Consider the following 144179-nt stretch of genomic DNA (forward strand, 5'->3'; position numbering starts at 1 on the left):
CCTTGGCATATTATTATAAACTGTGAAAATATTTATTCTGTTTTATTTTCTCTTATAGTGATTTTTACAAAACCCCAACCATTAGTTTTGTTCAATTGAGTAACAATTTACACATATATTGTTGTGCAATCCTCAAGATCGATCATTGGGAAACATCCTTATTATTACTACCTCGGCAAAATAGTACACTTGCTATTTTCTCGATCAAGTTTTTGGCGTCGTTGTCGGGGATTGCCATATATAAGTTTAAATTATCTCAATTGAAATTTTGTTGCTCTACAACTAAAATTTATTTTCCGTTATTTTAATAATTTATTTCGACTATATCAACTAATCTGTGTCTGATATTTGTATGCGAGGTAAGGATTCAATATATTTTCCTTTTGACGCAGAAATTGAGAGAACCTTGCGGGCAAGACTCAGACAAGCTCAATTGGGCATATTGGAATCAGACGAAGAACAACTTTCCATTCATTCAGGTTCAAATTAAGGTTTCGATAGAGAGATCGAAATTATGGTTGATGTTCCACCACCACCAGAAAGACTGTTGGGTGACTACGGAGGTGCAAATGCACCAACCGACATATTAACTATTGTGAACTAACCCGTGAATATGGCTAATTTTCAGTTGCATCCGAGTACTATTAATCAGCTTGAAATGAAGCATTTTACTGGAAAAGTAAACGAAGATGCAAACAAACATTTGCAGAGGTTTATGACCATGACCAACACTCTAAAAATTAAAGGTCACACCGAAGAAGCTAAGAAATCGATAATGTTCCCATTCACCTTAACGGAGGAAGCCGAAGAATGCTTCTATTCTCTACCTACCGGTAGCATCACATCTTGGGAAGAAATGGAAAAAGCCTTCCTGAATGAGTATTTTCCAGCGTCGGTATTTATGTGGAAGAGGTATGAAATTCTGGATTTTAAGTAGAAGGACGGAGAAACTTTGGGAGACGCTTACAAGAGATTCAAGAGAGTCCTGGTCGCATGCCCGACTCATAATATGGATCCAACCAAACAGATGCAGATGTTTGTGAATGGTCTCAAAATAAATACCAAACAGTTGATTGATACCGCAGCCGATGGCTCCACCAATTTTTCAACATCCACCGATATCAAGAAGATCATTGAAGTTATTGCTGTTAATGAGCACTTGGAGTTGTATGATAGATGCCAAAGCAAACCAGAAGGGGTTATAGATTTAAAGCTGGAAACTAATAAAATTCGTATTGAAGATACTATAGCTGCTGAAGTTGAGAAGAAGCTGAAGGCGATGGATATAGGTACCCAACAGGTGGCACAGGTCCAACCGGCTCCTATCGTCTGTTGTGAGATTTGTAATGGTCCGCACCAAACTGTATATTGTTTTGAAACTCCTCAACAAGTGGAGAAAATAAAATTTTTGAAGCAGAATAATCCTTATTCCAACACGTACAATCCGAGTTAGAAGAATCATCCTAACTTCTCATGGAAAGACCAAAAAGGAACCACTCCTCAACATGGTAAGTACCAAACTCAATATCAACAACAACAGCGGCAACAAGCCCCTAAGAAAGCTGTTTGGGAAATTGTAATTGAAAGAATGGCAGCTCATAATGTTCAATTTCAAGAAGAAACCCGGAACAATCAGAAAAACACCACAACATCCATAAAGAATCTTGAAGTCCAAATGGGTCAAATCGCTCAACAATTAGCTTCGAGTTCTCAAGCACAAAGTGCTCTACCTAGTGCAACCGTGAGAAATCCTAGAGAGCATAATAATGTGAGCGTTGTGACAACAAGAAGTGGTAAATCTGATGAAGTAGTCGAGGAGGGGGATGAAGAGGAAGATCAATTGATTGAAGTAGATCTTGAGATCAAAGAAAATGAAGTTGTGAGGGAAGAAGTGGCATCACCGAAACCTGTTGTGAAAGAAACAATCATTGAACCTAAGCCGGTTGTTAAGCTTCACTTCCCCACTAGAAACAAGAAAAAGGGACAACATGAGAAAAACTTTGAAAAATTCTTAGAAATGTTCAAGAAGCTGGAGATTAACATTCCTCTGTCGGAGGCACTTGAACAAATGCCTACGTATGCCAAGTTAATGAAGGACATCATTTCGAAGAGGTGTACCATCGACACCAACCCGATTATTCTAACCGAAACTTGTAGTGTTATTTTGCAGGTTATGAAGATTCCGATAAAGAAGAAAGATCGAGGAGTTGTCACCATCCCTTATACTATTGGAGATAGGTCATTCAACAAGGCTCTTATTGATTTGGGAGCTAGTGTGAGTCTCATGCCGTTATCCATTTACAAGAAGCTTGGTATAGTGGTTATACAAGATACCAGGATGACACTCCAATTCGACGATCATTCGGTCAAGAAACCGTATGGTATTGTTGAAGATGTTCTGGTGAAAATTGACAAGTTTGTATTTCTGGTGGATTTTGTAATTCTTGAAATGCGGGAAGATGAAGAGATCCCTCTCATTTTTGGGAGACCCTTTTTAGAAACGGGAAGGTGCTTGAAAAACATAAAAGAAGGAACCATGATGTTGAAGGTTTATGATAAGGAATTGAAAATCGATGTTCGAAACACCATGAGGCATAAGGATGATATTTATACCAGTCATACTATAAAGGTTCTGGTCAGGTGATGACATATGATAGTCCTTTGAATGCACCACAATCACCTTTGGAAAGAGTGTTGAGTTTGTCCATTTTCGATAGTGATAAAGAAGTGGACAACGGGGAATCTAAAGTGCTAGCCTTGTTAGACGCACAACCTCCGTGAAAAGGATCTCGACCACACCGGTGGGAGGATTTACGCCTACCTCAATCTAGTGAGGAGGATGAAGAGCCAAATAAGGGAACGGAGTTGAAACAACTTCCTGAGAATTTTAAATATGTCTTTCTCGATCCTGAAGGAAAATGTCCTACTATCATAAACTCGAGCCTACAGAATATCCAAGAAGAAAAGCTCATCCAAGTCCTAAAAAAGTACAAAAATGCTATTGGATGGGCAATTGAAGATTTAAAAGGTATTAGCCCTACTATGTGCATGCATAAAATTCTCATGGAAGAAGACCACAAATCGGTAGTCCAATCGCAGAGAAGACTCGATCCTGCAATGAAGGAGGTAGTTCGGAAGGAGGTGGTGAAATTGTTAGACGCGGGTCTTATATATCCCATTTCTAACAACCCGTGGGTGAGCCCGGTGCATGTTGTCCCTAAGAAAGGGGGGACCATCATAATAAGGAATGAAAAAAATGAGTTAATTCCTACTCGGACAATTACCGGGTGGCGCGTCTGCATTGACTACAGAAGGTTGAACACAACAACTATGAAGGACCGTTTCCCTTTGCCATTTATTGACCAGATGTTGGAAAGGTTAGTTGAACATGATTACTATTGTTTTCTAGATGGATACTTCGGGTATAATTAGATTGTTGTCGCTCTGGAAGACCAAGAAAAGACAACATTCGCATGCCCGTATGGTGTATTTTCTTACCGAAGAATGCCATTCGGGTTGTATAACGCTCCAGCCACCTTCCAACGATGCATGACTTCCATTTTCGCCGACATGCTCGAAAAGCATATGGAAGTCTTCATGATTGACTTCTCGGTCTTTGGATCCTCGTTTGATAATTGTTTAACTAATCTCTCTCTTGTTTTAGACAAGTTCCAAAAAACAAATTTAATTCTGAACTGGGAGAAATGTCACTTCATGGTGCGAGAAGGGATAGTATTGGGTCACAAAATTTTCTACAAGGGAATTGAAGTTGACCAGGAAAAAGTGGAATTGATATCTAAACTCCCACCTCTTGTTAATGAGAAGGGTATCAGGAGTTTCTTAGGACACGCAGGTTTTTACCGCAGGTTCATAAGAGATTTCTCAAAAATCGCAAAACCGCTGACCACACTATTGGTTAAGGATAAGGCACTTCTGTTCGACAAAGAATGCACCATGGCCTTTGAGACATTGAATAGCAAATTAATTTCAGCACCCATTGTTATTGTCCCCGATTGGTCTCTTCTGTTTGAGATCATGTGTGATGTCAATGATATTGCTGTAGGGGAAGTCCTAGGACAATGAAGAGAGAAGTTATTACATGTCATTTACTATGCTAGTCACGTGTTGAACCCTGCACAAACGAACTATGCAACCATTGAGAAAGAGTTGTTGGTCGTGTTTTATGCATTTGACAAATTTAGGAAATACTTGTTAGGATCGAAGGTTGTCGTGTATACGGACCATGCCGCTTTGAAATATTTGTTTTCTAAACAAGACTCTAAGTCGAGGCTTCTCAGGTAGATCTTACACCTCCAAGAATTTGATGTTGAGATCCGGGATAAAAGAGGGTGTGAAAACACAGTGGCAGATCATCTATCCCGAATGTCACCAATTGAAGAAACAGAAGAAAAGAGACCGATAAAGGATGAGTTTGTTGATGAACACATCCTCTCTGTTATCGATATCCCGTGGTTCGCAGACTACGTGAATTATTTGGTGGGGGTGTAATCCCCAATGATTTTGACTTTAACAAAAAGAAAAAGTTTGTTCATGATTACAGGTTTTACTTGTGGGACGACCCGTTCCTATACAAGAGAGGAGTGGATGGGCTAGTCAGAAGATGCATCCCGGAGGAGGAACAAAGGGATATACTTAGAGCTTGTCATGACTCGGATTATGGAGGACACTTTAGTGGTGACCGAACAACGGCCAAAGTTCTTCAGTCAGGTCTATATTAGCCCACATTGTTCAAAGATGCCCAAGACATCGTCAAAGAATGTGACAGATGTCAAAGAACGGGGAATATTTCTAAGAGAAATCAAATGCCGCAAAATGCTATGCTGGAGGTTGAATTGTTTGATGTCTGTGGAATAGACTTCATGGGGCCATTTCCACTGTCCTTTGGAAAAAATTACATCTTGGTAGCAGTAGACTACATATCAAAGTGGGTGGAAGCAGTGGCATTGCCCACGAATAACTCTAAAGTGGTTGTGACATTTTTGAAGAACAATATCTTTTCGAGATTTGGGGTGCCGAGAGCACTTATTAGCGACGAAGGTACTCACTTTTTGAACAAACTGATGGCGAATCTGCTAAAGAAATATAATGTTAAACACAAGATCGCCTCTCTGTATCACCCTTAAACGAGTGGCCAGGTCGAAGTGTCTAACAGGAAGATAAAGCAAATCTTTGAAAAGACAGCAGACGCATCTAGGAAGGACTGGACAATAAAGTTAGAAGATGCACTATGGGCATACATAACGACTTTCAAAATGCCCATATGTATGTCTCCTTATCAATTAGTTTATGGTAAAACTTATCACTTGCCACATGAGTTGGAGCATAAAGCGTTTTGGGCATCCAAATTCTTGAATTATGATCTGGCTAAAGCGGGTGAATCCTGAATCCTTCAGCTTCACGAGTTAGAGGAGTTTCGGAATCAAGCTTATGAGAATTCCAAACTCTACAAAGAAAAGATAAAGAAATGGCATGATTAGAAGCTGCAGAGAAAGGAGTTTGTTAAGGGTCAACTGGTACTCTTGTTCAACTCCAGATTAAAGCTCTTTCCAGGAAAGTTGAAATCCATGTGGTCGGTGTCGCAACCTGCGAAAAAGACAACCGGCAAGAAAAGAAAATGACAGAAGAGTCGCCACCGTGCGTTATTTATCCCAAAGGAGGGAAAGGAAACGCTCGAAGTAAACCTCGAGAAAGGAAAGGAAAAGACAAGGTCTCGCAACCAAATCTTGGGTTCGGGAGTCGATTAGGCGAATGGAAGGTATTAGCACCCATACGCATCCGTAGTACTCTACGGGATCCACTCTTGTTGTTCTTGTCTAAAGGGTGTGTGTTTATCTAATGTACTATTTACTAAAAGATGGGTCAAAAGAAAATGACTCGCACGGATGTCGCATCCACTGCATACGTCTCTCATCTGAGTATGAGAATCAGAGTCTTCGTAGCTCGGCTACCTATGGGTGAAAGAGATGTGTGCTCGGTAAGACATCGCGTCTTATGCCTACGTATCTCATCTGGAATGAGAATCAGAGCAAAACGTAGTTCAGCTAACTACGGGAATAAGGGTCTCGATTGCAACTAGGGGAAGAGACAGGGAATGTCTCGATCGCAACGAGGGCGAGAGAAAATAATCGCAACAGGGGCGAAAGCAAACAAGGATTAGTTGTTAGTTGTCAGTCAATCTCGGCAAGACATCGCATCCTGTGCCTACGTATCTCATCTGAACATGAGAATCAGAGTTGCCGTAGTTCGGCTACATAGGGATTGCCATATGAACATGGACTTAAAAATGAGGACACCAGTCGTGTCAAAGGAAGGTGGGCAATGTGTTCACGTCCTAGCAGCAGGTGTCGCAGCTTGCTGAATCAAGTCTTAGGCAGTTACCTCTTTGCAATAGAACGGACTGACATGCCACAGGATCGGAGACGCACGGAAGGTCTAAAAAATGGGGAAGCTCTGTCCTAGAGTTGTCATGCAATGTGGACCTAAGTGTTAGGATTTACAAATGGGAACATCTACCTAATGTTAGCATGCAAAGAATAAGGGAATTCTACCTAATGTTATCATACAAAAGAATGAGGGAATCCTACCTATGTTATCATACAAAAGAATGAGGGAATACTACCTATGTTATCATACAAAGGGTTCTACCTATGTTATCATACAAAAGAATAAGGGAATTCTATCTAAGTTATCATACAAAGGGTTCTACCTAATGGGTGCTACCTAAACGGGACAAGAATCGACGAATGGAGCAAGGAAAGGAACTAGGGATAAGGGTAGATGGCGATACACGAAGCAATCGACTTACAGGTGGTAGATGGCGATGCATGAAGCAATCGACTTACAAGAGAAATGGCGATGCATGTAGCAATCGACTTACAAAAGAATGGATGAATACGTGTTGGTTCTGTTAAGTTTGAAAAATAATTACTCGACGTTGGATCGAGGTTTTGATCTTGTTTTGAAATGGTTATCGGATGTTTATTTTAATTCTTGTATTAGCAGATGAATAAAGAATGAAAGAATAAACATTATACACTTCATGGGAGAGGGGTACATTTGTTATGAATGGGGGTTGTTCATGGCAATCAAACAACAATAATAAATGCCTCATACATCATACAAGTAGGCCACAGTTATCAATCAATTCAAATATAAACAGGTATGTAATTGAATCAAAGAATCAAAGAATGAAATGAATGAGCATTAGACAATGCATGAGAAGTATAAACATGTTAAGCAATCAAACAATAAAAGCATGGATGAAAGAAACAAGCATAAAAAATATGAGATGAATCAGACAGATGAAACTATGCACACAAAGGATCACTGAATAATTTAATCGGGAAATGATGCAAGGATCAAATAAAATCAAGATGAAAGGCCTCTAATATGCGGCATATGACATGAACAAGGGAGGATCCAAAGATCTCTTCAATTGCCCTAAGCAATCCATAAGTCAAACATCAATCATAGAAAAGTCAACCGACAAGTCAAGTCAACTTGAAAAATGTCAAATAAATAGTAAATTAATCAAGAAAATTATGAAAAATTAAACTAAGTTAGATGGGGTCAGGACATCACCATCCCCCAAAAAGATTTTAAAAATAAAGTGAATTAGTGTATAAATTAATTGAAATAAAACAGAAGTCAAATGAAAAGTCAACCAAGCAAGCTAGGTAAAAAATAATTCCAAAATAAATTAAAAATGGGAAATAAAATTCCAAGAAAAGGTCAGGTTGAATAAAATTAATCAGAATCTAAAAATAATTTTAAGTCATGAAAATAAAATTAATACAAATAAGTGTGTTAAAATGGACTATTTGAAATAAATAATTAAAATAAAATATTAACGTTAAATAAAATATAAAAATAAAAATAAAATAAAATAAATAAAACATTAAGGAAAGTAAAAAATATTTTTTGGTATTTTTATGAACAAATAAAATATTTTTAATAATTAAAAAGCAAAACAGAAAAATAAAAGTGAATTAAAAAAGAAAAATGAAATGAATGTGATAATGTGAGTGGTCCTGGCGAGTGTGGGGGGGGGGGGGGGGGGGGGGCGAACAGCAGATGGGGGGCAGGCCCAAGTATTTATTTAAGTGTGACAACAAATAAAATGTACAGCTTAATAAAGTTATGTCACATGCCATCAATAGGTCAAAGTATATTTAAGTCACAAAAGACAAAGCAAGGCCTGGACGGGCAAGATGGAGAGTGGCGCACGCGATCTATGGGCCTGAAGCGTGCCACGTGTTATCTCTTCATGAAATGAAAACAAGAGCCATGCATGCAGAAAAAACATACAAAAAACGCAGCACACTTTTTCAATCTTCCAACCAACATATCTCATGTTATGGTTCACCAAATGGGATGATGTAAAAAGCAAAGTTCAAGTGCAAAATGAGTAGAATTCAATAGTGTCTTGTTTCATTAAAAATAATGGCCTTAGCATAGAGAAAAGTGAACAACAAGGGAGCCTCATGAACATGGATACAACAAAAATTTCATAACACAAACTCAAACTCAATCACAATGCATCATGGTGAGGGCTTCACAAACAAATCATGGCATGGTATTAACATGGAACAACATAAAGTAGGCATGTAAGTATGGTGAACAAGCATGGTAAGCATGGAGAAATGACAATGGACAAGCATGAAATGAACAAGGCCATAGTTATGAGAATGGATTAGAGAGCTTACCTAGTGGAAAACAATCCACTGCCTCTTGGTATTGGAGGAATGGAAGGAAGAATGAGGTTGATTTGCAAACTTGTGAAATGGAAATGGAATGAAATGGATTTCTTGCTCCTTGCCTTACTTGCTCTGAACTTTTGCAGCCACCACCCTTAACTCGAAAATAGTAGTAACCTCCTTTCAGATTAGGGTTTATGTGTTTATATATGTAGGGTTTAATGATGGCTAATGGGCTTGGAATGTTTGTTTGGATTCATGAACAACATGTGTAAAAATGAGGTGTGAAAAGAAATGGCTAAATGTGGCAAAACTTAAGTGAGTGAACATAAAGTAAATGGCCAAATGAGGTAAAAAGTGTGTTGGTTGGTTTTGTGGTCTGATTTGGTTTGGCTTGTGCAACACAAAAATAGTCCAACAGGGTGACTTTAAGACCTTGTATCTTAATGAGTATGTAACCAAATGGCAAGGCAATGCAAACAGTAGAAAGAGGGCATGGAACTTAACATTTTTCATGTTGAACACAAATTGAAATGATGAGTGGAAAGAGGTGAAAAATGGCCATAAAGTGTCGGTCCCACAACTGCAGAATGGTTGGGCCAGTTTGGCCTAAATGCTGTCAAAAAATCCAGTCTATGATACCAACTTTAGATGAGTGTATCTTTCAAACCAATGATCCAAATGGGATGATTCCAAAAGGATGTGAAATAGGACATAGCAAGGTACAATTGTCATGAAGAAAGTATTTTCAAAATATGCCTTGAAGTGCAAGAAATCTGGCCCATAAGTCTTGACAAACCTTGAAGATTTTGGACTTAGAAAATTTTCTAAGTGTCCTAAAATAATATCTCACTTTGACCAAGCATAACTTTCTCAATTTTAATCCAAATGAAACAAACTTTATATATCTAGAAAGCTTGGAACAATAGGAACAACTTTCATGTTGGAGAAAATTTCAAATGGAGCTTGCATCTTGATGGAAAATGGGCTTAAAGTGGGTGCAATAACCATAAAAACTTGCCCTAAATGGAAAGTCTATTATTTCCAAATTTAGTAACTTTTCCAACTCCTGATTAAATGATGAATCCATGATCCAACCTTGATCAAATTTCACATGTAGGCTCCCTCAGGCATGAATTTTGAGATTCCACTTTCAAAATGTCAGGAGTTGACTTTTCTGGCCCCACAGTTGACTTTTCCCAAACTGTCTGATTCCCGATTCCATTGATCAATTAAAGCACCTCTGGCTCAAATAAAGAGCTGATTTTTTTGCATGTAGACCCTTGTGGACATATGGAGGGCCACGGAAATGAGTTTCACCCAAAGAATCAGAAATAAACCGATTTTATACCAAACCCTAGTTTTTAGGGCAAATTGATCAGGAACTGATTGCACTGATTGCCAATGGATCTTTCTGAGATAATTATGGATCTTCTTAGGCCAAGATGCCTCTATAATCATGACATGAATGAGCCCCCTTTACTTCCAACCAAACATTGCCTATTGCAGGTAGCCACGAAACCCTAATCTCTTGATTAAATCCAAATGCACACTTTGGGAGCTCTGAATCCTCCACTGATGTACTGAGGACCACAATAAGATACCTGGACCACCTTGAGACCCTTGAGTCTTGTATACATAGAAAATGAAGTCCAATTCTCAATCTTGCTTTGTATGGGCTCCTTCTGGTAAGGAGTGATCAATCAAACCCTGATTTCCCAAGTCACTGATGCAGTATGCAATGAGTATGACCTAGTATGATGCTAATGCAATGTGAAACATAATCCCATGCTTCCAAGAAAAATGAAGGGTAAATTTTGGGGTATTACAGCTGCCCCTATTCAATCAACTGGAGACCCGAAAGGAAGATAACAACGACTTTCGCACTTTCGAGGTATCAAGGGATTGAATACAATAAAACCCGGAAATTTACACTAAAGTGAAATGAAGTAACAATGCCTGTCAGAATTGGAAAAGAGGTGGTTTTAATCTGAATATCAACAAAGAATCTGTCTAGTACGGTGAGAATCGGTCTGAACACCGAAAAAAGAGAATGTTAGTCTGAATACTAAAATAAATGGTAACACAGAAATAACCATGGCCTGAATGTCGTTCATCAGTCTGAACACTGGAAATGACTTCAATCTGAGCATCGGGAGATACTAGATTATCAAACATCGGTCTGAACACCGGAAAAACTGGCCTGAGTGCCACTTCGGTCTGACTACCAGAAAAACTGACCTGAATGCCACAAGTTGCGTCGACCTGAACGTCGGAAACTTCTTCGATCTGAATATCGGAAAATTGGCCTGAATGCCACTTCGGTCTGAATACCGAAAACTTGGCCTGAATGCCACAAGTTGCATCGACCTGAATTTCGGAAACTTCTTCGATCTGAATATCGGAAAATTGGCCTGAATGCCACAAGTTGCATCGACCTGAATGTTGGAAACTTCTTCAATCTGAATATCGGAAGATTGGCATGAATGCCACTTCGGTCTGAATACCGGAAAACTGGCCTGAATGCCACAAGTTGCGTCGACCGGAATGTCGGAAACTTCTTCGATCTGAACATCGGAAGACTGGCCTTAATGCCACTTTGGTCTGAATACCAGAAACTTTCATGCCTGTCAGCGTCGGCAGAAATAGGGAAAATGATAGTTGAGGCGGCACGTGGGCCAACGACCTATGCTGGGGATAATAAGTCATGAACAACCTTCAGTCTGAGTACTGGAAACAAGCTTCTGGTTTATCACTTGGGATACCGAGGATTTCTTATGCTTCACATGCGTATGTTTGAATTTTTCGATGGCGTAATGCTCCATGAAAATGGAAATGCTACGCGATTTAGGAGGATGCAATGCAATATGATTCTACATGCAGGGATGCGAAATGCTAAGGAGAATGCCAAGCCGAGGTAAGGAATTCTGCTGGGGAAATGATTACAATCTTCTGGACCCTGACAATGTTGTTAGAGATGCACAACAAAATGAACTCTGTGGGGAGATGACCGACCACGTGGTGTTCTGGCAATAACAAAATACCGAGACTCTGACTAGGGAGAGACTGACACTGAAAACGTGCTGCTGAGGGAAGCGACGGTGGTTCTGGCAACCATAATCTACGAGAGAGACGACTCAGCAGGGGAAGCAAACACCGATACGGTACCGAGATTCTGCTTCAAGGAAATAGACCGTGGCTCTAGCGTCGAGATCATCGATCTGGCATTGAACTCTACGGAGCAACCGCTTCTGCTGGGAAGATACAGTCTGACACTGTCAACTCCGCTTGGGATATACAGTCTGGCACTGTCAACTCTACTGGGGAGTGTATAATCTGAAACAACCGCTTCGGGAAGTACAGTGGTGAGAACCTGCTGAGGATTGAAGAATCCAAAGCTTGGCCCAACCCTGCAGGGATAAGATACCAAAATACAAATTGTTAAAGAAAAACATCCGCGATCATCTGCTAGGAATCTTAAGGAAATGCCCCGAGTGTACCAGTTCTGAATAGACGATCCAAAGCACTTAAAATTTACAGCAATTTTAAATGTTTATTGAGCATGTACCTGTAAAGCTCTTATGTTTCATGATGCAATGTTTATCAAAAATTCGGACGTCATTTTTGCAAACAAAACAGTAAAATGAAAATGAACACAGAGATATTCTGAATAACATGATTTCATTGATTGAATGGCCTCTGATTAAGCATTTACATCAGGAAGCAATCCCTGGAAAGAGGTAATTGCACAAAGGATAAAAACAGAAATTAATCTAATGGCAATGTGAAATGGATTTCTATCGGGTTCCAATTCTGCTATGACTCGCTCGTCTTCAAGATCCTCCAGATGACCGGCTTTCTGAAAAGGGTGATTGGACTGTTTCCTATCCTTTGAAAGTTTCTAGTTATCGACATGAGATGAGACTCAAAACTACTCAGAACGCAGTCATTCGCTTAATCCCTAACTTTTGCCTGGATCGCCCTTTTGGGTTTTCAATCCATCGGGATACCCATTTTTGCCTAAGTTGCCTTTTCAGGTTTTCAACTTACCAGGTGCACAATCTTTTCATTTTTTAATCCCTAACTTTTGCCCGAACCTTTTTTCATTTTCTTGGTTCGTCGGGATGCCCATTTTTGCCTGGACTATTCTTTTTATTGTCCAGCGGGTCTATTTTATGCGAAGTATTTTTTAACTGCGTCTGAGTTCACAGGGGAAGTGAAATCTTCACCATCCATAGTTGCAAGCATTAAGGCTCCACCGTCGAAAATCTTGGTGACAATGTATGGTCCATCATAGTTAGGAGTCCACTTGCCCCTGTGATCTGTCTGAGGAGGAAGGATCCTTTTCAACACCAAATCTCTAACTTGGAAGCAACGAGGACGCACTTTCTGATCAAAGGCTCTCTTCATCCGACTCTGATACAACTGCCCATGACAAATGGCTGCCATTCGCTTCTCTTCGATAAGACTCAACTCATTGAACCTTGTTCGAATCCATTCAGCTTCGTCTAGCTTGACATCCAACAGGACTCTTAGAGAAGGAATCTACACTTCAACAGGTAGGACTGCTTCCATACCATACACAAGGGAGTAAGGGGTTGCCCCGGTCGATGTACGTACTGAAGTACGGTACCCCTGCAAGGCGAAGGGTAGCATCTCATGCTAGTCTCTGTACGTAATGACCATCTTCTGCACGATCTTCTTTATGTTCTTATTTGCTGCCTCAACAGCACCGCTCATCTTAGGACGATAAGGGGAAAAATTATGATGCTGAATGTTGAAGTTCTAGCACAACTCCTTCATCATTTTGTTATTGAGATTAGAACCATTATCAGTAATGATTCTTTCAGGAATCCCATAACGACAAATGATCTCTTTCTTAATGAATCGGGCAACCACATGTCTGGTGACCTTTGCGAATGACGCTGCTTCGACCCACTTGATGAAATAGTCGATGGAAACAAGGATGAAGTGATGCCCATTGGAAGCACTCGGCTCAATCTTTCCAATCATATCAATGCCCCACATAGCAAACGGCCACGGCGAAGACATCACATTCAGAGGATTGGGCGGCACATGCACCTTATCAGCATAAATCTGGCATTTATGGCACTTTCGAGCATATTTGAAACAATCAGATTCCATGGTCATCCAGTAATAACCCGCTCTCAACAATTTCTTAGCCATTGCATGTCCGCCGGCATGAGTACCGAAGGAGCCTTCATGAACTTCCTGCATTAACATGTCTGCTTCGTGTCTATCCACGCATCTGAGCAAGACCATGTCAAAGTTCCTCTTATACAACACATCGTCTTTGTTCAAGAAGAAACTGTCTGTCAATCTTCTCAAAGTCTTTCTGTCATTGTTGGATGCCCCTGCAGGGTACTCTTGATTCTTCAAAAAGCACTTGATGTCGTAATACCAGGGCTTGTCATCGACCACCAGTTCAGCAGCGAACACATACGCGGCCCTATCAAGATGCATAACATCGATCCTGGGAGCATGGTTCCACCGAATCACCTTGATCATGGAAGATAGAGTAACAAGAGCATCTGCCATCTGGTTTTCGTCACGAGGTATATGATACAGCTTTACTATTGTGAAGAAGGTCAGCAGTTTTCTCGTGTAATCTCTATAGGGGACCAGAGTAGACTGGAGAGTATTCCAATCACCATTCACTTGATTGATCACCAGAGCTGAATCTCCGAAGATGTCCAAAGTCTTGATTCTTAAATCAATGGCTTGCTCAATACCCAAGATGTAGGCTTCATACTCAGCTTCATTATTGGTGCACTTGAAAGTAAGACGAGCGGTGAAAGGCATGTGGGCACCTTTCAGAGTAGTAATGACAACACCAATTCCACTTCCTTTGGCATTGACGGCCCCATCAAACGTTAAAGTCCACTTTTCATCTGGATCAGGTCCCTCCTCAACAATTGGCTCTTCACAGTCTTTCATCTTGAGGAACATGATGTCTTCATCTGGAAAATCAAACTTCATCGGCTCATAATCATCAATCGGCTGTTGAGCAAGATAGTCTGACAAAATACTCCCTTTGATGGCTTTCTAGGATGTATACTGGATGCCGTACTCTGTCAGTACCATTTGCCAACGAGCAACCCTTTCGGTGAGAGCTGGCTTCTCAAATATATACTTGACTAGATCCATCTTGGAGATCAGTAAGGTTGTGTGAGTCAGCATGTATTGTCTCAGTCGCTTAGCAGCCCATGCAAGTGCATAACATATCTTCTCAAGCATTGAGTATCTCGACTCGCAATCTGTGAATTTCTTACTCAGGTAGTAGATGGCATGCTCTTTCCTAACTGTCTCGTCGTGTTGACCGAGAACACAACCCATGGAATTGTCAAGTACTCTCAAGTACATAATCAACGGTCTCCCTGGGACCGGAGGCATAAGGATAGGAGGATTCTGTAAATACTCTTTTATCTTCTCGAAAGCCCTTTGACAATCATCATTCCACCTGATAGCCTGATCTTTTCTTAACAACTTGAATATTGGCTCACACGTGGCTGTTAGGTGAGAGATGAACCTTGCAATGTAGTTCAACCTCCATAAGAACCCACAGACTTGTTTCTCTGTTCTTGGCTCATGCATTTCTTGTATCGCTTTCACCTTGTCAGGATCCACCTCAATCCCTTTTCCACTAACAATAAAACCCAGTAGCTTTCCAGATCTCACCCCGAAAGTACACTTGTTCGGATTAAGCCTCAGCTTGAATTTCCTCAAACGCTCAAACAGTTTCTGCAGATTCACCAAATGTTCTTCTTCTGTCTAAGATTTGGCAATCATATCATCAACATAAACCTCAATTTTATGATGAATCATATCATGGAAAAGAGTCACCATAGCTCGTTGATATGTTGCCCCAGCATTCTTAGGACCAAACGACATCACCTTGTAGTAGAAGGTGCCCCATGGTGTTATGAAAGTTGTCTTCTCCATGTCTTCTGGTGCCATCTTGATTTGATTATAGCCAAAAAAACCATCCATGAAGGAGAATACCGAGAACTGAGCCGTGTTATCCACCAAAACGTCAATGTGAGGTAATGGGAAATCATCTTTCGGACTAACTCTTTTCAGATCCCGGTAGTCGACATACATCCGTACCTTTCCATCCTTCTTAGGTACTGGAACGATGTTGGCAACCTATGGCGGATAGTTTATAACTGCTAGAAATCCTGCATCCAACTGCTTCTGCACTTCTTCCTTTATCTTGACAGCCATCTCTGGTCTTGTTCGTCTGAGCTTCTGCTTGACCAGAGGACAACCCTCTTTGAGAGGCAAACGGTGTACCACAATGTCTGTGTCCGGCCCTGGCATGTCCTGATAAGACCAAGCGAAGATGTCAACATACTCTTGTAGCAATTCAATCAACCCCTTCTTCACATCATCTTCTAAAGCAGCCCATATCTTGATTTCTTTCTTGACGTCCTCGGTGCCAAGATTAATCACTTCAGTAGACTCTTGATACGGTTGAATGATCTTTTCCTCTTGCTTTAACAACCTGGCAAGCTCTTCAGGGAGTTCACAGTTTTCATCACCCTCTTCTTCAGCTTGAAAGATCGGATTTTCAAAGTTGAAGCGAGCCATAGCAGAACTGTTATCGATAGGATCCGGTGACGTGCATCTGCATGAGTGATGGTATGTGCTTATGAGTGTGAAAAAAGTGAAAACTAAACAAGCATTGCCAAATATTTTTTGATTTTTGAATTTTGAAAACAGCATTAATAGAAAGACAGTGAACAAAATATTTGAATGCAAAAAAGACGTCCTTTATTTATGATAAAAAAAATGCAGGTAATCACATAGATGAGCCCTACAATGAGTCATTACGCCCTGGACGGAACGTAAGACTTGGACATGCATGAACAAACAAAGAAAATTACTCCTCAAGAAGGGTGACTTGGATAATCTCCTCAGAAGATCAATTGGTGATGACTTCACCCAGGACCCTCAGACGCACCTAGTTGTCGATGTCGCAATCACTATCCCCATCTTCTTCGTTGATTGCAGAGATTTGGCCATACTAAATGATGCCAGCCCTGGAGAAAGTAATAGGCCCCTGACGAGTCTGAGGCGTTGACGTTGTAGAAGTCAGAGCCGGCTGATACCCAATCCCGAACTTGTCTTCTTTCATTGGTAACTCCAACAGACGTCCCCAACCGGGAGCAACACCTGAATTTACCAAGGCCTGTGCCTGCTTGAAGGACGAGATAGAGGCACCTGCTTTAACCTCTTCCACCGGAGCTGCATCCTTGATCTGAACTTCCTCAAAGGCTTGACATAGAGTCTCATGAATTTCACCTTCCACTTCTACGTACTTGAATGTAGACAGGTTACTGACCAGAATGTCCTCCTCACCACAGACAGTGATAATTCTTCCATTGGCTGAGAATTTGATCTTCTGATGTAAAGTTGAGGAGACTGCCCCAGCATTGTGGATCCAAGGACGACCCAGCAAGCAACTATATGAGGGACTGATATCCATTACATAGAAGACGGTGTTGAAGGTTTGTGATTCGATCAGAATTGGCAATTCTACCTCTCTGAACACCAACCTCTTAGAACCATCGAAGGCTCTCACAATGAGATCAGAAGGCTTCAAGACCAAACCTTCTACTTCTAACCTTGACAGGGCTCTCTTGGGTAGCACATTGAGAGAGGAACCTGTATCCACCAGAACATGAGATAACACAGTGTCTTTGCATTCCATCGAAATGTGCAAAGCCTTGTTATGATTGTGTCCAGCTGGTGTCAAGTCAGAATCAGTAAAACCCAACTCGTTGCTTGCATGAACATTAGCAACAATCCCTTCTAATTGGTTTACTGATATCTCTTGAGGCATATATGCAGCATTTAGGACCTTCAGAAGTGCCTCCCTGTGTGCCTCCGAACACAACAGGAGTGAGAGAATGGATATCTTGGACGGAGTCTGAATCAACTGATCGACTACCTTGTAGTCGCTTTTCTTTATGATTCTTAGGAGCTCGTCCACGTCATTCGCGAAAGTAGGCTCAGAACCAGCCTGGGGTGCCGAGGTACCCTCATTCACAACTTGCTTACCTTTGGCCTTGGCCGCGGTGTCAGCACTATCAGCTTGGGTAACCGTTGGTGAGAACAGTCTACCACTCCTGGTGAATCGCCCGATTCCACGAACATTGTCCACTGCGGGATCTTTTATTTCTACTTCAGATTCAGACTTCTGATTCTGCACCTCCTCTATTTTCAGTGGCTGTTCCACTCCATGATCGTGCGTGTACACACTCCCCCCATAATGCCAAGGAATGGGCCTTTTGCTGGTGAAAGGTAAAGGACCAGGGGTCGTGATGGTCATAGTGGATGGCCGCACTAGCGATACTGGTTGCGCTTCTGGCACACTGATCTGAGCAGTTGGGTAGAAAATTGTGATAGTAGCAACATCACAGTCGTACTCAGAAATCTCATTCATTGAAACGTAAACATCCGAAATATCGGAATCAAGTCCAATTACATCAGAATCAACCACATTGTTTGGGATATCAGCAACAACATTGGAAAAATTAAATACATCAACGGGAATTACACAATCAACAGGATCAACATTTGTGAATTCATCAGCAACATCTTCAAACACCTCTTTAGCAACCCCTTCGACAGTCTCTTGGACAGACAAGTCTTCAACCTGAAGGATACCATTGTCAAGCAAGGCCTGGATACCCTGTTGCAGCTTCAAACAACCTTTGCTCTATGTAGCACAATCCAAACAACCCTTCCCACAATCGGGGAAAACATCGGCCTTCAGTAAGTGCTCTTTAATCTCCAACAGCGGAGTCTTCAACTTCAACATATCTTTGACAGATCTGGCTTCTCCTTCCATCATATTAACATTTGCACCACCATGCTGCGGCATGGGATTGTTGACGACATTAGGAGCCGACGCAAAGTTGATGGCCTTCGAGTCTATGAGGTCCTGAACTATGTGCTTAAAAGCTTTGCAGTTCTCAATATTATGGCCAGGTGCCCCAAAGTGGAAATTACACCTAGCATTGGCATCATATCCCACCATAAGCCTACCAACGGGAGGAGCCAGAGTGTGTAACTGTACAAGTTGTAGTTGTTGAAGACTAGGAAGCAACTGAGCGTACGACATTGGAAGAGTGTCAAAACGCCTGTCCATCATCTTTTGCCTCTGTTGGTAGGCGAGTCTGTTACCCTGTTGCTGTTGTTGGTATTGATTATGTTGACGTTGTGGTTGTTGTTGTTGCACTGGTGCTACAGCCGGAATGGTCACAGCTGCAACATACGATTGTTGATGATAGTTCTGAAAACTGTTCCTTTCGACACCCCTGTTCTGATAAGAAGACACAACAATAACATCCCCTTCTCTTCGCTACTGTCCCTGAATGAACGGCTTATTCACCCCTGATGATGATCCAACCCCACTCTGGATCTTGCATGTCTTCAAATAGTTCTCCACCCTCTCACCGGTAGAGACTACATCAGCAAAGTTGGAGGCATTGTAACCCACCAGACGCTCCAAGTAAGATCCGAGCAAAGTGTTCATGAACATGTTGGTCATCTCCTTCTCCAACATAGGAGGTTGAACACGGGAAGCTGTCTCTCTCCAGCGTTGAGCATATTCTCTGAAGCATTCATTGCTTTTGAGAGACAGATTCTGAAGTTGGGTTCTGTCAGGCGCCATGTCTGTGTTGTACTGGTATTGCTTTACAAAGGCCTCGGCCAGGTCTCTCCAGCAGCGGATGTGGGCTCTGTCCAACCTCATATACCATTCCAGGGATGCCCTAACTAGGTTGTCCTGAAAGAAGTACATAAGCAGCTTCTCGTCATCGGAGTATGCAACCATCTTGCGGAAGTAGGCCTGTACATGGGTCTTCGGGCAAGAGCTGCCATTATATTTGTCAAAGACTGGCACTTTGAATTTTGGTGGCACCCTCACACCTGGGACCAGCCCCAAATCAGCAACATCTACCCCCAGAGGATTCTGTCCTTCTACAGCCTTCAGCCTCTCCTCCAGTCTTCTAAACATGGGGTCCATGCCATGGCCCACGCCAAGGTCCTCCTGCATCAAGGTGAACTGATCCTCCTGATCATCATGAATGAGTTGTTGATCAGGGTTAGCACGTGGGATCGGGATAGGCCCCGGTCCGCTGGGTCCGTTAACTTCTCCAACTGGAGGATAAGTTACCGTCTCTGGTTGATTAGTGGCGGAATTCCTCTGCATTATCTCTTTGAGCTCTTGCTGTCCTTGAGCCACTCCCTGAACCACATCCATGAATTGGTTCATGCGAATTCTCATATCGGCGAGTTCTGCTTGTAGGCCCTCCATAGCTCTCTGTTGATTTCTACGGGTACCGTACCGGTGAATTCCTGAGTCAGCTATCCTGCTAGTGCAACACCAAACAACTGAGAACACTGCGGCGGTACCTGTTATGCAAGACATGCTGATGGATATGCAAATGCAATAACATGTTTATCAATTCCAAAAGGCATTCTACCCCCTTGATTCCAGTCTCACATTTGATAAACAGTGTAAGAAGAAAACCCCGACTAGAATCAAGAAGAAGATATGAACCCCTGGGAATGGATAAACATGTGTTAAATGTTATGAATGCAAAATGATGTGATGCAATGCAGTGACATGGAAATCAGGACTGTTGTATCTGCTTGAACATCTGTCAGGTTGCACTGTCTGAAGAGAAACCCACTGAGGAATATAATACGAGACCAAAGTTCTGCTCCAGAAAACCGGGTTGGTTGAAGGTTAAGGTTTCCTGAATTTAGCCCGCCCCTCACTGGTAGGTTCTAAGAACAGAAGTTCGTCAGCTTCAACCCTTCAGTCGAATAATACGTTTACCACTGAAGGTTTGGCATTATTACGAGACAAAAGACCTCCACTGACTCCCCTCAATAGGACATCCTAAAGCAAGTTCCCAACCTCGGGGTCCTCGGATTGAGCAGCGAGAATGCGCCCACCAGAGCTAACATAAACGCGTCTCGGAGGAGAGGCCTCGGCTAAGTCCTCGGGAAATGGTCACCAGAGTCGACGATTTCTAGAGGAACATTTGTCGTTATAGAACACCCATAGGACAGAATATATCCAAAAGAAACCTCGTCTAGATGTGGGTCTCATGAACGACTTAACGTAGCAACATGCTACGCAAGCCTCATGACTATCCACTCTAAAACCTGTGTGTACGCTAAAGCCTGGGTAGTGGGCTTATCTCTCATAAAACATCCCACCCCAACAAACAATCAACCCCCCACAGAGCCAAAAGATATGAGCAATGATATGTACATAAATGCAATAAGATAAAGCAGATAAATGCTGAAAGTAAATGGTTGTACAAAAGAATAAACACCCAACAAACAAGAAACCTACAAAAGCTATGAGGGACTCGCTTAGGGAAAATGGGTCCCCGGCAGAGTCGCCAGCTGTCGCAACCTGCGAAAAAAACAACCGGCAAGAAAAGAAAATGACAGAAGAGTCGCCACCGTGCGTTATTTATCCCAAAGGAGGGAAAGGAAACGCTCGAAGTAAACCTGGAGAAAGGAAAGGAAAAGACAAGGTCTCGCAACCAAATCTTGGGTTCGGGAGTCGATTATGCGAAGGGAAGGTATTAGCACCCCTACGCATCCGTAGTACTCTACGGGATCCACTCTTGTTGTTCTTGTCTAAAGGGTGTGTGTTTATCTAATGTACTATTTACTAAAAGATGGGTCAAAAGAAAATGACTCGCACGGATGTCGCATTCACTGCATACGTATCTCATCTGAGTATGAGAATCAGAGTCTTCGTAGCTCGGATACCTATGGGTGAAAGAGATGTGTGCTCGGTAAGACATCGCGTCTTATGCCTACGTATCTCATCTGGAATGAGAATCAGAGCAAAACGTAGTTCAGCTAACTACGGGAATAAGGGTCTCGATTGCAACTAGGGGAAGAGACAAGGAATGTCTCGATCGCAACGAGGGCGAGAGAAAATAATCGCAACAGGGGCGAAAGCAAACAAGGATTAGTTGTTAGTTGTCAGTCAAACTCGGCAAGACATCGCATCTTGTGCCTACGTATCTCATCTGAACATGAGAATCAGAGTTGCCGTAGTTCGGCTACATAGGGATTGCCATATGAACATGGACTTAAAAATGAGGACACCAGTCGTGTCAAAGGAAGGTGGGCAATGTGTTCACGTCCTAGCAGTAGGTGTCGCAGCTTGCTGAATCAAGTCTTAGGCAGTTACCTCTTTGCAATAGAACGGACTGACATGCCACAGGATCGGAGACGCACGGAAGGTCTAAAAAATGGGGAAGCTCTGTCCTAGAGTTGTCATGCAATGTGGACCTAAGTGTTAGGATTTACAAATGGGAACATCTACCTAATGTTAGCATGCAAAGAATAAGGGAATTCTACCTAATGTTATCATACAAAAGAATGAGGGAATCCTACATATGTTATCATACAAAAGAATGAGGGAATACTACCTATGTTATCATACAAAGGGTTCTACCTATGTTATCATACAAAATAATAAGGGAATTCTATCTAAGTTATCATACAAAGGATTCTACCTAATGGGTGCTACCTAAACGGGACAAGAATCGACGAATGGAGCAAGGAAAGGAACCAGGGATAAGGGTAGATGGCGATGCACGAAGCAATCGACTTACAGGTGGTAGATGGCGATGCATGAAGCAATCGACTTACAAGAGAAATGGAGATGCATGAAGCAATCGACTTACAAAATAATGGATGAATACATGTTGGTTTTGTTAAGTTTGAAAAATAATTACTCGACGTTGGATCGAGGTTTTGATCTTGTTTTGAAATGGTTATCGGATGTTTATTTTAATTCTTGTATTAGCAGATGAATAAAGAATGAAAGAATAAACATTATACACTTCATGGGAGAGGGGTACATTTGTTATGAATGGGGGTTGTTCATGGCAATCAAACAACAATAATAAATGCCTCATACATCATACAAGTAGGCCACAATTATCAATCAATTCAGATATAAACAAGTATGTGATTGAATCAAAGAATCAAAGAATGAAATGAATGAGCATTAGACAATGCATGAGAAGTATAAACATGTTAAGCAATCAAACAATAGAAGCATGGATGAAAGAAACAAGCATAAAAAACATCAGATGAATCAGACAGATGAAACTATGCACACAAAGGATCACTGAATAATTTAATCGGGAAATGATGCAAGGATCAAATAAAATCAAGATGAAAGGCCTCTAATATGCGGCATATGAGATGAACAAGGGAGGATCCAAAGATCTCTTCAATTGCCCTAAGCAATCCATAAGTCAAACATCAATCATAGAAAAGTCAACCGACAAGTCAAGTCAACTTGAAAAATGTCAAATAAATAGTAAATTAATCAAGAAAATTATGAAAAATTAAACTAAGTTAGGTGGGGTCAGGACATCATCATCCCCTAAAAAGATTTTAAAAATAAAGTGAATTAGTGTATAAATTAATTAAAATAAAACAGAAGTCAAATGAAAAGTCAACCAAGCAAGCCAGGTCAAAAATAAATCCAAAATAAATTAAAAATGGGAAATAAAATTCCAAGAAAAGGTCAGGTTGACCATGAGGCATTGTTCAACCCTCATCCCAAAAATCAAAATCTAAAAATAATTTTAAGTCATGAAAATAAAATTAATACAAATAAGTGTGTTAAAATGGACTATTTGAAACAAATAATTAAAATAAAATATTAACATTAAATAAAATATAAAAATAAAAATTAAATAAATTAAATAAAATATTAAGGAAAGTAAAAAATATTTTTTGGTATTTTTGTGAACAAATAAAACATTTTTAATAATTAAAAAGCAAAACAGAAAAATAAAAGTGAATTAAAAAAGAAAAATGAAATGAATGTGATAATGTGAGTGGGCCTGGCGAGTGGGGGGGGGGGGGGGGGCGAACAGCAGATGGGGCGCATGCCCAAGTATTTATTTAAGTGTGACAACAAATAAAATGTACAGCTTAATAAAGTTATGTCACATGCCATCAATAGGTCAAAGTATATTTAAGTCACAAAAGATAAAGCAAGGCCTGGACGGACAAGATGGAGAGTGGCGCACGCGATCTATGGGCCTGAAGCGTGCCACGTGTTATCTCTTCATGGAATGAAAACAACAGCCATGCATGCAGAAAAAACATACAAAAAACGCAACACACTTTTTCAATCTTCCAACCAACATATCTCATGCTATGGTTCACGAAATGGGATGATGTAAAAAGCAAAGTTCAAGTGCAAAATGAGTAGAATACAATAGTGTCTTGTTTCATTAAAAATAATGGCCTTAGCATAGAGAAAAGTGAACAACAAGGGAGCCTCATGAACATGGATACAACAAAAATTTCATAACACAAACTCAAACTCAATCACAATGCCTCATGGTGAGGGCTTCACAAACAAATCATGGCATGGTATTAACATGGAACAACATAAAGTAGGCATGTAAGTATGGTGAACAAGCATGGTAAGCATGGAAAAATGACAATGGACAAGCATGAAATTGACAAGGCCATAGTTATGAGAATGGATTAGAGAGCTTACCTTGTGGAAAACAATCCACTGCCTCTTGGTATTGGAGGAATGGAAGGAAGAATGAGGTTGATTTGCAAACTTGTGAAATGGAAATGGAATGAAATGGATTTCTTGCTCCTTGCCTTACTTGCTCTGAACTTTTGCAGCCACCCCCCTTAACTCGAAAATAGTAGTAACCTCCTTTCAGATTAGGGTTTATGTGTTTATATATGTAGGGTTTAATGATGGCTAATGGGCTTGGAATGTTTGTTTTGATTCATGAACAACATGTGTAAAAATGAGGTGTGAAAAGAAATGGCTAAATGTGGCAAAACTTAAGTGAGTGAACATAAATCAAATGGCCAAATGAGGTAAAAAGTGTGTTGGTTGGTTTTGTGGTATGATTTGGTTTGGCTTGTGCAGCACAAAAATAGTCCAACAGGGTGACTTTAAGACCTTGTATCTTAATGAGTATGTAACCAAATGGCAAGGCAATGCAAATAGTAGAAAGAGGGCATGGAACTTAACATTTTTCATGTTGAACACAAATTTAAATTATGAGTGGAAAGAGGTGAAAAATGGCCATAAAGTGCTGGTCCCACAACTGCAAAATGGTTGGGCCAGTTTGGCATAAATGCTGTCAAAATATTCAGTCTATGATACCAACTTTAGATGAGTGTATCTTTCAAACCAATTATCCAAATGGGATGATTCCAAAAGGATATGAAAGAGGACATAGCAAGGTACAACTGTCATGAAGAAAGTATTTTCAAAATATGCCTTGAGGTGCAAGAAATCTGGCCCATAAGTCTAGACAAACCTTGAAGATTTTGGACTTAGAAAATTTTCTAAGTGTCCTAAAATAATATCTCACTTTGACCAAGCATAACTTTCTCAATTTTAATCCAAATGAAACAAACTTTATATATCTAGAAAGCTTGGAACAATAGGAACAACTTTCATGTTGGAGAAAGTTTCAAATGGAGCTTGCATCTTGATGGAAAATGGGCTTAAAGTGGGTGCAATAACCATAAAAACTTGCCCTAAATGGAAAGTCTACTATTTCCAAATTTAGTAACTTTTCAAACTCCTGATTAAATGATGAATCCATGATCCAACCTTGATCAAATTTCACATGTAGGCTCCCTCAGGCATGAATTTTGAGATTCCACTTTCAAAATGTCAGGAGTTGACTTTTCTGGCCCCATAGTTGACTTTTCCCAAACTGTCTGATTCCCGATTCCATTGATCAATTAAAGCACCTCTGGCTCAAATAAAGAGCTGATTTTTTTGCATGTAGACCCTTGTGGACATATGGTGGGCCATGGAAATGAGTTTCACCCAAAGAATCAGAAATAAACCGATTTTATACCAAACCCTAGTTTTTAAGGCAAACTGATCAGGAACTGATTGCACTAATTGCCAATGGATCTTTCTGAGATAATTGTGGATCTTCTTAGGCCAAGATGCCTATATAATCATGACATGAATGAGCCCCCTTTACTTCCAACCAAACATTGCCTATTGCAGGTAGCCACGAAACCCTAATCTCCTGATTAAATCCAAATGCACACTCTGGGAGCTCTGAATCCTCCACTGATGAATTGAGGACCACAATAAGATACCTGGACCACCTTGAGACCCTTGAGTCTTGTATACATAGAAAATGAAGTCCAATTATCAATCTTGCTTTGTGTGGGCTCCTTCTGGTAAGGAGTGATCAGTCAAACCCTGATTTCCCAAGTCACTGATGCAGTATGCAATGAGTATGACCTAGTATGATGATAATGCAATGTGAAATATAATCCCATGCTTCCAAGAAAAATGAAGGGTAAATTTTGGGGTATTACAATCGGGTCCATTTTTGTTTCACAAAGTGTTTCCCCATGGAGCAATAGAACTTAAGAATCCAAGTAATGGGGATACATTTAAGGTGAACGGACAAAGGTTGAAGCACTACTACAAGGGGCAGGAAAGTGGTCTGGTCGATAATGTTCATCTCCAAGGATGAGAGAGACGACCGTCGATCCATGCGACGTTAAATGCAACGCTCCGTGGGAGGTAACCCACGCGGTTTTATTCTAATTATTTTAGTGTTTGATGTGTTTCTAATGTTATTTGTAGGTTCGCATGTAAATCACATAGTGCAGAAGAAGAGGTTTGAGCTAAGCTCATAAAAGACAGTTGGATACTAGAGAACGGGAAAACAGAGAAAAATCAACATTTTTTGAAAAAAAAACAAGGCCCTGACATAGGTGCCCGTGTCACCTGACATGACCCGTGTCAGGCAAGGAGCTTGGGAAGAGAGTTTTTCCAGTAGGCTGACACGGCCGCCCGTGTCATCTGACATGGCCCGTGTCAGCTCTATTGGAGAGGAAAAAAAACACAGTGGACTGACACGGTCACCCATGTCAGCTGACACGACCGGTGTCAGGCCCAACGACCATATTTTTTTCAAATTGTGGATTTTGTGATTTGGTGGACCCCATCCAAATTTTCCACCACTTAAACTCATTCTACCCCAAATTAACCCATTAAATCTGATTTTCTCACATTCTCTCTCCCATTTTCAACAAATCTTTCTCCTTCCTTCATTGTTATTCAACTTTCTCCATAACCTCACCACCAAAAAGCTCTTAACTTTGCCACTCTACTCCGTCCAAATCGCCGACACCTTTCACAATAATTGATATACTCTCCATCCTCTACAAGGCTACGGTAACCATTTTTCCTTTTTCCATACTTTATTTTTGGGTTATAAATTTTTGTTGCAGGAATCAATAATGCCGCCGAAGCGAATTTCCAAGGGGAAGCAAACAGAAGTGGAATCATCTCGTCCTTATAAACGGACCATCCGTCATCCGAATTCGCACGATATCATCTTCGATAACCCGGAGCATGAACGGAGGTACTCTTCTCACGTCAAACGGAAAATAACTCCGACAAGGTACCTATGCTCCGATACTTTATTTCAATTGGGTATGTCGGAAGAATTTGATAGGATGTTTCATGTCCTTTGCATGCTTGAATTTGTACATTGTGAAGCACCTACCTATGAGCGCATCACTTTAGAATTCTTGAGCACCATTGAGTTCAAGTTGAAAAAAGGTTGGACAGGTACAACGATGTACTTTGGAGGAACGATGACTTTCAGGTTATACAATGTCGACCACGAGTTGATAGTGGAACAACTGGGTGAAATTCTCCGCCTACCCCTATATGGCCCCGAAGCCGTACCAGATAGTTTTGATGCTAAGAATTTCTGGTTGGCTATTACGGGACGATAAAATTATGTGGCTAAAGGGGCGAAAGCATCTGACATTCATAACCCTTGTTTCAGGTATGCCCAAAAAGTGTTGGCTTTCACGCTTTTTGATAGGGGTGATAACACATGTGTGGCTACTCGGATGGAGCTCTTCTTTTTGTTTGTCATGGCAAACCGAGTTGCTGTGAGCATTGTATCATTTGCAGCGGATTACCTGGGTCGAGTGGGAATAGCAGCCCAAGGGGGAATTTCCATAGGGGGCATCATCACACAGATTGCCCACCATTTCGGATATGACCCTGCTGCACTTAATGAGACGCCGGTGGGAGGTAAGCATAAACTGGACATGAACGCATTGGTTCAGCAAGGTGTGATATCATAAATTTTTGATTATTATGCTTTAATGAGTTCTGGTCAGTTTATTATGGCTCTTCCTGACCCTGCACGAATTAGCGTTTCCAACACGGCCAATTGGCTATATGAGAGTGTCGTCCAAGATGATATGGACGAGCACAATGTTGACCCATTTGCTGCAGGTGACCCACAAGAGGAAGAGGTGCAGGAACAAAAGCAATTTGTTGCTCCACCAGAGAACACCACGCACCCAGGTGCCGGGTCGTCATATGTGACGCCGGACCAATGGTCATGGATGCAAACAGAAATCGGCGATCTCCGAGCAGAGCAAACACACCAAGGCCTATAACAAGCCCATCAAGGGACTCTTATGGAGGAGATGCACATAATGATTCAACAACTGATGTTGCAATTTCCGCCATCACAGTGAACCTGTGCGAGTCCCTCTCTATCTTGGATTAAACATTGCGGACAATGTTTAGTTCAAGTGTGTGTGTGTGTGTTTGATGGGGGGGTTATTATTTGTTATTTTTGTTCTTAGTGTTATTCAGCATTTTATTATGTGTGTTTAAAATAATTAGTTGTGTGGTATTCTGTGTGTTATAGATAGAGGACATTCGTGCCAGATGAATAATGAGGCTTGAAGCGATTGGATGAAAGACACACTACTCTATTTGCTCTTCTGGAAATCCCCGAAAGTTGATGCTACTGATCCGAACAATCGGACACGACTCTCTATCACTGGATTTCTTAGGAGTACTTTGTAACCGAAGCAAAGACGAAGCTATATCACACTGAGAGGTATCTTGGAAGCCTGCAAGCTATACCAAATATGGTAAGGACTACAAAAGCCAAACATTTGTCATCATGAGAGCTTTCCAGATATGTCTATGTCTCTCTGGGTTTGCATAAAAGATACTGGAATTTCATAACACACTTGTACACACTGAGGTATTGTTTTTATTTTATTTTAACCCTGAGCCTTTCCGGCCAACCTGCCATTATTACCCTTCGTTCACCCAAGTTGAGCCATATTTCCTTTTGTTTGTTATTTAACCACTATATATAACTGTAAGCCCATACACTACCATACATTGCTTAGATAAGTGTTGTTTACCTCGGATCTGTGGAAAAGCCTAAGTTTGGGGTTTCATCAAAATTTTGGGACACCGATAAAAAGTAGATAAGTGCAAAAAAATAAGAAAAGTAAGGAACTTCAAAGAAAAAAAGAGAAATGAAAAAATATTATGAGAAGTATCATGAAGTACTTATCTATAAGAATTGAGGTTGGCAAAAAGCATGCTAAAAAGAGCAATAAAAAAAGAGTCAATGAATTCCAACAAGAACGGTGCCCAAAAGGAATACCCCCTGATTAAAAGATTGAACACAGTTACGAGGGTAACAACACAGACTCTGGGCATGAACCCCTAGTATTTCCCCTTTTTGTTTTGATTCTCCACCTTACACATTAGCCCCGCTACAACCCAAAAACCCTCGAATAGTGTGTGTTGTGTGTTTTTGTTATGAAGGTATATGTGTTTCAAACCTAAGAGTTTACTTTGCATGCTCTATTTTTCTTGAGTGCAAATACTTTGATCCCAAGAGATTTGGTGAGAGTGTAAAAAGCTACAAGCCAAAAGGTGCGTCAATGTGAAAGTGTAGCGGAAGTCGGAAGTCGGGAAATAGTAAAACAATGAATGAAAAGTAAACAGGGAATCACAAAAGATCATAGTAGCACTGTGGATGCAGAATTTGGGGGTGGCCGTCCTAATGTCTCGAGCATCACTTGAGGACAAGCAATGGAATAAGTTTGGGGCTGTGATCAATCTCCATTTCTACTTGTTTTCTGACACTCATTCGGCACCTTTTCACGAAGTCGGTAACACATTAGTCTACTTGTTTTATTGTTCTGTTTAGTAAATTAGATATTTTACATTGTTATTCTAAGTTGTTGATTATATTTGGTTTGCATCATTATACTCCATTTTATGTCCCTTTGTGGTAGTTCTACTGGTTTCAGGTGTAAGCAAGAGTACCGGAGGGATAGACAAGCGAATTGGATGTTCCGGGTCCATCGAAAGAGGAAATTGGGCAACACAGTTGTCCTGACACGGCCACCCGTGTTGTCCAACACGTGCCGTGTCAGGAGAGGAAAGATGGAAGAAGCAAACAGGGAGCTGACACGGGTGCCCGTGTCAGCTGACACGACCCGTGTCAGCCTCCCTGGAGGGGCGTGCCAAAATCTCTTCACTAGACAGCCAACACGGCCTGTCGTGTTGCTTGACACAGCCAGTGTTGGCTTGGACACCTCATTTTTCAGTTTTTGCTGTATTTTGGCACGACTGATCCCGGAGGGCATTTTGGACATTTATACATTAAATTAGTCATCAGGAACTATTTAGGGGATTTTTGAATATGGAGAAGGGACTTTTTTTCACGATCAGAAATTGGAGACGATAAAGATTGAAGCGATCAAAAGCGGCGAAGAACGAAGATCCTTCAAGAGCGGATGCGATTGAAGATCAACGGAATTCCCATCCTTTTGTAATGTCTCATTTTTATTTTATATCTTATTCGAATAATATGAGAGGCTAAACCTCCCCAGTGCCAGGGGGGTGTCCTTGAATTGATCGTGTAATGACTCTGAAGTTATAATTTCCTTAATACATGTTAGTTGTTGTTAATTTCACTGTGTAATGTGCGTAATGCTTTCTTTATCAGAAAAATCAAGATTGGTGTATGGTTAGCAATTAGCAGGATTGCAATTGTTAAGGTTTTTATACAGTGAAACCATAGTAGATATCACCTAGGACTAAGGATACCATATGGTTACCGAGTTATTCTTGTTAAATTGAAATTGCTTGGTTTCATCATAATCATTTGAGGACTTAGAGGTTAGATTGAATACCAAAGGTTTCCCTCCGAGGTCTTAGGGGGAAACAATCTTAAGATCCGGTAATTGAAACAATTTTCATTATTAAGGAGATATACACTCAAGGGTCATTACAAGAGATTTTCACACACCATCCTTGACATATTATTATAAACTGCGAAAATATTTGTTCTGTTTTATTTTCTCTTACAATGATTTTTACAAAATCCCAACCATTAGTTTCGTTCAATTGAGTAACAATTTACACATATATTGCTGTGCAATCCTCGAGATCGATCATTGGGAAACATCCCTATTATTACTACCTCGGCAAAATAGTACACTTCCTATTTTTCCGATCAACACTCTTATTGAAGAACTGCCTGCCATATTTATATTTGTGAAACATAGTCTTAATCTTGAATGTTGTGTTTCTTAAAACCATGTTGCACACAATAATATAGTTACAAACTCCTTATGCTTACATACAACCTTACACCTTATGTTATAATTTTTGGCAAATCTAACCTCCATATTGTTCAAAACATTGTACTCTAGAATAGCCTTCTTGAATTGCTTTAGAGAGGAAAACTCCATTCCAACCTTGAATATGAAATCCTTTGTCATTGGTTCTTCTTCATTAAACCTAATCAATACAGGCTCATCATCACAACTATCTTCATTTGTTTAACTATCAAGTTCATCAATCATGTAGTTTTCTTCTTTGAGATGCTCAATTTCCATCTATGTTGTTGCAAAATTAAGGATGGATGGTTCACTAGATGTAACACCATGAACACCATCCCTTCCATTATCAGCTTCATCCAACCATTTATCAACCCATTCATCATCGTCTTCATCAAAACCAAGCACTATTTATTCTTCAATGTCTTCAAAGTGTATGCCATTGATAGTTTCATCATTTGGTTAACTGCACTGACCATCATTCTAATCATCCTCAAGACTATGCTACCTGTTATTTTTCTCTTAACCTCTCCCATATATTTAAACTCACGTGTAAATGGTTGACCTTAATATAAATTTCAGTTCACACTCATTCTGCTAAGCAAACAAAGATAACAATGATGCATCCTCATCATTTGTAAATGGTTTCAGATTTTTTTCCAAACTACCACCTTCTTGTTTCCACCATATTTTCACACTATCAAAATTGAACTCTGAATCCATAACCTTAATTAGATCACACGCTTCAAAGAAGGATTGATAATCATTGTCTTGTGCATTATATATATATATATATATATATATATATATATATATATATATATATATATATATATATATATATATATATATATATATATATATATATATATATATATATATATATATATATATATATATATATTCCCGCTTTCATATCTTAAGTTGAGGTCTTTTACAAAACAACCCTTAATATAAAAGACCACCTTAAACAAGACCATCTCCTATAAATTACATATATGGTAAGAGTTAATTTCGTAAAATATTCACATAAACTACAACAATTCAGACAACAAACTATCCAGTGGACATTAAATATTTAATCAACGTGTAATCCTAAAAACTACAATCAATGACTTATTATTCCCTTTTTAGATGCAAATGAGACTTTAGGACACAGAAAAACGACACAACTCTAAAAAAATGGAAAAGAGAAAGAGATATGTGGGACAAACCTGTCTGGAACACGAAACACCAAAGACAACAACTTTCAAGGACCGACCGACTTCAAGGACCACACCAACCTTCGCACAAAACTACATGAGTTCGTCAATCTTCGTTAACAATAACTTGTATCATTGGTGAGAAGGATTGTGCTGATAAGATGAACCACACGATTTTATATTTTTAGGATTTGTGAATATTTTTACAAGAAAGTCAAAGAAGTGATAAATTATTTGAATCCCAATAAAAGCCTAGTTGACATTCTTTTAACTATAAAATTAAAAAAACTACCCTTACCAACACATCAACTATCATTACTCAAATCTAACGTCAAAGATCAAAAACATTGACGACAAATCTTTAGAGATGATTCTTTAACTAAATTATTTACAAGAATGAAAAGTAAAAAAATAAAATTTATAAGGGCTAAAAAAGATATTTATCCTTTAAAATTTTAATGGTATTAAAATTTATAATAAAGTGTGACACTATTATTATTTGGAATTGAGCTAATACTCACTAGGCACTAGGCATGTAAAAACAGAGATGTACTAGTCTTTCATAAGAAGAAAAGACAAGAGACGTATCATGGACTCTTTAACAAGAAGAAACGAGAATCATAAATAAACAACTCGCGCGAATACATATGGTATGGCGCCGAAGCATAAACAAAACCTAAACCAACAGTAAGAGAGCGCGTCCCACTTTAAATTTAAGTAATCACGTGGTCCCTATCATAACAAAAGCTTCCTCATCACACCACCGCAAATCAACCACACCTACCTTTACCCCACACCCATTTTCATTTCAATTTTCAACTTCCAAAAATTTCCAATCTCGCGGGAACATTTTCAAATCCCACGCATTTTAGAGGGAACTCATTTACTACCCCACACACACACTATTCCCCAACCATAAATACACAACAACCCTAGCTTTCATTTCTCACACACAACTCTCTTCACTCTTGCGCCAAAACTGTTCGACGAAATTCCCCAACCAAAACTTTTCTAAACAATACAAGATGTACGTCGTTAAGAGAGACGGACGTCAAGAGACTGTTCATTTCGATAAGATTACGGCGCGGTTGAAGAAACTCAGTTACGGTTTGAGCACTGAACACTGTGACCCTGTTTTGGTTTCTCAGAAAGTTTGTGCCGGTGTTTACAGAGGCGTGACTACTAGTCAACTCGATGAATTGGCCGCTGAAACCGCCGCCGGCATGACTGCTAACCACCCTGATTATGCTTCCGTAAGTTTTCCCGCCGTTTTTAGGGTTCTTTTTGTTTATTAGCTTTATCATGTTCCGATTGTGATTTTTGTTGTTGTTTATTGTTGTTTGTTGTTTGATTTAGCTTGCTGCTAGGATTGCAGTTTCGAATCTGCATAAGAACACTAAGAAGTCGTTTTCTGAAACGTAAGTATTGTTTAGATTTAACGAATTTTCAGTTTGAATTGTTTTTCTTCTTTCCCGATGTTCTGTGATGTTTACTTACTTTAATTATTATGTTTTTTCAGTGTGAAGATTATGTATAATCACTTCAACCATAGATCTGGGAAGAAATCTCCTTTGATTGCTGATGATGTCTATGACATAATCATCGAGGTACACAACATCTGTGTTATTTTGAAATGGTTTATTTAGGGTTTTCTTTTTTGTTGTGGAATTCACTTTTTGTTTTTGATTTAGAATGCGGCTCGATTGGACAGTGAGATAATTTATGACAGGGATTTTGACTATGATTACTTTGGATTCAAAACCCTTGAGAGGTCTTATCTGTTGAAAGTTGATGGGACTGTTGTTGAAAGGCCTCAACATATGATAATGAGGGTTTCTGTTGGGATTCACAAGCATGATATTGAATCTGCTGTTAAGACTTATCATTTGATGTCTCAGAGATGGTTCACTCATGCTTCTCCAACTCTTTTCAATGCTGGGACTCCTAGGCCTCAGGTGTGTGTATACATTTATCATTATTGTTACTCTTTCTGGTAATGTTAATTTGGGATCTAATTTAGTTTGGATATTTTGTATTCTTTTGCAGTTGAGTAGTTGCTTCTTGATATGCATGAAAGATGATAGTATTGAGGGGATTTATGATACGTTGAAGGAGTGTGCTGTCATTAGTAAATCTGCTGGAGGAATTGGTGTTTCTGTTCATAACATAAGGGCATATGGGAGCTACATTCGTGGAACAAATGGGACATCTAATGGTATCATTCCAATGCTGCGTGTATTCAATGACACTGCTCGTTATGTTGACCAGGGAGGAGGCAAGAGAAAAGGTAAACACCATTGAGTTCTTTTTTTGTAAATCCTTAAATTGACGAATTCTTGTTGAGTACTGTTACTTACACGTTTTATGTAATTGTTGTAGGTGCTTTTGCTATATACTTGGAGCCATGGCATGCTGATATATTTGAATTTTTGGAATTGAAAATTAACCATGGAAAGGTAAGAGATGGTAACAATTTGCTTTCATTCTTACAGTTTAGTTAGTTAATGCTAGTTGAAAATATTTTATTTTATAGTGACCATTATGTATTGGTGTTAATTATACAGGAAGAGCAGCGTGCTCGGGATTTATTTTATGCCCTTTGGGTGCCTGATCTTTTTATGGAAAGAGTTCGGAGCAATGGTGATTGGTCCTTGTTTTGCCCCAATGAGGCACCTGGTTTGGCAGACTGTTGGGGTGAAGAATATGAGAATCTGTACACCCAGTATGAAAAAGCTGTAAGTCTGGTCTTACTAAGCAGGGTTGATTGGATATTTAAGCAAGGATTTTGCTGATTTTTGCTTCTTTGTTATTTCTCTACCAAATTCACAGGGAAAAGCAAAGAAGGTTGTCCAAGCACAGAGTCTCTGGTTTGCAATTTTGAAGTCACAGATAGAAACTGGAAATCCTTACATGCTTTTTAAGGTGATTTGAAAATAATTATTTTAAATGTTTCCAAGCTTCTATTAATACCTATTTGCTTACCTTTAATTTTTTCTGTACATAAATTTGCTTTTTTTTATTTTATATTATAGGATGCTTGCAATAGGAAAAGCAACCAGCAGAATCTTGGCACAATTAAGTCATCAAACCTGTGCACTGAGATAATTGAGTACACAAGTCCAACAGAGACAGCTGTGTGTAACCTTGCATCAATTGCACTGCCACGATATGTCAGAGATAAGGTATGACAAGACCCCTGGCATACTCCATGTTTTACACTTAGACCTGAGATTGTTTGATTTCCCCATAAGCTTGCTATTTGTGATTTTGAATGTTTATTTGCCTCTTATAAAGGGTGTGCCTGTGGAGTCTCATCAGTCTAAGCTTGTTGGGAGCAGAGGTTCTAGTACTCGGTATTTTGACTTTGAAAAACTAGCAGAGGTACACAGCTTTTACTGTTTTTTATTTGATATTTCTACTGTGGTATTGTTTTTGGCACAATTGTATGGCTAGTCGCATGATAGTTCTTTTTTGATGCCAATTACAGGTTACTGCTGTGGTAACAACAAACCTTAATAAAATAATTGATGTGAACTACTACCCAGTTGAAACTGCGGAAAGGTCAAACATGCGACACAGACCCATTGGTATTGGAGTTCAGGGTCTTGCTGATACCTTTATCCTACTAGGAATGGCATTTGATTCCCAAGAGGTAAATAATGTTCATAGGGTTTCTTTTATATGTATAGTTAAGACTAAATGCTCTTTGATTTGATAGTTTAAATGTATATGGAGTGCAGGCTCAACAGTTAAACAAGGACATTTTTGAGACTATATACTATCATGCTCTAAAAACTTCTTGTGAATTGGCTGCAAAAGAAGGCACCTATGAAACATATAATGGTAGTCCTGTAAGCAAGGTATGTTTGTCAGAGAGGTGTTTGTTTCCTTACCTTTCTACTGTGGTAGTACTAGATGCACATACATATTAAACTTGTCTATCAGGCTTAAAATCAGATAAGCTTAGTATCCAAAATGTTTATGGTTGCTTAGGTGATTTCTTGTATGTGCAGGGAATTCTTCAGCCTGACATGTGGGGTGTGACTCCCTCCAATTTGTGGGATTGGAGTGCACTTCGGGAGATGATATCAAAGACAGGTGTGCGCAATTCACTTCTTGTTGCCCCTATGCCAACTGCATCTACCAGTCAAATTCTTGGCAATAATGAGTGTTTTGAGCCATATACTTCTAATATCTACAATCGCAGAGTGCTAAGGTATATTGCTAACCCATGTTAATGTATTTTGGTATGTCTTGGTGCTTTGTCTTGCTTATTAACACTGTCTTTCAGTGGTGAGTTTGTTGTAGTGAACAAGCACCTTCTTCATGATTTGACTGAAATGGGACTGTGGAATCCTGCACTTAAGAATAAGATTATCTATGACAATGGTTCAGTACAAAATCTCTCAGAAATACCAGCTGAACTGAAAGGCATATACAAGTATGAGATTTGTGAATTTCTACCTGACAGTAACTTGTTTCTAATATTTTTATGCTAACTCTTTTAAAAATCATCAGGACTGTTTGGGAGATCAAACAAAAGATATTGGTTGACATGGCTGTTGATCGAGGATGCTACATAGATCAGAGTCAAAGCTTAAATATACACATGGATAAACCTAACTTTGGAAAGTTGACATCCTTACATTTTTATGCATGGTCAAAGGTATTAACTTGGAGGATGTTAACTCATCTGAATTTTTTCTTGTGAAATTTATTGCTGGAGAATCTAGACCAACTGTTTGCTGATTGATGTTATCATCACTTTCAATTTTGTCTTTAAGGGTTTGAAGACTGGGATGTACTACCTCCGAACCCGAGCTGCAAGTGATGCCATCAAGTTTACTGTTGATACCTCTGCCATTAAAGTAATTGACCTTTTATTTTGATCAATTTTTCCATTCTGTTGATTTGTGTTGGTACATTTTGATGTTAAATGAATGTTTTTGCAGGAGCAAGCAAAGGCAGAGGAGGCCGAACTTGATGAAGATGCCAAGATGGCACAGATGGTGTGCTCTTTGACAAACAGAGATGAGTGTTTGGCCTGTGGAAGTTAACTACACCTTAGATTTGCACCTTACGGCATTAACAAATCAATTTACTACAGAATGTCATTACCAGTGAAGGAGGCAACCGTTGTCTAAAATTCAAATGTATTGTATAGAGTTTACTTTGTTGATTTTATATGTCTGCATTGCTTGGTCATGTACTGTATTGCATGTTAGGAAGTGTTTGCATTTAGGTATAAAATTGTATTTGAGAATTTATAATCATAATTTACAAGTATTTAATAGTTCTCCTTGCAATGTTTTATTAAGTTACATCTTGGTATAAAAGAGGTCACTTCTGCTAAGGATGACAAAATGGGGTGAAATATGGTTTTTAAAACTAGAGCTGTCAAATATTGACTTTTTTGGCCTAATCGGTCATCATGGAAAATGGGTTGAAGGAAATGTAAATTTCTAAGAGATGTAAATTAAATATGATGTTTTTTTTTTGTTTTGTTTTGTTAATGGCCTTAGCCTAACAAAAACAAACTACACGGTCTTAGGCCCAATAACATTTTGACTTAGCTTTAGGTTGTTGGTACTCTTAGAGACACAAACCCTAGCCAAATTATGTGCTGTTTCATTGTACTGCCTTTGGATGTGAACAAATCTAACATTATAAAACTCCTCGTTTATCTTCCACATCTTTATGCAGATCATACCCATGGCATTTCTAGGGATGTTTTTATTGTTACCATTTATCACCTTTATCAGGTTTATACAATCCAATTGAAACACCACCCTGGTTCTTTCCTTCGTAAGCGGATGTTTCATGGCTACCTTTATTACCATTACTTTAGTTGTCAGAGGCATATTGTCCTCTTGGACTTTAGAAATGTGTTTTGTTATGACTTGGTCTTTGTTATAATAGACTGTCTCACCTATCCCCCATATCCCTTCTTCCACCAGTGATGCATCCGTGTTTATCCTGGTCCACTTGAGAGTTTGACTATCATATGCATGGACTCGCTCATCCTTCTTATTTCCTTGGTAGATTCCAGTGTTGAGTTTTGTAGCAACCTGGTTACGTTTACTTGTTTCCAGGTTATTGTATATAGTATAAGATATTATTAGATATCTTATTATATGATAATATAGGTGAGATAGAATTTGCTGTTGTTCCCCAGTAGTTCAGTGGTAGAGTAGTCCTACAGACTTCATTGTCTGTAGCCTCTAACTTCGCACCTCCTTCAGTTCCTTTCCTTAGGAACTTATTGATTATGGTTGGGGAGAACCTTACACATCTACCTCTCACAAAGACCTTGCAGAATTCCTTGCTACTCTTGTCAGAAATATCCTTTGGGATATTCACAACAAACTCTTTCACTAACCCTTCAAGCATTGAGGCAAAGCAACAACAATTTTCATCAGACCAACAGTCTTAATCAATTCCATAACTTTCTTCACTTCTACAACCTCCTTCCCTAGCTCCCTCTCAACAACAACTCTCATTTGAATAACAAACTTCCACTTGGCAGCACCATCTTCCAGATGGAAAGAAATGTTGTCCAAATGTACAGTTGCAACCTTAACTGGAGACTTTTTAACAGTTTGCCTTTTAGCAGGAGAGATGTTTGGGACATCGTCTTCGACATCATCTTCAGAATCAGAGCTTTCTCTGGTCTTCCTCTTTTTGACCTCTACTTTACTCCATGATTTGGAGGGTCCTACACCAACAACCTTCTTGCCTGTTCTGGCTCTCAACATCTCAGCCACAGTCTTCCCTTTTCTGGTCTTCAATTTCCTTGCAACCCTTGGTTTCACATGATGAACCAAGGTGTCATCTTCTTCGTCTGAACTCTCTTCCTCCAGATTAATAACATTCTCAACAGTTTCATGAGAAACATCTACTGGTTTCTTACTAGGCAAGGTTTTACCTAGAGAGCATAGACCCTCAGCAGCTATGTCTTTCTCTGATCTAGATGAATTATCATCTTTCTTAGTTTGGGGTTCCACCTCAGGTGAGGGGTCCCTTCTAGACAGAGGGGTCGAAACACCCTTGACTGCATGCCCTTCGTTTAGAATCCTAGTTACCAGGTTCCTAATGGCACGATCTGTAAAGTGCATGTCATCCTTATGAGGAGGTTTATCAGGAATGTTACCTTGATTACTTCCAGCCGTGGAAGAAGGACCAGGGACGTCGCCTGGAATAACAGAGAGGGGAATAACCTCCAAAATATCTTCATCTAGAAACTCCATGGAGAGAGTCCTTGCCTTGTGAGTGGGTTTTGATCCTGAGGATGAGGGATGTTGTGACATTTTGTTGGACTTTTGAAAGAAATATTTTTGCCCTAGAAGAGGTTGTCTGAGAAGTTGGATGAAGATGGAAATGGTTGTGTTGAGGTAGCGTGTGAAAATGACATAAATACTAGTTCCAATACTAGGTAATGATTTACCATAAATGTGACACTTTCTTTTAAGTGGACAGACAATATTTTTATTACCTTTTCCACTCCACTTTAATTGCTATAACTTCTCATGAATAACAATCCCCAATTTCCCTCTTAAATATTCAAACTGATTAGCATTCAGAGCCCTTGCAAATTTGTCAGCTAATTACATTTCATGCTTTAGTGCTATGATTTTTTCTTCCACAAATTCTCTAATGAAGTGATGAAAAATATCAATGTGCTTAGTCCTGCTGTGCTGAATAGGATTTTTGGAAATAGTTATAGCACTCAGGTTGTCATAGTACAATGTCATGACATCGTGTGTGACATTGTATTCAGTCAACATTAGTTTCAACCAACCCTGTTGAGAACAGCTACTTCCAGCTGCTATGTATTTAACTTGATATATAGCACAAACACCATTTTCATCTTTGAATACTTTCTAATGTGTAGGAGCAGGAGTCCTTGCACTCTCCATGCCAATTTTCTTAACATTGTTCTTGGCACATTTGCTTTGGGATAGAAAGATAGACTCTTCTTTCTGCTTGACCTGTAGCCCAAGTCCAACAAAGCTCTTCCCAACTTCAGACTGCGTTTGACTAGCAACATGTTCTACCATCTTCCTTGTATCTTCTTGAAGTTTTAGACAAAAGTCTTTGAAGACTTCAAACATATCAGATTTGTTTTTGATCCAGGTGTATCTGGAGAAGTCATCCACCACTGCATACTTCTTCCCACCAAGGCTTCCCACCTACATGGGTACCATTAAATCCATATGGAGGAGTTTCAAACCTTTGGAAGTGATGTCATGTCTGAGTTTCTGGTGTGACATCCTTGTCTGACATTTCCCACAGGCTTTTCTTTCATCAATCTTCAATTTGGGAGTTCCTCTAACAAATATAATCATCTTCATCCCTTTAAGATGCAGATGGCTCAAACTTTGATGCCATGTCTTCACTCCTTCTTCTTTGACTAAGGTACACTTTGAGGAATAACCAATTTGAGAGCTCCACATGTAACAATTGTCTTTGGTCCTGACTCCTTTCATGATCACTTCACTTTCTTTGTTAGTAATCAGACATTCAGTTTTAGTGAAGTTAACATTTAGACCTTGGTCACATAGTTGACTGATGCTTATTAGATTTGCAGTCAAACTCTTAACAAGTAGGACCTTGTCAAGTTCAAGAACTCCAGGGCAATCAAGCTTACCTATCCCCTTGATTTCACCCTTTGCTCCATCGCCGAGGTTACATAGCTCGTGGCATGAGGATGACGACCAGTTAGCAGGTCTTTGTTTCCAATCATGTGTCTGGAGCACCCACTGTCAAAATGCCAATTTTCTTTGGCTGAAACTCTGAAGGAAGTGTGAGCTATTAGACTTGTAACATTAGTCTTAGGAACCCTTTGCTTTTTGTTGACAGGCCTGTGATGTTTGGGTCTAGGTTGATGGTGAGTTTGATGATGAACAGGGCTAGGATAACCATACAGCTTATAGCAGAAGGGCTTTTTGTGGCCAAATTTTCCACAGTAATGGCATCTCCATCTTTGATGTTTCCCTTTCTGCTGTCTTCCCTTACGATGTTGTGACATGTGATGTGACATCTCAGGTTTGCTTTTAATATGTCTGCTATTGAGTTTGGATTTAGGTTTGCCACCAGTGTAACTGCACTCAGACTTATATTCATTATACCCAATGCCAGATTTGTCTCCTGTTATTTGTCTAGTCTGGAGAATCTTGTCTAAGGAGTCAGATCCATTGTTTAACATTCTTACATACTTGGTCATCTCTTCCAGTTTAGAATTCAAGAACACAACTTCAGTTTTTAACTTGGAGATGGTTTCCACATGTTTTGCCTTCTCTTTCTCCAGCTGTACTATCACTTTCTTCTGGCTTTCAACTTGTTGACTTTCATCTAGCTTGTCATTCAAAACCACTGCTTTTGTTTTTAATTTGGAGATGGTTTCCAAGTGTTCTACCTTCTCATTCTCAAGTTGAGTTATTACCTTCTTCTGGCTTTCAACCTGTTTACACACCTCTGCATTTTTGTGACATAACTTTTTGTAGGTAGTGGCCAACTCTTCAAAGGTTACTTCATCATCACTTGAGTCTTCATCAGAACCCCATCTTCCTGTCAAGGCAGTCACCAAGTTTACAAACTCTTCTGTTTCACTTTCATCAGACCAAGTGGCAGTAAGACTCATCTTCTGTTTCTTGAGGTAGGTTCCACATTCAGTTCTAATGTGTCCATACCCATCACATTCATGGCACTGTACTCCTTTTCCTTCTTTTGGGCTTATCATCTGACCTTGTTCTTCTTCCAGCATTGTTGGATTTACTGATGTCAGATGATATGTTCTTGACATTAGCCTTAGATCTTACATCCATCTTTTTCAACAGTGTGTTGAACTGTATTCCTAGCATTGCTACATCATTTTCCAGATCTTCATCAACATCCTGACCATTTTCCTCCTCTGTGTTTGACATGAAAGCTATGCTTTTAGTTTTCTTTTCAGATCCATCACACATTCCCATCTCAAATGTTTGGAGGGAACCAATTAGCTCATCAACTCTCATATTGGAGATGTCTTGAGACTCTTCTATGGCTGTCACCTTCATAGAAAATCTCTTAGGGAGTGACCTGAGTATTTTTCTTACTAATTTTTCATTTGACATCTTCTCTCCCAGGGCTCCTGAGGCATTAGCAATTTCAAGGATACTCATATGAAATTCATGAATATTTTCATCTTCTTTCATCCTTAAATTTTCAAACTTGGTGGTGAGCAACTATAGTCTAGACATCTTCACTCTAGAGGTGCCTTCATGAGTGGTTTTGAGAATGTCCCAAGCATCTTTAGCCACCTCACAATTGTTTACCAATCTGAAGATATTCTTGTCTACTCCATTGAATATGGCATTCAATGCTTTAGAATTTCCAAGGGATAGATCCTCCTCCTCCTTGGACCATTGTTCTTCAGGCTTCTTATCAGTTGTGGCTTCTCCTTCCTTAGTAATTACTGGATGTTCCCAGCCTATTAACACAACCTTCCAAGCCTTATTATCAAGAGATTTTAGGAAAGCTACCATTCGAGGTTTCCAATAGTCATAGTTAGATCCATCCAAAATTGGTGGTCTGTGAATAAATCCTCCATCTCTCTCCATAGTACCAGAAAGTATCGTCCCTAGATCTCACCCAGAACCTGAGCAGGATGCCTGCTCTGATACCAATTGAAATTCTGGTATCAGATATGAGATGTCGAAGGTGATGTCACGATACTAATATCTGAATAATACAAACAGGATAATGATAAAGAATAGTAATGCAAGAGACACAAGCAATTGTTAACCCGGTTTGGTGCAACTCACCTACGTCTGGGGGCTACCAAGCCAGGAAGGAAATCCACTAAATAGAATCAGTTCAAAGACTCTCAGTAAACTACACAAGTTACAGTCTTTTTCACCTAATCTCTACCCGTATGACTTCTACCTAAGAACTCTTAGATATGAGATCCCACTCACTCTCCCTCAATCACACCAGTGATATTAAACAAGAATTACAATGAAAAGAAGACACTCTTCAAAGACACTCACTTGATTTTACTTAGCAGCTTCAATCAAGTAGACACACACTCATGCTTAAAAGCTTTGAATTGAGTGACAAATTACAACTCAAAAATCAGACCAATTCAATCATCTATGGATGAATTGAATGACTTACAAGTCATACGACCACACAAGACACAAACCCTTATTCTCTCTCGATATTTTGCTCTGTATTTCTTGTGTATCAAATCAGGTTTTCCATGTCCTTTTTATAAAAGCATTCAGCTGGGTTTGGACATCATAAAACCCTAAAACTATTTTCCATTCAAATCTTCTTATGACAGTTGGTTAGATCTCTTTGGAAAATAAGTTAAATCACGTTGTAATCATTGATTGATTGCGTTTGCAATTAACTCATCAATCAAACATAGATTGCCATTAAAAGCGCAATCACATAACACATAACATTCAGACTGAATGTTCTGTGTACAAATGTCATGACATCGGGTATGGCATCCTGGAACAATCCTGCATAATTCCATTTTAAATATCCAGCAGGTACATAATATCAGATGTCATGACATCGTGTATGACATCCTGAAACAATCCTGCATAATTATGTTTTTAAACCTCCAGCAGGTACAAGATATCTTATGTTAAGACATCACATGCAACATCTTGTGAACACTCTTTGTTTTACCAAAATTGCTGCCAACACTTAGAACCAACAATATGCATTACCACCATTGAAGTAGCTAAAAGTTGCAGGAAATTTCGGAGATACATCTCTGGAATTTTCCAACGTTTGGATTCCAAGTAACTGGAGATGCAACTCCGTAATTTATCTGTCTATTTTTTAAAATATTTTTCTTGCTTGCAGGGTTGCATATAGTAATTGTGTGATAATTTTCTAGTTTACTTATAGGCAATATGGATGATAGAGACGAAAAATTGAGGCATATGAGGATTGCACGACATGCATCTATCCAGAGGGAAAAGAGTCATATTTTTGGAGGCTCTTGTTCCCTCTAGCCCGGTTCATGTATAAGCATTGACTTCTGGGGCTCATATATCTCCACCTTTTTCTTCCCGTAGGAGATGGGTAGCACCTACTGACGCATCACTATCTCCATCTTCCAGTAGGCGATAGGTTTCACCTATTCAGGCGCTAGAGGTACTCGGGTCACCAGAGGTACCTGGGGCACCAATGTCACCCCAGGCACCGAAGGGACCTCATACTGATGAGCCAGTGCTACCTTATACTGATGAGGTTGATGAGCCAGTGCCACCTCAGGTATTTGGAGTAGGCTCTATAGAGATATCACTACTACCTCATTACACAGACCATACTGCCAGACATATATGGGACAGAGAGGTAAAATTAGTTGGATTCATCCTTTTTAAATTACTTTTATTATCATCTTACAAGTTTCTGGCATAGATTTATTTTTGCGCAGGTTCATGATCCGCTGGAATTCATTAACCATGGGCGTAAGATTAATGGCTTGCCTCAGCCTAATGACGAGTGGCTTTAGGCTGCTTTGTCCCAATCTAGGTGAAGGTCTTGTGCAAGACCAGATATATTACGTTCAATCATGGGATGCTTAATGCATTCATGGAGAGATGACACACTAATAACTCATCATTTCATTTACTACTTGGTGGGATGTCTATCATACTCGACGATGTGTCGTGTTTGCTGCATCTTCCGATTAGGAGGAAACTTATAGATCATACGAGGATTAGTAAAGATGAGGCACTCAAGTTGATGGTAGACTATCTGGGAGTTAACCCTGAGTATGCCTTAAGGGAGATAGAAAACCCAGAGGGGCTCATGCTAGGTTCGAATTCTTGAAAAAGTTATATACATATGCTCCTTAGAGCAGAGCAGGCTAGATGTGATGACGAGCTGGTGTGACTGCATAGAGCACATGTTATGCGAGCCTACTTGTTATATTTGGTTGCCATTGCCATTTTTGTGGATAATAGTGCCACTTATATGGATGTCGTCTATCTACGGTACTTAGAGGACTTTGAGCGGATCCAGTAGTACAATTGGGGGGGCCGTATGTTTGGTCTACCTGTACTCTAAGTTATCTGATGGTTATAGGTGGAAGAAAAAGTAGGTGATAGGCAACATCACACTTCTGACGGTAATATTTATTGGTTTTTTAGTGTTTGTATGTCATTTTCAATAGATCTTTACAACATGATAACTGATGATTTGTGTGTTCCAACACCTTTCAGGCTTGGATCCTCCAACACTTCCTGCGCATCTCTGATTGGTTGCGTGTACTGACCTATACTGAGGATATGTTGCATGCTTCTGCATTTGATCCATTCAGAGGGAACTAGGTGACATGGTCGTTTCAAGTGTATCTTGACCAGTTGGTAGATGAGGACATGCACTTTAACAACTATGTCAATCACCGTGAGATGCAACCATTTGACGATACTGTCTCTGCTCCTCCTGCTATTACACGTAGAGATATGGATGCCATGTTTGATGATTATCTTAGTCATATGGTACCGGAGGAAGCACGGAGTACCATAGTTGAGAGCGCTGAAGCTATGTCGACGAGTATATCAGGTGGTTTTTTAGGATGTCACACACACACACACACACACACACACACACACACACACACACACACACACACACACACACCACACACACACACACACACACACACACGCGCGTACACACACACACACGCACACGTGCACACACACACACACACACACACACACACACACACACACACACACATACACACACGCACGCACGGACGCGCGCACGCACACACGCACACACACACACACACACACATATAAGGAGGCCGATGGGCCAGCTGAGTTCTAGTCCGACATACGTAGTAGTTGATAGTATTTGTACTTTGGATTTATTATCGATTGTATTTTATTTTGACTTATTTTGACTTAATGTGTATTTCGACTTCATTGTGTATCGACTTGTGAGTTATTTCGACCATATGGATTTATATATGTAATTTTTTGCACATTGATTGTATGGTTTAATGCTCATCACATAACATGGTCCTTAACATTTATAAATCGCCATTTTCATCTGAGTAACCAAAAAACTAACTTAACTTGTATTGTTCTGATAGGTTACAAAGATGCATCTCCAAATCAATAAATTTTTAAAATGACCCTTTCAAATAGGGATGCATGGAGTATATTTTAAAATATTTTGGAGATGCATATCCGAATCAATTAATATTTTGACTTAAGACAAGGTGCGTCTCCGAAATCTGAGGGGAATTTTGAGTTTTTCATAAAGTGTTTTTCCACCTCATAGGATGGGATAAAAAATTACCATAGAGTTTTAAATCAGCAAGTTCATAATCTGACCCGAAGGGCCATTACTATTGGAAACTCTGTGTATTTTCACAACAATCCCACAAACACCAGTTGTATCTCTATTAACAATTACTTGAAGTAAAAAAAAAGAATATTTTAAAAGAAATTAAATTGTTAAAGTCGTATGAGTAAAACAGAGGTGCTAATAACAACTCCAATAATAAGAAAATATATCCAATAATGAGTTGTTTTTCATAATACTCGATCTGTTTAAATTGTTTATGTCATCACAATTTATCTTGCCACCCCCAAATTTAACGTGGCACTTCCACATTAGCAACGTTTTTATCTTTATGCCCTTTTTTAATAATTCCGGATTTTTAAAAGTACTCCAGATGTTTTAAAAGATTACCGAATGTTTTACATTTATATGAAGAAATATCGGATATTGCAAAAAAAATACCGAATATTTTGAGATTTTTTTGAAGAAATACCGGAAATTCCAATAAAAAACTTTGTTTTATGGTAATTGCATAAAGAAATATTAGTTTTTTAAAATATCCGATGCATGTATACCGAATGTTTTGAAAAATCCGGCAACCTCTAAAACGTAATAGATATTTTAAAAAATCCGATACATACCAAATTTCCGGATATATGAAAAATTCGGTAAGCAGTGGTGAGTTTTGAAAAATTCTTAAGTTTTTGACATTTTTAACAAAATATACCCGATAAAATATATGCATATACTGCAAAAAGTGCTACAATATCAGTTATGTCTCCATTGGTCAGTGACGGGAGGCAACTGACAATCAAGTTTCAACTTAACCTGAACCCAATTGATTGTTGGTAACAAAACCAACTGCAACAATTTTGTGTCTACTCACAACTATGCATGGAAATGTCACTAATGAGAAAAAAAAGTGATGTTAAGGTTCCTGGACAACGAGACCAATATAACACTGTATCTAGTATCAATAAGAAATAGGGTAACCCATATCAAGAACCGTTATCCACTTCTCACGACCCTATATACCCAAGATAGCTACTCGCAACAAACTCATGATTTTAGATACCGTGTCATAGAACACATTAGAATACATTTGATGGTGTTGATAAACTTTAACATCTAACTGCGTTCGAACTAAAGGCTAGAACTCTTCACCCATCCAAGTAAAGTTGCAATAGCACGGAAATCACAATTTCCATCTTTACCTACATCAACAATGTCACCAATGTACTGATGTAATAAAATAGGAAACTGAGACAAGTAAAGATGTTTTGAAAATGGGCTAGATGGTTGAAATCCAGTTGGTTTCGTAAATGATATCTTCATAGTCTGACTTCCCTGTAAGCCCTCAACATACTCCCACTAGGAAGGATCACGATGCACATCACTCTCTTGACCCTTTTTACTCTTCTTAATTCCCCTTATTTGGCTTGTACTTCACTGATGGTGGACACATGGAAGTTGTGGAAGGATGTGTTAGTTCCCGAACCTTTTTTCTTCATCACCCTCTAGCCTAAAATATCCAGTGTACTGAAATACCTCTTCAACTTTTTACACTTTTCTTCTAAATCCAATTGTGTCCACTATTTTCTTGAGTGACCTCATGCTCTTCAATTTATAATTTCTTCCAAAACACATGAATCGATTCTAACAGAATAGTCTCACCTTGTATTTGAAGACTTGGAAGTTGGCATGCACAAGGTAACACATGTTTTGTTCTAATGAAACAACCACATACATCTTTGTTAGAACCAACAAAATTTACCCTTTCTAGCTCATTTCTAATGTGTTGTATACATTTTATTGCAATGAATCTATGCATTAGGGTGTAAAATGGAGTGTTATAGTGATGCTCAATGTTGACAATACTTTTTTGAAATAATATTTTGATTGAACCTAGTTGCAACTTTAACATGATATTACAACATCCCAACTTCTGCATAAATCTCCCCTGCTGGTAGTCAACATGTTTTTTAGTCTCCAGTGAGTAGACTTAACCCTAAAATACATAAATGGAAAAGGATGTCATTGTTTTATAATTAGTAATGTAATGTATTCAAATTCACATCGACGTATCTGTTCATTGTTGTGATCCTTAAATGAGTGACTCTATTAGTCCATGTAGTAACAGACCTTTCTTTATATGGTGTCAACCATGTTTCGTGCAAATACTGGATAAATAAAGGAATATCAAAACATACAACCTCAAAATTCTTTAGGTGTTCCACAAACTTATACTCCCTATTCGAATACATGATGTTGTTCCATATATCCATAACATGATCTTGCCTGTGTGATTCAACATACTCCTTACACTTCATATTAACATTTTTTGAATTATGGAACAAACACAACATATGAGTTGAGTTTGGGAACAAACTTCTATGACATTCATCAACGCCAGTTCCCGACCAGTCACCAAAACCTTCGATAGAAACTTCTCGAAAGCGAACAACTCTTTAACTTCTATATTGTCCACGCAAAATTTTCCTCTTTTTTATGTTCCATATAGACAAATCCAACTGAAAACATCAACTTCGTGGATGTAACACCAACAATCTCAAGTAGTGGTAGTTGATACCGGTTTGTTTTGTATGTACAATAAATAATAAACTTCCAACCTAGAATCAAATAAATGAAAATTTACATTATCGAGGGATGCAATACCTGCTTGCTTTGTATCTACAATAAAAAGTAAATACCAAATGAAACATGTTCAACAACTTCTCTGAATCAGGATTTGTCCAAAAGATATCATAAACAACATTTGTATCGTCCCTGGTTCTGGTCCAATATATTTATTTCTCTTCATGAATAAGGATCAACATATGTTGCATTTCAGTCAACATACCTCTCTTGCTTGTCTTGTATGTATATATTTCCTTGTACACCTGGGTAACACTCGTGAGGTCTTCTGGATATCTATATTTTAAAACAGCTATTATGTACTTGAGAGCCATATAGTATTTTGTCATGTCATTCCCAAAATGTCTTTCATCATCTTTGAAACGACCTAATATGTCATGGTCATCTAAGTCCTTAGCTAGTTTATGATTGTAAAACCCACAACTAACCATAACATTCCAACCGCTACCACATGGCACAAGTCTCAACATAAATGAACATTTAACTTTCATACTATAACTGTCTTCAAATGAATCCTTCCTTTTGTAGTTCCCGCCTTTCTCACAACCTATAATCAATTTATCTTTCCTCTCTCTTATCCCATTTGCGGTATCAAAATGAATAATACAATAATAATATCATGTTATTTACCAAAGGACTGTGCCCATGCTAACCCGTAATATCGAAAGGGAAATATTTGTCATTTACAACATATACAAAATAAATTATCAATGTCAGAAATGCCGAAAGCCTATTAAGTATTGGACAAGTTAAAAATAAAACATGAAAGTAAAACATACAACGTATGTGGTAAAAGATTGTGCAAAATTTGTAGTAGAACCATCAGGATCTGGACCACACAAATGAAGCATTTTGAACTACCTGATTTTTTACATTATGCAAAAAATTTGATATATTGGAATTCTCAAGATATCTGCAAGTTTTTATCTATATCAGTAAGAGATATAGATTTCCCCCAAAATACCAGTTTTTTCAAAAAATCCGATATAAATGTACTGAATTTTTTAAAATATGCGGTAAAAATACAATAAATTTATAGAAAATACCGATAAATGCAGTAAAATATTGGATTTTTTGAAAATATACGGTGGAAATGCAAAAAATACAGAACTTTTTAGAAAAACCGATAAAAACTCATATCGATTTTTTTAAAATATTCGATAAAATTGCATAAATTTCTCCTTTTCCAAAAACTTTCTTACTTGATTTTTTTACAACTATCAGATTTTTTTAATTTTTTATCAGTTCTCAAAAGTGAATATTTTTTACCGAATATAAAAATTTGAAAGATAAATAATAGAAAAAAGATCTTTGCCATTATAAAAATATATGAGACTCCTATGTTAAATTTGAGAGTGACAAAATAAATTCTCAATCACAAAGTCACAACTTAAAAGGTAAGAAACAAATAAAAAAATCCACAATTTAACTTTTATTATTAAACAAATAATATATAATATTTATATTAAGAGTAATTCTAACTTATGTCCTAAGAGCCTACGATAAGAAACCTATAAATAAAAAGTGTGTTAAAAAAAGCGAAAAACAAAATTATCAAATTTTAATAAAATCAATCCATAATTTCTAATAATTTATTTTTTATAGTTAACTTTTAATTTATGTCTTTAAGATACATTTTATATTAGTCTTATATTAATTATAAAATAAATTAAAAATATCAGTTATATTTAAAATACTATTAATATATTAACAATTTTTTTTACCTTAAATGTTTTAAAGATAGTTTACTCTCTGAAATATTCTATTTTCAAATATCGATATTAATAAAATAAAAAAATAATGAATTATTCGATATAATTATCATTTTATTGTTATTAATATCTCAAATAATAAATAATCAATGATATTTTTTTTTGTGAGATAAATTATATTTATTTAATTTATGATGAGTTGTCATAAAAATTTGTTATAAATTAATATAAAATAATTGGTTTAGAAGAAATTAATAAAATAATATATCTCAAAATTATATATTTAACTATAATTATGAAAAATTTGTTATAAGAAATATATTTTACAAACGGAACAAATACAATTTTTCATACTTTTAAATGTTTTCTTATAGATATTAATTTATAAAATATAACAATTTAAAAAAAAATTAATCATTAAATTAAAGTTTTATATTTTTCATTTATAAAAACAATTTAAGTCTACACAGATAGTTTACCTAATTGTAACTTTCTTAATGTATAATATTTATAATTTAAGTGGTTAAAATGAAAATATAAAATAAAATAAAATGAAGAGTTTAATTGTTAGGCCGAATATTCAACCAAAATGATTAACTAATACTTAATACATATTCAACATTAAAATTTAGCCTAGTTGTTAATAGTGCATCAGTTTGTTGAATCCGGGTTGTGACTTGTGCAGACCCATTTCAGTATCGATCACTCACACCCTCCGTTTCCTCTTCCGACTCGCGCTACACTCACACCCTCCGTTTCCTCTTCCGATTCGCGCTAGGTTACGTTGATTTCGAATCCCACAAAGGTAATTCATTCCCAAAACTCTACTCGTGTTGAGTATCATTTTATATGCACTTATGTTAATGTTTAGGGTTTTAGGGTTTAGGGTATTTGGATTTAGGGGATGGCAAATTGTGTTTCCTCCGTGTTTTTATGTGCTTTATTAGCTGTCTCTGATGGAGCATGGTTTTTTGAAGCTCTATTGGTCATGCTGCGATTAGCTTTGTTACTATAAGATGTTGTGATGCTATTCATCACATAGCTCTATGGGTGCTAGTAGTAGTAGCAGGAGGAATCAATGTTGGTTTTTTAATCTGTTTCATAATTCTGTTTTGAGATTGGTGAGAAGAGTAGATCTCTGTTACATATATAAGATATAATTACCTGCTAATACCATAGTCTTTTTTGCTGGTTTGTTTAAGCTAAATAGATATCTTTAAAATCAAATCATGCTTTTGTATCAAATTTTGAAATATTTTCCCGCATATATAGAATTAATTGTATATGTAGTTACTTGACTGGGTATTAATGTATCATGCTTTAACAAGTATAAAAGTTTATTTAATGGTTGGTATTTTCGTATATATTTAAGGAAATTATCATTTGAACTATTGGTTAATATACAGATTAGAAAGTTTGATGTATTTAAATTAGTATAACCGCACCACCCGATTGAATAATTTCATACAACTTGATCTGATGCAATTGTTTTTAGAGAATTACATATATGTTCATGCTTGATACTTGTGAATTGAGAGGATATGAGGGTGGATTGAACAAAAGTGGATATTTGTTGAACAAAAGGGTATTCAGAATAAGGATATGAAGAATCCCTCTCATTCTTCTCTGTTGCTTAAGGCTCATGGCGTGCAATTTGCATCATAACTGACAAGTGTCTGTAGAGGTAGAAGATTCTTTTTGTGTGCTTGAAGCAAGTTGATTGAATGATGAAGCCCAACATGATCATGTCTTGATGTCCATATTCTCTAGAGTCTTGCATATGAAGCGTTAAACTGACTTGAGATCCAATGCAGTGCAAGTATAGAGGTCTAGCCCTATCAAGTGATCAGAAGACTTATGATCACTTGACTGAATAAGCGAAGCAGGAAAGTTATAGACAAGTGTAATCAATTGATCAAAGATACCTTGTATCAACTAATTAAGGGTAAAGATCAACCTATGTATATGATAAGCACATGAATTTTATTTGAATAAAAATCATGAATATCCTAATTTAAAATTAGAAGGAAAATAAAGAGCTAAAAAATTCAATTAATTCCTAATTAAACCTAAACATGTACGAAGCTGTTTTTGTTTTAAATATATTTTCAAGTATTTTTAAAGTGTATAAAACATATGTATTTTTGAAGTAAAATGCATTTAGGATGACAAAACTGTAAGAACAAAAATTGTTCTACAACAGATTCCATGATTTTGATGATAACAAAGGATGAAACCAAAAATGGCACCCTAACGAAAAGTTTCTAAGTGTGCAGGGTTCTAAGGAAAGAAGGAAGAGATCTGATGACGTCATCAGATACAAAATCATATCAGATACAAATTATCAGAAGACCAGAAGTAGAAACACGTTCAAGAAAGTCTAACTCTGAGCAAAACAGCAAAATATCAGAAGCATCTGAACAAGAAGTACGCTCTAGAAGTTCTGACTCTGAACAACGGTATGTCAAACTCCAGAAGCTCTCAGTGCTATCTGAAGAAACCATCAGAACTCAAAAGAGATCAACATCAGAAGATTAGATAGCAAGATTCCAAGATTCCCAGAAACATGAAGACTCTGATCATGGATTTCCTAATAAAGAAAGAGTAACGTTAACTTCAAATAAAGGTTTGGAAATGGATTTCCTAATACAGAAAGAGACGTTAACTCCAAATTCAAATGAAAAAGGAACTATATTTGGAAAGAAGTCATTCGAGGAGAAAAAGTAGTGTTGGCAAGAAGCTATATAAGTTATGGCATTAATTCAAATTATTGGCCATCAATTTCAACGACTACTTCACTCCTATATAAAGGACTGCAATCAACATTGAGGAATAAGATATAGAGAACATACTGAAACATCAACACACATAAAAATGTTTTATTCTCTCAATCTTCACGAAGCTTTTGCTTAGAACGTGAAACACCTTTTGTTCTTACTGTTGTAATATTTGCTTATCTTAGAAGCACTCTAGATTACATAAGTCTTTATCTTTGTTGTATTTCCTCAAGTGACTCTGCGCAGTCTGTATACTTGAGAGGACTAAGAGATCCTTCTCTTAGACGTTGTTTGTAATCAATCTTTCAAGATTAGTGGATTAAGTCCTTGTTGAAGGCAAAATCACCTTGGCCGGGTGGACTGGAGTAGCTTTGTGTTATAAGCGAACCAGTATAAAATTCCTTGTGTGGTTTTTATTTTAAAAAGTGCTTATTTTCCAAAACAATTCAAACCCCCCTTTCTTGTTTTTCTCACCTTCAATTGGTATCAGAGCTCCGGCTCTGTTATTGATTTTCTAATCAAACACTTAACAGTGTAGAGAGATCCAGAACGAGAAAAACTATGGCCCACACAAATGAAAAGGATAGTTACAATGCTAAACCTCCTGTCTTTGATGGAGAGAAATTCGATTACTGGAAAGATAGAATTGAAAGTTTCTTTCTAGGCTATGATGCTGATCTCTGGGACATTGTCACAGATGGATACAAACCTCCTGTCACAGAGGATGGAGCTGAAGTTCCCAGAAGTAAGATGTCAGATGATCAGAAGCGAGTTTTCAAAAATCATCACAAGGCCAGAACCATACTCCTCAATGCTATATCTTACAACGAGTATGAAAAGATCACCAACAGAGAAACAACCAAAGACATACTTGACTCTCTGAGGATGACTCATGAAGGAAACTCTCAGGTCAAAGAGACAAAGGCTCTGGCGCTTATCCAGAAATATGAAGCCTTCAAAATGAAAGATGACGAAGCCATAAAGGTAATGTTCTCTAGATTCCAAACTCTTGTTTCAGGTCTCAAAGTTCTAGACAAAGGGTACACAACTGCAGACCACGTCAAAAAGATAGTCAGAAGCTTGCCAAAGAAGTGGAGACCCATGGTCACTGCTCTGAAGCTGTCTAAGGATCTGAACAATATCAGTCTTGAAGAGCTGGTCAGTTCTCTCAGAAGCCATGAGATAGAACTAGAGGAAGATGAACCTCAGAAGAAGAACAAGTCTGTAGCATTAAAGTCCAGATCTGAAAGACGCAAATCTGACAGAACCAAAGCCTTCCAGGCAGAAACTGAAGATGCTGATGACTCTGAACCAGAAGATTCTGATGATGAAGAAGATTGTCCCTCCTGACCAGAAGAGTTAAACAACTCTGGAAAAAGAGGAACAACAACTTCAGAAGACCAAGACCCAGAGGGGATCGATCAGAATCAACCTCAAAAGGTAAAACTAACAAAGATATTACTTGTTATGAATGTAAAGAAACAGGTCACTACAGGAATGAATGCCCCAAGCTAAAGAAAGACAATTCTAGAAAAGAAAGCTTCAAGAAAAATACCTTCAGGACAAAGAAAGGATTAATGGCTACCTGGGATGATAGTGAATCTGGCTCATCAGAATCTGACTCTGATGAACAGGCAAATGTGGCATTTATGGCTACCACATCCAGAAGCAGCTCAGATGAAGAATCTGAAGAGGTATTTTCTGAACTTTCTCGATCTGATCTAGAATCATACTTGTCAGAAACTCTTAGCTCATATCAGAAATTAAAACAAAAGTTTAAAAATATAAAAGGCTGTCTTGAAGCAAAATTTGAAGAATGTGGCAAACTTGAGATGACAATTCTAAAACGAGAGGATGAAATCAGATCCTTAACATTACAAAGAGATGCAGCGAATAAAAAACGTTTAGACTGGAAGAAGTGTTATCTCAAACTCCACAGACTTCAAATGCAATAATTTATAAATACGAAGAAGCCTTTCAAGAATTTCTGAAAAATGGGATAGGAAGGAGTGTCATGGCATCCATGATTTATGGAGTCAGTCAGAACAATAAAAAGGGAATTGGGTATGATTCTAAGGAAGATAAAATTTCTACTGGTGACCAACTTAAATCTCCGTTTTCATATCACTATACGCACACACAAGAACAAAAATTTGAAAATGCTAGAAAACCCAAAGTTATAAGAAACTCTGGGAAAACTAATCAAAGAGGACCCAAGAGATTCTGGGTACCAAAAGATAAGATTGTTTATGTTGCAGATATCCTATGCAGCAAAGTTCAGACACCAGTCATGGTACCTGGACTCTGGATGCTCGCGACACATGACGGGAAGAAAGTCTATGTTCCAAAGCCTGGAACTTAAAGATGCTGGATTCGTAGGCTTCGGAGGAGATCAGAAAGGAAGGATCAGAGGCTCCGGAACTATTGGTAATGGCACTCTTCCCTCTATATCTGATGTTCTTTACGTAGAAGGATTAATGCATAACTTGTTATCCATAAGTCAATTAAGTGATAACGGTTATGACGTAATCTTTAATCAAAAAACATGTAAAGCCATAAATCAAAACAATGGTTCAGTCCTATTCACAGGCAAGAGGAAAAATAACATTTATAAAATCAATCTTTCTGATTTAAAAGAACAAAATGTTAAATGTCTGATGACTGTTCACGAAGAGCAATGGGTGTGGCATAGACGCTTGGGCCACATTAGCATGAGGAAACTTTCTCAGCTAAATAAACTCGAGTTAGTCAGAGGCCTACCTAAACTAAAGTTTTCTTCAGATGCTCTATGTGAGGCATGTCAGAAAGGAAAATTTTCAAAAACGTCTTTCAAAAAGAAAAATGTTGTTTCTACCTCTAAGCCTCTGGAACTTCTCCACATTGACTTATTTGGTCCTGTGAAAACAGCATCAGTCAATGGAAAGAAGTATGGACTAGTCATTGTTGATGATTACAGCCGCTGGACATGGGTGAAATTCCTAAAGCACAAGAGTGAGTCTCACTCTGTATTCACTAGTTTCTGCTCCAAAGTGCAAAAAGAATTTGACTCTAAAATTATTAGAGTCAGAAGTGATCATGGTGGGGAATTTGAAAACAAAGACTTTGAGGAATTATTTGACTCTAATGGAATATCCCATGATTTCTCCTGTCCTAGAACTCCACAACAAAATGGAGTTGTAGAGAGGAAGAATAGGACACTCCAAGAGATGGCCAGAACCATGATCAATGAAACTAATGTGGCAAAGCACTTTTGGGCAGAAGCTGTAAATACAGCGTGTTACATTCAGAATAGAATCTCTATAAGACCTATTATGGAAAAAACTCCCTATGAACTGTGTAAAGGAAGAAAACCAAACATTTCATATTTTCATCCTTTTGGATGTTCTTGCTTTATCTTAAACTCTAAAGAACATTTGAACAAGTTCGATTCCAAAGCACAGAAAGGTATTATGTTAGGATACTCAGAACGCTCTAAAGGCTACAGAGTATACAACACAGAAACCAAAATTGTGGAAGAATCAATTCATGTCAGATTTGATGATAAGCTTGACCCTGAAAAGTCAAAGCTAGTTGAAAATTTTGCAGATTTAGAAATCACTCTTGTAGGATCTGATAAAGCTCCAGAAGCAACTGTCACTCAGAACTCTGAAGAAATTAAATCCCCAGAAATCCCAAAGAAAGTTAAAAGTCGTATCAACGTATCTGAAGATTTGATTCTGGGAAACAAGAACGAACCTGTCAGAACCAGATCTACCTTCAGGACTTCTGAAGATACTCCTCTGGGACTAGTGTCTCTGATTGAGCCTACGTCCTGTGATGAAGCACTTCAAGATAACAATTGGGTTTCAGCCATGCAAGAAGAATTAGATCAATTCACAAAGAATGATGTCTGGGATCTTGTTCCTAAGCCCAGAGGCACTCACGTTATTGGAACCAGATGGGTATTCAGAAACAAGCTGAATGAGAAAGGAGAAGTCGTCAGAAATAAAGCTCGACTGGTAGCTCAAGGTTATAGTCAACAAGAAGGTATTGACTATAATGAAACCTTTGCTCCAGTCGCAAGGTTAGAATCTATTCGTCTTCTTGTATCTTTTGCTATAAACCACTCTATCAAATTATATCAAATGGATGTCAAGAGTGCATTCCTTAATGGTTATATTTCAGAAGAAGTGTATGTCAACCAACCTCCAGGTTTTGAAAATCCAAATTTTCCAGAACATGTTTTTAAACTTAAAAAATCTTTATATGGACTTAAACAAGCTCCCAGAGCTTGGTATGAACGTTTAAGCAATTTTCTTCTGGAACACAATTTTATCAGAGGGAAAGTTGACTCCACACTCTTCTGTAAGAACCTTAACAATGATCTCATGATATGCCAGATATACGTTGATGATATTATTTTTGGTTCAGTTAACGCCTCTGTTTATCAAGAATTCTCTAAGTTAATGCAGACAGAATTTGAAATGAGCTTAATGCAAGAACTAAAGTTCTTTCTGGGAATTCAAATTAACCAAACTTCAGAAGTTACATACGTTTATCAAAGCAAATACATTAAAGATGTTCTAAATAAATTTGATATGGCTGACTGCAACTCTGCAAAAACTCCCATGCATCCGACATGCATTCTTGAAAAAGAAGAAGTAAGCAAAAAGGTTTGTCAGAAGCTCTATCGAGGTATGATAGGCTCTCTTCTCTATCTGACTGCTACTCGTCCTGATATTCTCTTTAGTGTCTGTCTCTGTGCCAGATTCTAATCAGATCCTAGAGAATCTCATTTAACAGCAGTTAAGAGAATTCTCAAGTATCTGAAAGGAACTCCTAACCTGGGCCTGATGTATGAGAAAACATCAGAGTATAGACTTTCGGGTTACTGTGATGCAGATTATGCAGGAGATAGACTAGAACGAAAAAGCACATCTGGAAATTGCCAGCTTCTGGGAAACAATCTGATATCCTGGGCCAGCAAGAGACAATCAACTATTGCTCTATCTACTGCAGAAGCAGAATATATCTCAGCATCACTGTGCACAACTCAGATGCTCTGGATGAAGAATCAGTTAGAAGATCTGCAAATCTTCGAGAGTAACATTCCTATCTTCTGTGATAATACTGCTGCCATTTGTCTAAGTAAGAATCCCATTCTACACTCCAGAGCTAAGCACATTGAAATAAAACATCATTTTATCAGAGACTATGTTCAGAAAGGAATAGTAACATTGAAGTTCATTGATACAGATCATCAATGGGCAGATATATTTACTAAGCCTTTAGCTGAAGATAGATTTCTTTTTATCTTAGAAAATCTGAACATTCAAAATTGCCCTGAATAAATTGTGCCTCTGAAGATGTAAAATGAGACTCTGACATAAACAAACAAGTTTCTGTCTCTGACTCTGATACTTCTACCAAGTTAAGAAGATATCTGAGTTAGAAATCTCCAGGAACCAATCCTTTGGTATTCCTGAAAATCAGATACATCAAAACACGTGGAGCACTTAGCGTCTAACCTTGGAACTTCTAGACAGCTGTCCAGAAGAAATTCAAAGGCCAGACGATTGAGATCTCCTCGAGCAGTGTGCATACTGTTGGGATTAGACATTCATTAATGAGCCTTAATCATTTTTCCCCCAAGCGTGCTAACTTGAGTTCTGTGCTAACGCTGAATTGTGTGTCGTTTTGCATGTGTTTTCGTTTAGGGTATTTAAACACTCCTCTCACATTTCACACACTTATCACTCTCACTCATTCTCAAACCCTCTCTGAAGCATTTCTACAAACACTTCATCTTCATCTTCTTCTTCAACTATGGATGCTCAACAACAACAAGTTTTCAACTTTTCTCAACAAATGGAATCCAACACCACTGCCCAAAGTTCAAGCATTTCCACTCCAACAGTTACAGGCGTTTCCATTACTCCAGTGTACAAGGTGTAACACCCTTCTAAAATACCCCAATAATTAATTAAAACAACAAATATAAATCAGAGTAGATATGCAATTTAAGGGTGTCACACTTGACACTTCACACCATTCATCAAATAGCTTGTCATGCTCATTTATTAATCAAAATAAAACATTGCATAATTCGCAGCGGATAGAGATCTAATCAATCATACAAACCATGTAATCACATTACATGTAAAACTGTTCAACAACCACAATTGAAAACAAAGTAAACATCCCATCCCGATGTTACATCTACCAGAGCATGACCCACTAAGGAACTACACTAGACTCCACGCACTAGCTTCTACTCAATCACTGCTCGTTACCTGAAACATAGTTGTAAGGGTGAGTTCCTCAATCGATATAATAAGCATTATAAAATATCATGTAATGCTAAGTAATTTAACACATTCATCACCCTAATCAGATCACACATTCAGCAACGGCAACATCAACTCAAAATCATACTCAACACAAACACAAAACACACGTGTAATATTGGAATACATCCATTCATATTATACGTCATACATACATTATGCAATGAGACTCCATGCATGCGGTACCGACTATTCGTGAACATATAGTTCAACCTCACCGATCAAATCCAGATACGGCTACCAAGCTCACTAGTCCCACTCATTTGAGACATAGTGACTCACATCACTAATTCCTCACCATGGGAATTAGCTACCACCCCAAGGGCTATGCTATGCACGCTAAATCACCTAGCATGCAAACATCAACAACAATCCACAATAACTCACTCACTAATTCCTCACCATGGGAATTAGCTACCACCATAAAGGCCATATTATGCACACTAAATCACCTAGCATGCAACCATCAACAATCCACAATGGACATATGCTCACACTCTAAGCCATAAACAGTCCATTCACAATAGCATACATAATAGATATATTCACAACATTATGCACACCATCATACATCATCAATACAATTATCCCAGAATCATATTATGTCATGCCACATAATCAATCACAGTATTAGCACACTCTACTAATACCTACACTGCTCAAAACAACGGGAAATTGATCCCTCCTATATCATACACCAATATAGGCCAATCATCAATTGTTCACAATATTTAAAATATCAGATTTCCACTTTTCCAACAGTGTTAACCGGTTAACGCCCTGGGTTAACCGGTTAACGCAAACAGAACACGCTTCCTGGCACATTTTAACAGTGTTAACCGGTTAACACCCTGGGTTAACCGGTTAACGCAAGACAGACAACAATATTTCACCATTCATAACAGTGTTAACCGGTTAACACCCTGGGTTAACCGGTTAACGCAAGACAGAAAGCTGTTCCTGCGCTAACACGAAGCAGAATGCAGAATTCTCCGCATTTTCCGCCGTTGGAGGACTTCCGGACCTCCGATTCCAATTCCGTAAAAAGCTACACATTCGGAAAATCACAACTCACCCAAATATAGATTCAATTACAGCCTTAACATAACTTATTCATCACAATTTTTCAGCACTCATCATCCCAATTAGGGTCAAATCAATGGCTTATTACTACCCATTACATGTTAACCCATAATACCCATTAAACGACGATAAACCCCCCTTACCTGAGTTAATCCGGCAAATCCTTTCTTGACCTTCAACAATCATGAATTCTCCGCCTGAGCCCTAGCCTCTTCTTCTCCCTTTCTCAGTTTCTTCTCTTTCTCTCAATGTTACGTGTTCTCTGCTTTCACGTGAAAACCCTTTTTACCAAATGGGACTCTATATATACATATTCCAACTTTATTATTCCAATTTATATTATTCCAATAATAATAATAATTCCAATAATAATAATCCAATAATATTCCAATTATTTAATTAAATTAATAAATATATTATTAACTTAAATTAAATAATTATCTTACTTTATCGGGGTGTTACAACTCTCCCCCACTAAAAGAGTTTTCGTCCTCGAAAACATACCTCAAGCGAATAACTCTGGATAAGACTCCTTCATCTGACTCTCAAGTTCCCAAGTCACATTGCCACCTGCTGGTCCTCCCCAAGCTACCTTTACCAAGGCAATCTCTTTACCCCGCAACTGCTTCAACTCTCGATCCTCGATCCTCATAGGTGATGTTTCAACAGTCAGGTTATCTCTCACCTGCACATCATCTACTTGGACCACATGCGACGGATCAGGAATGTACCTCCTCAACTGAGACACATGAAAAACCTCATGCAAATTCGCAAGTGACGGCGGTAAAGCGATACGATAGGCTACTTCCCCTATCCTCTCCAAAATCTGATAAGGACCAATAAATCGAGGTGTCAACTTCTTCGACTTCAAAGCTCGACCAACCCCAGTTATCGGAGTAACACGAAGAAACACATGATCTCCCTCTTGAAACTCAAGTGACTTCCTCCTCTTGTCATGATAACTCTTCTGACAACTCTGAGCAATCCTCATCTTCTCCTGAATCATCTTAATCTTTTCCGTAGTTTGTTGAACAATCTCCGGTCCAACCACAGCACTCTCACCGGACTCATACCAACATAAAGGTGTCCGACATCTCCTACCATACAAAGCTTCAAACGGTGCCATACCAATGCTCGAATGAAAACTATTGTTGTAGGTAAACTCAATCAAAGGTAGATAACAATCCCAAGCACCTCCCTTTTCCAAAACACAAGCCCTCAAAAGATCCTCCAGTGACTGAATCGTCCTCTCAGTCTGACCATCAGTTTGCGGATGATATGCAGAACTCAATCTCAGCTTAGTTCCCAAAGCCCTCTGCAAACCTTCCCAGAACTTCGATGTAAATCTAGGATCTCTGTCCGAAACAATACTCGACGGAATACCATGCAAACTTACAATTTTCTCAATATACAACTCAGCTAATCTCTCTAACGGATAATCCATTCTGATCGGAATGAAATGAGCCGATTTTGTCAATCTGTCAACAATCACCCAAATAGCTTCAAAATTCTTAATTGTCCTCGGTAAACCAGAAACAAAATCCATACTGATACTATCCCACTTCCACTCTGGAATAGCCAACGGTTGCATTAGCCCAGACGGCTTCTGATGCTCAATCTTTGACTTCTGACAAGTCAAACAAGAATAAACAAAACTCGCAATTTCTCTTTTCATTCCCGGCCACCAAAATAACTTTTTCAAATCATGATACATCTTCGTAGCCCCAGGATGAATACTCAGGCCACTACGATGTCCTTCCTCAAGAATACTCTTCTTAAGTTCGGTAACATCCGGAATACATACCCGATTACCAAATTTCAAAACACCATTCTCATCAACTCTGAATTCACCACCTTGACCTTGATTCACTAGAGTCAACTTATCAACCAAAAGCACATCAGATTTCTGACCCTCTCTAATCTCATCCAGAATACCACTCGTTAACTTCAACATTCCCAATTTAACGCTATTGTGAGTACTCTCACACACCAAACTCAAGTCTCTAAACTGCTCAATCAAATCCAATTCCTTAACCATTAACATAGACATATGCAATGATTTCCGACTCAATGCATCAGCCACTACGTTTGCTTTACCCGGATGGTAATTCAAACCAAAGTCATAATCCTTCAGAAACTCTAACCATCTCCTCTGTCTCATATTCAGCTCTTTCTGATCAAACAAATACTTTAAACTTTTATGGTCACTGAAAACCTCAAATCTTGACCCGTACAAGTAATGCCTCCATAACTTCAGAACAAATACCACAGCTGCCAACTCTAAATCGTGTGTCGGATAGTTCCTCTCATGAACCTTCAGTTGTCTCGAAGCATAAGCTACAACCTGCTTATTCTGCATCAAAACACCACCCAAACCCAACAATGAAGCATCACAGTAAACCTCAAATGGTTCCGATGGACTTGGTAATATCAGAATAGGAGCGGTAGTTAACCTTCTCTTTAACTCTTGGAAACCTTCTTCACATTTTGAGTCCCAAACAAACGCTTGCCCCTTTCTAGTCAACATCGTCAACGGTAACGCCAACTTAGAAAATCCCTCAATGAATTTCCTATAATAACCTGCAAGTCCAAGAAAACTCCTTATCTCAAAAACTGACTTCGGAGCTTCCCACTTAGATACCGCTTCTATCTTAGAAGGATCAACAGCAACACCACCTCTTGAAATCACATGACCAAGAAAACTAACCTCTTCTAACCAAAATTCACACTTAGACAGTTTAGCAAATAACTTCTTTTCTCGTAAAACTCCTAAAACCACTCTCAAATGTTCAGCATGCTCTTCTTCAGATTTCGAATACACCAAAATATCGTCAATAAACACCACAACAAACTTGTCTAGGTACGGATGGAAAATCCTATTCATATACTCCATAAATACTCCAGGCGCATTAGTCACACCAAAAGGCATTACAGAATACTCATAATGTCCATACCTTGTTCTGAAAGCAGTCTTCTGAATATCCTCAGTTTTCACACGTATCTGATGATAACCCGATCTCAAATCTATTTTGCTGAACACACTCGCACCAACCAACTGATCCATCAAATCATCAATCCTCGGCAAAGGATACCGATTCTTGATCGTCACTTTATTCAGTTGCTTGTAGTCCACACACAACCTCATAGTACCTTCTTTCTTCTTAACCAATAACACTGGTGCACCCCACGGTGACACACTCGGACGAATAAATTTCTTATCCAACAGATCTTCCAGCTGACTCTTCAATTCAGTTAACTCAACAGCAGACATATGGTACGGAGCCATCGATATCGGCCTAGTACCAGGTACCAAATCAATCGAGAACTCAACTTCACGCTCTGGCGGTAATTCATTCACTTCTTCAGGAAACACATCAGGAAAATCACACACCACGGCTAGATCGCAAATCACCAGTTTATCTTTAGCCTCCAAAGTCGCTAACAGCATAAACAATTCTGCCCCATCTGCTACTGCCTCATTCACCTGCCTTGCTGATAGAAACAAACTCTTTCCTTCCTCAATCTCAGGAAAGATCACAGTCTTATCAAAACAGTTGATATAAACTCGGTTAAACACCAACCAATTCATACCCAAGATAACATCAATCTGCACTAGTGGAAGACACACAAGGTCCATCCCAAAGTCTCTACCAAAAATACTCAAAGGGCAATTTAAACAAACTGAAGTAGTAGTCACTGAACCCTTCGCAGGAGTATCAATCACCATACCCCCATGCATCTCAGATATCTCTAATTTAAGTTTCACAGCACAATCCAACGATATAAAGGAATGAGTCGCACCCGTGTCAATAATAGCTACAAGAGGAAAGCCATTAATATAACACGTACCTCGGATCAGCCGATCATCTGCAGAAGTCTCAAAACCCGATAAAGCAAAGACCTTGCCTCCCGACTGGTTCTCTTTCTTCGGCTTAGGACACTGCGGACTGATATGACCCACCTCTCCACAGTTGAAACAAGTCATAGTCTTCAACCGGCACTCTGCGGCCAAGTGACCACCCTTGCCACACTTGAAACACTTCTTCTCAGTACTGGTACACTCATGGAAACGATGTCCAGCCTGACCACATCTGTAACACTTAGCAGGGGCACTGGAGTCTCCCCCACTAGGTCTCTTCATCCCACTCTGTCTCTGGAAACCTTTGCCAGCTGCATACGGTTTCCCACGATCATTCTGATTCTTGCCTTTCCTATCAACCCTCTGCTGATAGCTCTCCGCTCTGGCCTTGGTATCCTGTTCAAAAATCCTGCAACAGTCAACCAAATCAGAAAACACTCTAATCCGCTGATACCCAATAGCCTGCTTGATCTCGGGACGTAACCCGTTCTCAAACTTCACACATTTTGAAAATTCCCCAGTAGCCTCATCATAGGGAGTGTAATACTTCGACAGCTCTGTGAACTTAGCAGCATACTCAGTAACAGACCGGTTGCCCTGCTTCAATTCTAAGAACTCTATCTCTTTCTTTCCTCTGACATCCTCTGGAAAGTACTTCCTCAGGAATCTCTCTCTGAACACCGCCCAAGTGATCTCAGCACTCCCAGTCGCTTCCAACTCAGCGCGGGCAGCAACCCACCAATCATCTGCTTCCTCTGATAGCATATGCGTACCGAACCTGACCTTCTGGTTATCGGCACACTCAGTCACTCGGAAGATCCTCTCGATCTCCTTCAACCACTTCTGAGCACCATCTGGATCGTATGCTCCCTTGAACATTGGAGGATTGTTCTTCTGGAACTCACTCAGTTGACGAGCAGCTCCCATTCCCACAACATTCGGATTTCCTCCAAGTACTCCAGCTAGCATACCCAGAGCCTCAGCAATCGCAGCATCATCTCTACCTCTTCCAGCCATCTCTATTCTGAAAACCCAACAAGCTAAAACAATAAGTACTGATAGGGTTACACAACACCTATCACGTACAGGGAAACAGAATAATTACGACTCGACTCGACCGACTATGCTCTGATACCACTAATGTAACACCCTTCTAAAATACCCCAATAATTAATTAAAACAACAAATATAAATCAGAGTAGATATGCAATTTAAGGGTGTCACACTTGACACTTCACACCATTCATCAAATAGCTTGTCATGCTCATTTATTAATCAAAATAAAACATTGCATAATTCGCAGCGGATAGAGATCTAATCAATCATGCAAACCATGTAATCACATTACATGTAAAACTGTTCAACAACCACAATTGAAAACAAAGTAAACATTCCATCCCGATGTTACATCTACCAGAGCATGACCCACTAAGGAACTACACTAGACTCCACGCACTAGCTTCTACTCAATCACTGCTCGTTACCTGAAACATAGTTGTAAGGGTGAGTTCCTCAATCGATATAATAAGCATTATAAAATATCATGTAATGCTAAGTAATTTAACACATTCATCACCCTAATCAGATCACACATTCAGCAACGGCAACATCAACTCAAAATCATACTCAACACAAACACAAAACACACGTGTAATATTGGAATACATCCATTCATATTATACGTCATACATACATTATGCAATGAGACTCCATGCATGCGGTACCGACTATTCGTGAACATATAGTTCAACCTCACCGATCAAATCCAGATACGGCTACCAAGCTCACTAGTCCCACTCATTTGAGACCTAGTGACTCACATCACTAATTCCTCACCATGGGAATTAGCTACCACCCCAAGGGCTATGCTATGCACGCTAAATCACCTAGCATGCAAACATCAACAACAATCCACAATAACTCACTCACTAATTCCTCACCATGGGAATTAGCTACCACCATAAAGGCCATATTATGCACACTAAATCACCTAGCATGCAACCATCAACAATCCACAATGGACATATGCTCACACTCTAAGCCATAAACAGTCCATTCACAGTAGCATACATAATAGATATATTCACAACATTATGCACACCATCATACATCATCAATACAATTATCCCAGAATCATATTATGTCATGCCACATAATCAATCACAGTATTAGCACACTCTACTAATACCTACACTGCTCAAAACAACGGGAAATTGATCCCTCCTATATCATACACCAATATAGGCCAATCATCAATTGTTCACAATATTTAAAATATCAGATTTCCACTTTTCCAACAGTGTTAACCGGTTAACGCCCTGGATTAACCGGTTAACGCAAACAGAACACGCTTCCTGGCACATTTTAACAGTGTTAACCGGTTAACACCCTGGGTTAACCGGTTAACGCAAGACAGACAGCAATATTTCACCATTCATAATAGTGTTAACCGGTTAACACCCTGGGTTAACCGGTTAACGCAAGACAGAAAGCTGTTCCTGCGCTAACACGAAGCAGAATGCAGAATTCTCCGCATTTTCCGCCGTTGGAGGACTTCCGGACCTCCGATTCCAATTCCGTAAAAAGCTACACGTTCGGAAAATCACAACTCACCCAAATATAGATTCAATTACAGCCTTAACATAACTTATTCATCACAATTTTTCAGCACTCATCATCCCAATTAGGGTCAAATCAATGGCTTATTACTACCCATTACATGTTAACCCATAATACCCATTAAACGACGATAAAACCCCCTTACCTGAGTTAATCCGGCAAATCCTTTCTTGACCTTCAACAATCGTGAATTCTCCGCCTGAGCCCTAGCCTCTTCTTCTCCCTTTCTCAGTTTCTTCTCTTTCTCTCAATGTTACGTGTTCTCTGCTTTCACGTGAAAACCCTTTTTACCAAATGGGACTCTATATATATATATTCCAACTTTATTATTCCAATTTATATTATTCCAATAATAATAATAATTCCAATAATAATAATCCAATAATATTCCAATTATTTAATTAAATTAATAAATATATTATTAACTTAAATTAAATAATTATCTTATTTTATCGGGGTGTTACACAAGGAACCCCATATTCTTGATCGTGAACCTCATATCAACCTAGCAACCCCCTTTGAGGGACTGGAAGTGTTATATGAAACACTGGTGGACTTCGACAACATGAGGAGAAATGGAGTAGATCTTACTGAAGAACTCCGTCAACAAGGGTGGGAAAACTACTTCCAAAGGCTTTATGGCCCTGTTTACCCAAATCTCATCAAAGAATTCTAGAGATTTGCTGACGCTGATGACCATTTCATCGTCTCCTACGTATTGGGGGTAAAGATAGTGATTACTGAAAAGTCAATTGCTTCTTTACTGAACATGGAGAAAGATGGAGGAAGAAGGATCTACAACATCAACCCTAGGTCAAGGCGCATTGCTCAGGAAATAAATCCAACCATTTTCAAACTCAACACTGAAGGCAATCCTTCAAAGAACAAAGAACTTCATCAGAACCTCAGAGTATGGCTCAAGATCATTCTGGGAACCATTCATCATCGCCCATCATCAAACTCCTCTGACTACATCAATACAAATCAGAAGTGCATTCTGTATTGCATTCACAAGGGTTTGAAGCTCTGCCTTCCTGCACTACTCTTCAGATATCTCAGAGACTCTGTAAGGGAGACAAGAAACAACATGAAACCCAGAACCTACATCCCCCTGGGAAGACTGTTGTCTGATGTTCTGATCGAGAATGGGCTGGTAGATCATCTGGAGAAGAACAAACTGATGGAAGATCTGGCGATAGATACTGGAAAGCCTCTGAACGCCAGAAATCTCAAGAGCATGGGAATCTTGAAGAAGATTCAAGTCAGACCCACGCTGGACACCTCCTGGGACGCCTTGAAAGATCAGAGGAAGCTGCCCCATGGTCTTGCAAGGTTCTTCAAGAATGAACCCAGAGACGCTATCCTCTTCTATATGCAGCGTCTGAAGGATGAAGGAGTCGACATCTCTGACTTCAGACTGGACGATTGTCTAGATTCAGAAGAAGACTTTGTCAGGTTCAAAAGAGGTCCCTCTGAAAAGAAGTCTTCAAAGGCCAAGAAAGCAAGGCTAGGAGAGACTTCTGGAACCAGATCTCCAGCACCTCTGCAAGTAACTACTGGTAAGTCTGCTCCCTCTATTCCCTCTGAACATCTTATGGCTTCTTCTAATCCTCTCCCAACACCACCTATATACACATCCTCTGAAACCCCACCTTCTACAACCAGAACCTCACAACCTCTACCCAATTTTAATCTTGCTCACACTACCACTTCCTCTTCATCATCTTCAGCCCCAGAATCACCTCCATACCTTACCCTCTCCTCTGACCCTAACTCTCCAACCCTAGCCCAAATTTAGGCTCAAAACCTCGCTTCACAACAACCAACACAACCTGAAGTAACTTCACCACCACAACAAACAACAAACACACCCTCTGACCTCCACACCTCTGATATCACCCTGCCAAACACCTCCGCTGAACCTGAACCTGAACCTCTAACACTAAACCTCAGCCCTCCAACCTCTCCACCTCATACCTCTAAACCTGACCTTTCTATACCTACCCTTGAGGAAGCCATCATGCTGTTCGCAGGGGCTTCAGTTCAGAAGGTCAAGTCTCTGACCAGTAACTCTGGCATCAGTGATGATCCCGATTCTGTAAGGACACACTGGAACAGAGTCATTGGCTGGATGACCTCTGAGGCTTTTAAACTGAAGCACATCTCTGAACAAGTCAGAAACGACTTTATCAGAGATGCTGAGGCAAGACTACATGAGAGACTTGCAAGAGAAGCTGAAGAAGAAGCCAGAAGGCTGGAGGAAGAAATAGCAAGGGAAGCTGAAATCCTAAGGGAAAAGGAAGCTGAAGCTAAAGCTCTGGCCGATGCTGCTGCTGCTGCCGAAGCTGAAGCACAGGCTGCTGCTGAAGCTGAAGCAAAGGCCGCTGCTGAAGCACAACAGGCTCTGACTCAGGGGGAGTCCTCATCTGTTGTTCCTATGGTTCTCCAGACGCTGGAAGAACTGAAGAAAGATCAGAAGGAACTCCGTGCCAGAATGGATAAACAAGACACTGTCAACGACAACATTCAGAACATGCTAGCTCAATTGCTTCAGAGAATGCCTCCGCCTCCCAACCCCTAGGCACTTAGGATTTTGTTTGCCTGTTGTTTTGCTTTCCTTGTTTCTGATGTTTACTTGTTCTTTTTGCCCTTGTCTCCGTTGCCTTTTTATCTGAATATAATGCTTTTTCACTTGAATTTCTTTTTTTTGCTATGTCTTTTTGATTCTGACAAAAAGGGGGAGAAGTCATTAATAGCTCTGATGAAAATACTGTCTAAATACCTTAAGCACTCTACAACATATTTTTCTTAAAAATAAATTTATCTAACACTAGACTTAAGAAATTGCAGAAGGTATCAAGAAACCTCATTGCTTGGAAGCTCTGGTAAGGACTTCTGAACTCCCTAGCCTATCTCAGGGGGAGCTCTTGTCTATCTGATCTGATATTGTTTATGTTTCATCTGCTAATTGAGTTTGTTTTGTCATCATCAAAAAGGGGGAGATTGTAAGAACAAAAATTGTTCTACAACAGATTCCATGATTTTAATGATAACAAAGGATGAAACCAAAAATGACACCCTAACGAAAAGTTTCTAAGTGTGCAGGGTTCTAAGGAAAGAAGGAAGAGATATGATGACGTCATCAGATACAGAATCATATCAGATACAAATTATCAGAAGACCAGAAGTAGAAACACGTTCAAGAAAGTCTAACTCTGAGCAAAACAGCAAAATATCAGAAGCATCTGAACAAGAAGTACGCTCTAGAAGTTCTGACTCTGAACAACGGTATGTCAAACTCCAGAAGCTCTCAGTGCTATCTGAAGAAACCATCAGAACTCAAAAGAGATCAACATCAGAAGATTAGATAGCAAGATTCCAAGATTCCCAGAAACATGAAGACTCTGATCATGGATTTCCTAATAAAGAAAGAGTAACGTTAACTTCAAATAAAGGTTTGGAAATGGATTTCCTAATACAGAAAGAGACGTTAACTCCAAATTCAAATGAAAAAGGAACTATATTTGGAAAGAAGTCATTCGAGGAGAAAAAGTAGTGTTGGCAAGAAGCTATATAAGTTATGGCATTAATTCAAATTATTGGCCATCAATTTCAACGACTACTTCACTCCTATATAAAGGACTGCAATCAACATTGAGGAATAAGATATAGAGAACATACTGAAACATCAACACACATAAAAACGTTTTATTCTCTCAATCTTCACGAAGCTTTTGCTTAGAACGTGAAACACCTTTTGTTCTTACTGTTGTAATATTTGCTTATCTTAGAAGCACTCTAGATTACATAAGTCTTTATCTTTGTTGTATTTCCTCAAGTGACTCTGCGCAGTCTGTATACTTGAGAGGACTAAGAGATCCTTCTCTTAGACGTTGTTTGTAATCAATCTTTCAAGATTAGTGGATTAAGTCCTTGTTGAAGGCAAAATCACCTTGGCCGGGTGGACTGGAGTAGCTTTGTGTTATAAGCGAACCAGTATAAAATTCCTTGTGTGGTTTTTATTTTAAAAAGTGCTTATTTTCCAAAACAATTCAAACCCCCCTTTCTTGTTTTTCTCACCTTCAATTGGTATCAGAGCTCCGGCTCTGTTATTGATTTTCTAATCAAACACTTAACAGTGTAGAGAGATCCAGAACGAGAAAAACTATGGCCCACACAAATGAAAAGGATAGTTACAATGCTAAACCTCCTGTCTTTGATGGAGAGAAATTCGATTACTGGAAAGATAGAATTGAAAGTTTCTTTCTAGGCTATGATGCTGATCTCTGGGACATTGTCACAGATGGATACAAACCTCCTGTCACAGAGGATGGAGCTGAAGTTCCCAGAAGTAAGATGTCAGATGATCAGAAGCGAGTTTTCCCAGAAGGAAGAGAAGTTAGGACGACCAACCTACAAGGCAGAGGCGAGCCTTGGTGCTCTGTTGAAGACGAATATGATGGAGGTACAAATCACAGAGACCCAAAGATATTAAGGTGCTTGTTTCAAACTCTTCCAAACCTCTTTGCTGCAGTTCTTCTTCTTCTTCTTCTTCTTCTTCTTATTCTTCTCAAACTCTAGTCCTTAGGGTTGTGATTACTGATGTTGTTGTATGTTATACATGTGAGTGAGATGAGAGTGCTTGAGAGTGGTGATTGATGATGAATTGTTGCAGAGAGTTCAAATAGGGAGAGAGAAATCAAAAGGATGAGAATTTTCAGTGAGTTTGTGGAATTTTGTAGCAAATGATCCTTGTTGATGATTGATCATGCTGATGAGAATATATAGAATGAGGGTTGCAACTGAATCGGGTAAAGTTTTGGGGTAGGTTGTTACAAGTTAGGGCATACGTGAAAGTTAGTAGTTCAAGGGAGAAAGTTAGTTAATGATGCTAACTCTGTTAGTCATCTGTTAGAAGTGAATCCAATTAGTTATTTGGATAGTCAATGAGGTGTTATGCATTATTATGAAGTTGACAATTAGATGTTGTCAAGTGCAGAGGTTAGAAAGTTAGTGATTAAAAAAAATCATGTTAGTTAGGTGTTACCAAAAATAATTTGATATGTAGCTTGAAAGAATTTGAACTGTGACCAACAATGATAACTTGCAGGTGTTATGAAACTGAATATCCGTATGTTAGCATTTACAATCAGAAAAATCAGTTAATTGTTTTTGAATTAGAATGTTACTTGTTATTGGTTAGTGGTTGTTAGTAATTTCAACTTGTTACAATTAGAGTAAATCAATGTTAGATGAACCTGCTAGTGTTATGAGGTTATTAAAGTTAGTGTTAATGAATTGGAGGCTTGTTAGATGCAGTTAGTTATTACAATTGGGGGTTGTTAGTGAAGAATCATGAAGTTATTAGTTAGTTAGTGTATGATAGTGATGATTAGAGGTTAAGTTAGTAAATTATGAAATTGTTTGAATATGGAAATGCTAGACTGTTGATGGAAACTATTAGTAGCAGTTAGTAATAATTGTGAACAAAGTTAGAACAAAAATGTTAGTGAGTTAGAATAGAGTTATGTTGAATTGAAGTTTGAAGTTTTAACAACAATCAGATGGTGTCAGGAGCTTTGGTTGATTGCTATGAGGTCAAAAAGTTAGATGGAAAACCAATTATGAGAACTATGCAGGTTAATTGTTTGTGTTGCTGTATTGAAGTCCAACTGTTATGAATATCACAAACTAGTGGCATTGATTTGTGTTAATGGGATTAATATGTCATGAAGCTAACATGTTAGTGAAAATGCATGAAATGTTAGCTTCAAATATGAATAATATTGAGCTTTTAATGTTGTTTGAATTGAATCAAAAACCAATTAAAACTATATGTTAAATTAGCTTGGATTGGATGTTAGTGATTAGGGTTATATTAACTTGTTAATGAATTGTGCTAAGTGAATTGTTATTGTTATTGTGTCAATAACTTAGCCATAATGTGTTTGAATTTTAGGGAGGTTAGAAGCATACCTATACTAATTAGATCATGTTGGTTAGTTTGAACTGGTTTTGTTAGGTTTAAATGTGTGTGTATACATTGAGTAGCCATGACTTATTTAATGGCATGTTGTGTAAGTCATGTAAATGTACTTAATATCATTGTCCTGGATTATGATGAAATGCATATGTATGGTACTTATGTTATTGATTATGTATGTATGTTTGGTGTGATTTTGCAGGGATGGTATGGGCTTGAAATGAGGATATGCTCATGAAGATTTTGGTCAAGGCATGGAATTAAGACATGGGTCAAGGAACATGTTATGGCACATAAACATTTTTTTTCTTTGAAACACACCAATGGTCATAAAAAGCTTGAAGGTTTTTGAGGGATGCCTTAGAATAGTTTTTAGGTTTAGGTAGTTGACTATGATCAATTGGTTGACCAAAAAGTAAATGGTTGACCAAAAGTCAACTTTAGGTAAAAATGTGTAATTTCGCGTGTAAACTTGTAATTTGGATCTTTTTGTCCTGAAATGGAAGTTTTTGGTAATGAAATGGCCTTTTGAAATGAATTGTGTAAGTAACTTGTTGTAACACCTCAAAATTTGCCCTCCTCTCTTGGGACTAGCATTAACATATTTGCATATCATCTTAGGACTTTAGGCATTTCATATTGCATATCATGTGGTTACAGTGTGCAAGCTATCTGCCCAAGTCTTGATCAGGAGATAGGAAGTCAGAAGGTGCAAGCCAGGGTTTTGACTGATCATGGGCCATCTGAGGATAGGACTGTGAATTAGGGTTTCATGATTCTCAAGGGTATTGGTCTTCATCTTGCTTGAATTGATACATCATCATCATCATGTTTGGGTGTCATCAGGAGATTGAAGTTCATTCCTTGAGATTAGGGTTTTGACCACAGGTCAACCCTAATCAGTTGTATTGGGCCAATCAGGGCTGGATCAGGAGATGAGGTTTCTGATGGTTATGAGGTTCATTTTGTGATTATATGGTGATTATTGAGGCTAGGGTTTCACCCTTGAGCCATTTCAGTTGGAGATTGGGGTTCAATTTGATCTATGCATTGCCAGATTCATCTATCAGATGAAAAGTCAACTGTGGTCAACTGTACATGATCTGATGGATTTGGAGGTGGAAATGAGTTGGATACACTTCATTCATGTTGGAACAAGTGTTGAATGACATCTCAAAGCTTAAGAAGGAAGAAAATCAAGTCAGGACAAAAACTGCCAAAAATGGAAAGTGACTTGTAGCTGAAGTTTCCAAAAATGGAAAGTTTTTGACCTCAAAAACAGAAGTCCAAGGAAGCTTCAAATGAAACATTGTTCAACATGACAGATGTAGATCTTGTTCTCACCTTTCCAAAAAGTCCAAGAACTTGAAAATCCAATGTGTGGTTTGCAAGATATGGCTCAGTGAATTTCAGAAAAGACCGTAATCAGGAGGCCATAACTACCACATACTTTGTCCAAATTGCAAGTTCTTTATATGCACAAACTCCATTTGACATGTACTTTGAGGGTGCATCATTGGATTTTCCCAAAAATGGCCAAGGCAAAAAGTCACTTTTCAACTGGACAGCTGAATTGGACCAGGGGCAAAATCGTCCAAATGTCAAAATAATTGGAATTTTTGAATGGGACTTTTTCCAACACCTCAGGAATGGCATTTGGAGTGTGTTTGAATATTCATTTCATGCATAGGCCTTTTAAATTGAGATTTGGCTTGAAAAGTGAAATGGTGAAAATTGGTCATTTTGCATACACATAGTGAATTTGAGAATGGAGCAACCAATCAGCATGGGACAAGTTCCTACAGCTCATACATGATATTTAGGGGTTGTGTGAGGTGTCAAAACAGGTGTCAATGAGCTGGCTATGGAATTGACAATTTTGCCCTTATTTGCACAATTACCATTTTCACTTAACATGCCATTTAACTAATCAAGTGGATTAAGCATGGATTAGGCTCACATATATAATCAAGATCACTTGCTAATCATGACAAAAAACACAATTACCAAAGTTAGATCTAGAAACTCTTCATTCTCTCCATTTTCATCAAGAACTCAACATCTTCAAATCAAGAATTCTTCACCATTTCTCAACCTTTTTTCGAAATTGCTTTTGATTTGAACTCACCTAAACCTCTACTCCATCTGTTTTCATGCTTCATCATCCAAAGATCACAAAATCGTGACTGTTCAAAACCTCATCATCCATGGCAAATCTGAATTGTGGACAATAGGAGTGGAAGTAATTGAAACGGAGCATAGCATTCACCTTCTATATACTTCTTGTGCATCTGTTTTGAAGAGTTGGAGCTTAAAGCCGCGATCTACACACTGCCATTGCCGGTATGTCGAAAATTCGAATCTCCTGTTTTGTTCGATTGATAGGTGCTTTGTGTAGTGCATTTCTTGTAGAATCCAATGGTGCTTGTGGTTTATAGAATGGTTGATCGTAGGTTACGAAATCTAGATTTAAAGTTATGAATGCAAACCCTAAGTGCTTCGATTTGGTTGATTTAGGAACAATTAGGATGTAATAGTGTGATATTTGGATTGTGTGTGGAAAGACCTTTCCAACGACTATAGCCATGTCCATTTCTGTAAACATTTCGTGTTCTTCATTTTTTTGTGATTTCTGGAAAAAGTGTGGGAAGAAGACGATGAAACAAGGCTGTAGATCCAAAATTCTGTTTAAACATTCAAAAATGCTGTTTCCCTCCCGCGCTCAAAATAATTACAGTTATGCCACTGTGCAGTTTTAATTAATTCATTTAATTTCTAAAAAATATTTAACACCTTTAAAAATTCATAAAAAATAGGAAAAAAATCAGAAAAATGTGAGGATTTTTATGTTGACTTTGTCATTGACTGTAGAATTTTTTTGACCTATTGGTCAAAGTTGTGCTTGGCAAATATTTTATTTGGCATAGGCTTTTCTAATGTATGTCACATTTTGATACATTTTGGCAATTTGATCATGAAATACTCATATCATAAAATAAATGGCTGAAAATTTTTGTGGTGGTTCTTGACTCATTGAGGATTATTTATATGTAAATTTCATGAATTTTTGATACCTGGTTAGAGAGCAGCAAATTCTGGAACTTAGGTGTGACAATTTGTGTCACACCTCTTGATGTCAACTTGTTGAATTTAATTGGATGACCTATGCATGTTGGAATTGGCTGAAATTTTGCATGATGACTTGTTGACATGTTAGGATGCTTGATGAATTTTTGTAGGATTTTTCACTGTATTTTCAATTTAATCTTGATTTTTCATTTCTGGTTGTTGAAATTGCAAGCTCATGTGATACATGTTGGTAGATTGATTGGGAAATCCTCATATTGTATTGTATGGCCATGAAATTTGATATGCATGAACTAGACACGTTGTGTGACCTCCCTGTTTTGGTCTCATCCATTTCTTTTTTGTTTTCAATGAGATATGAATTTTTGAATTGGATGTATGCATTGATGGTGTGAATTGAAGCATGAAATGGTGACTGTTTTTGTTGATTTTCATTGACATGGTTCTATTTGCCCAATTAAGCTCAAATTTGGTATGGTAGACCTTGATTAGGTTCTGTTTAGGTGTAATTAATTTGAGAATTTTTGGATGTGTCTTGGTATGGATTTGAATGCAGTACTTCTGTTTGTATGTTTGATGCTTCATTTGAACCAATATGGATTGTTTTGTGCATGAATTGAACATGATGGATGATATAAACATGAGACCAATGATGTTTGCTTGTGTTTGATGATAATTTGATGTTGGATGATGAATACCTTGCTGTTTTGAGTTTTTTCTTGCTTTTGGACCCTAGGCTTGGCCTAGTGGTCTAGTTACTAATATTTGCTTGGTTTTTCAGGATCAAAAGCATAATGTACATGGAGAATGATACAAGTTGATTTTAATTGATGTTGTGGATGTTTGTGCACTAACATAACATTGTTTTGCAGGTGTTGAAGCTTGGGCTTAAGCCTTGAGCTTGCTTTGTGTTGTATAGTTTGACTGGTTAATTGTTTGTTGTTTACAGTTTGTCTGCTTGAGTACTGACTGAGTTTGATTGTTTCCAGGTACTTTAGTTGCTCAGTTCCTTGTGAACTATTGCTTTGCTTTGCTTTGCTTAAGCAACTTGCATTGAGGTAACTTCCTAAAACTTCATGTAGTCTGGAGACCCGGCTGTTACCGGGCCGGGCAAATTGTCTGAAGTCCTCCTTAAGAGGCAATGCTTGTGTATGTTTATTTTTAAGCCAAGCAGGAAAAGCCCTTCAAGTAAGGCAATTGGTGGAAGGTAGGGACAAGCAACCTGTCCCCCACTATTCAGTTGAGTCTTCTCCTTGCTCCCATTACATGGTTGTAGCATTGAGATCAAAAGCCCAAGATCTGTTGTGTCAGAGTCATCGAGTATAGAAGGGTTCCCCTATTCTGGACCCATGCTCATTTGTCAGCTCTCCCTGGTTAGGGATAAGAGCTGTGAGGTCTGATCCTCACTTCATCCTTTCATCTGCTTCACCTTAGCCTCGTAATGGCAAGGTTAAGAGCAAAACCAGCCTGTACAGACGATTGCTTAGGCAGTCAAACCTGATTGATTGAGCCCCCTTGTTTGACTATAGTGCGTGTTATGTGGATATCTGATTGTTATGCTTGTGTTGATTGAGATGCCTGTTCTCATTTGATATATGATTGTATGCTTGTGTGCTAGCTTCTTTCCTGGTTAGGTTAGTTGCTTATGCAAGTAGGATAGAAAACCGAACTTAGGGTAAGCGATGCATGACAACATTAGGCTCGAGTCTCAGCTCCCTAGTTGTGTATCTTTCCCCGGTTTCTGGTTAGCAATTTAGTCCCTTTCAGGGGAACTACATCGCCCTGATCCTCGTTCCAGACGAGGTATGTAGGCAGGTGGTCGTGCGAGACCACTCCGGGCAACCTTTTTCTTTTTTGCGTGTGTTTACTTGTTATCTGACTGTGTTGTTTGGTGTTTGGGTTCGGATGCCGACGTAAGCCCAGTGATTGGCTGTCGGGCTCCAAGTTTGCCCTTTTGAGTGAGTTTTGGTTCGGATGCCGACGTAATTCCATCCAGTGGTTGTCGGGCTCCATGTTTGCCACCTTTGTTTGTTTGATTGTTTTGTGTTGTTTGGCGTGCGTAAGCCGAACTACAGAGGCTCTGATTCTTGTTCCAGACAAGATATGTAGGCATAAGGTGCGATACCTTATCGAGCTCGTTCCTCTTAACCCCACCTGCGTTCCCCGTGTGTGTGTGTGATGTTTAGCAACCTATTCTTTATCTTAGACGTGGATCCCGTCGAGTACGACGGACGTGAGGGGTGCTAATACCTTCCCCTTGCGTAACCGACTCCCGAACCCATTCTCTGGTCGCGAGACCATGTTCTTTCCAGGTTTCTCTGAGCGTTTCCTTTCCCTATCTTGGGATAAATAACGCGCAGTGGCGGCTCTGTGTGTTTTTATTTTTAGCTCGCCGGTTGATTTTTCGCAGGATGCGACACTTGTGTCTCCCTCCAAAATTGAATCTAAATTTGATCTTGTATTTGAATGGCTTTGCATATTGATTTTGTTTCTTCAAATTTATATGTTCCTTGATGCAATCCCATCATAATCAAAGAACATAACTATTAGTAAAAGATGGCCAATGAACCAAGCTTGCAAAACATAACCCGATGTCTTGTTTCTTAAATAAGAAGTAACATTTGAATCAAATGATGCCAAAAAATGCAATTATGGATGAATGTCTTATGATGGATGATTATGTCATGTGAATATGCAGATACAATGAGCCATGGGTAAAATGAAATGAAAAAAAGCAGGGCAAATTTTGGGGTATGACAGGTGCGCTTCTCTAAATTTCAGATATAAAGAAATAGTAGGAGCAAACAAATTACCCGGTACAATGGTGAGAGTTCTAGAACATAGACATATGCAACTGGAAGGGAGGGTAATCACAGTCACCAAGAACATAACCACAATGTTAAAGAGGAGGAAATTAGTAAAGCCTCTATGAGAAACAACAAAGCTAATAACCTGGTCTAAAAGGATAAAAAAGGTAATGGTACCCGGCCAAAAGAGGTGAAGATTAGCTGGCAAAATAAGCAAGACGAGATTCCTCGATGTAAGAACAAAGTTGAGATTAACATTAATAATGGTACTATAAAGGTCAATCATAGTAATCATAGTGAAGACAATGAGATTAGAAGGAATTTCACTTATCTTCGAGAAAATTGAAAGTTCGATCAAACCATAACGACTAAAAAGAAGAAGAACTGAACCTAATGAAGGAATTCTTATACGAACCATCGTGAACGACAATTCCACCAAGCAAATTGAGAAGGATGAAGATACAACCTACAAAACAACGATTAATCAATATTACTTTGTTTTGGACCAAACCAGAAACATAGTGAAGAACCAAAAGAATTATCATATAAAAACACCTAATTGCAAGGGGATAGTCAGCAAAGACAATGTTACTCAACATGAAAACAATGGAATTGTAATCATCAATACTGATGCTAACTTGGAGATAGAAGGGAAGTGACACATGGGATAAATCTTAACCATGGACGATGACTCGATAACTGAAGCAACTTCGACTCAATAGAGGTATGGAAAATCCAACCTTAGTAGAAGCGCAAGGTATGTTAAATTCTACGAAATTGACTAAGGATATGAAGCTCAATCACATCATGGTGCACACTGATTGTAATTCTCTATTTGAAATGTTGTAAAGTGAAATTCTAGTTATCAGACTTTCGATGTCACACGGGTTGTTATGACATCCGATTCTGCGCAGACAAGAAATATGCAGAACTTAAAAGTAAGTGCAGTAAATAACACAGGTAATTGTTTACCCAGTTCAGTCCAACATGACCTACGTCTGGGGGCTACCAAGCCAGGGAGGAAATCCACTATTAGTAGTATTAATTCAGACCTTAAACCAACTGTTTAACCCTATCACTTAATACCTACCCAATGCAATTTCAATCTTACACTAAGATCAGAGTTCCTACTCACTCCCCCTCAATCACCTCAGTGATTACTACCTTTAATCAATATTAAAGACACTTATGAAGTCACACTTCAAACAACTCTTGATTGTGCTTAACAACTTTAATCAAGATACACAGCACTCACGCTTAAAAGCTTAGAGTGACACAACACTTACAACTCAATGAACACCCTATACCAATGCAATCATCTACGTGATAATAGCTTGGCTTACAAGATACGTCTAATACAAGACTCACAAAAATTACAGCAGTGAAGTATGATGGACACACTAAATCTTCACGCCTAAAAACCCCGGTTCTGAATGAAGGATTGCCATCCTTTTATATTGCAGCACTTGGGCCTTGTACTTGTATTCTCCTGAATTTAAGGTCACACGAGTTCCCCTAAATTCTACATCTAGGTTACTAACAAATAGGCTATTTGTTAGGTTCATTAATTGTAGCTTGGTTGTTGGTTTCCTGGATTTTCTCTCAGCTGTTGAATCCCTGAAGAATAGCCTGAGAAAAATGCTGAAACAGAAAAACTAAACAACCTACAATATAGCATACGCTGTCAGGAATGAATGTCACAACATTCAGTTTGACATCCAAATCAAGGACCATATGCTAAGTCTGTTTTTCCTGAAAACAGACTGTACAAAATTTGTTGTACTGTACAGAACCAATCTGTCTATACTTCAGTATCACCGTACGTTAATAAATGTCAAAGCATCCAATTTGACATTCACACAATTAGCCTTATGTCAGGTCTGTTATCCTTCTGAAGAACAGACTGAGATACATACTGAAGTGTAGCAGAAAACCACTATGCCTATTATTCAGTATATGCTGTCAATGATGAATGTCATAACATCCAGTTTGACATTCAGACAGTAGGCCTTATGCCAGGTCTGGTATTTCCTTGATAACCAGACTGAAAATAAATACTGAGTTCTAACAGAACACCAACTATTCTATTCCTCAGTATCTGCTGACAGGGATGAATGTTATAACATCCAGTTTGACATTCAATAAATCCTGTATTAGCTAATCCTGCAGTATACTACTCAAGTATGTCATGACATCAGCCAAGACATCAGAGTACAGCTAGATATTCTAACATACAATGCAGTCACACAAACACCTCCACAACATGTCATGACATCAATCAAGACATTAGAATCCAGCTAGTGTTTTACCACACAATGCAGCCAATTAAACACCTACAAACTCCCCATTTGGCAAATTTTTGGCTAAAACACTTTGGTCTCACAACAGAGTCCACAGCAGCGGAAAACATACATCTAGCAGGAAATTAACCTAGCTAATACACTCAGAGTTGCAGCACACTCACACACATGGAAGTTAAATAAAAACTTCACATATCAGCACACATACAGAAGTTAAATAAATACTTCTAATTGCAGCACACATAAACACACTCACACTCATAGAAGTGGAACATCAGCTGCAGTACAACCTCTGGATTAGAGGATCTTTAATATCTGTCCTGAATAGCTATTTAGCAAAACAATCTGTTGTCCTGGGATATCACGTGTTACTCCGCCTTTTTGTCAAAAATGTTGCCAAAGCAACACCTTAAATTACAGATCCACATAAACATAATTACACCTAAATGACAGAATTACAGTCTTGGTTTTACTTCACAGTTTCAACCAAGTCCACGCCCACTTGATCTTGCTTCACAACTTTGATCAAGTAGTCACACACTCTTGCTTTACAGTAGGTACCACCATATCAGATGCCATGACTTTGTGTCTGACATCCAGAACCACTCCTGCATGAACATTGTCCTTGAACTCCTGTAGGTGCATAGGCTGCCTCAAGTTAGGATATCTCCTTAACCTCTTGTTGCCACACTTGTTGCAAGAGACATAGCTATGATCTGTTGACCAATCAGAGCACACTTCCAATTGTTTAATAGGCAGAGATATTAAACAATACATCCCAAACATCATTGGTTGCTATAAGTTCTCAGAGAGACATATTCCCACTTTTCCCCTTAAGTTTTCAAACTGAGTAGCATCCAGAGCCTTTGTAAATATGTCAGCCAGTTGGAGTTCAGTGGCTACATGTTCCAAGGTAATCACTTTGTCTTCCACCAGATCTCTGATGAAGTGATGTCTAATGTCAATATGTTTGGTCCTGCTGTGTTGGATGGGATTCTTGGAAATATTGATGGCACTGAGATTATCACAGAACAATGTCATGACATTTTGAGAGACATTGTACTCAGTGAGCATCTGTTTCATCCAAACTAGTTGGGAACAACTGCTTCTAGCTGCTATGTATTCAGCCTCTGCAGTGGACAGAGATACACAATTCTGCTTCTTGCTGAACCATGATATGAGATTGTTTCCCAAGAAGAAACATCCTCCTGATGTGCTTTTTCTGTCATCAGCACTCCCAGCCCAGTCAACATCACAATACCCAGATAGGACAGGCTCAGAACCATGTGAGTACAGCATCCCATAATCACAAGTCCCATTGATGTACTTGAGAATCCTCTTGACTTGATTCAAGTGGCTCACTTTGGGCTCTGCTTGGTATCTAGCACACACTCCAACTGCATAGGAAATGTCAGGTCTACTTGCAGTTAGGTATAGAAGACTACCTATCATGCTTCTATACAAACATTGATCAACACTGGGCCCTCCATCATCTTTGGTTAACTTTAGATGAGTAGGTGCAGGAGTTCTCTTGTGCGTAGTATTATCCATACCAAACTTCTTAACTATGTTTTTGGCATACTTGCTTTGGGAGAGAAACATAGAATCCTCCATTTGGTTGACTTGCATTCCAAGAAAAAAAGTCAGTTCCCCAACCAGACTCATTTCAAACTCAGATTGCATTTGGTGAACAAAATGTTTTACCATTTGCTCTGACATTCCACCAAAAACTATATCATCCACATAGATTTGAGCAATCATGATTTTGCCATCTTCATCCTTCACAAACAAGGTCTTATCTATCCCACCTTTTCTGTATCCATTTGAGGTCAGAAATTCATTCAACCTTTCATACCAAGCTCTAGGTGCTTGCTTCAACCCATACAAGGCTTTCCTCAACTTGTACACATGTTTAGGTTGGTTAGGATCACAGAACCCTTTCGGTTGTTCCACATAGACTTCTTCATTTAAGTAGCCGTTTAAGAATGCACTCTTCACATCCATTTGGAACAATTTGAACTTCAGAATGCATGCTACACCTAACAACAATCTGATTGACTCAAGCCTAGCAACGGGTGCAAACGTCTCATCAAAATCAACCCCTTCAACTTGAGTGTATCCTTGAGCTACTAGTCTTGCTTTATTCCTAGTAATTACTCCTTTCTCATCAGATTTGTTTTTGTAGATCCACTTGGTACCAATTATGTTAGTCCCTTCAGGTCGTGGAACTAGCTCCCATACTTCATTCCTTTTAAACTGCTCAAGTTCATCTTGCATGGCATTGATCCAATATTCATCAGTCAGGGCTTCTTTCAAATTTTTTGGTTCAACCTTGGATACAAAACAGGAATTTGAACTAATTTCCCTTGATCTGGTAGTCACACCACTATTGGGATCTCCTATGATAAAATCCTTAGGGTGGTCTTTCTGAATTCTGATAGATGGCATTTTGGTGGGTGCATCTACCTCACATTCAGTAGGAGTCTCCTGTACTTCTTCATACTTGACTGGTATGTCTGTTGTAGTATCAAGGAGTGTTCCAACATCCTCTATGACATCGATTCCTTCCTCTTTATCATCCACAATAACATTTATGGATTCCATCAGGACATTGGTCCTGTAGTTGAACACTCTGTACGCTCTGCTGTTAGTTGAGTATCCTAGGAATATACCCTCATCACTTTTGGGATCCATTTTCCTTCTCTGTTCACGATCTGTGAGAATGTAGCATTTACTTCCAAAGATATGAAAGTACTTCACAGTGGGTTTTCTGCCTTTCCATATTTCATACAGAGTGGAGGAGGTTCCTTTTCTTAAGGTGACTCTATTGTGAACATAGCAAGCGGTATTCATAGCTTCAGCCCAAAAGTGCATAAGGAGCTTCTTTGCATGAATCATAGCTCTGGCAGATTCTTGAATAGTTCTATTTTTTCTTTCAACTATCCCATTCTGCTGAGGAGTTATAGGAGAGGAGAACTCATGACTTATTCCTTCAGACGAGCAAAACTCATCAAACTTGGAATTTTTGAACTCCGTACCATGATCACTCCTGAGTCGGACAACACAACTGTCCTTTTCCCTTTGAAGTCTGATGCACAGGTCTTTGAAGACATCAAATGTATCTAACTTCTCTCTGATGAAGCTTATCCACGTGTATCTGGAATGATCATCAACCACCACATATGCATATCTCTTTCCACCCAGACTTTCAACCTGCATAGGTCCCATTAAGTCCATGTGCAACAGTTCCAGAACTCTGGAAGTTGTAGGATGTCCCAGCTTCGGATGTGACATCTTGGTTTGCTTGCCCACCTGGCATTCTCCACAGACTCTTCCTTCATCAATAAGCAGCTTTGGGATTCCTCTAACTGCTTCCTTGGATATGATCTTTTTCATTCCCCTTAAGTGTAGATGACCAAGGCGTTTATGCCACAGCTTCACCTCCTGTTCTTCCTTGGCAGAGGAGCACATTGTGGAAAAGTTTGAGAGCTTAGGTTCCCACAGATAACAGTTATCTTTGGATCCGGATCCTCTCATAACTTCTTGATTATCTCCATTTGTCACAACACATAGCTCCTTAGTGAACCGAACATAGTATCCTTGATCACATAGCTGGCTTATGCTGATGAGGTTGGCCGCCAGTCCTTTTACTAATAGTACATTATTCAGTTCTGGGACTCCAGAGCAGTCCAACTTACCCACACCTTTTATTTTTCCTTTAGCACCATCACCAAAGGTCACATAACTGGTAGTGTGAGGTTGTATATCCACCAATATATTCTCCATACCAGTCATATGTCTTGAGCAACCACTGTCAAAGTACCAGTCTTCTCTGGTAGATGCCCTTAGAGCTGTGTGAGCTAACCTAGCATACCATTGTCGCTTCTTGATGGGGACATAGTGCCTATATGTCTTATGCTTAGGTCTGACATGAGGGGCTTGGTTAGGGTAACCATGAAGCCTGTAGCAGAAGGCTTTTATATGGCCAAGCATACCACAGTGGTGACATCTCCATTTCTGGAATTTCCTCTTCTGATGATTATTCATCCTGGTTCCCTGATGTTGAGACATTGGGTGTGACCTCCGCTTGAATTTCTGAACTTTAGCCTTTGGGCGTTTGAGTTCAGCTGAGGATTTTTTCACAAAGCCTAATCCAGATATGGTTCCAGACTTCTGTCCCACCTTTAGGATCTCTTCCAAGGTGTCAGTTCCTTTATTCAACATTCTGATGGATTTAGTCATTTGATCCAGCTTGGAGGTCAGCAAGGTTATCTCACCATTTAGACCTTCCATGACTGTCAGATGCTTTTGTCTCTCATCTTCCAGCTCCTTGATGAGCTTCTTCTGCTTTTCTCCTTGTACACGCACTTCTGCACTGGTGACACATAGCTTCTTATAAGCTGCAGCAAGTTCATCAAAGGTCAGTTCATATGCACTTGAGTCATCCTCAGTGGCACAAACACTCGTTAGTGCAGTGACATGTTTAGTAGATTCTCCTTCTGATTCACTTTCAGAATCTCCCTCAGACCATGAGACAGCTAGCCCCTTCTTTTGCATCTTAAGGTAAGTAGGGCATTCAGCTCTAATGTGTCCATAGCCTTCACATCCATGACATTGGATTCCCTTGCCTTGGTTGAACTTTTCTTCAGAAGTTGATCTTTTCCCGATGTCAGACGAGGTGTTCTTGACATTTGGTCTACCTCTTTGATCAATCTTCTTCACGAACTTGTTGAACTGTCTCCCAAGCATGGCTATGGCTTCTGATATGCTTTCATCACCTCCAGTATATCCTGCTTCTGACTCCTCTTAAGTATTTGATACAAAAGCTACACTTTTGTTCTTCTTTTCAACATTCTCACACATGCCCATTTCAAAGGTTTGGAGAGAACCAATGAGCTCATCCACCTTCATGATGCAGATATCTTGAGCCTCTTCTATTGCAGTGACCTTCATGGCAAATCTCTTAGGTAATGACCTGAGAATCTTTCTTACAAGTTTCTCTTCAGCCATTTTCTCACCTAAGCCACCAGAGGTGTTTGCAATCTCAAGAATATTCATGTGAAAGTCATGAATAGTCTCATCCTCTTTCATCCTCAGATTTTCAAATTTGGTGGTCAGCATCTGAAGTTTGGACATCTTCACCTTGGAGGTACCTTCATGAGTTATCTTGAGGGTATCCCAAACTTCCTTAGCCAGCTCACAGTGGTGCACCAGTCTGAAGATGTTCTTACTGATTCCATTGAACAATGCATTCAAGGCCTTAGAATTTCTAAGGGCTAATGCCTCTTGCTCCTTGTCCCACTCTTCTTCAGGAATCTGCACACTGACTCCATCTTCACCTGTCTTCGTTGGATGTTCCCATCCTTTGTTGATAGCTCTCCAGACTTTGCTATCTAGAGACCTTAAGAAGGCTATCATACGAGGCTTCCAGTCATCATAGTTAGAACCATCCAGCATGGATGGTCTATTTGAGTGTCCTATATCCTTGTCCATGGTACTAGAAAGTAACTTCCCTAGATCTCACCCAAAAATTAACAGGCAGGGTGCCTGCTCTGATGCCAATTGAAATTCTAGTTATCAGACTTTCGATGTCACACGGGTTGTTATGACATCCGATTCTGCGCAGACAAGAAATATGCAGAACTTAAAAGTAAGTGCAGTAAATAACACAGGTAATTGTTTACCCAGTTCAGTCCAACATGACCTACGTCTGGGGGATACCAAGCCAGGGAGGAAATCCACTATTAGTAGTATTAATTCAGACCTTAAACCAACTGTTTAACCCTATCACTTAATACCTACCCAATGCAATTTCAATCTTACACTAAGATCAGAGTTCCTACTCACTCCCCCTCAATCACCTCAGTGATTACTACCTTTAATCAATATTAAAGACACTTATGAAGTCACACTTCAAACAACTCTTGATTGTGCTTAACAGCTTTAATCAAGATGCACAACACTCACGCTTAAAAGCTTAGAGTGACACAACACTTACAACTCAATGAACACCCTATACCAATGCAATCATCTACGTGATAATAGCTTGGCTTACAAGATACGTCTAATACAAGACTCACAAAAATTACAGCAGTGAAGTATGATGGACACACTAAATCTTCACGCCTAAAAACCCCGATTCTGAATGAAGGATTACCATCCTTTTATATTGCAGCACTTGGGCCTTGTACTTGTATTCTCCTGAATTTAAGGTCACGCGAGTTCCCCTAAATTCCACATCTAGGTTACTAACAAATAGGTTATTTGTTAGGTTCATTAATTGTAGCTTGGTTGTTGGTTTCCTGGATTTTCTCTCAGCTGTTGAATCCCTGAAGAATAGCCTGAGAAAAATGCTGAAACAGAAAAACTAAACAACCTACAATATAGCATACGCTGTCAGGAATGAATGTCACAACATTCAGTTTGACATCCAAATCAAGGACCATATGCTAAGTCTGTTTTTCCTGAAAACAGATTGTACAAAATTTGCTGTACTATACAGAACCAATCTGTCTATACTTCAGTATCAGCGTACATTAATAAATGTCAAAGCATCCAATTTGACATTCACACAATTAGCCTTATGTCAAGTCTGTTATCCTTCTGAAGAACAGACTGAGATACATACTGAAGTGTAGCAAAAAACCATTCTGCCTATTGTTCAGTATATGCTGTCAATGATGAATGTCATAACATCCAGTTTGACATTCAGACAGTAGGCCTTATGCCAGGTCTGGTATTTCCTTGATAACCAGACTGAAAATAAATACTGAGTTCTAACAGAACAGCAACTGTTCTATTCCTCAGTATCTGCTGACAGGGATGAATGTCATAACATCCAGTTTGACATTCAATAAATCCTGTATTAGCTAATCCTGCAGTATACTACTCAAGTATGTCATGACATCAACCAAGACATCAGAGTACAACTAGATATTCTAACATACAATGCAGTCACACAAACACCTCCACAGTATGTCATGACATCAGTCAAGACATTAGAATCCAGCTAGTGTTTTACCACACAATTCAGCCAATTAAACACCTACATAGAGCCATCAGATAAACAGGGAGAAGAGCAAGATACAAATAGAACTCATTTGGGAGTTTTGATTAGGGACATAAACAAAGCCCTAAACGGGTTTCCTATAGCTAAAATCCATCATGTGGATAGAGCTTGGGAATTTCTTAATGAACCCTATGTATTAATAGGGCACCGCGTGATAATATAAAATTCCCTCTCTGAACGCACCCTGAGAAAATAGAATTCCGACTTTATGTAAAAAAACTATGCAGATGCATCTTTGTATACATTCCAGAGATGCATCTTCAGACGATATTTGTTCTAAAACGCGCCAGAACCCCTTCTCCTTCCTCACTTCTAAAAAAATAACTCTAAATATCTCTCAATCCCTCTCAATTCACATTCTCTCAAAATCAATCAACCAAGTTCAAAGTTTCTTCCATCAACATCAAGTACATCAAAGAGATCATTCAACATTGAAGTAAAATCTCAATTTATAAGTTTTTTATTTTTGTAAACTTTTTTGATTTTTTGTATAAATTAGTATAAATTAATGATTAGGTTAAGAAATAGATAGATTTTGCATGATTGATAGTTTATACATAATGAGAAACGTGTTTGATGGTTAAAAATAACGATCAATGCATTATTTTTGGGGGTTTAGTGGTATGCATTGTTGGTGTAAGCCCTAGAGGCCAATACTTTTGGTACTTGTATCGAATTATTTATTAATAATAAAAGACTTTTTCTTTATTATGTTTGTTTAATAAAGTCCCTAGAATAGATAGTCCGTTTAATGTATCAAGTGTGACTTAATCATGAGATCACATTAAACATAAGGACACTATTCTTAAAGTATCCGTAGTCAAGCTTTATTGTGAAGTGGGATAACATTAAAGCATGAAGACTATTATGTTTATAGACTGATGATCACATCTCATGGATCATGGATAAAAAGTTATCAAGTATTAAACATATGTATGAATATTAAGAGTAATATTTATACTAGATTGACCCGCTATGAGAATACTATATAGAATGTTATGAAAAGTTTCATAAGTTATTCTCATGGTGATAATGGTGTATACCACCCTTCGACCTAAAACCACTATGGACCCTAGATGTAGAGTCGAGTGCCTTATTGCTGATCAAACATTGTCCGTAAATGGATGACCATAAAGACAGTTGATGGGTACTCCACGAAGCATGCTAAGGGACATGAGTGACCTAGATGGAATTTGCCCATCCTGCGTAACAGGATAAATGTCTATGGGCCCAATATTGAACTGGACAAGGATGACACGGTCTATGCCTTGTGTTCAATATAGACATAAGGGCAAAAGGGTAATTATACATATAATTATTATCACAGAAGGATTTGTCAGATCACATGACATTTTCGTGTCTTGGGTAGTAGTAATGTGTTGCTAGATACCGCTCACTGTTTATTATGTTAAATACATGATTAAATATAATTGCCAATGCCGCGAAAACCTATAGGGTCACACACAAAGGAAGGATTGATAAGAGATAGAGTAATTAAGGAATACCGTAATGTACGGTGCCCTTAAGTGAATTATAGAACATCGTAAGATACAATGTACTTAAGTAGAATACGAAATATGGTAAGGTACCACGCGCTTAAGTGATTTTGGCATATTATAAGATATGGGCCATATACACTTGAGTGGGCTTTTTAGCTTGCAGCCCACACAAGTGGTTCTATAAATAGAACCCTTGTGTAGAAGCATTGTTACACTTTCAATTTCATTTCTCTCTCTCTCTCTCTCTCTCTCTCTCACTCAAAGCCTTCATTCGTAGCAGCTAGCACTGAGATTGAAGGAATCCGTTAGTGTGGACTGAGTAGAGGCGTTGTCATCGTTCAACGTTCGTGATCGCCACAAGAGGTAACAATTCTATCACTGATCATGCCCATTCGTAAGGATCATTAAAGGAGAAATTTTAAATTCCGCTGCATTTTGGATCGCCATTCTCCTTCATGCATTACCACCATTGAAGTAGCTAAAAGTTGCAGGAAATTTCGGAGATACATCTCTGGAATTTTCCAACGTTTGGATTCCAAGTAACTGGAGATGCATCTCCGTAATTTATCTGTCTATTTTTAAAATATTTTTCTTGCTTGCAGGGTTGCCTATAGTAATTGTGTGATAATTTTCTGGTTTACTTATAGGCAATATGGATGATAGAGACGAAAAATTGAGGCACATGAGGATTGCACGACATGCATCTATCCAGAGGGAAAATAGTCATATTTTGGAGGCTCTTGTTCCCTCTAGCCCGGTTCATGTATAGGCATTGACTTCTGGGGCTCATATATCTCCACCTTTTTCTTCTCGTAGGAGATGGGTAGCACCTACTGACGCATCACTATCTCCATCTTCCAGTAGGCGATAGGTTTCACCTATTCAGGCGCTAGAGGTACTCGGGTCACCAGAGGTACCTGAGGTACCAGTGTTACCCCAGGCACCGAAGGGACCTCATACTGATGAGCCAGTGCTACCTTAGACTGATGAGGTTGATGAGCCAGTGCCACCTCAGGTATTTGGAGTAGGCCCTATAAAGTTATCACTACTACCTCATTACACAGACCATACTACCAGACATATATGGGACGGAGAGGTAAAATTAGTTGGATTCATCCTTTTTAAATTACTTTTATTATCATCTTACACGTTTCTGGCATAAATTTATTTTTCTGCAGGTTCATGATCCGCTTAAATTCATTAACCATGGGCGTAAGATTAATGGCTTGCCTCAGCCTAATGACGAGTGGTTTTAGGCTGCTTTGTCCCAATCTAGATGAAGGTCTTGTGCAAGACCAGATATATTACGTTCAATCATGGGATGCTTAATGCATTCATGGAGAGATGGCACACTAATAACTCATCATTTCATTTACTACTTGGTGGGATGTCTATCATACTCGACGATGTGTCGTGTTTGCTGCATCTTCCGATTAGGAGGAAACTTATAGATCATACGAGGATTAGTAAAGATGAGGCACTCAAGTTGATGGTAGACTATCTGGGAGTTAACTCGGAGTATGCCTTAAGGGAGATAGAAAACCCAGAGGGGCTCATGCTAGGTTCGAATTCTTGAAAAAGTTATATACATATGCTCCTTAGAGCAGAGCAGGATAGATGTGATGACGAGCTAGTGTGACTGCATAAAGCACATGTTATGCGAGCCTACTTGTTATATTTGGTTGCCATTGCCATTTTTATGGACAATAGTGCCACTTATATGGATGCCGTCTTGTATGTATATATTCCCTTGTACACCTGGGTAACACTCGTGAGGTCTTCTGGATATCTATATTTTAAAACATCTATTATGTACTTGAGAGCCATATAGTATTTTGTCATGTCATTCACAAATTGTCTTTCATCATCTTTGAAATGACCTAATATGTCATGGTCATCTAAGTCCTTAGCTAGTTTATGATTGTGAAATCCACAACTGACCATAACATTCCAACCGCTACCACATGGCACAAGTCTCAACATAAATGAACATTTAACTTTCATATTATAATTGTCTTCAAATGAATCCTTCCTTTTGTAGTACCCTCCTTTCTCACAACCTATAATCAATTTATCTTTCCTCTCTCTGATCCCATTTGCGGTATCAAAATGAATAATACAATAATAATATCATGTTGTTTACCAAAGGACTGTGGCCATGCTAACACGTAATATCGAAAGGGAAATATTTGTCATTTACAACATATACAAAATAAATTATCAATGTCAGAAATGCCGAAAGCCTATTAAGTATTGAACAAGTTAAAAATAAAATATGTAAGTAAAACATACAACGTATGTGGTGAAAGATTGTGTAAAATTTGTAGTAGAACCATCAGGATCTGGACCAGACAAATGAAGCATTTTGAACTACCTGATTTTTTACATTATTGCAAAAAATTTGATATATTGGAATTTTCAAGATATCTACAAGTTTTTATCTATATCAGTAAGAGATATAGATTTCCCCAAAATACCAGTTTTTTCAAAAAATCCGATATAAATGTACTGAATTTTTTAAAATATGCGGTAAAAATACAATAAATTTATAGCAAATATTGTTAAATGCAGTAAAATATTGGATTTTTTTGAAAATATACGGTGAAAATGCAAAAAATACAGAACTTTTTAGAAAAACCGATAAAAACTCATATCGATTTTTTTAAACTATTCGGTAAAATTGCATAAATTTCTCCTTTTTCAAAAACTTTCTTACTTGATTTTTTTACAACTATCAAATTTTTTAAATTTTTGATCAGTTCTCAAAAGTGAATATTTTTTACCGAATATAAAAATTTGAAAGATAAATAATAGAAAAAAGATCTTTGCCATTATAAAAATATATGAGAGTCCTAGGTTAAATTTGAGAGTGACAGAATAAATTCTCAATCACAAAGTCACAACTTAAAAGGTAAGAAACAAATAATTTTTTTTCCATAATTTAACTTTTATTATTAAACAAATAATATATAATATTTATATTAAGAGTAATTCTAACTTATGTCCTAAGAACTTACGATAAGAAACCTATAAATAAAAAGTGTGTTAAAAAAAGTGAAAAATTTAATTATCAAATTTTGATTTTTTTTTAAAAATAACCATGTTTTCGAAATAAAATACGATAATAACCGGGTTTTCAAAAAATTTCCCAAAATAACCATGTTTTATAAGGGATGCGCCGGAGGAGTTGGCGCATCCCTTAAAAATTTTTGGAGCCTTAAAGGGAGGCGCCAAAGGGGTAGGCGCCCTAGTTAAAGCCCCCATAAGGGAGGCGCCCCTAGGGTTGGCGCCCTTGTGTGCCCCTTAAGGGAGGCGCCCCTAGGGTTGGCGCGTTAGCCTCCCACTAAGGGAGGCGCCCCTAGGGTTGGCGCCTGTGTGTGTGCCCTAGGGTTTTTTTTAGGTGCCTTTTGTGTGTTTTTTTAGGTGCCCCTTCTGTGTGTCTTGTGTGTCTGATTTATCGCCTCTATAAATACGATCACCTTGTATACAAATTTTCAGTCAAATTCATCTCTCAGTTTATATTTTCACTCAAACTCATCTTCTAGTCTAGTGCAACCACCATTTTTAATTTTCTTTGTTTTAACAATGTCTAGATATATTCAAAAACGAAATGCTGATGTAATATTTTCTGCCGTTGCGGCTCCGATACATGTTCGACTTTGGAACACAGATACTTTTGAACGTCTTAATCGGACGTTGTATAGTTGGTTAGAGGGAGAAATTGGAGAGGGTGAACGGATTAGAAGAATAAAATGGCTTGTGTCCACGTTCAACCAAAGCGGAGAAGTGCGTGAATGGGTGGATATTAAGACCGACCAAGACGCTCGTAGGATGATGCAATACATGTTCAAAATTGTTTTGATGGTTGTAATCGTATAGTTTTTGTATTCTAGTTGTTTTAATTGTTTGTGTTATTTTTTATGAACAACTGTCTTTTCGTCAAAGCCGTCTACTATGAAGTAAAATTAATTTTCCATATATTGCAACAGAGATACTTTGAAATAAATTTAAGTTTCCATATATAGCAATAGACGTACATCTGAATTTATCTGGTTGTGCTAGTTCTAACACTAGGACAGTTATTACGATTGTGACCTGGTTGACGACATGAACTACATAGTCTAACCATTTTGTTCGCCGTATCCATTTCGGTTCGAATTCGGGTGCTGTTAGGGCGACCCTTTTTCTTCCTTCGCATAACTTCGTTGTGCCAGATGATGTCCCCTTGATATTCTGGCCAATAATCCTCTTTTGCCACTACTGAAAAACTAATTTTATAAACATTTGAAAGGCTGGCGACTTTGTAAACTTCAGATAGCAAGTAGGATGGATCTCTTCGAACCTTTGAGCATGCCGCTATGACATGGGAGCAGGGGGTACGGAAGGCTTGGAACCTTCCGCAGTCGCACCAACCTCTATCTAATTCAACCCTGTACTGTCCCATTGGCATGCCCTCATTGTGATCCATGGACTCGGCAACACTAAACCAACCTTTTGTTCGGTCAAATACCGTAACCACGTGTGTGTTTGCTTTGGCAGCTTCATGTTTGATGAATTTCATTGAAGCATCACTAAACAACTGTTCAGATTGCAACACGGAACTCCATTTTGAGCGTCTGGTTTCAAACAACGCCCCAAGCCTGAAATATGTAGCTTGGACCAAAGCGGTTATTGGTAGGTTACGAATTCCTTTGAAGACAGAGTTCATTGATTCCACAAGATTTGTTGTCATGTGGCCCCAACGTTGTCCTCCGTCGTATGCCCTAGTCCACTTCTCCAACGGAATACTATCAATCCACCGAACCGCATCTTCGTTCGACAATCTTATTTCGTCGCGGTAGTGTTTGAAAGAAGGTTCTGTCAATGCGTAACCTGCATTGACAACCTTCTTACGCAACGTCTTATCTTTGATTTCTCGCATGATATTCTGAGCAATATGTCTAATACAAAACACATGCGTCGAAAGAGGATTTTGCCAGCCATTGTCAATGTTATTATATGCACTGATGATTGAGGGGTGTCTATCAGAGATCAAACACAAGTTAGGTTGAGGTGCTACGTGCAATCGGAGATTTCTTAGGAAAAAACTCCATCCCTCAGTTGTCTCCCCTTCAACTAAGGCAAAGGCGATCGGAAAAATATTGTTGTTCCCATCTTGTGCCACTGCCATCAATAACGTTCCTTTGTATTTTCCATACAACCATGTACCATCAATTTATATAATTGGTTTACAGAAAGAAAAACCTGTGATACACGGTTGATACGCCCAAAATAGACGGTGAAATATTCTATTTCCAACAGCACATGTACCATTTGGTGTATATGCGGGCAATGTTTCCATCTTGAAAATTGTACCAGGAGCATAGTGTTTTAGAGCGAACATGTATTTTGGAAGTTGTTTGTAAGATTCCTCCCAATTGCCAAACACTTTTTCAACAGCTTTTGTTCTAGCTATCCATGCCTTCCTATATGATGGTGTGTAGTTGTACTCTGCCCTAATATGCGAGATTATTGTACTCACCTTTAAAGACGGATTATCGGCAATGACAGACAATATTTCATCGCATATTAGTTGGGAGCTTAATTTACGATGATCCTGCATTGGGTTGGTCAGGATGCATGTGTGATCTGGACCCATTGATCCAATCTCCCAAGACTCCTTCCTCTTCCTGTACGAAGCTGACAACTTAAAAAGACAGTGCTCATTCGGACAATAAATTTTATACCTCAATGCGTCAGTTCTGTCAACTCTGAAATCTGCTGATACTTCCATGTGGAATTTTTTTATGGCTTTTACACATTCCTCTTTTGTGTGAAATGTGTCTCCTTGTTTCAGAGATCCTTGCATTTGCACGTAAGGATTGTACCATACATCTCCCGAAGGTTCATCCGAACCCAAATTTAACCTTGTCATGTGTTGGGGTGGGCAATATACATGACCTACTGGTATTGCCTCCTCTTCCTCTTCAGCGTTCACCATCGAATCAACGATGATCTCAGGTTCCTCTTCTTCATCGTCTGGAACATTCACCTCAACTTGTTCGTCATCAGTCTCACAAAACACTTGTGACTGATTAATGTACTGGGACTCCTGTTGTTGATGTGGTAATATATACAACTCTATATCGTTATAACCAGATTGTTCGTGACTGCCAAACATATGTTGAACATCATCATCATCTCGAATCTTCCTCTGATAGAATTTTACCTGGTTATCTGCAAAACAAACTGGATTTTTATAGATGATTTGACCGACATTATTGGACTGCAACTTCTTTTCTATTCTTTGTTTTAGGTGTGAAAAATTTGATCGCCGATTTATTGTAAAACGAGTCACCTGTGTGTCTCGAAAACAAAAACCGAACAACTGATGATCAAATATTTCACCGTCAACATGTGCACTGATCATATATTGTTGTGTGGAAGACATTGTGTTGAATGGAATTGAACTAAATGATTTGTAAATCTTGTTCAACCGCACAACATAAATACTTGGCCAATGCATTAATAAATTCATAATAGTCTGTACAAACTTGACTATACTTGCACGCAAAGGAAAGACTGAAAACAGACTTGACTGTACTTCCACGCAGAGGGAAGAGTGAAAAGATTGCAGAGGGAAGAGTGAAAAGAATACTCAATACAGAGAGAATCAAGAATCTCTGTGCCCTAATTTATTCTGTGACCTAACACTGAACATAGGCGCCCATTCCCTTGGCAAAAACATAGGCGCCAATGGTTTGGGCGCCTCTTCCTTAAATAATGCATAAGCGCCATTAGGAAGGGCGCCTCTTCCTAAGCCTTACACTAAGGCGCCTAGAGGAAGGGCGCCCCTTCCTTGCATGTGAAAAATCACATGTAGGCGCCATTAGGAAGGGCTCCTCCTCCTATTGCATGTGATTTCTTCACATGCGCCTACTAGATTCCCTTATGCTACTTTTGTCATTCACTTTGCGTGATTCCCTTCCATGCTATGCCATTTTAGTCATTCACTTTGTGTCATTCATTTGTCTTTTGTCTTTTGTCATTCACTAGGTTTTTAACCTCATATGCCTTTGCATGCAACCAATCATAATTCATTATAGTTTCTAAACCTACTCATTTATTCATCTATAAATACCCTCTCATATCAACATTATCAAACCATCTTCATCACACTCTTTCCTTCTACCACATTTCTTTCATCTAACAAACTTAAGCTTTGCAAAATCGAATCATGTCTTTGTTAACTATGGGCGATGAACACAGAGGCACAATCGAGAATATCTCGACATTTGTATGTTATCGCTCTCTTTTAGTTACTATTTATGGATTACTTGTAATATCTCTGTGTTATTTGTGTTATACCTTTCAAATCTCTTTCTTTTTAGTTTCTATTTATGGATTACATCTTATACATATTTCTTTAGAATGTATTTCTTCTACTAATTGTATTTTTTTTTTTTTGTTATTAGGATCCGAAGCGGTTTAGATGTCGTGTACATGAATATGTACCCCACGATCCTTTAATAGAACCATATATTAGAGGATGTGGATTTGGAAATCTCCTAAACATTGTTTCGTACTCGGTGGACTACAAGTTCATCCTAGCTTTGTTGGAGAGGTGGAGACCCGAGACCCACACATTTCACCTTCCGATTGGTGAGTGTACCGTCACACTTGAGGACGTGTACATGCTGTTGGGTCTTCATATAGATGGAAAGGCAGTCAATGGGAAAGTTAACCATGTCAACGACATATGCAATGAATTACTGGGTGCCCCTTTGTTAGACGACGAACCTGAGGGAGACACATCCAGTCAAGCAAGGGGACAAGGTATAAATTTAAAATACCTTAGACAATATTATAACAGTATAGTACTGTCTGAAGATTCAACCGAGTATGAGAAGATAATAAAAGCTCGGTGTTATATTATGATTTTATTTGGTAACTTTTTGTTTCCAGAAAGTACAGGTAATTCTGTGAATATAATGTATTTACCTTTATTACGCAACATCAATAAGGTAAACACTTATAGTTGGGGTTCAGCTGTGTTGGCCCATCTATATAGTGCATTGTGTAAAAATGCAAAAAAGAATACCTGTACTTTTTTTTCATGTGCTTATTTGCTTCAAGCTTGGGGGTGGTCTAGGATGCCGTCGCTCGCCCCAGAAAATGAGCGTCCATTCGCGTTCCCCTTTGCAACCAAGTAAGTCTACCACTTTACTATTTACCATTTTGTTAATTATATCTATTATTTAAATTAACAGTAAATAATATTTTTCACTCCTTTTTTTAATCTTAGGTGGTCAGTAAGGGGAATGAACTACAATAGGTGTCCGAAACACGCTATTGTAGTCTATCGAAATCTATTGGATCACATTGGACATGATGATGTAATACTCCTACCAAACTATAGTTAATCTTAAAATAGTTCTCAAATTATTTCTCATCTAACGATTTGTTATTTTTTTCCAGTTTGTATGGAGGCCATATCTGGGTCTGGATCATGATGTGAACCATGACGATGCTGCAGTTTGGACAGCGAAGACACCAATTATCCGATTCACTACAGTTGAAATGCACCAAAGTGACAGGGTCAAACTGCAGTTCGGAATGGTACAACATATCCCAGAGTCTCCCACATGTTTGGGGAATTGGCATCAAAAAAGGGTCGATGCACAGTGGGATTTTTCGGACTGGAGAGACTTTGCAAAAGACATGTGTCGTCAATGGAGAAATCGACGACAACACATCCTCAACGAACCAGTCATCCAAGGTGTAAGACCGACTCAACAATATATGGCATGGTTTAGGTCTGTAACAACTCAGCAATTCGTATCTGAGCCGCGGTATTTGATAGATCCGCGCCAACTTGCTTCATCATCGTATGTCCCACATCAATTCACCACCCAACACCAATGTGAACCCACCCAAACCCAACAACCAACCACACAACATCAACCGACCACATACTCAAACCAACCAAACACCCAACATCGCAACCCGTTCATGCCAACCACCCAACAACGAACCATCCAACGTCGCAATCCCTTCATACCACCCACCCAAACACAAAACCAAGAACCAAACCCCACAACCACAACCGTCTACTCCCCCGATGATTCATATGAGTCACGTCATCGTAGCCCCCCACCATTTAACACCCAACCACTGTTTAACTATAGTACGCCCCAAGAACCATTGCTTCGTTTTCAAAACGACTCAATGACCCAATTTGGGCAACTATACCGTCCCCAATTCACCCAATTCACCCAACCCCAATGCCCTAACTACGATGACATGGGCACCGAACTCCATTACGGAAGCGCCGTTGGCCATAGCCCCTCCGGGTATTGGGAGCAAATGATGACACATCTTTCGAATACCGCCGGAACCTCTGCCGGACCTTCCAACCAGCCATCGCTCGATCAGGTCAGCACCCAAAGACCACAAACACCTCAAGAAAATCGTGGGAGACCTCGGAGACAACCTAACGCACCGGGATGTGGAACCGGAGGACGTTATAATCGGGCGGGTCATTAGGGTTTTGGTCATTCTAATGTAATCATTTATTTATTATATATTTAATGAAGTCATTTTATTTTTTATTTTTATTTATTACGTGTCATACCCCAAAATTTGCCCATTAATATTTCAAGACATTTTGCAAGGCATTCCGACTCATATATAACACTGATCTTGAAGAAACAAAGGCCCAGCTCACGGATGGCTCAATCCAGAAAATGGCCCAAACTGGCCTGTTCGCTACGCGCTCGCCTAGCGAAGCTGACAAACAACAAAAAATTCGGGCTTCATTCTGAGCCCAAAAAAAAAAAAAAAAAAAAAAAAAGAAAAAAAAGAAAAACGAAAAGAAAAAAAAAAAGAATTTTTTTTAATTAATTAATTAATTAATTAATTAATTAATTAATTAAATAATTAAAATAAATAAATAAAATATAACAAATTATTTTGGACTTGGGTCTCCCTCATTCCAAGCCCATTACCCACGAAATCAGTCTATAAATACTGAAGTTTCAGTAGAGGAAAGGACACTTGGAGTTACACTGGGAGATTCACTGGAAAAAAAAAAGAGGAGGAGAACAGAGAAGAACGAATAGAAGTTTTGGCATAGGAACCCTGCCTACCCGGAGAATTCAGAGTAAAGAAACCCTGAAGGCAGTCCATCTGCACCGAAGCCATCGCCGTCCAATTCCCGCTGCCTAACTTATTCCGATACTACAAGTGGTCAATCCCTTCAACCTTGAATTGGCAAACAGGTTTGCGTATCTCTATTGTTTATACTTTCAATTGGCCATATCTACATATATAATGCATCATGATTAAATGTTGATATATAATTTGCTTTCGTATGGGAATTTAAATATGCCTGAATACCCTGAATGTTTGATCATGTTATTCCTGTGATAAAATGCCATAAAATTCAAAGTTCCTAACGGGGGACTGTTTTCAAATTCAAAATCCGTGGCCGCTCGCTAGCACCTCGCTAGGCGAGCCTGGGGCGAGTATTCGCCTGGCCTTCGCTAGGCGAGGCAGAGGCGAACGAGACAGTAGCTGACTTTTCTATTCTGTTTTTTTTTTATATTTTATCATAGCCATGCATTATTCATCCTATCCTATTTATTGTTGTGATATTTCTCCGGTGTAATCTTCGATTGCACCCTGATTTGGTGTTCTGACATGTTTCTTTTTTTTGAGTTTTGTAAAGGTTCACATATCCCAGGAAAAGGTTATTGGCTAGGTATTCCACTTTATTTGTGGGATACCCTTGTGGAGTTTCACCCTAAATTAATTTTTAATGTATTAATTTCTAATGTATTAATTTTTTAATATATTATTTTTAATAATTTTAATGTGGAGTTTCATCCTAATTATATAATTAATTGTAAAACTTTGCCTTTGAATAAGTGATCTTGGACCTCTCTTTGTTGCCTTACGATTACGATATTACGGTCATGTCCCGCGAACGTGGGGATACCCTTAGCAAAGACCCTTCGGTTAAATCATCATAAAATAAATTATAGTCCCTCGGATGTTGCCTTCGAATATACAACTTTGTCCCTCGATGACCCTCCGATGTTGCCTACGGTTAAAAGATGATAGTCCCTTCGAATGCTAAGATATCCTCGTAACTGTTGCCTTCAATGACCTATCGATGACCCTACGATGACCCTTAAACATCCAAAGGATAAAACTACTTATTTCTCAATAATAAGGACAGTTTTACCCTCATAAGGATAGGAAATGCTCATAAAGACCTTGGGTCGGTATAACTCTTAATTGTTGGCTCACAATCTAAAAACAATTTTCACACCTCACACCTTTCAAAATATCTTTAGAAAATCACCACTTGGTATATATTCATACTAGAATCATTACCGAGTTATATTTTTCTAAACAATTTCCAAAACTAAACGAGATAACTACTTTGTATATATTCATACAAGAATCATTACAAAGTTAAATTCTCTTTTCAAAACAATTTTTCTAAACAATTCACAAACACTTTTTTTTTAAATAAGTGATCGAGCAATTAAGAGCCCATGGATAACCATGGATACAAAGGGTGTTAACACCTTCCCTTTGTATAATGTACCTCCCGAACCCAAAATCTAAATTAAGGTCTTTCCTGTTCTTTTCCACCTTTCCTTATTGGATAAAAGAAAAGTCGGTGGCGACTCTTGCTAACCGCGACATTGCGATTAAAACCACAAAAAAGTCCAGTTCACCGTATGACAGAACTGGCGACTCTGCTGGGGATGTCGGAATATTTAAAAAGAGAGGTTACCTTAAAAACAAGATCACTTATTCAATTTGTCTGATTTATTTTTAAGGGGTTGCTTGGGTATGTTATGCTTGAGTGAAAGATCCTACACCCTGATCTAGTGTACCTTAGGTAAGTAGCAAGAGATCATCGCGACTGTCCGGCGTATACTGGAATGGTCAAAATGATGGCTACGGTTAATGTGGCACTTTGGATGTCCTGATGTTCCTCATGTTAGTTGAGGAAATATTTGGCATTCGCGTGGTGTCATAAAAGCATTAACCAGACCTTTAGAACCCTAATTGACTCATCCTGGCCATTAGAAAGTAGTGAGATAACTGGCTTCGGTTCCGACTGGAGTTGGTTGAGACTCGATACTACACTCTTTGAGATTGGACTTTAGGGAAGCTTCGGTCAACCACTTGGTGTTGCACTGAAGTGGACTTAAGGAAAGGTCAATGATTTGAGATCCTTCTAGAACCCGGTTACTATTCTAAGACAGGTTGAACCAACCAAACTTCAGTGGGGAGGGTATTTACCTATGGAACTCACGCAAGCCTTAAAACCTAGGAATGATTGTTGTGTGACTTGCTTGTGCTTGTTATTTATCTAACATCATAACATCATAACATCATAACATCATAACATCATAACATCATGGCATTGTACTAACCATTTCAAGGATTTAGGGATTTAACTCTGCTAAAAAAAACAAAAACAAAAGCAAAAACAAAAGAGAAAAGAAAAAAAAAGCTCTTTTTGGTAGTTTATGCAAAGTTAAATCCCGAAAGTCCTTGAAAACATTTCATACATTGCATTGCATCGCATAACAGGTATTCTAAAGGATCAGTGTTCTCACGATTTTCCTAGCAAACAGATTCCAACAGATTCCAACAGATTCCAGCAGATTCAAACAGATTGAACAATGGCTCTCGAACAAACTGTCAAAGATCTCCAGGCCCAGAATGCTCAATTCCAGGAAATGATGCTGAGCTTATCTAAGGGGCAGGAAGAACTGAAAGCTCTTTTGATGGAGAAGAAGAAGGACCAGAAACCTGTGGGTTACATCAACCCGGGGAGAAGGCTTAAGGGACAGGTTACAGGAGTCAAGATTAGAATTCCGAAGGATTCAGAAGAAGAGACCGAGAATGATTCGGAAGATGAGAATCCTAATCTCGTCAATTCTGAGGACGACGATGAAGATTATGAACATGAACAGTACTTTCCGAAGGATGATAAGTACAAGTTGCTGGAAGAACGTATGCTAGCTATGGAGGGGCAGAAAGTGCCCGGTCTGGATTTCGAAAACTTGGGTCTGGTCTCTGATGTGGTCATTCCCCGCAAATTCAAGGTTCCCATTTTCACTAAGTATGATGGTTCCTCTTGTCCTCAGATGCATCTAAGGGCTTATGTGAGAAAGATTCAACCGCACACTACTGATAAGAAACTGTGGATCCATTTCTTCCAAGAGAGTCTGTCTGGCACACAGTTAGAGTGGTATTATCAGCTTGAGAGCTCTAACATCCGCACATGGACTGATTTAGCAACAGCTTTCTACAAGCACTACCAGTATAAGTCTGAGTTAGCGCCTACTCGGCTACAGCTACAAAATATGACTATGGGCTCTAAAGAAAGTTTCAAAGAATATGCTCAAAAGTGGAGAGATTTGGCTGGCAGAGTCAAACCCCCTATGACTGATCGAGAGTTAGTGGACATGTTCATGGGTACACTGACTGGCCCATTCTACAGCCATCTACTGGGAAGTTCCTCGTCAGGTTTCACTGAACTTATCTTGACAGGTGAACGGGTTGAAAGCGGCATTCGAAGTGGAAAGATACAGGCAGCTACTTCTGCAAGCACCAAAAAGTCCTATCAGGGAAAGAATGAATCAAATGCTGTGTACAGTGAGAGGAAGCATAACAAGAAGAATCGTGACCATACTGTTGGGGCAGTTACAATTGCCGCACCGCCATCTCAGAACTTCCAACACAGACAAGACAGGTCGAGAAGACAGTTTACCAAGATCAATATGACTTTAACCCAAGCACTGCAGAGTATGTTAAAGGCCAATTTGATTACCCTCAGAGGCCCTCCTGCAAATCCCAACACTACTTCTCCTCGTTATAATCCCAACGCCAGGTGTGCCTATCACTCCGATAGCCCCGGGCATGATACGAATGATTGCTGGTTGTTGAAGAACAAGATTCAGGATATGATCGACGCTGGAGAAATTGAATTTGATCCTCCGGCGACCCCCAATGTCATCACAGCACCTATGCCTAATCATGACCAGAATGTTAATGTTGTGGACGACAATTCTCACGTTACTGACGTTGCTGATTTAGCATCTCCTCTCCTGATCGTTAAGAAGAATTTATTGCAAGCTGGTTTATTTCCAGGTTGTGCTGAAGATTGCGATCTCTGTGTACTCCGACCCAATGATTGTTTGAAGTTGAAGAACGACATTCAACGGCTGATGGATGATCGTACAATTCTATTTGAAAGGGTTCCTAAGGTGGACAACTCTATTGAAGAGGTATCTGTGATTGCTAGGTCCAAAGCTCCAGTGAAGATTACCGCTACTAGAGTGCCTGTGAAGATTACCGCTGAGCCCAAAGGGGCTCCCCTGATTATTACCGCACCTGGCCCCGTGCCATATTCCTCCAGCAAAGCTATTCCGTGGAACTATGGAGGCGACGTTTACATCCATGGCATAAAGCAAGTTGGTAGTTCTGCTAATCCTAATGATATTGTGGGGACTAGTAAAGTTACTCGAAGTGGAAGGATCTACTCCCCAGAAATCTCACCTCCCGCTCCCGAAATTCGAGGAAAAAGACCAGTCAATCCTCCTCAGTCAGAGACATCGGTCGAAGTTACTTCTGAAGATGTTGCCAAACAGGAAATGGAAGAGATGCTGAAAATCATCCGTAAGAGCGATTTTGATGTAGTGGAACAATTGGGGCATACTCCGTCTAAAATCTCAATGTTGTCCTTGTTATTATCCTCTGAATCCCATGCCAATGCATTGATGAAATTCTTGAAGACCGCTCATGTGCCTCAAGAAACATCCGTCGATTAATTCGAACATTATGTTGCTAATTTGACTGTTGACAATGACCTAGGCTTTTCCGATGCTGACCTGACGCCAGCAGGAAAGAATCACAATAAAGCTCTGCATATCTCCATCGAGTGTGAGGGGATCACCCTGGCTCACGTGTTGATCGACAACAGCTCTTCCTTGAATGTGCTCCCGAAAGCTGTACTCGATAAATTTGACTACAAAGGCATTGAACTGAAACCTAGTGATGTTGTGGTGCGCGCTTACGATGGTGCGAAGAGTGTTGTCTATGGTGAAGTGGTTCTCCCTATCAAGATAGGACCTCAAGTCTTCAACACTACCTTTCACGTGATGGACATTCGTCCCGCCTACTCCTGCTTGTTGGGGCGCCCTTGGATCCATGGGGCAGGTGCGATAGCTTCGTCGCTTCATCAAAAGCTGAAGTATCCAATAGCAGGCATGGTTGTCACTGTATGTGGAGAAGAAGAGTATATTGTCAGTAGTGTGCAAGCCTTCAAATACGTCGAGATGGATGGTGAATTCTTTGAGACTCCTTCTCAGTCATTTGAAGTGGTTCCTCCACCCAGTCCTGTCCTTAAGCCAACTCCCCTTGTTGTTCGTGCTCCCCCTGTCATGATCTCTCTGAAAGATGCTCAAGCCGCGATTGAAAATGGTGATCGTGCTGGTTGGGGTCAACTGATCAATGTACCGTACAAGTCTGATAAAGCTGGCCTGGGGTTTAACTCTGGAAAGATAGTCAAAAATCAGATTAATGCTATGGAAGATGCTGATAGTGATTGCGACTTGGATAGCTGGATTTTCCCAACAATTGGTGACGGACTCAACAATTGGAAGACTGAAGACATTATCCCGATTTCCTTTAGTCAGGAGTAATTGTTATTGTTTATTCTAGAATTGCAAATTTTAATTTTCTTTTACAATCAAACTTCTTAAAGCATTGTGTCTATGCCCGAGGCACAATAGCTAATTTGTTAAGGGTTTTGTCATTTTCATAAGCATATTTATATTCAATAAATCAATGGACGTTTTGCATTCAAATATTGCGCTCTTTGTCTTTCCTATTATCTTTCAAACGAGCTATGTTTTCTTACACACACGCACGTAACGAATTGCAGATCCCTATCCACTCTGGATCCTGTTGATAATAGTTCTACTACTGTTCATTATGACTTTGAAAATCCGATCTACCGAGCCGAAGATGGAAGTGAGGAAGATTGTGAAGTACCTGAAGAACTTGCCAGAATGTTACTACAAGAAGAAAGGACTATACAGCCGCATGAGGAGTCAGTTGAGACTGTAAATCTGGGTACCGAGGTGGACAAGAGAGAAGTCAAAATAGGAGCAGGCTTGGAAATCAGTGTCAAAAGAAGATTGATTCAAATGCTACATGACTATGTGGAGATTTTTGCTTGGTCTTACGAAGACATGCCAGGGCTGGATACCGATATAGTAGTGCATCGTTTGCCGACGAAGGAAGATTGTCGTCCTGTTAAGCAAAAGGTTCGTCGCATGCGTCCTGAAATGTCCGAGAAAATCAAGGCCGAAGTCATGAAACAATTCGATGCTGGTTTTCTGGCGGTTACTTCTTATCCTCAATGGGTTGCTAATGTGGTACCAGTGCCAAAGAAGGATGGTAAGGTGCGAATGTGTGTGGATTACAGAGATTTGAATAGAGCGAGTCCCAAGGATGATTTCCCACTGCCACACATTGATGTTCTGGTAGACAACACCGCTCAACACAAGGTATTCTCCTTCATGGATGGATTCTCGGGTTATAACCAGATCAAAATGGCACCTGAGGACATGGAGAAGACTACGTTTGTGACGCAATGGGGCACCTTCTGTTATAAAGTAATGCCGTTTGGTTTAAAGAACGCAGGAGCAACGTACCAGCGTGCTATGGTGGTTTTGTTCCATGACATGATCCATCATGAAATAGAAGTATATGTGGACGATATGATAGCCAGGTCTCATACTGAAGAAGAACATCTCGATCATTTATACAAACTGTTTGAGAGGCTGAAGAAATACAAGTTGAGATTGAACCCGAACAAATGCACCTTTGGAGTAAGATCTGGTAAACTCTTGGGCTTTATTGTCAGTGGTAAAGGTATTGAGGTCGACCCAGCCAAGGTGAGAGCTATTCAAGAGATGCCAGTTCCCCGTACGGATAAAGAAGTCAGAGGTTTCTTGGGACGTTTGAATTACATTGCCCGATTTATTTCCCATTTGACCGCTACTTGCAAACCCATCTTCAAGTTACTGAGAAAAAATCAAGAGATGATATGGAATGATGAATGTCAAGAAGCTTTCGACAAAATCAAGAAGTACCTCCAAGAACCTCCAATTCTGGTGCCACCAGTTGAGGGAAGACCTCTAATCATGTATTTAACCGTTTTAGAAAACTCAATGGGGTGCGTGTTGGGACAACATGACGAGTCCGGTCGAAAAGAGTATGCCATATACTACCTTAGCAAAAAGTTTACCGACTGTGAAACAAGATACTCACTGCTCGAGAAAACTTGCTGTGCTTTGGCCTGGGCTGCTCGCCGACTAAGACAGTATATGTTGAATCACACCACTTTGTTGATTTCTAAGATGGATCCTATCAAATACATATTTGAGAAACCCGCCCTCTCCGGAAGAATAGCAAGATGGCAGATGATTTTAACAGAGTATGATATCCAGTATACCACCCAAAAAGCAATCAAAGGAAGCGTGCTAGCTGATCATTTGGCTCATCAGGCCGTGAATGATTATCAGTCTATGAATTTTGAGTTCCCAGATGAGGATGTCATGCTTGTTACTGATTATGAAGAACCTGGACCGAATGAAGGACCCGAAGTGGGATCCCGATGGACTATGGTTTTTGATGGATCGTCTAACGCATTGGGCAACGGTATTGGCGTCGCGATCATTTCCCCCAAGGGTGGCCATACGCCTTTCACCGCTAGACTATGTTTTGAGTGTACCAACAATATGGCTGAGTATGAAGCATGTATTTTGGGACTCAGAGCTGCTATAGACCTGAGAATCAAGTTTTTGAGGGTGTATGGAGACTCAGCCTTAGTAATCAGTCAGGTCAAAGGAGAATGGGACACTAAACATCCGAACCTCATCCCCTATCGAGAGCAGGTGTTGACATTAATCCCATACTTTGAAGAGATCACATTCGAACATATTCCCCGAGAGGAGAACCAGTTGGCAGACGCATTGGCTACCATGTCATCTATGTTCAGAGTCAGATGGGACAATGAAGCTCCCCGGATTACCATTGAACGACTAGACGAACCAGCATATTATTATGAACTTAACGCTGATGAAGTAGAAGAGAAGCCTTGGTTCCACGAGATAAAAAGATATTTAGAAGCTCAGGAATACCCTGAAGGGACATCCATCAATGACAGGAAATTTCTGAGGAAGTTCTCCGCTAAATTCTTTTTGAGTAATGGAATATTGTACAAACGTAACCATGATTCGACTTTGCTTCGCTGTGTGGATAGAAAGGAATCAGAGAAGATTATGGAAGACATGCACGACGGTATCTTTGGGACTCATTCTAGTGGACATACAATGGCCAAGAAGATTCTGAGGTCAGGGTATTATTGGTCTACCATGGAAACTGATTGCCACCATCACTCCAGAACTTGTCATAAGTGCCAGATCTATGCGGATAAAGTACATGTGCCTCCTGCTCCATTAAACGTGTTGACCGCGCCGTGGCCCTTTGCAATGTGGGGCATTGATATGATTGGCGAGATTAAACCTACCGCCTCTAATGGACATCGTTTCATCCTTGTTGCTATTGATTACTTCACAAAGTGGGTGGAGGCAGCCTCATTTGCTTCTGTTACTAAGAATGTGGTGGCACGATTCATCAAGAACAGCCTCATCTGCCGATACGGCGTCCCTGAGAGAATTATCACTGACAATGGCACTAATTTGAACAACAAGATGATTACTGAACTCTGCACGCAGTTCAAAATAAAACACCATAACTCTTCTCCGTACCGGCCAAAGATGAACGGCGCTGTAGAAGCGGCTAATAAGAATATTAAGAAGATTATACAAAAGATGACGGTAACATACAAAGACTGGCATGAGATGTTACCATTTGCTCTTCATGGTTATCGTACTTCCGTGCGAACTTCGACAGGGGCAACTCCTTTCTCTTTAGTCTACGGAATGGAAGCCGTTTTACCAGTGGAAGTTCAGATTCCCTCTCTAAGAATCATGAAAGAGGCGGGCTTAGACGAGGACGAATGGATTCAGACTCGACTCGATCAGATAAATTTGATGGATGAGAAGAGACTTGCGGCTGTATGTCACGGGCAGATATATCAGAAGCGCATGACCAGGGCATTCAACAAAAAGGTCAAGAGACAAGTGTATCAAATTGGCGACTTGGTAATCAAACGCATCATCCTACCACAAACTGACCCCAGAGGCAAATGGACTCCCACATACGAAGGGCCATTTGTAGTTAAGAAGGTATTCTCAGGTGGAGCCATGATACTCGCTACAATGGATGGTGAAGACTTCCCACATCCCGTGAACGCGGACATAGTTAAAAAATACTACGCATAAAAGAGACCCGCTAGATCGACGTATCTAGGCAAAAGTAAGGGCATCCCGGCGAACCAAAAGGGTTCGGGCAAAAATTAGGGATATATAAAAAAAATGTACACCCGGCAAGTCGAAAACCTGAAAAGGCGGCTTGGGCAAAAAAGGGTATCCTGGTGGACTGAAAACCTGAAAAGGCGGTCCAGGCAAAAATTAGGGATTAAAGCGTATGACTATGTCCCGTTCTCAGTCAACTTTCATCCAAGTTCGAGGGACTGACCAAGCCAATCACTTCTATCCGACAGCAAGGGATGAGATGCTCGAAGACATAATGACAGTAGTAGGCTTAAAATCAATAGGACTTCTTCCACATAGCTTTCTCTTTGTTTTCGACAATTTCCTCTTACTAGGATTTCTGTCTCCTTGTACACAAATTGCCTGTTTATAGGCCTTCTTTCAAAATCAATACAACCTTCTTTCAAAAGATGCTTTTGTTTTTTTTCTTTTCTGTTTTGTTTGCGTAAACGTCCATTGATTTAATTTGAATTAATATATGCATTTGAATATGACCAATGTTTACCAAAATACATGCATAGAATAGCAATAGCAATTACTACAAGACTTCAGGATCGAGGATAAGGTCTAACCATGCTTCCAATGAATCCGCTACCAATTCTCTTCCCCAGCAAGCCTATTTTTCCCAGAAGAAATTGGCAGTATTCCCCGGCACAGCCAGCTATTCCCCAACAGAGGTCGGCATCGCCAGACAGGCCGATCATCTCATCCATCTCCAGCCCGACTCTGCTGAATATTTCCACCATCAGACAGAAATCAAGCATCCCCAGCCGAGAAAGGGTCATCGACACAAATGTCTCAAATCAGTAGATGGGGATTTATTTTCCCCAGTAGAGTCCCCAAGCAGAACTTCTCATACGCATAACTCATTCATTACATCCTTTCACAGCATACGCATGCATACAACATTCACATTTATTTTAGCATAACACGAAACATCTCATGCATCATGACATAGCATGAAGCTAACTTTTTCTTTGCAGGTTAATTATCCTCCTGATATAGTCAAAGTAGAAGGTTCATTCAGACAGACACCTTTATCAATCACATTCAAGATTCAGATACATATTTCAAATACAGTTCATGGGAACATTCATTCTGACAACACTTCGATATCCTCCTAACGATGGCATCTCTAAGCCCATCCCAGACATTTATTGCAAGTACAACATATACAGGTTATCAGATACAGCCTAACGTACGGTTCATTCTGATTCAGCCCAACATATGACTTCTTCAGCAACTCCAATGCGGTCTAACGTACGACCCATTTGGACCTTCAAATCCTCAGATGCTGCCTAGCGTACGGTACATTCAGGGGTGTAGTCTAGCGTACGACTACTTTCTTTTTCAGATGCAGCCTAACGGACGGCTCATTCTACAACTCGGATACGATCTAACGTACGATCCATTCTGAACTTCAACAACCCCAACGCGGTCTAACGTACGACCCGTTTGGATCTTACAACCCTCAGATGCTACCTAACGTACGGTACATTTCTGAAGTGTAGTCTGGCGTACGACTACCGCTTTCATCATCAGATGCGGCCTAACAGACGACTCATTCTGCGACGGTCTAACGTACGACCCGTTCGGATGTCCATCCCCTCAGATGCTACCTAACATACGGTACATTTCTGAAGTGTAGTCTAACGTACGACTACCCCTTTCATCATCAGATCCTACCTAACATACGGTACATTTCTGAAGTGTAGTCTAACGTACGACTACCCCTTTCGTCATCAGATTCAGCCTAACGTACGGCTCATTCTGCAACTCAGATACGATCTAGCGTATGGTCCATTCTGATCCTTTATCCCCAACAGCATATGACACACTCCGACTCCCCAGCGAAGTCGGCAGCCTAATGGATGACTCATTATACGGTCTAACGTACGACCCAGTGTGGCACCCATGTCTTCAAATTGGCCTAATATACGGCGCGATCTGAAGCTTTCGTCATCAAACCTCCCGGATGGCATCTTTAAGCCCATCTCCATCAAGACCAACTGTCGATTCTCAAGTGCAAATTTTTGGGGCATTCTAGTGTTCAATAATCTTCCACCTCCAGACCACGAATGGCGTATACACCATTCTAACTCTCTCGGTCCAAGAATATTGAACAGGGGCAGCTGTCATACCCCAAAATTTGCCCATTAATATTTCAAGACATTTTGCAAGGCATTCCGACTCATATATAACACTGATCTTGAAGAAACAAAGGCCCAGCTCACGGATGGCCCAATCCAGAAAATGGCCCAAACTGGCCTGTTCGCTACGCGCTCGCCTAGCGAAGCTGACAGACAACAAAAATTTCGGGCTTCATTCTGAGCCCAAAAAAAAAAAAAAAAAAAAAAAAGAAATTTTTTTTTTAATTAATTAATTAATTAATTAATTAATTAATTAATTAAATAATTAAAATAAATAAATAAAATATAACAAATTATTTTGGACTTGGGTCTCCCTCATTCCAAGCCCATTACCCACGAAATCAGTCTATAAATACTGAAGTTTCAGTAGAGGAAAGGACACTTGGAGTTACACTGGGAGATTCACTGGAAAAAAAAAGAGGAGGAGAACAGAGAAGAACGAATAGAAGTTTTGGCATAGGAACCCTGCCTACCCGGAGAATTCAGAGTAAAGAAACCCTGAAGGCAGCCCATCTGCACCGAAGCCATCGCCGTCCAATTCCCGCTGCCTAACTTATTCCGATACTACAAGTGGTCAATCCCTTCAACCTTGAATTGGCAAACAGGTTTGCGTATCTCTATTGTTTATACTTTCAATTGGTCATATCTACATATATAATGCATCATGATTAAATGTTGATATATAATTTGCTTTCGTATGGGAATTTAAATATGCCTGAATACCCTGAATGTTTGATCATGTTATTCCTGTGATAAAATGCCATAAAATTCAAAGTTCCTAACGGGGGACTGTTTTCAAATTCAAAATCCGTGGCCGCTCGCTAGCACCTCGCTAGGCGAGCCTGGGGCGAGTATTCGCCTGGCCTTCGCTAGGCGAGGCAGAGGCGAACGAGACAGTAGCTGACTTTTCTATTCTGTTTTTTTTTTATGTTTTATCATAGCCATTCATTATTCATCCTATCCTATTTATTGTTGTGATATTTCTCCGGTGTAATCTTCGATTGCACCCTGATTTGGTGTTCTGACATGTTTCTTTTTTTTGAGTTTTGTAAAGGTTCACGTATCCCAGGAAAAGGTTATTGGCTAGGTATTCCACTTTATTTGTGGGATACCCTTGTGGAGTTTCACCCTAAATTAATTTTTAATGTATTAATTTCTAATGTATTAATTTTTTAATATATTATTTTTAATAATTTTAATGTGGAGTTTCATCCTAATTATATAATTAATTGTAAAACTTTGCCTTTGAATAAGTGATCTTGGACCTCTCTTTGTTGCCTTACGATTACGATATTACGGTCATGTCCCGCGAACGTGGGGATACCCTTAGCAAAGACCCTTCGGTTAAATCATCATAAAATAAATTATAGTCCCTCGGATGTTGCCTTCGAATATACAACTTTGTCCCTCGATGACCCTCCGATGTTGCCTACGGTTAAAAGATGATAGTCCCTTCGAATGCTAAGATATCCTCGTAACTGTTGCCTTCAATGACCTATCGATGACCCTACGATGACCCTTAAACATCCAAAGGATAAAACTACTTATTTCTCAATAATAAGGACAGTTTTACCCTCATAAGGATAGGAAATGCTCATAAAGACCTTGGGTCGGTATAACTCTTAATTGTTGGCTCACAATCTAAAAACAATTTTCACACCTCACACCTTTCAAAATATCTTTAGAAAATCACCACTTGGTATATATTCATACTAGAATCATTACCGAGTTATATTTTTCTAAACAATTTCCAAAACTAAACGAGATAACTACTTTGTATATATTCATACAAGAATCATTACAAAGTTAAATTCTCTTTTCAAAACAATTTTTCTAAACAATTCACAAACACTTTTTTATTTTTAAATAAGTGATCGAGCAATTAAGAGCCCATGGATAACCATGGATACAAAGGGTGCTAACACCTTCCCTTTGTATAATGTACCTCCCGAACCCAAAATCTAAATTAAGGTCTTTCCTGTTCTTTTCCACCTTTCTTTATTGGATAAAAGAAAAGTCGGTGGCGACTCTTGCTAACCGCGACATTGCGATTAAAACCACAAAAAAGTCCAGTTCACCGTATGACATTACGTATTAAATAATTAATATTAAATAATTAATATGAAATATTAAAAAAAAATATTATAAATAATTATAATTAAAAAAAAAAAATTAGAAAAGTGGGAGGCTAAGGCGTCAACCCTAGGGGCGCCTCCCTTAGTGGGAGGCTAAGGCGCCAACCCTAGGGGCGCCTCCCTTAAGGGGCACATAAGGGCGCCAACCCTAGGGGCGCCTCCCTTATGGGGGCTTTAACTAGGGCGCCTACCCCTTTGGCGCCGCCCTTTAAGGCTCCAAAATTTTTTAAGGGATGCGCCAACTCCTCCGGCGCATCCCTTATAAAACATGGTTATTTTGGGAAATTTATTGAAAACCCGGTTATTATCGTATTTTATTTCGAAAACATGGTTATTTTAAAAAAAAATTCTCAAATTTTAATAAAATTAATCCACAATTTCTCATAATTTATTTTTTATATTTAACTTTCAATTTATGTCTTTAGGATAAATGTTATATTAGTCTTATATTAATTATGAAATAAATTAAAAATATAAATTATATTTAAAATAATGTACTATTAATATATTAACAATTTTTTTTACTTAAATGTTTTAAAGATAGTTTACTCTCTGAAATATTCTAGTTTCAAATATCGATATTAATAAAATAAAAAAATAATGAATTATTCGATATAATTATCATTTTATTGTTATTAATATCTCAAATAATAAATAATCAATGATATTTTTTTTGTGAGATAAATTATATTTATTTAATTTATGATGAGTTGTCATAAGAATTTGTTATAAATTAATATAAAATAACCGGTTTAGAAGAAATTAGTAAAATAATATATCCCAAAATTATATATTTAATTATAATTATGAAAAATTTGTTATAAGAAATATATTTTACAAACAGAACAAATACAAATTTCATACTTTTAAATATTTTCTTATAGATATTAATTTATAAAATATAACGATTTAAAAAAAAATTAATCATTAAATTAAAGTTTTATATTTTTCATTTATAAAAACAATTTAAGTCTACACAGATAGTTTACCAAATTGTAACTTTCTTAATGTATAATATTTATAATTTAAGTGATTAAAATGAAAATATAAAAATAAAATAAAATGAAGAGGTTAATTGTTAGACCGAATATTCAATCAAAATGATTAACTAATACTTAATACATATTCAACATTAAAATTTAGCCTAGTCGTTAATAGTGCACCAGTTTGTTAAATCCGGGTTGTGACTTGTGCAGACCCGTTTCAGTCTCGATCACTCACACTCTCCGTTTCCTCTTCCGATTCGCACCCTCCGTTTCCTCTTCCGATTCGCACCCTCCGTTTCCTCTTCCGATTCGCACCCTCCGTTTCCTCTTCCGATTCGCGCTAGGTTACTTTGATTTCGAATCCCACAAAGGTAATTCATTCCCAAAACTCTACTCGCTCTGAGTATCATTTTATATGCACTTATGTTAATGTTTAGGGTTTTAGGGTTTAGGGATTTTGGATTTAGGGGATGGCAAATTGTGTTCCTGGAAAGATTATATTCTCTTGTAGTTTTTGTACACAATATTTCCAGTACATTTCTAGAGGTTTTGTTGCATTTCATTTACACATGCATCAGCTTCCGCTTTGGCCTTGTATCAGAAACAAGGCTGATTGGAGTCGCATCAAACTCAAGTAAGTTCCTGTGAAAAAAAAAGCTGCCTGGAAAAGCGAAGCCAAAAACAATGAGTAATTGTCCAGGTTTTCCTTTAAACATTTTACGAATGCATTTCCAGCACAATTTGTTGCTGCGAAAGCAGCCCCTGCAAAATGAAACGCCGTAGCAGAGCACAGCCCCATTCCGCCCTGTGATTCTGCAATTGCACGTTAAATCCCCGCGATTCACAACATAGAGTTGCCTGTTGTGAGGCCGGTTTTAGTCGATATTTTGAACTAAAATTGGCATGAATATTCATATGGTTTTAGTGTCGGTCTTCATACTTGTGGCTACCAATTTGTGTGAAGTGTTTTTGTGCTGTAGTTTTTGTATGAGTGTTTTTGTGCTGTAGTTTTTGTATGAGTGAGGTGTTTTTGTTTGTGTATTAGTTATGTCATTAAGCCTATGTTTGGTAACATGGCGGGCCACTGCTGCCGCACGTCTAAGGCCTTTTTTACCGTGGTTTCGAGAAGATGCTATGTGTAGTTTCTGTCCCACTGTGATTTTCAAGTGAAGTACATCATTTTGGGTTGATTTTCCAATGTTAAATTTTAAGATTTTGAATTTGATTGATTTCTGTGTTTGTATAGGAAGAATGAGGCCGACAGACTTGCTTAGGGTTCTGAACAAGCAGTTTCTTGGACTTGCTGGTGACACCACAAATGCTGTTGCTAAGAAGCTGACGTCGCCTCCTCCTCCTCTTGTGTCCCGCAAACCAGCGTTTATAGATGCATTTCTGTACAAGATGAAAAAGAATCCAGAACTTCTGAAGAACAAATCCATTTGGTCACGAAGATCCACTATCTTGCCAGAATTCGTTGATTCCCAAGTCAAGATTTACAACGGGAAAACCATGATTCGTTGCAAGATCACAGAGGGAAAAGTCGGTCATAAGTTTGGCGAGTTTGCTCTCACCAGGAAACGCAAATCTAGAGACCAACCTAATGCCAAAGTGAAACAACTCAAGAAAAAGAAGTGATTTTTTTCTTCTTCCGGAAATTGGTTTTATGGATAGTTTATACTCTGCAGTTACTTACATCAATGTTGACAATAAGGATATCATGAAATTTGACAAAGCTTGCTGTTGAATCAACTGGCTTCTTGACTATATGATCTCTTCATTTTTGTCGTTCTAATATAACTCGGACTGATTTATCGATTTATAGTCAAGAGGATATAAATTTTCCAGTTATTTGTTTATGTTGAATGTCCTGCAACTGCACATGTATGCTATCTGTTTTCACTCAGTTGATGTATATATTTTTGCAAGATTGTTACACTAGTTGATGAAATTAACAATGTAATTGATAGAACATGCTTGTTGAACTTAATTGTTCAGAGTTTACATTAGTTTATTGGATACTTAGCTTTCAAAAACTTGTGCTCTCCCAAGCAACATTTAGTGGAGAAGTAGAGGAGTTAAAGATGGTTGAGCTTTTCTCAGTTTGAGCAAAATCAACATTCACTTTTTTACTATGATATGGATAGATAATATATATAATGATCAATTATTGTTTCAACTTTAAGGATTTTCTCTCTTGGTAAAAGAGAAAAACAAACTTTGAATCTGAAAGTTAAGTTTGGGCCTAGTGTTCTTTTAGAAAAGAAATTGTAAATTTTGTTATAAGTTTTTGAGGCCTAATATCGCTAGTGCTGTCTTAGATTGAGACACTATTCTAAATTCTTTTAAACCTTTCTCTGCGATTTAGAAAGGAAAGAGAACACTTGGTTCTGGAAGGAGATAAAAAAATAGAGAAAACTTTAATTTATGAGATATAATTTTTGTTTAAAATGATAAATAATTCTCTACTGTGCTTCATATCAGCATCTCTTACTTTCAACACGTAGCAAATAAAATTAAAATTACTAAATTCAAAAGCAATTATACTTTAAAGAATATAAAGTTATTAGATTATCTACTTTTAGATAGTATCAAAATAATTAATCATTTGTTTCATGTCTGCATGATTCACTTGTTATTGATATTGATGAAGATAGATCATTCACATTGTGTTGTACATGAAAAAAGAATAGTGGCAAATTGTATTCTTTATATGACATAGTTGATAATTTATCTTTTTTAAAAATTGTTACTAAAAAGATCTAGTACATGTAATAACTTGAAATAGGAAACATTATGGTTCATGACTTGTGAATAAAATGGAATCTAAATAATATGAAACATACTTCTAAGGTTCCATAATATAAATATATAAAGAAATTAAGTAGTTCTTGATTTTATGTTTACATTTATACCACCTTGTCTATTCATCCAAAAACTATTTTGTTTGTACTAAAAACATATATGTATATGTGTCAATGGAGAGAATAAGCACACAAAGGATGTGTCTCCATAAAATACCTTTAAATTGAAATAAACAACACGTAACATTGTAATTCAAAGTCTTTTCATTGTAGGATACCTTGAACATTATGTCTTTAATTTTGTCAAATTTTTTCTTGCTTTCTATAACAGAATATATAAAATTCAATTCCTCTAATCTCTCAAAGCAAGTATGACGATACATCATAGATCCAACCTTTACTTGAAACTCTTTGAATTTTGCGTTAGTGAATGCTTTTTGAAATTGGGACTCGGATTTAAAATGGATTACATAAGCTATATCTGTATTAAATGAGCCAAAATCGACCATGTTTTCCTTTTCAATTTTATCGCTCAATGCTTTATCGTATTGTTCAACAAATTGCTTCAATGTTGTCTTTGAATTTACATAGCCATAAAATAATGAGTTCATACTTTCACTTCTTTGTGTCGTTGACATTCCTACCCAAAACGTTTCTCTTACATATATGCAGGAATCCAACAATTTTTCTCATTAAATATCCCTTTCAGCCATTCGATATCCTGAAGTCCAAAATCTTCGATCATTTTTTCCCACATTTGCATGAAATCACTTTTTCTCAAATAGTCATATACAACATCATGCAAAAGTGCTTTGATAGGTTCATAGTCAGAGTTCTTACCTAACTTTTATGGAACCTTTTTCATTAAAAGCCACAAGCACCACCGATGACGAGCGTTTGAAAAAACAATCTCAATTATATTTTTCATGACTTTGTCTTGATCAACAATTATGACATTTGGAGTACGTTCACATATGCATTCTAACCAGGTTGTGATCAACCAAATAAAGGTCTAGTATCCCCGTTCAATAATAAAGCACAATCCAATAATATAGATTGACCATGATGATTTACTCCAACAAAAGAGGCAAAAGGCATGTCATATTTGTTTGTCAAATAAGTGGTATCAAATGTTACAGCTTCATCAAAATATTTATATGGAGTCCTACTTCTCACATTTGTCCAAAATATCTATTACATAATAGAATTTGTTATTTTGCTTTTGCATTCTAAAAAAATAGTTTTGAATTTCCTCAATATCTTCTATCCCAATCATAGTCTCCTTACTTTATCAATATAGTTTCTATAATCTTTTTCACCAAATGTTAGATTCTCCTACCCATTCGTTGCAACAACTAAAGATCAAAAATTTCTACTTATATTAATTACATTGAGTTCTAACCTCCTTTTTAAATGAGGTTCCAAATTCTTACTACTTCTAAAATAATGTGTTTTAGTAAGACTTATATCATGATTATGCTCAAAAATAATTCTTGAATTAGTAACAGTTTCATCTAAGTAAATACATGCATTCAACCTATCCTTAGATTGTGATTTTGTTATAGGATTTGACTTTAAAATATTCTTTGATTTGCTCACATCCTTTGTTTCAGGACTACATGCTAAAGGAAAATATTTTTTTCCATCACTTCCATTTTTGCTATTAAGTTTAATAATTCCAAAATCCATAAACTAACCATAACTCTTATAATTTCGTGAAATTTCAAGAATTAATTTTCGCTTCATATATATTTTTTAGTGTAATTATTGTAAGAGCAAATGATTTCGTGAAGTTTGAAGAATTAATTTTCGCTTCATATAGAATGCTCTTGAAATAAATAATATTTATTGATGTATTCTAAACTAGTGAATTTTATATGAACGATTTGAATTTGATTGAAGGGAAATACTAACGAGTATCTCTGGGCTACTCTCTAGGCGCTTGTTAAGAAATTAAAATAATAAATTCAACATTATTTAAGAGATTAAAAATCTATATATATATTTTAAATATATATATATATTTAATATACTAAAAATATAAATAATCAAATTTTTAAACAATATTATATATATTCAATGAACTAAATCTGAGATATTTCTTTTATTTGAAATTCTTAACAAATATTTCTGGTTTCGAAGAACCGGTTAGCATGACCCTTAATTGAACACCCAAATACATAAAATTTGCATGTTGTGAAATCAAAGTCGCATTTCTCTCCATGTTGCTATCACTGTTCTACTTCCTCAAATCACAAACATTTAAAATCTCATTATTAGTTTCAGTGAGTTGGAGCTTTAACGAAGAAGGAATTCCAACTCTTAAAGTACATATTCAGAATAGGTTTCTAATGAATTCTAAAGTAATTTATTTAATCCTGTTATAGAAAAAAAACATGTTTTAAAATTTTTTGATGAATAATTAATATATTAATTTATATGTAAAAAATATTAGTTATTCAATAAAGTTAACAAATATTTATTTTGTATGATAAAGATTAGTGTTTTAAAATTTGGTCCGAAACACGGTTCGATCTACCACAACTGCGATCAGAAAAAACTGAAACTATTGATGTCATAATTGATATTTGAATTATAAAATAATAGACCTGATAAAAATTGATATGACCCGACCAATTTATTGGTCAAACAAGCAAACAGGTGGATTTCTTGAATTGATATTTTTAGATTTGTTTTTTTAACTCCAACGTTGTCATGGGGAGTAAAAGAAATCTAAAAATGGACATATACAAGATATAATTCGGATTAGCACGGGTCAATCATTTTCTTTTATTAATATTTTTTTTAATTTTTAATTTGTATAAATTGAACTAGCACTCTTGCAATTTAACTAATGATTCATTAGTCCAACCAATAATTCACTAATCCAATAATTTAATTGGATTAATGATTAATTCGAATTTAAAAATATTAATAAAGATTGAAAGGTATCTTTTTATATGTTTAACTCAGATAATCAAAGATGATAAATACACAAGATATAACTAGAAACGAGTTGAAATCTAAATTTATTTAGATTTTAAGATAAAAAGTTTTATTCATAAATTTTTAAATTATTTTTTAACAATATAAGGTTAAATTTAAGTTGGATTTTGTAATTATTTTTATATTATATATTTAAAATAAGGAATCATACTTTACACAAGAATTAACTTGTCATGTACAAATTATAGAAGTGAATTGCTTATAAGTTGGTTAAAATTTCAACAATTTGAATAAAATACGAATAAAGTGTTTAATTATGATGTGACATGATTGTGGTTTTACATACTAAAATTGATTATTTATTTAATATTTTATAATCAATTATGCATTTAGAGATTGATGTTTTTATCAAGAAGTTGTTTATGAAGAGAATTTTTAAGATTGTTGAATAATTGCATCTTCTTCCATAATTAAGAAATTTGTAAAGTGAGTTTCTTATACTTCGATTCGATCCTACAGGTATCATACAATTACTTTTTGGTTTAAGGACGTGTTAACCAATTCACATGGAAGAAGAACTATTTAGTTCAATAAAGATTTGTGAGGAGGCATTTGAAGACATTGTGGTTGACCAATGCACTTTCTTTGGAGACCTTCGATAGAGAGTGACTTCTTTACCCATTTGACGTAGAGGGTTAAGATTGTAATCAATAGTAGAGAGTGCATTGTATAATTTAATACTTCCAAGTTCTAATCTTATATATTATAAGATCATATAGTTAGATATAATGGATATGTGTGGCAAGAATTTTGAGTTTAACAAAACTTTGAATAATCGTAGTAGTGTTGATCAAGTAACTTCAAACACAAGAGGGGGGAATGGTGAATGGTAATATTCAAAATTCAAAAATAATTTATAAAAATCTTTGATTTTCAAAATGTTTATGTTAGTATAAACAAACAAATAGAGAAATAACAACATAATAATGGAAAGAAGAGAGAAATACATCAGAAAGAAAATAAAAAAACAGAAAGTAAATGAGATAATATATATGGTGAAGGCTGCTCTAGGAGATCCACCGAGGCCAACTCATGAGGAGATACTAGAGGAGGAGCAGACACATTTAGATTATGCTCATGATGTCTTGCCTAGATGTCACTATATTGTGGAGATTGCGCAGACAAGCATTAACAGAGGTATTTTTCCTGATGGTTCTGAGGTGAGGAAGGTCCTAGATGCCATTATAACGGAGGCATGAGAGGCATTGATGTATCAGAGACAACATCAGAGGACGAGGGGCTAAGGAGGCCGATGGGCCATATGAGTTCTAGTCCGACATACGTAGTAGTTGATAGTATTTGTACTTTGGATTTATTATCGATTGAATTTTATTTTGACTTATTTCGACTTAATTGTGTATTTCGACTTCATTGTGTATCGACTTGTGAGTTATTTCGACCATATGGATTTATATATGTAATTTTTTGCACATTGATTGTATGGTTTAATGCTCATCACATAACATGATCCTTAACATTTATAAATCGCCATTTTCATCTGAGTAACCATAAAACTAACTTAACTTGTATTGTTCTGATAGGTTACAGAGATGCATCTCCGAATCAATAAATTTTTAAAATGACCCTTTCAAATAGGGATGCATGGAGTATATTTTAAAATATTTTAGAGATGCATATCCGGATCAATTAATATTTTGACTTAAGACAAGGTGCGTCTCCGAAATCTGAGGGGAATTTTGAGTTTTCCATAAAGTGTTTTTCCACCTCATAGGATGGGATAAAAAATTACCATAGAGTTTTAAATCAGCAAGCTCATAATCTGACCCGAAGGGCCATTACTATTGGAAACTCCGTGTATTTTCACAACAATCCCACAAACACTAGTTGTATCTCTATTAACAATTACTTGAAGTAAAAAAAAAAGAATATTTTAAAAGAAATTAAATTGTTAAAGTCGTATGAGTAAAACAGAGGTGCTAATAACAACTCCAATAATAAGAAAATATATCCAATAATGAGTTGTTTTTCATCATACTCAATCTATTTAAATTGTTTATGTCATCACAATTTATCTTGCCACCCCCAAATTTAACGTGGCACTTCCACATTAGCAATGTTTTTATCTTTATGCCCCTTTTTAATAATTCCGGATTTAAAAGTACTCCAGATGTTTTAAAAGATTACCGAATGTTTTACATTTATATGAAGAAATATCGGATATTGCAAAAAAATACCGAATATTTTGAGATTTTTTTGAAGAAATATCGAAAATTTCCAATAAAAAACTTTGTTTTATGGTAATTGCATAAAGAAATATTAGTTTTTTAAAATATCCGATGCATGTATACCGAATGTTTTGAAAAATCCGACAACCTCTAAAACGTAATAGATATTTTAAAAAATCTGATACATACCAAATTTCCGGATATATGAAAAATTCGGTAGGCAGTGGTGAGTTTTGAAAAATTCTTAAGTTTTTGACATTTTTAACAAAATATACCCGATAAAATATATGCATATACTGCAAAAAGTGCTACAATATTAGTTCTGTCTCCATTGGTCAGTGACGGGAGGCAACTGACAATCAAGTTTCAACTTAACCTGAATCCAATGATTGTTGGTAACAAAACCAACCGCAACAATTTTGTGTCTACTCACAACTATGCATGAAAATGTCACTAATGGGAAAAAAGTGATGTTAAGGTTCCTGGACAGCGAGACCAATATAACACTGTATCTAGTATCAATAAGAAATAGGGTAACCCATATCAAGAACCGTTATCCACTTCTCACGACCCTATATACCCAAGATAACTACTCGCAACAAACTCATGATTTTAGATACCGTGTCATAGAACACATTAGAATACATTTGATGGTGTTGATAAACTTCAACATCTAACTGCGTTCGAACTAAAGGCTAGAACTCTTCACCCATCCAAGTAAAGTTGCAATAGCAAGGAAATCACAATTTCCATTTTTACCTACATCAACAATGTCACCAATGTACGGATGTAATAAAATAGGAAACTGAGACAAGTAAAGATGTTTTGAAAATTGGCTAGATGGTTGAAATCCAGTTGGTTTCGTAAATGATATCTTCATAGTCTGACTTCCCTGCAAGCCCTCAACATACTCCCACTAGGAAGGATCATGATGCACATCACTCTCTTGACCCTTTTTACTCTTCTTAATTCCCCTTATTTGGCTTGTACTTCACTGATGGTGGACACATGGAAGTTGTGGAAGGATGTGTTAGTTCCCGAACCTTTTTTCTTCATCACCCTCTAGCCTAAAATATCTAGTGTACTGAAATACCTCTTCAACTTTTTACACTTTTCTTCTAAATCCAATTGTGTCCCACTATTTTCTTGAGTGACCTCATGCTCTTCAATTTATAATTTTTTCCAAAACACATGAATCGATTCTAACAGAACCGTCGCACCTTGTATTTGAAGACTTGGAAGTTGGCATGCACAAGGTAACACATGTTTTGTTCTAATGAAGCAACCACACACATCTTTGTTAGAACCAACAAAATTTACCCTTTCTAGCTCATTTCTAATGTGTTGTATACATTGTATTGCAATGAATCTATGCATTAGGGTGTAAAATGAAGTGTTATAGTGATGCTCAATGTTGGCAATACTTTTTTGAAATAATATTTTGATTGAACCTAGTTGCAACTTTAACATGATATTACAACATCCCAACTTCTGCATAAATCTCCCCTGCTGGTAGTCAACATGTTTTTTAGTCTCCAGTGAGTAGACTTAACCCTAAAATACATAAATGGAAAAAGATGTCATTGTTTTATAATTAGTAATGTAATGTATTCAAATTCACATCGACATATCTGTTCATTGTTGTGATCCTTAAATGAGTGACTCTATTAGTCCATGTAGTAACAAACCTTTCTTTATATGGTGTCAACCATGTTTCGTGCAACTACTGGATAAATAAAGGAATATCAAAACATACAACCTCAAAATTCTTTAGGTGTTCCACAAACTTATACTCCCTATTCGAATACATGATGTTGTTCCATATATCCATAACATGATCTTGCCTGTGTGATTCAACATACTCCTTACACTTCATATTAACATTTTTTTAAATATGGAACAAATACAACATATGAGTTGAGTTTGGGAACAAACTTCCATGACATTCATCAACGCCAATTTCCGACCAGTCACCAAAACCTTCGACAGAAACTTCTCGAAAGCGAACAACTCTTTTAACTTCTATATTGTCCACGTAAAGTTTTCCTCCTTTTTATGTTCCATATAGACAAATCCAACTGAAAACATCAACTTCGTGGATGTAACACCAACAATCTCAAGTAGTGGTAGTTGATACCGGTTTGTTTTGTATGTACAATAAATAATAAACAACTTCCAACCTAGAATCAAATAAATGAAAATTTACATTATCGAGGGATGCAATACCTGCTTGCTTTGTATCTACAATAAAAAGTAAATACGAAATGAAACATGTTCAACAACTTCTCTGAATCAGGATTTGTCCAAAAGATATCATAAACAACATTTGTATCGTCCCTGGTTCTGGTCCAATATATTTATTTCTCTTCATGAATAAGGATCAACATATGTTGCATTTCAGTCAACAGACCTCTCTTGCTCGTCTTGTATGTATATATTTCCTTATACACCTCGGTAACACTCGTGAGGTCTTCTGGATATCTATATTTTAAAACAGCTATTATGTACTTGAGAGCCATATAGTATTTTGTCATGTCATTCACAAACTGTCTTTCATCATCTTTGAAACGACATAATATGTCATGGTCATCTAAGTCCTTAGCTAGTTTATGATTGTGAAACCCACAACTAACCATAACATTCCAACCGCTACCACATGGCACAAGTCTCAACATAAATGAACATTTAACTTTCATACTATAACTGTCTTCAAATGAATCCTTCCTTTTGCAGTTCCCTCCTTTTTCACAACCTATAATCAATTTATCTTTCCTCTCTCTGATCCCATTTGCGGTATCAAAATGAATAATACAATAATAATATCATGTTGTTTACCAAAGGACTGCGCCCATGCTAACACGTAATATCGAAAGGGAAATATCTGTCATTTACAACATATACAAAATAAATTATCAATGTCAGAAATGCCGAAAGCCTATTAAGTATTGAACAAGTTAAAAATAAAATATGAAAGTAAAACATACAACATATGTGGTGAAAGATTGTGTAAAATTTGTAGTAGAACCATCAGGATCTGGACCACACAAATGAAGCATTTTGAACTACCTGATTTTTTACATTATTGCAAAAAATTTGATATATTGAAATTTTCAAGATATCTGCAAGTTTTTATCTATATCCGTAAGAGATATAGATTTCCCCCAAAATACTAGTTTTTTCAAAAAATCCGATATAAATGTACTGAATTTTTTAAAATATGCGGTAAAAATACAATAAATTTATACAAAATACCGATAAGTGTAGTAAAATATTGGATTTTTTTGAAAATATACGGTGAAAATGCAAAAAATACAGAACTTTTTAGAAAAATCGATAAAAACTCATATCGATATTTTTAAAATATTCGGTAAAATTGCATAAATTTCTCCTTTTCCAAAAACTTTCTTACTTGATTTTTTTACAACTATCAGATTTTTTAAATTTTTTATCAGTTCTCAAAAGTGAATATTTTTTACCGAATATAAAAATTTGAAAGATAAATAATAGAAAAAAGATCTTTGCCATTATAAAAATATATGAGAGTCCTAGGTTAAATTTGAGAGTGACAAAATAAGTTCTCAATCACAAAGTCACAACTTAAAAGGTAAGAAACAAATAAAAAAAAAATCCACAATTTAACTTTTATTATTAAACATATAATATATAATATTTATATTAAGAGTAATTCTAACTTATGTCCTAAGAGCCCACGATAAGAAACCTATAAATAAAAAGTGTGTTAAAAAAAGCGAAAAACTTAATTATCAAATTTTAATAAAATCAATCCATAATTTCTAATAATTTATTTTTTATATTTAACTTTTAATTTATGTCTTTAGGATACATGTTATATTAGTCTTATATTAACTATGAAATAAATTAAAATATCAGTTATATTTAAATACTATTAATATATTAACAATTTTTTTTACCTTAAATGTTTTAAAGATAGTTTACTCTCTGAAATATTGTATTTTCAAATATCGATATTAATAAAATAAAAAAATAATGAATTATTCGATATAATTATCATTTTATTGTTATTAATATCTCAAATAATAAATAATCAATGATATTTTTTTGTGTGAGATAAATTAATTTATTTAATTTATGATGAGTTGTCATAAAAATTTGTTATAAATTAATATAAAATAATCGGTTTAGAAGAAATTAATAAAATAATATATCCCAAAATTATATATTTAATTATAATTATGAAAAATTTGTTATAAGAAATATATTTTACAAACGGAACAAATACAAATTTTCATACTTTTAAATATTTTCTTATAGATATTAATTTATAAAATATAGCGATTTAAAAAAAAATTTAATCATTAAATTTAAGTTATATATTTTTCATTTATAAAAACAATTTAAGTCTACACAGATAGTTTACCTAATTGTAACTTTCTTAATGTATAATATTTATAATTTAAGTGATTAAAATGAAAATATAAAATAAAATAAAATGAAGAGTTTAATTGTTAGGCCGAATATTCAACAAAAATGATTAACTAATACTTAATACATATTCAACATTAAAATTTAGCCTAGTTGTTAATAGTGCACCAGTTTGTTGAATCCGGGTTGTGACTTGTGCAGACCCGTTTCAGTATCGATCACTCACACCCTCCGTTTCCTCTTCCGACTCGCGCTACACTCACACCCTCCGTTTCCTCTTCCGACTCGCGCTACACTCACACCCTCCGTTTCCTCTTCCGACTCGCGCTACACTCACACCCTCCGTTTCCTCTTCCGATTCGCGCTACACTCACACCCTCCGTTTCCTCTTCCGATTCGCGCTAGGTTACGTTGATTTCGAATCCCACAAAGGTAATTCATTCCCAAAACTCTACTCGCGCTGAGTATCATTTTATATGCACTTATGTTAATGTTTAGGGTTTTAGGGTTTAGGGTATTTGGATTTAGGGGATGGCAAATTATGTTAATTTTTATGTGCTTTATTAGCTGTCTCTGATGGAGTGTGGTTTTTTGAAGCTCTGTTGGTCATGCTGCGATTAGCTTTGTTACTATAAGATGCTGTGATGCTATTCATCACATAGCTCTATGGGTGCTAGTAGTAGTAGCAGGAGGAATCAATGTTGGTTTTTTAATCTGTTTCATAATTCTGTTTTGAGATTGGTGAGAAGAGTAGATCTCTGTTACATATATAAGATATAATTACCTGCTAATACCATAGTCTTTTTTGCTGGTTTGTTTAAGCTAAATAGATATCTTTAAAATCAAATCATGCTTTTGTATCAAATTTTGAAATATCTTCCCGCATATATAGAATTAATTGTATATGTAGTTACTTGACTGGGTATTAATGTATCATGCTTTAACAAGTAAAAAAGTTTATTTAATGGTTGGTATTTTCGTATATATTTAAGGAAATTATCATTTGAACTATTGGTTAATATACAGATTAGAAAGTTTGATGTATTTAAATTAGTATAATCGCACCACCCGATTGAATAATTTCATACAACTTGATCTGATGCAATTGTTTTTAGAGAATTACATATATGTTAATGCTTGATACTTGTGAATTGAGAGGATATGAGGGTGGATTGAACAAAAGTGGATATTTGTTGAACAAAAGGGTATTCAGAATAAGGATATGAAGAATCCCTCTCATTCTTCTCTGTTGCTTAAGGCTTATGGCGCGCAACTCACATCATAACTGACAAGTGTCTGTAGAGGTAGAAGATTCTTTTTGTGTGCTTGAAGCAAGGTGATTGAATGATGAAGCCCAACATGATCATGTCTTGATGTCCATATTTTCCAGAGTCTTGCATATGAAGCGTTAAACTAACTTGAGATCCAATGCAGTGCAAGTATAGAGGTCTAGCCCTATCAAGTGATCAGAAGACTTATGACCACTTGACTGAATAAGCGAAGCAGGAAAGTTATAGACAAGTGTAATCAATTGATCAAAGATACCTTTGATCAACTAATTAAGGGTAAAGATCAAGCTAGGTATATGATAAGCACATGAGTTTTATTTGAATAAAAATCATGAATATCCTAATTGAAAATTAGAAGGAAAATAAAGAGCTAAAAAATTCAATTAATTCCTAATTAAACCTAAACATGTACGAAGCTGTTTTTGTTTTAAATATATTTTCAAGTATTTTTAAAGTGTATAAAACATATGTATTTATGAATTAAAATGCATTTAGGATGACAAAACTAGAATTAGTTAAAAAATAATTGATTATTGAAAACACAAGTCCTGCAGGGGGTATGCAATAAACTGGGGGTGTGGCCCTGGCCATCGAGGCGTTGGGCTTAGCCAGAAACCCAATGAAATGTTGTTGAAGTAGCCTGGTTCAGGAGGGGGTATGTTGAGAAAATTATGGGTGCATGGGCATATGGTTCTATGTGTTTCAATCAGCCAGGCCCACCATGCAATAAACCAAGATTGATGGGAGTGCAGGCATCAAATCAAAGCATTCCTTTGTTTCACTTGTTCAGACCTCTTTCTCTCACTGGCGCTCTACTCCGTCGCGCCGAAGGTGGAAGAGTTGATCCCAACCACCAAATAACCTCCTCATATTACTTGTCACAACATCCTCTCCCTCAATATCACCTCAATTTCATTTGAAGCCTCACTAAAACCTCTGAAAAGAGCTAAACCTTCAAGAACCTTAACTATTGAAACTGAAATTAAATTGAAACAAAGGCTCGAACGAAGCTCAAACCTTAGGGGTTTGTCTCCTCTACAGAGTGGCTACATGGCAGTAACACAATTAGGATAAGGAAGAGAAGTTAGGACGACCAACCTACAAGGCAGAGGCGAGCCTTGGTGCTCTGTTGAAGACGAATATGATGGAGGTACAAATCACAGAAACCCAAAGATATTTAGGTGCTTATTTCAAACTCTTCCAAGCCTCTTTGCTGCAGTTCTTCTTCTTCTTCTCAAACTCTAGTCCTTAGGGTTGTGATTACTGATGTTGTTGTATGTTATACATGTGAGTGAGAGGAGAGTGCTTGAGAGTGGTGATTGATGATGAATTGTTGCAGAGAGTTCAAATAGGGAGAGAGAAATCAAAAGGATGAGAATTTTCAGTGAGTTTGTGGAATTTTGTAGCAAATGATCCTTGTTGATGATTGATCATGCTGATGAGAATATATAGAATGAGGGTTGCAACTGAATCGGGTAAAGTTTTGGGGTAGGTTGTTACAAGTTAGGGCATACGTGAAAGTTAGTAGTTCAAGGGAGAAAGTTAGTTAATGATGCTAACTCTGTTAGTCATCTGTTAGAAGTGAATCCAATTAGTTATTTGGATAGTAAATGAGGTGTTATGCATTATTATGAAGTTGACAATTAGATGTTGTCAAGTGCAGAGGTTAGAAAGTTAGTGATTAAAAAAATCATGTTAGTTAGGTGTTACCAAAAATAATTTGATATGTAGCTTGAAAGAATTTGAACTGTGACCAACAATGATAACTTGCAGGTGTTATGAAACTGAATATCCGTATGTTAGCATTTACAATCAGAAAAATCAGTTAATTGTTTTTGAATTAGAATGTTACTTGTTATTGGTTAGTGGTTGTTAGTAATTTCAACTTGTTACAATTAGAGTAAATCGATGTTAGATGAACCTGCTAGTGTTATGAGGTTATTAAAGTTAGTGTTAATGAATTGGAGGCTTGTTAGATGCAGTTAGTTATTACAATTGGGGGTTGTTAGTGAAGAATCATGAAGTTATTAGTTAGTGTATGATAGTGATGATTAGAGGTTAAGTTAGTAAATTATGAAATTGTTTGAATATGGAAATGCTAGACTGTTGATGGAAACTGTTAGTAGCAGTTAGTAATAATTGTGAACAAAGTTAGAACAAAAATGTTAGTGAGTTAGAATAGAGTTATGTTGAATTGAAGTTTGAAGTTTTAACAACAATCAGATGGTGTCAGGAGCTTTGGTTGATTGCTATGAGGTCAAAAATTTAGATGGAAAACCGATTATGAGAACTATGCAGGTTAATTGTTTGTGTTGCTGTATTGAAGTCCAACTGTTATGAATATCACAAACTAGTGGCATTGATTTGTGTTAATGGGATTAATATGCCATGAAGCTAACATGTTAGTGAAAATGCATGAATTGTTAGCTTCAAATATGAATGATACTGATCTTTCAATGTTATTTCAATTGAATCAAAAACCAATTAAAACTATATGTTAAATTAGCTTGGATTGGATGTTAGTGATTAGGGTTATATTAACTTGTTAATGAATTGTGCTAAGTGAATTGTTATTGGTATTGTGTCAATAACTTAGCCATAATGTGTTTGAATTTTAGGGAGGTTAGAAGCATACCTATACTGATTAGATCATGTTGGTTAGTTTGAACTGGTTTTGTTAGGTTTAAATGTGTGTGTATACATTGAGTAGCCATGACTTATTTAATTGCATGTTGTGTAAGTCATGTAAATGTACTTAATATCATTGTCCTGGATTATGATGAAATGCATATGTATGGTGCTTATGTTATTGATTATGTATGTATGTTTGGTGTGATTTTGCAGGGATGGTATGGGCTTGAAATGAGGATATGCTCATGAAGATTTTGGTCAAGGCATGGAATTAAGACATGGGTCAAGGAACATGTTATGGCACATAAACATTTTTTTTCTTTGAAAGACACCAATGGTCATAAAAAGCTTGAAGGTTTTGGAGGGATGCCTTAGAATAGGTTTTAGATTTAGGTAGTTGACTATGATCACTGTTTGACCAAAAAGTAAATAGTTGACCAAAAGTCAACTTTAGGTAAAAATGTGTAATTTCGCGTGTAAACTTGTAATTTGGATCTTTTTGTCCTGAAATGGAAGTTTTTGGTAATGAAATGGCCTTTTGAAATGAATTGTGTAAGTAACTTGTGTCTCCCTCCAAAATTGAATCTAAATTTGATCTTGTATTTGAATGGCTTTGCATATTGATTTTGCTTCTTCAAATTTATATGTTCCTTGATGCAATCCCATCATAATCAAAGAACATAACTATTAGTAAAAGATGGCCAATGAACCAAGCTTGCAAACCATAACCCGATGTCTTGTTTCTTAAATAAGAAGTAACATTTGAATCAAATGATGCCAAAAAATGAAATTATGGATGAATGTCTTATGATGGATGATTATGTCATGTGAATATGCAGATACAATGAGCCATGAGCCAAATGAAATGAAAAAAAGCAGGGCAAATTTTGGGGTATGACAAGTGTGCTTCTCTAAATTTCAGACATAAAGAAATAGTAGGAGCAAACAAATTACCCGGTACAATGGTGAGAGTTCTAGAACCAAGACATATGCAACTAGAAGGGAGGGTACTCACAGTCACCAAGAACATAACCACAATGTTAAAGAGGAGGCAATTAGTAAAGCCTCTATGAGAAACAACAAAGCTAATAACCTGGTCTAAAAGGATAAAAAAGGTAATGGTACCTGGCCAAAAGAGGTGAAGATTAGCTGGCAAAATAAGCAAGACGAGATTCCTCGATGTAAGAACAAATTTGAGATTAACATTAATAATGGTACTATAAAGGTCAATCATAGTAATCATAGTGAACACAATTAGATTAGAAGGAATTTCACTTATCTTCGAGAAAATTGAAAGTTCGATCAAACCATAACGACTAAAAAGAAGAAGAACTGAACCTAATGAAGGAATTCTTATACGAACCATCGTGAACGACAATTCCACCAAGCAAATTGAGAAGGATGAAGATACAACCTACAAAACAACGATTAATCAATATTACTTTGTTTTGGACCAAACCAGAAACATAGTGAAGAACCAAAAGAATTATCATATAAAAAACACCTAATTGCAAGGGGATAGTCAGCAAAGACAATGTTACTCAACATGAAAACAATGGAATTGTAATCATAAATATTGATGCTAACTTGGAGATAGAAGGGAAGTGACACATGGGAGAAATCTTAACCATGGACGATGACTCGATAGCTGAAGCAACTTCGACTCAATAGAGGTATGGAAAATCCAACCTTAGTAGAAGCGCAAGGTGTGTTAAATTCTACGAAATTGACTAAGGATATGAAGCTCAATCGCATCATGGTGCACACTGATTGTAATTCTCTATTTGAAATGTTGTAGAGCCATCAGATAAACAGGGAGAAGAGCAAGATACAAATAGAACTCATTTGGGAGTTTTGATTAGGGACATAAACAAAGCCCTAAACGGGTTTCCTATAGCTAAAATCCATCATGTGGATAAAGCTTGGGAATTTCTTAATGAACCCTATGTATTAATAGGGCACCACATCATAATACAAAATCCCCCCTCTAAACGCACCTTGAGAAAATAGAATTTCGACTTTATGTAAAAAAACTATGCAGATGCATCTTTGTGTATATTCCAGAGATGCATCTTCAGACGATATTTGTTCTAAAACGCGCTAGAACCCCTTCTCCTTCCTCACTTCTAAAAAAATAACTCTAAATATCTCTCAATCCCTCTCAATTCACATTCTCTCAAAATCAATCAACCAAGTTCAAAGCTTCTTCCATCAACATCAAGTACATCAAAGAGATCATTCAACACTGAAGTAAAATCTCAATTTATAAGTTTTTTATTTTTGTAAACTTTTTTGGGTTTTTGTATAAATTAGTAGAAATTAATGATTAGGTTAAGAAATAGATAGATTTTGCATGATTGATAGTTTATACATAATGAGAAACGTGTTTGATGGTTAAAAATAACGATCAATGCATTATTTTTGGGGGTTTAGTGATATGTGAAATTCTGGTATCAGATATGAGATGTCGAAGGTAATGTCACGACACTAATATCTGAATAATACAAACAGGATAAAGATAAAGAATAGTAATGCAAGAGACACAAGCAATTGTTAACCTAGTTCGGTGCAACTCACCTACGTCTGGGGGCTATCAAGCCAGGAAGGAAATCCACTAAATAGAATCAGTTCAAAGACTCTCAGTAAACTACACAAGTTACAGTCTTTTTCACCTAATCTCTGACCGTATGACTTCTACCTAAGAACTCTTAGATATGAGATCCCACTCACTCCCCCTCAATCACACCAGTGATATTAAACAAGAATTACAATGAAAAGAAGACACTCTTCAAAGACACACACTTGATTTTACTTAGCAGCTTCAATCAAGTAGACACAAACTCATGCTTAAAAGCTTTGAGTGGCAAATTACAACTCAAAAATCAGACCAATTCAATCATCTATGGATGAATTGAATGGCTTACAAGTCACACGACCACACAAGACACAAACCCTTATTCTCTCTCAATATTTCGCTCTGTATTTCTTGTGTATCAAATCAGGTTTTCCATGTCCTTTTTATAGAAGCATTCAGCTGGGCTTGGACATCATAAAACCCTAAAATTATTTTCCATTCAAATCTTCTTATGACAGTTGGTTAGATCTCTTTGAAAAATAAGTTAAATCACGTTGTAATCATTGATTGATTGCGTTTGCAATTAACTCATCAATCAAACATAGATTTCCATTAAAAGCGCAATCACATAACACATAACATTCAGACTGAATGTTCTGTGTACAGATGTCATGACATCGGGTCTGACATCCTGGAACAATCCTGCATAATTCCATTTTAAATATCCAGCAGGTATATAATATTAGATGTCATGACATCGTGTATGACATCCTGAAACAATCCTGCGTAATTATGTTTTTAAACCTCCAACAGGTACAAGATATCTGATGTTAAGACATCACATGCAACATCTTGTGAACACTCTTTGTTTTACCAAATATGCTGCCAACACTTAGAACCAACAAACTCCCCCTTTGGAAAATTTTGGCTAAAACATATATCTGTCCATTTTGTTCACAAGAAAAATACATCAGCAGTTAAACAACATAACAGCGTTTAAGTAGCAGCAGAAGCAAACAGAATTACTAGCTATAATAGCAACTAGTAAAACACACAAATGCACATGAGGGTACTTCTTCTCCCCCTAAGTCTGTACAACACAGACATCTCCTTTAACAATAACAGCACTTGTAATAACAACACCTGTAACAAACAGAGTCACCCTCTGACTTGTGCACCACAGAGCATGCACAGAACATCAGACATCTCCTCCAACATCTCAGAATAGAACATCATTCTGTTCCACATCAGATATCTCCTTCAACATTAGCTGTTCCACATTACAGAACAGATGATCATTCTGTCCCATATCAAACATCTCCTTCAACATCAGATGTCCATTTGTTTAGCCTACATCAACAATGCAGATCTCCACATCCACACATTTAACTGCAGCTCTCCATAATAATCACTTCTCCCCCTTTTTAGTCAAAATAGACCAAAGTGACCAATTAGACAAAATAAATGTCAATCAGTCCAGCAGAGAATGTCACAAAGGATGTTATAACATATAAAATGTTAAAACATAAATGTCAGGTGATACAAACCATAATTATACACAACTGCAATAGCTGAGATAATTAGAAATCCATGGAACTCATAAAGAGCCCAAATATTACATCAAGGCATCAGTAAGGACTGCCAAAAATTACAAACATTAACAAAAAAAAACAGCAAATTATCCAGCATCCAAAACAGGCAAACCAACAGGGGGACCAGTCTTCATAACAGCACACATCACACACTCTTCATAACAGGGGGACCTTCACAACTCAGTCTGAGGAAGTAGCATCTTCTTCACCTTCAGATTCAGAACTTCCACTAGATTGATCTTGAGAATTGGACCTCTCACTTGAGGTATGAGCATCTGACTCCTTGGTTTCACCCACCTTATCCATCTCTTCCTTCTCTAAGCTACTAATGAGAACCTCTAAAGCCTCCTTCCTAGCCTTGGCAACCCTAATACCAGTATCCAGCTCCTTACAAGTTTCCTTCAATTGAGCAATCAAGCCACCTTGAGAGGCTGGCTCCTTCCTTGCAGATGTCATGACAACATCATTGACATGGCTCCCTTCAAATAACTTGTAGTGAATGGACAGTGGAGGCTTCCTTCTGCTGGGAATATCACTTGTGTTTAGAATACCAGGTTGCTGGCTCAAGATAATTCCATAAATGATAGATGGAAAGGCAATAGGCATCTTTACTGCATTAGTGGAGGCATGTCTAACAATCTGTTCAAACATAAACCTTCCAAAATCAAAGTTGAGCCTGGTTCCAATAGCATAGAAGATTCTTCCAAGACCATTAGAGATAGTTGAGATATGATTTGTTGGCACCCAGTTGGCTGAACCAATCTTATGCAAGATGGCATATTTAACAATTAATTTGCCAGCTGAAAGATACTTCTTGCTAGGCCATTCCTTGACTTGGCCAGCAGTAATAGTCCTACAGACTTCATTGTCTGTAGCCTCTAACTCCACACCTCCTTCAGTTCCTCTCCCTAGGAACTTATTGATTATGGTTGGGGAGAACGTTACACATATACCTCTCACAAAGACCTTGCAGAATTCCTTGCTACTCTTGTCAGAAATATCCTCTGGGATATTCACAACAAACTCTTTCACTAACCCTTCAAAGCATTGGGGCAAAGCAACAACAGTTTTCATCAGACCAGCAATCTTAATCAATTCCATAACTTTCTTCACTTCTACAGCCTCCTTCCCTAGCTCCCTCTCAACAACAACTCTCCTTTGAATAACAAACTTCCACTTGGCAGCACCATCTTCCAGATGGAAAGAAATGTTGTCCAAATGTACAACTGCAACCTTAGCTGGAGACTTTTTAACAGTCTGCCTTTTAGCAGGAGAGATGTCTAGGACATCGTCTTTGACATCATCTTCAGAATCAGAGCTTTCTTTGATCTTCCTCTTTTTGACCTCTACTTTACTCCATGATTTGGAGGGTCATACACGAGCAACCTTCTTGCCTGTTCTGGCTGTCAACATCTCAGCCACAATCTTCCCTTTTCTGGTCTTCAATTTCCTTGCAACCCTTGGTTTCACATGATGAACCAAGGTGTCATCTTCTTCATCTGAACTCTCTTCCTCCAGATTAATAACATTCTCAGCAGTTTCATGAGAAACATCTACTGGTTTCTTAATAGGCAAGGTTTTACCTAGAGAGCATAGACCCTTAACAACCATGTCTTTCTCTGATCTAGATGAATCATCATCTTTCTCAGTTTGGGGTTCCACCTCAGGTGAGGGATCCCTTCTAGACAGAGGGGTCGAAACACCCTTGACTGCATGCCCTTCGTTTAGAATCCTAGTTACCAGGTTCCTAATGGCACGATATGTAAAGTGCATGTCATCCTTATGAGGAGGTTTATCAGGAATGTTACCTTGATTACTTCCAGCCATGGAAGAAGGACCAGGGACGTCGCCTGGAATAACAGAGAGGGGAATAACCTCCAAAATATCTTCATCTAGAAACTCCATGGAGGGAGTCCTTGCCTTGTGAGTGGGTTTTGATCCTGAGGATGAGGGATGTTGTGACATTTTGTTGGACTTTTGAAAGAAATCTTTTTACCCTAGCAGAGATTGTCTGAGAAGTTGGATGAAGATGGAAATGGTTATGTTAAGGTAGCGTGTGGAAATGACATAAATACTAGTTCCAATACTAGGTAATGATTTACCATAAATGTGGCACTTTCTTTTAAGTGGGCAGACAATATTTTTATTACCTTTTTCACTCCACTTTAATTGCTATAACTTCTCATGAATAACAATCCCCAATTTCCCTCTTAAATATTCAAACTGATTAGCATTCAGAGCCCTTGCAAATTTGTCAGCTAATTGCATTCATGCTTTAGTGCTATGATTTTTTCTTCCACAAATTCTCTAATGAAGTGATGACAAATATCAATGTGCTTAGTCCTACCGTGCTGAATAGGATTTTTGGAAATAGTTATAGCACTCAGGTTGTCATAGTACAATGTCATGACATCGTGTGTGACATTGTATTCAGTCAACATTAGTTTCAACCAACCCTATTGAGAACAACTACTTCCAGCTGCCATGTATTTAGCTTGATATATAGCACAAACACCATTTTCATCTTTGAATACTTTCGAATGTGTAGGAGCAGGAGTCCTTGCACTCTCCATGCCAATCTTCTTAACATCGTTCTTGGCACATTTGCTTTGGGATAGAAAGATAAACTCTTCTTTCTGCTTGACTTGTAGCCCAAGTCCAACAAAGCTCTTCCCAACTTCAGACTGCATTTGACTAGCAACATGTTCTACCATCTTCCTTGTATCTTCTTGAAGTTTTAGACAAAAGTCTTTGAAGACTTCAAACATATCAGATTTCCTTTTGATCCAGATGTATCTGGAGAAGTCATCCACCACTGCATACTTCTTCCCACCAAGGCTTCCCACCTGCATAGGTACCATTAAATCCATATGGAGGAGTTTCAAACCTTTGGAAGTGATGTCATGTCAGAGTTTCTGGTGTGACATCCTTGTCTGACATTTCCCACAGACTTTTCTTTCATCAATCTTCAATTTGGGAGTTCCTCTAACAAATATAATCATCTTCATCCCTTTAAGATGCAGATGGCTCAAACTTTGATGCCATGTCTTCACTCCTTCTTCTTTGACTAAGGTACACTTTGAGGAATAACCAATTTGAGAGCTCCACATGTAACCGTTGTCTTTGGTCCTGACTCCTTTCATGATCACCTCACTTTCTTTGTTAGTAATCAGACATTCAGTTTTAGTGAAGTTAACATTTAGACCTTGGTCACATAGTTGACTGATGCTTATTAGATTTGCAGTCAAGCCCTTAATAAGTAGGACCTTGTCAAGTTCAGGAAATCCAGGGCAATCAAGCTTACCTATCCCCTTGATTTCACCCTTTGCTCCATCACCAAAGGTTACATAGCTCGTGGCATGAGGATGACGGCCAGTTAGCAGGTCTTTGTTTCCAGTCATGTGTCTGGAGCACCCACTGTCAAAATACCAATCTTCTTTGGCTGAAACTCTGAAGGAAGTGTGAGCTATTAGACTTGTAACATTAGTCTTAGGAGCCCATTGCTTTTTGTTGACAGGCCTGTGATGTTTGGGTCTAGGTTGATGGTGAGTTTGATGATGAACAGGGCTAGGATAACCATACAGCTTATAGCAGAAGGGCTTTTTGTGGCCAAATTTTCCACAGTAATGGCATCTCCATCTTTGGTGTTTCCCTTTCTGATGTCTTCCCTTACGATGTTGTGACATGTGATGTGACATCTCAGGTTTGCTTTTAATATGGCTGCTCTTGAGTTTGGATTTAGGTTTGCCACCAGTGTAACTGCACTCAGGCTTAGATTCATTATACCCAATGCCAGATTTGTCTCCTGTTATTTGTCCAGTCTGGAGAATCTTGTCTAAGGAGTCAGATCCATTGTTTAACATTCTTACATACTTGGTCATCTCTTCCAGTTTAGAATTCAAGAACACAACTTCAGCTTTTAACTTGGAGATGGTTTCCTCATGTTCTGCCTTCTCATTCTCCAGCTGTACTATCACTTTCTTCTGGCTTTCAACTTGTTGACTTTCATCTAGCTTGGCAATCAGAACCACTTCTTCTGTTTTTAATTTGGAGATGGTTTCCAAGTGTTCTACCTTCTCATTCTCAAGTTGAGTTATTACCTTCTTCTGGCTTTCAACCTGTTTACACACCTCTGCACTTTTGTGACACAACTTTCTGTAGGTAGTGGCCAACTCTTCAAAGGTTACTTCATCATCACTTGAGTCTTCATCAGAACCCCATCTTCCTGTCAAGGCAGTCACCAGGTTTGCAGACTCTTCTGTTTCACTTTCATCAGACCAAGTGGCAGCAAGACTCATCTTCTGTTTCTTGAGGTAGGTTCCACATTCAGTTCTAATGTGTCCATACCCATCACATTCATGGCACTGTACTCCTTTTCCTTCTTTGGGCTTATCATCTGACCTTGTTCTTCTTCCAGCATTGTTGGATTTACTGATGTCAGATGAGATGTTCTTGACATTAGCCTTAGATCTTACATCCATCTTTTTCAACAGTCTGTTGAACTGTCTTCCTAGCATTGCTACATCATTTGCCAGATCTTCATCAACATCCTGACCATTTTCCTCCTCTGTGTTTGACATGAAAGCTATGCTTTTGGTTTTCTTTTCAGATCCATCACACATTCCCATCTCAAATGTTTGGAGGGGACCAATTAGCTCATCAACTCTCATATTGGAGATGTCTTGAGACTCTTCTATGGCTGTCACCTTCATAACAAATCTCTTAGGGAGTGACCTGAGTATTTTTCTTACTAATTTTTCATCTGACATCTTCTCTCCCAGGGCTCCTAAGGCATTAGCAATTTCAAGGATACTCATATGAAATTCATGAATATTTTCATCTTCTTTCATCCTTAAATTTTCAAACTTGGTGGTGAGCAGCTGTAGTCTAGACATCTTCACTCTAAAGGTGCCTTCATGAGTGGTTTTGAGAATGTTCCAAGCATCTTTAGCCACCTCACATTTGTTTACCAATCTAAAGATATTCTTGTCTACTCCATTGAATATGACATTCAATGCTTTAGAATTTCCAAGGGCTAGATCATCCTCCTCCTTGGACCATTGTTCTTCAGGCTTCTTATCAGTTGTGGTTTCTCCTTCCTTAGTAATTACTGGATGTTCCCAGCCTGTTAACACAGCCTTCCAAGCCTTATTATCAAGAGATTTTAGGAAAGCTACCATTCGAGGTTTCCAACAGTCATAGTTAGATCCATCCAAAATTGGTGGCCTGTGAACAGATCCTCCATCTCTCTCCATAGTACCAGAAAGTATCGTCCCTAGATCTCACCCAGAACCAGAGCAGGATGCCTGCTCTGATACCAATTGAAATTCTGGTATCAGATATGAGATGTCGAAGGTAATGTCACGACACTAATATCTGAATAATACAAACAGGATAAAGATAAAGAATAGTAATGCAAGAGACACAAGCAATTGTTAACCCAGTTCGGTGCAACTCACCTACGTCTGGGGGCTACCAAGCCAGGAAGGAAATCCACTAAATAGAATCAGTTCAAAGACTCTCAGTAAACTACACAAGTTACAGTCTTTTTCACCTAATCTCTGACCGTATGACTTCTACCTAAGAACTCTTAGATATGAGATCCCACTCACTCCCCCTCAATCACACCAGTGATATTAAACAAAAATTACAATGAAAAGAAGACACTCTTCAAAGACACACACTTGATTTTACTTAGCAGCTTCAATCAAGTAGACACGCACTCATGCTTAAAATCTTTGAGTGGCAAATTACAACTCAAAAATCAGACCAATTCAATCATCTATGGATGAATTGAATGGCTTACAAGTCACACGACCACACAAGACACAAACCCTTATTCTCTCTCAATATTTCGCTTTGTATTTCTTGTGTATCAAATCAGGTTTTCCATGTCCTTTTTATAGAAGCATTCAGCTGGGCTTGGACATCATAAAACCCTAAAACTATTTTCCATTCAAATCTTCTTATGAAAGTTGGTTAGATCTCTTTGGAAAATAAGTTAAATCACATTGTAATCATTGATTGATTGCGTTTGCAATTAACTCATCAATCAAACATAAATTGCCATTAAAAGCGCAATCACATAACACATAACATTCAGACTGAATGTTCTGTGTACATATATCATGACATTGGGTCTGGCATCCTGGAACAATCCTGCATAATTCCATTTTAAATATCCAGCAGGTACATAATATCAGATGTCATGACATCGTGTATGACATCCTGAAACAATCCTGCATAATTATGTTTTTAAACCTCCAGCAGGTACAAGATATCTTATGTTAAGACATCACATGCAACATCTTGTGAACACTCTTTGTTTTACCAAAATTGTTGCCAACACTTAGAACCAACAGTATGCATTACCACCATTGAAGTAGCTAAAAGTTGCAGGAAATTTCGGAGATACATCTCTGGAATTTTCCAACGTTTGGATTCCAAGTAACTGGAGATGCATCTCCGTAATTTATCTGTCTATTTTTTAAAATATTTTTCTTGCTTGCAGGGTTGCCTATAGTAATTGTGTGATAATTTTCTGGTTTACTTATAGGCAATATGGATGATAGAGACGAAAAATTGAGGCACATGAGGATTGCACGACATGCATCTATCCAGAGGGAAAAGAGTCATATTTTTGGAGGCTCTTGTTCCCTCTAGCCCGGTTCAGGTATAGGCATTGACTTTTGGGGCTCATATATCTCCACCTTTTTCTTCCCGTAGGAGATGGGTAGCACCTACTGACGCATCAATATCTCCATCTTCCAGTAGGCGATAGGTTTCACCTATTTAGGCGCTAGAGGTACTCGGGTCACCAGAGGTGCCTGAGGCACCAATGTCACCCCAGGCACCGAAGGGACCTCATACTGATGAGCCAGTGCTACCTTAGACTGATGAGGTTGATGAGCCAGTGCCACCTCAGGTATTTGGAGTAGGCCCTATAGAGTTATCACTACTACCTCATTACACATACCATACTGCCAGACATATATGGGACGGAGAGGTAAAATTAGTTGGATTCATCCTTTTTAAATTACTTTTATTATCATCTTACAAGTTTCTGGCATAGATTTATTTTTCTGCAGGTTCATGATCCGCTGAAATTCATTAACCATGGGCGTAAGATTAATGGCTTACCTCAGCCTATTGACGAGTGGTTTTAGGCTGCTTTGTCCCAATCTAGGTGAAGGTCTTGTGCAAGACCAGCTATATTACGTTCAATCATGGGATGCTTAATGCATTCATGGAGAGATGGAACACTAATAACTCATCATTTCATTTACTACTTGATGGGATGTCTATCATACTCGACGATGTGTCGTGTTTGCTGCATCTTCCGATTAGGAGGAAACTTATAGATCATACGAGGATTAGTAAAGATGAGGCACTCAAGCTGATGGTAGACTATCTGGGAGTTAACTCTGAGTATGCCTTAAGGGAGATAGAAAACCCAAAGGGGCTCATGCTAGGTTCGAATTCTTGAAAAAGTTATATACATATGCTCCTTAGAGAAGAGCAGGATAAATGTGATGACGAGCTGGTGTGACTGCATAGAGCACATGTTATGCGAGCCTACTTGTTATATTTGGTTGCCATTGCCATTTTTGTGGACAATAGTGCCACTTATATGGATGTCGTCTTGTATGTATATATTTCCTTGTACACCTGGGTAACACTCGTGAGGACTTCTGGATATCTATATTTTAAAACAGCTATTATGTACTTGAGAGCCATATAGTATTTTGTCATGTCATTCACGAACTGTCTTTCATCATCTTTGAAACGACCTAATATGTCATGGTCATCTAAGTCCTTAGCTAGTTTATGATTGTGAAACCCACAACTAACCATAACATTCCAATTGCTACCACATGGCATAAGTCTCAACATAAATGAACATTTAACTTTCATACTATAACTGTCTTCAAATGAATCCTTCCTTTTATAGTTCCCTCCTTTCTCACAACCTATAATCAATTTATCTTTCCTCTCTCTGATCCCATTTGCGGTATCAAAATGAATAATACAATAATAATATCATGTTGTTTACCAAAGGACTGTGCCCATGCTAACACGTAATATCAAAAGGGAAATATTTGTCATTTACAACATATACAAAATAAATTATCAATGTCAGAAATGCCGAAAGCCTATTAAGTATTGAACAAGTTAAAAATAAATATAAAAGTAAAACATACAATGTATGTGGTGAATGAAAGATTGTGTAAAATTTGTAGTAGAACCATCAGGATCTGGACCATACAAATGAAGCATTTTGAACTACCTGATTTTTTACATTATTGCCAAAAATTTGATATATTGGAATTTTCAAGATATCTGCAAGTTTTTATCTATATCAATAAGAGATATAGATTTCCCCCAAAATACCAGTTTTTTCAAAAAATCCGATATAA

At 37.9% G+C, this 144179-nt stretch overlaps 2 protein-coding genes and 1 long non-coding RNA gene across 4 annotated transcripts; all 3 read left to right on the forward strand.

Annotated features, from left to right (window-relative positions):
* The first annotated feature begins 33205 nt into the window (after positions 1 to 33205).
* Positions 33206 to 37739, forward strand: LOC127101086 (ribonucleoside-diphosphate reductase large subunit). Its single transcript, XM_051038415.1, has 17 exons — positions 33206 to 33699; positions 33803 to 33864; positions 33966 to 34053; positions 34138 to 34401; positions 34493 to 34733; positions 34826 to 34902; positions 35011 to 35181; positions 35276 to 35368; positions 35479 to 35628; positions 35741 to 35827; positions 35934 to 36098; positions 36187 to 36306; positions 36460 to 36662; positions 36738 to 36887; positions 36965 to 37112; positions 37231 to 37314; positions 37399 to 37739. Exons 1-17 carry the CDS (start codon positions 33472 to 33474, stop codon positions 37501 to 37503), a joined length of 2436 nt encoding a protein of 811 aa, XP_050894372.1. The 5' UTR covers positions 33206 to 33471; the 3' UTR covers positions 37504 to 37739.
* Positions 37740 to 51767: 14028 nt separating this feature from the next.
* Positions 51768 to 117279, forward strand: LOC127105116 (ribosomal protein S19, mitochondrial). Of its 2 annotated transcripts, XM_051042282.1 has the most exons (3): positions 51768 to 51820; positions 51858 to 51922; positions 116525 to 117279. In XM_051042282.1, exon 3 carries the CDS (start codon positions 116530 to 116532, stop codon positions 116911 to 116913), a length of 384 nt encoding a protein of 127 aa, XP_050898239.1. In that variant the 5' UTR covers positions 51768 to 51820; positions 51858 to 51922; positions 116525 to 116529; the 3' UTR covers positions 116914 to 117279. The 2 variants fall into 2 exon arrangements, with proteins under 2 accessions (XP_050898239.1, XP_050898238.1); XM_051042281.1 differs by lacking the exons at positions 51768 to 51820; positions 51858 to 51922 and adding an exon at positions 115427 to 115649.
* Positions 117280 to 127810: 10531 nt separating this feature from the next.
* Positions 127811 to 132143, forward strand: LOC127105117 (uncharacterized). Its single transcript, XR_007794905.1, has 2 exons — positions 127811 to 128107; positions 131809 to 132143. It is a non-coding gene; the product is annotated as an uncharacterized LOC127105117 (long non-coding RNA).
* Positions 132144 to 144179: the final 12036 nt, after the last annotated feature.

The sequence above is a fragment of the Lathyrus oleraceus genome, chromosome 7 (genome assembly GCF_024323335.1).
Source record: "Lathyrus oleraceus cultivar Zhongwan6 chromosome 7, CAAS_Psat_ZW6_1.0, whole genome shotgun sequence".
Classification (NCBI taxonomy): Eukaryota; Viridiplantae; Streptophyta; class Magnoliopsida; order Fabales; family Fabaceae; genus Lathyrus; species Lathyrus oleraceus.

Excerpts from the sequence above, each read along its gene's own strand:
- LOC127101086 (XM_051038415.1), top strand. The coding sequence starts at position 33,472 with ATGTACGTCGTTAAGAGAGACGGACGTCAAGAGACTGTTCATTTCGAT. Across the intron at positions 33,865-33,965 it reads AAGAAGTCGTTTTCTGAAAC|TGTGAAGATTATGTATAATC; the intron begins GTAAGTATTGTT and ends ATGTTTTTTCAG. Across the intron at positions 36,307-36,459 it reads ATGGTAGTCCTGTAAGCAAG|GGAATTCTTCAGCCTGACAT; the intron begins GTATGTTTGTCA and ends TTGTATGTGCAG.
- LOC127105116 (XM_051042282.1), top strand. The coding sequence starts at position 116,530 with ATGAGGCCGACAGACTTGCTTAGGGTTCTGAACAAGCAGTTTCTTGGA.